The 138,293-nt window shown below is 36.7% G+C and overlaps 11 protein-coding genes across 17 annotated transcripts; 5 read left to right on the top strand and 6 right to left on the bottom strand.

The window, feature by feature from the left end:
* Positions 1-7,206: 7,206 nt before the first annotated feature.
* LOC129242750 (putative serine protease K12H4.7) lies at positions 7,207-12,583 on the bottom strand. The gene is made up of 9 exons (XM_054879564.1): positions 12,515-12,583; positions 12,148-12,454; positions 11,870-12,057; positions 9,988-10,223; positions 9,799-9,934; positions 9,599-9,737; positions 9,216-9,517; positions 7,476-7,645; positions 7,207-7,406 (listed from the first exon to the last, which is right to left on the bottom strand). Exons 2-9 carry the CDS (start codon positions 12,394-12,396, stop codon positions 7,279-7,281), a joined length of 1,548 nt encoding a protein of 515 aa, XP_054735539.1. The 5' UTR covers positions 12,397-12,454; positions 12,515-12,583; the 3' UTR covers positions 7,207-7,278.
* Positions 12,584-18,436: 5,853 nt separating this feature from the next.
* On the bottom strand, positions 18,437-22,619 carry LOC129241524 (putative serine protease K12H4.7). 3 transcript variants are annotated; one of them, XM_054877912.1, is made up of 9 exons: positions 22,507-22,619; positions 21,735-22,086; positions 21,461-21,648; positions 19,814-20,049; positions 19,595-19,730; positions 19,389-19,527; positions 19,026-19,327; positions 18,784-18,953; positions 18,437-18,716 (listed from the first exon to the last, which is right to left on the bottom strand). In XM_054877912.1, the coding sequence occupies exons 2-9, from the start codon at positions 21,993-21,995 to the stop codon at positions 18,589-18,591; spliced, it is 1,560 nt and encodes a 519-aa protein (XP_054733887.1). In that variant the 5' UTR covers positions 21,996-22,086; positions 22,507-22,619; the 3' UTR covers positions 18,437-18,588. The 3 variants fall into 3 exon arrangements, with proteins under 3 accessions (XP_054733887.1, XP_054733885.1, XP_054733886.1); XM_054877910.1 differs by having other exon boundaries at positions 21,735-22,091; positions 22,507-22,618; XM_054877911.1 differs by lacking the exon at positions 22,507-22,619 and adding an exon at positions 22,358-22,466 and having other exon boundaries at positions 21,735-22,091.
* Positions 22,620-24,509: 1,890 nt separating this feature from the next.
* On the top strand, positions 24,510-26,880 carry LOC129242292 (uncharacterized). Its single transcript, XM_054878861.1, has 2 exons — positions 24,510-24,960; positions 26,533-26,880. The coding sequence occupies exons 1-2, from the start codon at positions 24,597-24,599 to the stop codon at positions 26,766-26,768; spliced, it is 600 nt and encodes a 199-aa protein (XP_054734836.1). The 5' UTR covers positions 24,510-24,596; the 3' UTR covers positions 26,769-26,880.
* On the bottom strand, positions 26,748-47,786 carry LOC129242291 (cilia- and flagella-associated protein 52). Its single transcript, XM_054878860.1, has 10 exons — positions 47,447-47,786; positions 47,180-47,389; positions 34,827-34,930; positions 34,331-34,758; positions 34,090-34,262; positions 33,793-34,022; positions 27,690-27,906; positions 27,381-27,618; positions 27,175-27,318; positions 26,748-27,074 (listed from the first exon to the last, which is right to left on the bottom strand). Exons 1-10 carry the CDS (start codon positions 47,659-47,661, stop codon positions 26,841-26,843), a joined length of 2,193 nt encoding a protein of 730 aa, XP_054734835.1. The 5' UTR covers positions 47,662-47,786; the 3' UTR covers positions 26,748-26,840.
* A 6,451-nt stretch (positions 47,787-54,237) lies between these two features.
* LOC129240792 (UDP-glucose 6-dehydrogenase) lies at positions 54,238-90,024 on the top strand. The gene is made up of 5 exons (XM_054876783.1): positions 54,238-54,803; positions 87,870-88,008; positions 88,090-88,739; positions 88,807-89,121; positions 89,226-90,024. The coding sequence occupies exons 1-5, from the start codon at positions 54,636-54,638 to the stop codon at positions 89,400-89,402; spliced, it is 1,449 nt and encodes a 482-aa protein (XP_054732758.1). The 5' UTR covers positions 54,238-54,635; the 3' UTR covers positions 89,403-90,024.
* On the bottom strand, positions 89,543-93,357 carry LOC129240793 (SURF1-like protein). The gene is made up of 5 exons (XM_054876785.1): positions 93,065-93,357; positions 92,867-92,988; positions 92,612-92,806; positions 90,328-90,495; positions 89,543-90,268 (listed from the first exon to the last, which is right to left on the bottom strand). The coding sequence occupies exons 1-5, from the start codon at positions 93,260-93,262 to the stop codon at positions 90,058-90,060; spliced, it is 894 nt and encodes a 297-aa protein (XP_054732760.1). The 5' UTR covers positions 93,263-93,357; the 3' UTR covers positions 89,543-90,057.
* A 1,757-nt stretch (positions 93,358-95,114) lies between these two features.
* LOC129242878 (NADPH-dependent diflavin oxidoreductase 1) lies at positions 95,115-117,815 on the top strand. 5 transcript variants are annotated; one of them, XM_054879775.1, is made up of 5 exons: positions 103,741-103,932; positions 109,065-109,801; positions 112,596-114,016; positions 114,123-115,398; positions 117,556-117,815. In XM_054879775.1, exons 2-4 carry the CDS (start codon positions 109,192-109,194, stop codon positions 115,338-115,340), a joined length of 3,249 nt encoding a protein of 1,082 aa, XP_054735750.1. In that variant the 5' UTR covers positions 103,741-103,932; positions 109,065-109,191; the 3' UTR covers positions 115,341-115,398; positions 117,556-117,815. The 5 variants fall into 5 exon arrangements, with proteins under 5 accessions (XP_054735753.1, XP_054735754.1, XP_054735750.1 ...); XM_054879776.1 differs by lacking the exon at positions 103,741-103,932 and adding an exon at positions 104,251-104,389; XM_054879777.1 differs by lacking the exon at positions 103,741-103,932 and adding an exon at positions 104,543-104,659.
* On the bottom strand, positions 97,099-105,100 carry LOC129242877 (intraflagellar transport protein 122 homolog). Its single transcript, XM_054879774.1, has 17 exons — positions 104,985-105,100; positions 102,399-102,631; positions 102,110-102,337; positions 101,814-102,024; positions 100,938-101,705; positions 100,796-100,852; positions 100,575-100,739; positions 100,275-100,519; positions 99,738-100,220; positions 99,402-99,676; positions 99,185-99,332; positions 98,381-98,581; positions 98,154-98,274; positions 97,931-98,087; positions 97,752-97,864; positions 97,523-97,687; positions 97,099-97,458 (listed from the first exon to the last, which is right to left on the bottom strand). The coding sequence occupies exons 2-17, from the start codon at positions 102,461-102,463 to the stop codon at positions 97,360-97,362; spliced, it is 3,501 nt and encodes a 1,166-aa protein (XP_054735749.1). The 5' UTR covers positions 102,464-102,631; positions 104,985-105,100; the 3' UTR covers positions 97,099-97,359.
* Positions 117,816-119,061: 1,246 nt separating the features above from the next.
* Positions 119,062-125,760, top strand: LOC129240600 (protein qua-1-like). Its single transcript, XM_054876505.1, has 3 exons — positions 119,062-121,231; positions 121,321-121,439; positions 125,368-125,760. The coding sequence occupies exon 1, from the start codon at positions 119,358-119,360 to the stop codon at positions 121,224-121,226; it is 1,869 nt and encodes a 622-aa protein (XP_054732480.1). The 5' UTR covers positions 119,062-119,357; the 3' UTR covers positions 121,227-121,231; positions 121,321-121,439; positions 125,368-125,760.
* A 980-nt stretch (positions 125,761-126,740) lies between these two features.
* On the top strand, positions 126,741-132,424 carry LOC129240304 (uncharacterized). The gene is made up of 3 exons (XM_054876022.1): positions 126,741-128,383; positions 128,504-128,579; positions 131,191-132,424. Exon 1 carries the CDS (start codon positions 127,037-127,039, stop codon positions 128,372-128,374), a length of 1,338 nt encoding a protein of 445 aa, XP_054731997.1. The 5' UTR covers positions 126,741-127,036; the 3' UTR covers positions 128,375-128,383; positions 128,504-128,579; positions 131,191-132,424.
* On the bottom strand, positions 131,129-131,695 carry LOC129240727 (pupal cuticle protein Edg-78E-like). Its single transcript, XM_054876697.1, has 2 exons — positions 131,642-131,695; positions 131,129-131,548 (listed from the first exon to the last, which is right to left on the bottom strand). The coding sequence occupies exons 1-2, from the start codon at positions 131,693-131,695 to the stop codon at positions 131,129-131,131; spliced, it is 474 nt and encodes a 157-aa protein (XP_054732672.1).
* Positions 132,425-138,293: the final 5,869 nt, after the last annotated feature.

The raw sequence follows: 138,293 nt of genomic DNA, 5'->3' as shown, positions 1-138,293 counted from the left end.
AATAATCAAGAGGCGTTTTCTACAGATAGAAGAGAAAATTAAGGTATTTTTAAAGAAATTTAGTGGAAATAAGAACGTGATTTTAAGTAAGTAAACTTGACGCCATTTTTCTGAACTAATGATATTTCTAACTCACACAAACTTGAATAGAGGTTCCCACGAGAGTCAGTTCTACGTTAACGGATTTATATGGTTCAAAATCACCAACGTTGCGAATTTCCAAATCGGTTTTATGACAAAAAAAATTGCAAGCTATAATGATGACTATTAGTTTATACTGTTGCTTAATTTGTATATTTTTAAACCTTCACAGGGCAGCGCACAGAATTCTTTATTTTTTTAGTAATATTACTTAGTAGTAAATATCTTGCAGAAAACCATCAATTCGGGAACGTTTTCCGAAGTTTCATAAAATCCGCAAAAACCAAACAAAGCGCATAATTTGAGCTTTGTTTAAAAACATGGGTATATTATGTATCTATATTGAATAAGTAATAATGAAATCAATACATTCAAAATTTTCTACAAGCAAAATACGTTACAAAATTAAAGAAGTTGCTATTATTGTGTATACAATTTAAGAAATTTCAAAATATTTAAAGGTCTTATAATCGAATTAACGTAATATGTACAGTACAAAAGTTCTGTAATGTAATAAATATATATATAATATTGAATACCTCCATTTATGCGTATTTTATTGAAATATTGTAATGTTCCCGAAAATGATCAACCGTACCCGGAATGACAAAAATGTTCAATCATTATCAAAATAATCAATATCATTATCAAAATAATAATATTCTTGACTTTTTTCTTTTTTTAGCGTCGGTGTTGGAATAATTCTGATTATTTGCTCAAAATCAATATATGATATATCCTTAGGTTCCAGTTTCAATTTTCTAATATTGTTACGCACAGATCTCAAAAAGGGTACTAAGATTTCTTCATCACCGTCATCGACACATGTCTGGCAGGTAGCAACATATCTGAAGCAAATATTTGGCTTCTCAGTAGGAACTTTAACAATCAAGAATGTCCCAGGGGATACGAGATTTGGATGTATATTTTCTTTGCAATAAGACGTATTTGCTTCAACATCAATCTGTTTAACTTTAATCTGCTGACGACGAGATATTGTCTCTAAATCTTCATTGTCCGAGGAAGATGACCAGTATTCAGATTTATAAATGCTTACTCTATTTTTAAATCTCAAATCGTTATCTGTGTTTATGGGCTCTTCGTCAACAGGAGGTTCAATTGCAGGCATAGAAACTTCCTCAGGTTCAACTGCACTCATATTACAAAGGCTAGAAAGCCCCGATAGTTTTAGCTCTTTATGAAAATGTTCGTATCGATATAATTGTATTAAAACGTCTAGTCCTTTTTGCCAGTACACTTTTGTGATATCCATTATACCTGGAATAGCATCCAGAGACTTTGGAACGCGGTTTTTCTCCTCAATCACGTTATCTTCTGGGATTACTTTTACTTCAATAGCAGCATTTTTGAACAAATCGGCGAATTCTGAGGCTGTTCTAACATCATTACCCATCAAGACATGTCTGTCAGCTGTTCTTTTTAGGTATCCTCCTACACCATCCATTGGGCCTTTACCATGACCAGCCTCGCCTTTTTTTCTATAATATTCTCTGTCCTTAGCCCGTTTAATTCCTTTCTGCTCTTCAGTTATCTTATCCAAAAACTTTCTTCTTCTAGCACTCGCCTTTTATTTTTGGCGCAAATGAGCTGCACTATCCTTTTTAAGCTTTTTTTGAAATTTTTTTCTTTCAGGAGTTTCCATTATGCTGTAATTATAAAGAAACAAAATTTTAAAATAAATTCATTAAAAAATTGTAAACGATTTGCCCTTAGATATAATGATCATCATTCCGAGAACGCAACAGTCATTTCGGGAACGTGTCATCATATCCGGGAACGTTCCCGAAATGACCGATCACGAAATGACTATTTCAAATAAGCACGCGCTTTGATTAGACGGCGGCCATCTTAAATACGATCTGGGTTTATCAATAGGAAAATATGTGAGTTTACTTTGTTATTTCGTGTCGTAAAAAAGAATTTCATCAATAATTAAATGTAATAATTACGTTCACGAATTGACGGACTATTGATGTACGCTCTACAAATAATGAATTGAAAGGTACTTACCATTTACCTCGACTGGCGTTAGACACCGAATGGCTGCATTCACTTAAAATTATTTTTGATCTATTACACAGGCCTGCGAAATTTAACTTTTTTCAGTTTCTAGAATGGCTGTACTTGTCATTTTTGATAATTTTTTTTTGGGATAGAAAATTTTTTTTTTTCAATTTTCGACGAAAAGGTCGCATAGTACAACTCTTTAGCTTTAAAACCCATTTTTTTAAATTATTGTACGATTTTTTGAAAAAAAGTTATGACATTTTGAAATTAACAGTTTCAGTTACGTATACGTTGGGTATAACGTCTATTGGCGTAACTGAAACTGTTAATTTCAAAATGTCATAACTTTTTTTTAAAAAATCGTACAATAATTTAAAAAAATGGGTTTTAAAGCTAATGAGTTGTACTATGCGACCTTTACGTTGAAAATTGAAAAAAAAATTTCTATCCCAAAAAAATTATCAAAAATGGCTAAAATGGGCATTTTTTGACCTTTTAGGCTTCATTTACCAAAAATCCTGACGTCATGGAGCATTTTGAAGGTCAGATTCGTTTTCAGCGCATAAAAAACTACAAGAAACAAGTACAGCCATTCTAGAAACTCACCCTCGCAGGACTGTGTTATCGATACGTTCACTGAAATGACTTGTGCGGTATCGGACAAACTATATTGGATATTTTTATAGTTAAAAATAAATAAATTTTTTGGTATCCTTTCTAAAACTAAATTTTGTATAAAAAATACGGTGTATGAAGTAATGAAATGGGTACCTTACCTCAAATTTTTATATTAAATTTTGGACTTGTTGCTAAAGATTGTTCATTAGGACGCGTTCCCGGAATGATTATCCATGCATGTATATTGATTTTATTTAAAATTTTCTTTATTAATTAGTTATATTGTTTGATGTACACACAAAACAGGTTAGTTGAAGTAATTTATTAATTTTTTTTTTCTCAAATAAGTCAAGATTTAAGACATTAAATTGCTAGCAAAGCCAATTCGGCACCTTGGTGATTTTGAGCCATATGCGGCCAAGGAATGTCACTCCAGCAGCAATATGTAGGGGTAATGTTTATGCTCTTACAAAAAAAAAAAAAAACAATCATATTCGTTGGTAGAGATTTGTAAAAAGTATAATGACAACAATAACCATGTTTTAGGTAACAAATTAGAAATTATCTAATGTCGATAAAATTTTATTAAATAGGTAAAATGTCATTGATTTCATATAAATATACCTTCGCTTTAACTAAAAAGTTTGTGGTGGTAGCGTATGATATTCCGAAATCAGGTACTCTATGCATGTGATGATGAATCAGCGAGTTCGATATTTTGGAAACTGTTTGTTTTTAAACGATATACGAGACTGGTTCAATAAGTACCCGTGCTAGAAATGAAGACACCATTTTTTTCAAAATAATTTTTTTATTTTTCAATATAGTCTTCTCTTCTTCTTAATTGACGCGATAACGCTTACGCGATTTTGACCAAGCTTGACAAAACATTTCTTTGTGGTACTAGGTAGGTAGGTACTAACCGGCGCCAGTTGGACATACCAAGTGAAGCCAAGTCCTTCTACACCTGATCTTTCCAACGCAGAGGGGGTTTGTAAACTCCTATGTTAAAATGATTTTGGGCAATAAATGAAATGAAATGAAATGAAATTCTTACAAACAAAGTATTATCCAATGGATTGATCGGTAAGTCAAGCGCTTTTAAATACAATTAATTCGCAGCAACACTAAATTATGTGTGTATGTATGTATGCATTCCATCATTTTTTCTGATTGCTCCAGGTGCACCGACAGCCGTTCGTTTCTATGCGGATGATGCCAAGCGGGAACAACAGAGCTCCAGATCGACACCAAATGCCCCAGCCTCAGTTTGCCAGATCGTAAACAAGTAGAAAGATTCTTTTTTCGTGTGCTTGCACTTATTTGGGATATAAGCGTATGGACTTATTTTAATACCAAAAAAGCTATTGATACCCACATTGTAGCCAATGATTCCGTACAATGGTATTGGAAGCGATTGCATGAACGAATGGAGCAGGCTAAGAAGGAGTGGTGAATTGTGTGTCGATTTCGAAGAGCCAGAAACATTTACACATTAACATTTATAAATGTCGACAAGAAGACATTGTCACTCATTATTTTTATGTGAAGTTCACTTTCATTTTTAGTTAGCTATTACATATTATGTATTTGAATGGACGATCTTAATATTTGGTACTCATGTTACAATTTTTAATATTTAAAAAAAAAAAACAAAAAAAATATTTAATATTTAAAAAAAAAAACAAAAAAAAAAATTTAATATTTAATATTTAAAAAAAAATATTTAATATTTAATAAAACTTTTGTATTTAAAATAAAAAACAAATAATGTTAAAGAAAAGAGCATATCGATCAAAGCTAAACGTTATTGCAATACTTCTATACTGCAATGGGTCGTTGAATATCCATTATTGCCAAACGAAGGATTTAGTTCGTAGGAAAAAATTTGTAATTGTTGTTTGCCAACAGGCGCGCAGATTATACCTGAGATTCGGAGATGACCCCACTCAATAGCAACACGTCCTGCTCCACACCCAAGGTGAGGTGAAAACAATAATATCGCAAATCTAAGTACTCTGCAAGCGACGTTCTCCCGGCTGAGCTGTTCAAAGCCGAAAGTGGAATAATTAATGAGGCGCATGCATCAGCTGTGTTAACGAGTCTGTTGACGAGGCTAATGTCGTCACCATCATCTGTATACCTCAGAGTCATCGGCTTTTTGGTATACTGTCTGTCTTACAAAAGCGTAACCGGCAAATTATAAAAAAAATTAAAGCTGCTAAATAAGTGTATCCTTTACGAAATAAGCGTTGTGGAGTTCGAGAAATGTAGAAAGCGTACATTGTTTTTATGGAGTATAGGAATTAGAGGTCCACCCTCGTAAAAGAGGGTAATCACATCTCCATCAAATACAACTTGTAAAGACTCCAAAGAGGCAATTTGGACGTGAGGCATAAAGATCGCGAAGAGGCACTGAAAAAATTCGAAGATACCCAATTACAACAATTATTGGATGAAGACGCATGTGAAACCTTTCATGATATGTCTGAAGAGTTGGATGTTGACAGATCAACCGTCGGTAAACGTTTGCACGCTATGGAAATGGTCCAGAAAGCAGGTAACAGGGTTCCACATCAATGGGAGGGGAGGGATATCGAGAAGTGTTTGGTGACGTGTGAGATCCTTCTTTAAAAAGTTGGAGCCTGCCAGGTGAACCAGGTCTATCGACAGCGAAAAAAATGCATGTTTCAAAGGTTCTGTTGTGCGTCTGGTGGGATCAGAAGTGTGTCATCTATTATGAACTCCTTAAACCATCTGAAACCAACACTGATGATCGTTACCAACTGCAGCTAATGCGTTTGAATCGAGCTCTCAAAGTAAAGCGGCCGGAGTGGGACGGTAGACATGACAAACTGATTTTGCTGCATGACAACTCCAGGCCGTACGATGCTATTTAAATATTTAAGAACTAAGAAATATTTAGAGGGACTGAATTGGGAAATCTGTCCCCACCCGCCGTATTTGCCAGAAATCGCACCTTCATATTACCATCTATTCCGATCAATGCAGTCAGCCGTTATTAGAGAACGGTTCACTTCCTATCGCAAACTGGCTCAATGGCTTCTTATCGCAAAATGGATCAACTAAAAAGAAATCGAATTTTTCGTCAGAAGAATCCGTATGCTGCCTGAAAGATGGAGTAAAGTTGTAGCTTCCAATGGCACATACTTCACATAATATCATTTATTATTTATTGTTTACATAATTCGTAACTTTGGCTAAGAAAGGACATACCTAATAGGAAATGAGTTCCGTGCATGAAAAACGATACACACGCTATAGGTCCAAAAATGTCACCTGTATAAAGTTTTTAACTTCAATGCCAACAGAGAAAAATCTGTTCTAACCCTAGATAAAAAGGGCCTCAGATTACTCTGTGGAGCACTTATAGGTCACTTTCTTTGTAATAAACACAATAGGGTCATCTAGTAGAAGATCATGCAGGTTCTGCTGTGATGAAGAGGAGTCTATGGGACACTTAATCACCAGCTGTGAGGCATTAGGCCACAGGAGACACAGAATCGTGGGCTAGAGGAGGAAGACCTACTAGAGGAGGAAGACCTACAATTGCTCCCTCCTAAGGAGCTGAATCGATTCCTTGGTATACTAAATAATTATAATTAAGTAATTAGGGGGGCACAATAGATCAATCTGGTCGAAGTGCATAAAGGCCTTAGCCTAACCCGTACAACCATTACCTATTACCATTAGGTTAGGTTAGGTTAGTCAGATTGCTGGTTTAACACAAGACATTCGGTGGCGCTAAGACCCATTGTGATACCTGCATTTGATTTCCATCACCTAACTAAGTTGCTTAAACTACTTAGATCTTTTTAAGAACGTAACTAGTCCCTTCAGTAAGACATTTTGTTAATTTCCTAGGTCCTCAAAGAAAGAATCGCCAAGATATTTGGCACGGCTTCTTTGAAGTGCAGGACATTGTACCGACTCAATTTCTTTTTCATCTCCACAGCTCCAGCAGAAGTCATTGTGAGCTACACCCATTTTACTGGCAAGGGTGCTAAAAGTGCAGTGACCCGTTATAGCACCTGTGAGAACGCTGGTAGTTGATCTGTTGAATCCAAGCAGATATTTGGTACTTTTAAGATGCAGTTTCGGCCAGAGAGCTTTGAAGACCCCGCAGTTAGACCATCTTCTACTGGTTGCCGCGATTACGCTCAGGTCAATCGTAGTGTATAAAACGTTTAGAGAAATGCTCATATCCTTTACCGCTCGCTGAAGGTCCAGCTCATAACCTATCCTTGGACACTCATCAGCTCTTTCATTTCCCTCCACTCCAGAGTGGCCGGGAACCCAACAACGTGTGGTGTGGTGTTGTTGGATGAGCGAGAGCGGCCTCCTGCTTACAACTGAAAATCAATAACTTTTTTTAGTGCCTCGTTTAAAGGTTTCAGATTCAATTATCTTTAGGTTTTATTGTAATTTAAAAATATATATGTAAATGTTTGTATGTATATTCATATCTATTTAAATTCTTTCCTTTTCAAAATTGTCCAACAATTCCGCAAGATATTTAATTATTTTATTACGTGCCTCCACCAATTGTGGTGGATCGGTTTTAGCCGGTTCGTACATATCGGCGCAGTGTGCAGTACCTGCAAAACAGAATCATTTAACTATTAATATTATATTATATAAAAAAATTTTGAAAAAGAGATATGTACCTTCAATGTAAATAGTGGGCAATTCTGGATTCTTAGATGTGGTCAAACCGAGCGCATGCCATGGATCAATGGAACCATGCACGTAGAGCACATTGGTTGTGTTCGGATGCAGAGCTCCATAGTACGCATTCGTCTGTGAAACAACCTGCTCCAAGAATTTTGCGTCCATGCTGTGGCGAATAGATATAGATTTTTCAGTGATAAAGAAAAAAGTGATTTGAAAATTGAAATTTAAGGGGTTATATACAATTAGAATTTTCAAAAAATCGATTTTTTTTTTTAATTTTTTTTCTTAATGTGCATATATTTAAGGATACGCACAGAAAATTTAATATCGTTACGGTGAATATTTTCGAAGTTACACGCAAATTTGAAAAGACGTTATTTTCAAATTTTAAACGCGTTTTTCTCAAAATGGAGTTTCCGAAGTCGGTGACCAACATTACTCGAAAACGGCTAAACCGATTACTCTCAAATTTTAACACGAGCTTCTTAAAATATTTTTTAGTAATTAATGGAAGAGTTTTTCTTACCGATAAATAGTTTTTTTATAAACAATTTAAGGCTGAAATTTTGGTCAAAAATCGATTTTTTTTTTTTTGAGAAAACGCCTTTTTGGCAAAAGAATTTATTTTGCTTATTCCTTCGATTAATTACTAAATTTAACATTACTTTAACGAAATCTGTTCGGTTTTTTAATTTCAGAGGATCCAGTTCAGAGACATAGTGGTCACCGCAAAACGTCTTTTTTGAGAGGAGCTCCCGGAGAACATAACATATAATAATATGTGTACAAATTTTTAGATCAATAAATTTAAAAGTTTTCTCAAAACAAAATTCCGGAAAATTCGATTTTTTCGGCCCCCTTTAATTATAAAGGGTTTTTCAACAACAGATGTTATTTCGGTAGATGTCACTTTTGAAGCTGTCATTTCTTGATATTTGACAAGTAGAAACTACGCCATTAATAAAACTGGAATGATACACGCTTAAGCAATTCACTATAAAAAAGGTGAAAATTTGACAGAGACGTTTCGTTAAACATTTTTGGGTTATCGTGAAGCACCTTGTCGGACCGCAATACAGAAATTGTTGAAAAAATTCGAGCTGTTGGGACAAGTTAGTGATATGAAGAAAAAAAACCCGTGCACGTCGCTCAAGAACAGTCGAAATTATTGCTGTTGTAGCTTAAAGTGTTGAAGAAACCCCAAGTTTGCCCATTCCTCGTCATTCTTTGGAACTAGGCATTCCACAAACGTCATTACACCGTATTTTGCATAAAGATTTGGGTCTTAAGGCTTATAAAGTCCAGTTAACACAAGAAATCAAGCCGGCCGATCATCAACAACGTCGTGTCTTAGCTGATTGGGTCGTTGAAATGCATGAAAATGATCCGGAATTCCATCGAAAAATCTTCTTGAGTAATGCGGCCCATTTCCATCCCGGTGGCTTCGTCAACAAACAAAATTGTCGGATCTGGGACTCAGAAAATCCACGAGTTATTGTTAAAAAGCCTCTCTATCCTCAACGTGTGACTGCTGCGGTTTTTGGTGCGGCGGAGTCATTGGACGTTACTTTTTCAATTTTTTGTTTGGGGCCGGGATTGAATGGTATTGATCTGGACAACGTTTATTTTCAACAAGACGGCGCTACGTGCCACACAAATAACGAAACCATTAATCTTTTACGGGAATAACACCTCTTATTTGGAAAACCCTTTATATAACCCCTTAATAGTACCTCTCTGAGTAAATATCCATGCATTGCTTTATGAAAAAGTCAACTTTAAATCTGTCACCGAAAGTGTCATTCTTATTATTTGATGTTTGGTAGAAACCAAATTCATTGCATGTCTGATAGGTCCATTGTCGCCTACCGTTGCCTGCTTTAGCAAACCAGGAGGTTTTCCTCATTTCAGCAACCATTTTGTCGTATTTATAATCGAAGCACTTTTCTTTTGACTCCTTCAAAAGCATGCCATTGACCATGCCCAAGCGTGAAACCGGGGATCCAATTGTTGTATTTACCATCACATTGCAAATCTTTTAAAAACATAGTTGATAAATTATATGTATGTAATATACATGCGATATGTACTTATATTTATTTTTAACCGTACTCACATCATCGATGGAGGAACCGACATCGAGTCGGTTGTTCTTATTGAACTGCACCACGCTAGCTATGTTATCGGCCAATATTTGAAAGAAATTCGACATATCCAAAGGATTTTCAACCGAATCCTTAAGTGGCGTACATGTGCTATATAAAATATTTAAAAGTTGAACAATATTTCCTCAAGCACTACAATAAATTTCAGTACTTAAACTTTTCATCCAAATTACGCTGGCCACTCTCGTGACGGGTGAGAGTTTCCATCTCAAAAATGGCCTGCCCGATAACCTCCAAACAGTTCGTGGAATGTGTTTTCAAAGACGCTTTAACTACCTCAAAAAACTCTAAAATAAAGTAGCTAATTAAAGTAATCTGAGAGATTTTTATGCTATTCTACCAGAAAAATCCACTTTCGCCAAAAGCGGGGCACTTGAACTGATGGCGCCGTGTATTAAGTGCGGGTATTTTTCGCGCGCCCAGGCAGCCAAAGCACCCGGGTAAGAGCCACCAAAAGCAATCCATTTCTGTTTCGTATTAAACTGGTATTTGCTGTTCATGCTTTGAATGAAATTGGCCACATCAGCAAGTGCTTGTTTCGAGGAAAGAAATTTCAAATTTTCAAATGAAAGATCACTGTAAAGAAATATAAAATATTAGCTAAAACAGGAATAAGTGGTAGTATTCAAAGTAATTAAAATAAAAAAAAATATTATTAATTTTTCGTACATATCAGTTGTTTGTGGCAAGAACATCATAACTCAACAAATCAAAAAAATTTTGAAAAACAGCTGCAATGTTTTAAATTTACTACGCTCTCTCTAAGTGAAAGTAAAAACATATTTTTATCGAATGAAATACTGTAGATATTTCCATTAATTTTTTGTGCACCATAGAAGAAAAGCTGGTGGAAGAGCCGCATACTTATCTAAGAAAACTTCCGTTCACAACTTTCTTCTATCAATGGGAGACATCGAAAAGCTAAAGCTGGATTAAGCTCATGGCATCATCTACAATATTTTAGAGGGGCTATCTTTCACTAATCTCTAGAGATGAAAATGGGACCGCCTTGTCGGATATGATTGGCATATGCCCATCAGTATACGCCATTTGCCTTGCCCGCATCGAGAAAGATCAGATCTTGTGACCGCTACTCTTCTCAATACTAGGCTCTGGGCTAGACCTGCGAAAACAGAGCAGTTAATGAGAAAGTGCTGAGATGATTCCGCCTCATCCTCCATGCACCTGACGCAAAAAGGACTCGAAGTAATGCCGAGTCTTACAGCATGTACACCTCTCGGCCAATGTCCTTTAAGGGTACCCAACGAAATTCGGGTGCTGAGATTTTGTTTATTTACTTGTCCAGCTCTCGCTGAGTTGATGCGAAGCTCACCTCCCTCAACAACGTTTACAACGTTGGATTATGAAAATCGACGCTCTGTGAAAAGCGTTCGCCGCGTGCTCAGACCAACGTATGGTCCACTTATGGAGGCCCATTTTTGGCTTAATGGCTACGTTAATAAACAAAATTACTATATTTGGGTTGAAGAGCAACCCTACGCCATTCAAGAAAAGCACATCAGGAGACACCTTTTCAATTATGCCGACGGTACCCAGGACAAAAGGAACAGACAACTACTGGACCAGACAGTGTTTAAACAGACAAAAAACGGCATTCATCGAGATATCCTTACCACCTTCTTAAGCTTCCGACCACCGAATGCCGTAATCGGAGTCCAACCACCGTCTACAGCAGATAAAGAGCTCCAGCTTCCCCATGAGACCCGCGTAACATTGGTACAATTACGTTCTGGATACTGTAGCAGTTTAAACTCCTACTTATCCAGAATCGACCCCGACATACCAAACATATGTCCTGCATGTGAAGGCACCCCACCAAACCCGCTCATCTAATACCCCTCTAACTATGGACCCAACCTGTCGAAACAGCAAATTTCCTGGGCCTGCCGTTAGATGAGCTAGACGAAGACGACCGGTGATTACACTACACTGGCAGGGCAAAGTTACTGCTACAACAACAACAACTACAGTTATTCACGAGGTACAGACCAAAGTCCTCCAACGAGTCATTCAAAATTGGTGCTTACGGATAGCCATAAATATGGTAATAAAGATTGCACAATCAATTGGAATTTTCATTCTTTTCTTTCAATTTAAAATCCGATACCTCTAAATTGATCACCCCTTATAAGCTTGGAAGTATGCAGTGACAATACATACATACATACATATGTGCATACTGTAAATGTGTATGTTCTCACCTTTTTGGACGGCTTTTTCCATAAAATCGATGCTCCAAGTGAAAACACAACGCTCCAAAGTGCTCCGCAAATCGAATCCAAGCGCCGGTTGCTACCCAACGTGACGATATTGGAAGTTCACCACCAATCGTAAGAAAAATAGGTGCATCGCTACCATTCCGATAAAACTTATCATTCATAAAATATCGCTAAAGACAACGTTGATATTATCCGCAGTAAAAATTTAATTGTTTAACAAATATGGGCAGCACATCAAAGATGAACGCAAAAACTCTTACCTGTTTCCAAGTCACATTCCGATGTTCCTTATCAAAATGATCAAGTTTTTGCGCGAACCAATTCTCTCTCCGTTCTAGCGCATTGTATGGCGAATGATATGCGTTCGGTTCACTAATAGTGCGATGACCATTACGGAATGCCGTTGTGTTATCAAAATTATCAAAAACAAACATCAATAAGAAAACTGCAGTCAAACGTATTTTATAAATCGAAAGTGTAGATAAATCACCAGGCATGGCCGGTGCCATTTCTATAGGCTACAGGCAAACAAATTCCTCACGTCACATGTGTATATGTTTGCATATGCTAAAAAAGATTAAATTATTTTTTTTAATTTAATTGTAATTATTTAATTTTTTTAACTACTGTAACTTCGTCTATAGAATTTTGTGAAATTTCAAAATAATCTCCACAAAAGAAATGTTCGCACATGAAATGAAATTAAATTAAATATTTGGCTTTACTTCCAAAATTCGTAACGGTTTATATATTACACAAATAAAATAACTGATATATGTAATAAAAATAACAACAATATCCATACACCTACATACATATATGTATGTACATATGCACATGTATGTACAGTCTGTGTCAGAAGAAAAGAACCGGTTGTGACTATGCCAAGCACGATCAGTTCTTTCTAAAAAGGGAATAGATATGAGTATCAACACCATCAAACGTCGACTTAAGGCGAACACATCCTACCGTCCCACATCATCAAAACCACTGCTCTCAGAAAATCACGTTGAGAAACAACAAAACAAGAAAATGGCGTCAAAGTATTGGACTGTCCTTCCCAGTCCCCAGACGCCAACCCCATTGAAAATTTGTGGGGAACTATGAAAACGCATCTTGGCGGAAAGCCAGTCCATGATTTAAAGCATCTCGTGCGTCAAGTTCGTAAAATCTAGTCCTGTTTGTCGACGAGCTACGCAGAAAAGCTGGTTCAAAGCATGAAGAAAATGCTTATTGAGTAATTCCGACTCGTAGTTTTGTATATACTTTCATTTAAAAAAATGTTTAAATACATATACAGTTAGTAACAGAAGCAAGTATACACCAGATACGTTTTCAATTTTCCCCCAATCAAACAACCTATGTTATAACAAAATTGTGTTTTATTTACATGAATGAAATACAAAAATCATATTTAATCCAAATAACGACAAAATTTTAAGAAGGAACAAAACTATAGCTTTTTATATTAAACTTTATAAAAATGCATGTCTCAAAAGTAAGTAAACAGTTCATCATATTATTAATTTGTGAAATCAAAAACATAGTTAAAATCGAATCCTAGTATTTGGTAGGATAATCATTAGACTTTACAATCGCTTTAAGTCGTGATGGCATTGATTTCACCAAGTTTTCAGTTATAGCTGGTGGTATTTAATTCCGTTCCTCTTGAAGGACGTTTTTTAGTTGTTCCTTATTTCTAATTGGATGTTTACGTATTTTCCGATTTAAATGTTCCTATAAATCGATTCGATTGGGTTGGTTTCCGGGGACTGTGGCGGTGTTTTCACCTGTTGTTCAATGTTGGATGTGTGCTTGGGGTTTCGTAGCGCTTTTTAAAATATATTTCAAAATATTTAAGTAACCATATCGGTCCATAATATTTTCGATAAATAGCAAGAGTCCAACCCCGTTCGCAGCCATACATCCCCAAACTATCACAGAGCCCCCTCCATGCTTCATAGTGCCGGTCATATTGTCTGGATCAAATTCCGCGTTAACTTTTCTCCAAACTGTTTCACGGTCGTCAGATCCACACATACTGAACTTACACTCATCAGAAAATATGACTTGGTTCCAAAACGTTTGGTCATATTTTTCATGATATTTTGCGAATGAAATCCGTTTACCCCGATTGGCACCACTCACGAAGGGCTTTTTCCTAACAATGCGCCCATGATAACCAGCACTATGCAAAACTCGGCGAATAGTTTGGGTGCTAAATTGTTTTCCAGTCTCATTTTTAACTTCAGATTTCAATTTGAGGGCAGTTATTTTTGGGTTTGTCCTGATTTTTCGTGCGACTAAGCTTTTTTCTCTGGAACTTAAGAGCGGCGGACGCTCACAACGCTCTTTATTAGTGGTGCTTCCCGCACTTTTATATTTATTCACAATATTTTGTACTGTAGCAAAACTCCTATCTATCAAACGAGCGATTTCTGGCAATGATTTACCTATGTTCCTTGTGATATTTTATATTCAGTTTTTTTAAATCATCAGAAAGCTCTTTTTCTCTTGATGCCATTGCTAAAAATGTCGCAAAAATTAATGCAAAACGTACTTCCCTAATTTTTTATACTCACTTTAATTATTTCCTTTTAATAGCTTTAACTTTTTAATCAATACGTAAAAATAAGTGTTATGCTAACTGAACAATCGTTTGCTGTATACTAACTTTTGTGACACACATTTCGCTGGCATCAAAGGCAAAGCAAAGCGTGGATAACGGTACCTTAAATGTACAGCACAATTAATTCGCATATGAAAGCTTATTCCAGTACACAATTACCAAGCGTAAAATATTTTGATCAAATATTAAGGAAAGCGTTAGCGTCAAGCAATTCCATAAACCAGGCTCCTGTATACTTATTTTTGTAACTAACTGTATATCTTTTATACTTCATGAATAATCGCGGTTCTTTTTTTCTGGCACAAACTGCCAACATTTGGAAGGGACAAAATGGCATCAAAATAAGACTAGTAGGGCACATATAGGATTTCAAACTGTAACAGCACTTATATTTCACTTATTTTATCTAATATTTAACTTCCAGAAGAGTTTCGTTTAACACTTATCCTTGTTGTTGTTGTTGTTGACAGCATAAACATTCCCCATACATACATATACGGGGAATGCTGCTGGAGTGAAGACCTTAGCCGGTTACAAGTCCAGGCCTTTTCGGTAACGTAGAACCGACTGCCGTGGGAACGGTTGTTGTTAGTGTTATGTGTAATTTGAACATAAGACTTTTTGTCTTATCGCTGGGATCACTAAATAATGTTTTCATGCATTTTGTATCGCAACTTCTGTCCAACAGAGAATAGGACTTAGAGAAGGCTATTGATGTTGGCGATGATTTTATAGAAGCTGGTGGGGTATTTTTAAATGGTTTTATTCACTTACTTCAAAAAATGTCTTCCAAGTAAATCAGTGCCAAAAGAATTTTATTTTAATGGATATTCTAAATTTGTGTGTGCCTCACTTAACTTCAACGTTTCAATTGCATATGAGAGTTGAATACTTCCTGTTTTATAAAAACGTCGATTATGCTTCCGTAAATGCCTCAAACTAGTCCGCCGGCACTGTTATATGCATTATCTTTATGTAAGTACCAACTGCTAAATTCTCTTCTGTTTTAAGAGTGTCGCTCTTAATAATCAATCACTTTAATATATCGCTCGTTTGTTGGAAGAACGTCATAAGTCAAAAATTCGAGAAAAACTAGTTCAAAGTTTTTAATTTACTGTCCCTCTTTAAGTAAAATTAAATAAAAACATAAAAGAATATAAGGAGGTTCCAACGACCACGGCTCTACGTCACCGGAACGACCCGAATTTATATCAGGCCAAGGACTGTCACTCCAGCAGCATTCCCCAAATATTCATAGGGAATGTTTATGCTGTTACAACAACAACAAGGAGGCGACTTCTGCACACCTGTCTAAACAAATTTTTGAGGTATGACACATTCAACAGCTAGTAACAGTAGAGCAAACACAACAAGAGTAATATATAATATTTTGTTTTCGCCTTTACTCTCTAGAATGTCAAAATCTACATAAATACAAAAATAGTTTGGCGTAATTTCAACAGAACTTGACAATTTACATACCAAATAACATAAATGGATAGCGGAAAATTAAAATTGCAGCACTGCTGCTGCTATCTGTTTACTGTGCCTTGGTTTCGGCGTTCTTCCAGCTATCGAAGAATTCTAAAGCAGTCGGTTCTACTTAACCGGAGCGGCCCGGATTTATATCCAGCCAAGGACTGTCACTTCAGCAGCATTCCCAGTATATGTATATGGATTCTTTATGATGCTACAACAACAACAACAAATTGTTAGAATACAAAATTATGCAAATTGATATGGAAATTCACTAGGTTGTTGAATAAGTTTTGCGGTTCGAGAATAGTGGGTGTCGTCTGGTTATGTCGGAATGTTTGCATGTGTAGTTTCATTTCAATCTGTCATTTATTATTCGTTTACAAGCCATAGAGTATCGAAGTGTCACAGTATTTTCTACTCTCGAAAAACGTTGAGTGATTGCAAGAGATTTAGTAGCAGTGCATGCAATATTTTTACTAACGTATTGGGTTTCTAAAAGCTGTGCGCACAATGGAGCCGCATTCGCTAACAATGAAACAAAAACACGTTCGAATGCGACTTTCTCAGCAACATTTCGAAAGGATAAATTTGTTAGTCGATTATTCGATTTGGTTACTCCGATATTTATATTATTCATAGTGTGTATGTTTTTAATTTTTCTGAATATCTTCGTTTATTCACATATACTTAATTCGAAAGCTTATATATGAGGGCGGTTCAATAAGTACCCGTGTTTGATGACAGAAGGCGTTCCTGAGGGAAGTTGGTGTTAGCATCGTGTGCTGCCATCTATCAAGCGACGGCAAAACAAATTTCAAACTGATTTATAGGTTAATTTGGATTTTGCAGCTATTCGAGTAAGTCGTGTTTCGTGATTTTCGCTAAAATGGAAAAAGAGAAGTTTCGTTCGGTAATTCGCTTGTTGTTTTTGGATGGTAAAAAATACGAGGAGATAAAAGCAAAGTTGGATGCTGTCTATAAAGACGCTTCGCCATCTATTAACACAGTGGCGGTTGAACGAATTTAAACGTGGGCGAACATCCGTTTTTGGTGAGAAGCGACCAGGACGCACGGCAGATGTGATTACCGAAGAAATCATTCAAAAAGTCCACAACGTGATTCTCGCTGATCGACGACCGAAAGTGCGCGAAGTAATAGTAACTAAACAACTACCAATCTAATGGATTTCTCCCGGTGAATCTGCTCCAAAGAAGGCGGAGACAGTATCATCGGACGAAAACGTAATGGCGACGATTTTTCGGGATGCGAACGACGGATTTTACAGAAAAAGGAAGAAGATCCAGTGATCACTAGCCAATACTACAATGACTTATTGGCCCGCTTTCACAAAAAATTGAAGAAGACACGGCCGCATTTGTCGAAAAAGAAGGCACTGTTTCACCACGATAAGACACCAGCACATTCATCCGGAGTTGTCGCCGCCAAAAAGCATGAATTGCGTTATGAATTGCAGCCACATCCCTCGTATTCACCCGTTCTGGCTCCCTACGACTTTTTGTTGTTCTCCAAAATTAAATGGCTCTCGGGGGAAAAAAATTTAGTTCAAACGGGGAAGTCACCGACGAGACAGAGGCGTATTTTGAAGAGTTCGACAAATCCTATTTTTTGGTGTTAAAAAATAGCCGGAGCGTTGAGAGAAGGAGACTATGTTGAAAAATAAAAAATATTAAAAAAAAATTCTATATTCGTATCTAACACGGGTACATATTGAACCCCCCACGTATATATAATTGGCGTTTACACCCTTTTTGGGTGTTTGGCCGAGCTCCTCCTCCTATTTGTAGAGTAGGTATTGATGTTATCCCACAAACAGCTATAGCTTCACACAGCCTCCGAACGGCAAATTGTTTTTTAAGAAGAGTTTTTTCATGGCAGAAATAGACTCGAAGTTTAGCCATTGCCTGCCGAGCAGCGACCGCCACTAGAAAAAAAAGTTCTATAAATTTGTGTTTTGTGCCTGTATTTTCGAACCTGTGCACTTTTGAATGATAGTCGCAGACCAGCCAATTCAGCTACGGCGTCCGCTCGATAGCTTATTTATGACTCATTTTTAATATTTATTAATATTGCTTTAAATCCATGGCTTGATTATATACCTTTCAAATTATTTAACTACAACTTTTTTTTTGTATATACGATATCTGACAGCGTCCTTGAGTTTAAGGTCTTTTAATCTCTTTAAAAAAAAAAACAATATTTCGTGAGCTGTTGTTCAAAACTTATCTCTCATATTTTTTAACGGCCAATGAAAAAAAAAAATCAGTTCAGATCGCAGCGAATATACTCCCTGCATAATAATAACATTAATAATAAATTGACATCCTTTTTTTTCATTATCAATATTTCGTCGAGTTCAGCCCATCACTTTCGCTTACCATATTCCAAGGTCCTTTTGCCAAGTTCCTCAATAATCCACAAAATTATCAAGTATTTTCTTTATTTATATAAAAATATACATGCTTGCTCATACATATTCGCTAACAGAATATATTCGATTTTCTTTCGAGTGTAAAATTATATTACAATATTACAGACGACTCGTACTTTTCAAGAAAAAATTCTTCATATCTACTTATGCTCTAGCCACCTTAAAATTCTCCAACAATTGCGAAATATATTTAATTATTTTATTGCGTGCTTCCACCAATTGTGGTGGATCGGTTTTAGCGGGCTCGTACATATTGGCGCAGTGTGCAGTACCTAAAAATATGAACGAAAATACATCTTTAATACATTGAATAAAAAATAGCGAAAAACCAGAATATACCTTCAATATAAATAGTTGGTAATTTTGGATTTTTAGATTTGGTCAAACCCAGCGCATGCCATGGATCAATGGAACCATGCACGTAGAGCACATTGGTTGTGTTGGGATGCAGAGCTCCATAGTAAGTATTAGTCTGTGAAACCACCTGCTCGAGGTACTTTGCATCCATGCTGTTTTAAATATATTTTAAATAAAGTTACATATGTACATGTGTGTATGTACAAAACATATTTAAATGGCACCTCTCTGAGTAAATATCCATGCATTGCTTTATGAAAAAGTCAACTGCAAAACGATCACCGAAAATGTCACTCTTATTATTTGATGTTTGATAGAACCCAAATTCATTGCATGTCTGGTAAGTCCACTGACGACTGCCATTACAAGCCTTAGCATCCCATGAAGTCTCTTTCAGCTCAGCTATCATTTTATCATACTTGTAATCCAAACATTTTTCCTTTGATTCCTTCAAGAGCATGTCATTGACGACACCGAGGCGAGTAACTGGTGGTCCGATGGTAGTATTGACCATGACATTGCAAAGCTGTTAACAAAGGTTTGAATATAATTAAACTTGATATGTTTTGTCTATATGTAAACTCTACATCATCGATTGTATATGTGGCGGTCGGCTTATTGTCCTTGTTATATTGCACAACTCCAGCAAAGTTGCCAGCCAAACTTTCAAAAAAGTTGGACATGTCCAACGGATTGTCGACCGAGTCCTTGATTGGTGTGCAGGTTCTATGTGGAGACCATAGAATAAATAAAATCAATAATTTTCTGAAAAATGTATCAATAAAATAGGTACTTGAATTTATCATCCAAATTGTGCTGGCCAATCATGTGGCGTGTTAGAATTTCAACTTGTGCAAAAGCACGACCAACTGCTTCCAAGCATTCAGACGAGTAGGTAGCCAAGGAAGCTTTTACCACCTCAAAATACTCTGAAAATTCGCAAAACAATATTTAGAAATTTCAAAATAAGTTAATAAAAAATGTATATGCGTGTTACTCACGATTTCCATACCTTTGAAATCAACCTTGGCCAGTAATGGGCCACTAGAGCTAATAGCGCCATGTATAAGATCTGGGAATTTCTCACGCGCCCAGGCTGCCAACGAGCCTGGATAAGAACCACCGAACACTATCCATTTTTGTTTAGCACCCAAATTATATTGCTGTTTCATGCTTCGAATAAAATTGGCCAAATCCGAAAGTGCTTGCTCCGAGGACAAATAGACAAGATTCTTCGTAGAGAGATCTCTACAAACAAAAGGAAGTACAAATTTTTCAGATACTAAAAGAGAAAAGCTGCGTATAAAGGTGATACAACATTTAAATGGTTGTTTTAAACTTACATTTTTTTAAGAAAATAAAAGTTATTTTTTTAAGCTTACTTACATACCTAAGAACCCCTAATTCGAATTTTCAAAAAATTGGATATTTTTTGCATTTTCTTAAAGTATATCTTAAAAATATTGTGTGAAAATTTAAAGATAATCCGACAAATAATTTTCGAGTTGATAGCAAAACTTTAAATGCGTTTTTTCTCAAAGCGATGTTTTTTGAACTGGTGATCACTGTAAATAAAAAACCGCTTGGTAGATTTCAATTAAATTTATACTGCCGTTTAAAAATATGTAAAACTCGTGCCTGATCGAAGGATTTTTTTTTTTCAAATTGTTTAATATTTTTTTTTTATATTTAATTGTCGGTTTTTTTTCTCACAAATCTGAAAAATATTTCCTGAGGCCGCTATATTGTTAATTTTGAAAAAAAAGTTTCGATCAGGCACAAGATTATAAAACTAATTTCTCTTGGCTGATTGATTTAGATGAATCTCCAAGGACTTGTGATGATCACCGCAGGAGAGTTCTCGAGAAACGTGCTCCACACAAACAGCTATAACTTTCACAATTATATTTTTTTTTTTTTTGAAATTTTGCTAAAGTCAAGTCCAAGAGATATATTAATGCTATGTTTTTATTTTTGTAAAATAAAGCAATTGACTAGCAAACAAAAATTATTGAAAATCATCATTTTCATTCATCGGGCCTCTGACTACCCCTAACCCCTTAAAATATAAAAATATTTTTCGAGTTTTTTAAGCAAAAAATATGTAAATACAACTCAAAAATAGGCTTTATTTTCTACACAAAGCGTAAAACTTAAAAAGTAATTATTGTAAAAAAATTAAGTTTGTTGTTATTGTAGCAGCATAAACATTCCCCATGCATAAACGAGGAATGCTGCTGAAGTGATAGTCCTTGGCCAGTTATAAATCCGGGTCGTTCCGGTTACGAAGAACCGACTGTCGTGGGAACGCAAAAAATAATAGTTGCAGTCATTGCCGGTTTGATCAAAATTTAATTAAAATAACTGGCACTTAACAATCCGAATTCATATAACATTTTACTGGATGCTAGAGTAGCTGGCTGTTTTTTTTTTTTTTTTTTTTTTTTTTTTTTTTGTTGCAATTAGATGGTGTGAATGTTAAAGTAATAAGTTTTCTTATTAATGTTTTCTTTTGTTCTTTATCTACATTCCCATTGAAATTTTGGCATTCAATCCACCAGATTACAAATACAAAATACAATTAAATTTTGCTGTTGCTCTAGTGACTTCACCTTGCATGAATGTCGCCTTGGCTTCAAACAGTTCAAAACCCAATTACCTTGTGGGATGACTCTTTCCATAAAATCTATGTTCCAATTGGAAACATAGGGCGCCGAAAATCTCAGCATATTTAATCCAAGCACCCTGGGACATCCAACGTTTTGATGCCTCACCTTCGCCACCAATCATGAGAAAAATTGGCGCTGTGCTATCGTTGCGGTAGAATTCATCGTTCACAAAATAACGCTGTGAAAAGCATAAATTTAGTTTCATACACATATGTATATATGTATGTACGTACATAATAACGGTAAACAGAAAATATTGCATACCTGTTTCCAAGTGACATCCTTAATTGTCTGCCCTAAATGATCCAGCTTTTGTTCAAACCATTGATCTTCTGGTTCTGGCTCACGCCGCAGCGACTCGAATTTGCTGGGCTCACCTAGGAACCCGTCATCATAACGCCCGTTACGGAACCGACCCAAAGCGCTAGCCTTATCAATATTCGCAACAATAACCAGCAACACAACAACACTTAAGAGCAATAGATAAGTCGTGTTGCCAGAAATGGGTCCATTAACGGTGCCCATCTTGTCTCCAAATCGTTCAAATTTTACTTCTTTCCAAATACTTCAATACTCTAATATGCGTTTGGATTTGTCTAGTTCGGTCGATTTGATTCTATGCTGCGTAAAAATAGACATACACATGTAAAAGAAATTTTTTTTTAATTTGCTGGTGTCAAATGTTATACTAAACTCGAAGTCTCCACAAAAAGTGGCTCGGAAAAAAAAAACAAAAATAATTACATGCATACATGCACATATAACTAAGTGAGGTTATCGCTAATGATTACTATGCACAAATAATAGACGCACAACCATAACAAAACACTACCAACGACACGAGTAATACACAAACAGTTTGTCTCATTGTAATATTGATTTCTCACTGCTTAATCAATACCGATTTTCTGCACTGCTTTGACAAATTCTTTGTTTAAGAAAATTGAAAATTGAACACAAAAATGATGTCCTTTCACTGCGTACATTAATGAAAACACTTTGCCAGTAAATATTTGTATATTTCTTTGACTCTTACCAATCCGCCAAATACCGGCAAATTTAGGAATATTACAATACGTTTGTTCAATTTGATGTTATGAACCAATGTCTACAAATTGAATGAAGAGCTTAATAGTTTTGCTATGTTCAGCACCGACGATGTAGAGAATATAATCATTCTTTTTCACCACCAACTCTTCCAGCTGTTTTCTGATATGAATACCCTGCAGGGAAAACCTAAAGAGTGAAAAAAATTTCTGGTTTAGAACTGCACCTTTCCATCAGTACTTTCGAAAATATCAATTTAATTTTAGAAAACGCCAAATATATATTAGATTGATCAAATGTGCTTTCGACAAAATCACTTAATAATATGTCAGGTGGACAGTGAAAATACTTCGTTTCTCAATTCTTTCTATTATTATACACACAAGTCGACAAAAAAATGATTTATTACAAACTTTGTACCTACATGCATTTCCGTGTATTCTCTCCACCTTGAACAAGGCCAAGAAAATTTTAACATTCAAAACACCAAATTCCAAAAACGAAATACACATAGATGCTGTTTTTGTTCTAGTATCACCAACTTTTATGAATTCACCTTAACCGTGAAGTAAACTTAGTTCCGGCTTTGTAGGCAAAATTTGTTTATGGGGAAAAGGAAAACTAACTTGAAAATTTCTCGACTGTTCCAAGAAAAGGTTAACTCGAATCTGAAGTGGTTGCAACTTCAATCTTCATTTGGCGCATAAGTATGTCGTTATGCTCTTTTTAAATTTTTATTTTTATATTGTCAAACCACCACTAATGTGTAAGCGAATAATGAAATGTTCGTAAATAAAATAAACTTCTAAAGTAAAAGGTTACGCTACATTCTTATCAAATGCAATCATGAATACACGGTCATTGCACAGTGTTCTAAAATACATAACTTAGAAATCTAATGGTGCGCACACTGACCGACGTATCGTAGTCCCTTACAGCAGCCCATAGAGAGCACAAAATTGAGCAAAACTCATCTCGTAGAGAACAACTGCGTTCTTTTAGTTACACATTTACCGATGTATTGTCGGTTTGTGTGATATTTTTGCATACACACTTTTTCACACGTCCACGTTATTGGTTAGAATTTTACATTGTTTAATAAACCAAAGCCAAAAACCAACAAATGCAAATAGTTCATTTACCTATAATTAACATTATTCAACGTTGTTTTTAAGTTCTTTTAACAATAACTAAAATTTTTTCAAGTTTATTTTGTAAATTATTCCGAAATGTACTGTTTGGCAACACTGTGTGGTGAGAGAGCAATCAGCTGACACGATTCTACGGAAACAATCCAAAATTCCACGTCAACAATCTACGATACTATGAAACCGAAGGGTGGTGAAAATTCATTTACATGGGCTCTCATTAGTTTCATCGTAATAGCTGACACGATTCTGCGTTTACGTCGGTGAGTGTGCGCACCATAAGTCTCGCTTAAAAGATAGCTCTAACTCTTAACACCAAGGCAAATTCATACAAGGTAACTTTGGTATAGCAACAACAACATTTCCATGTATTCTGTGTATGCAATTTGGTATTGTGAATATCGAAATTTTAATAACGGAGTAAACAAACAAACAAAAACTACTTAGAAACCAAAATAGTTAATCGCAAGAAAAAATAAATCAACTACTCTACCAAAGTCATCTTGTACGGATTCGTCTTGCTTTACATTAATCGAGTGTCGGAAGTGCAAACGAAACTGAACTTTGTATACCCAACGTATGTTTTATATGAAATATGTAATATTGTCTTATCTATAATTTTATTGAAAAGTATGTTACATCAAACCAAGATTATCACGTCCACTAAATTTTTTATAGCTTTTAATTAAATGCATATGCTTAAACTTGGAGAAAACGATTTCCCGTTTACAATTTCTATTAACCGGATCCTTAACCTTTGTTATCTTTGCTTATGTTATCAAGCACCAATCAATATTGGTTTCTTAAAAGTTGTTGCTGAAATCTCAGTGAGCATTGAATTTCCTTTCGATTTTATATAGTTTTCTTTTCTTCACTTTTTACTTAATAAACAAACCCGTTTACAAGATTTCAGTAAAATAAAAATTTGAGAATGTTTACAATTTCAAAATTTTCTGTACCACGCATTTTACAAGTCTTCGCAGTAGCACGTCAAGCTGCTAGCAAATCTGGTTGCAAGGGAGGCGGCGACAAAGGCAAAGACTCACCCTCTAAAAAAGATGGAAAAGGTGATACCAAATGTGGGTCTGCTAAGAAAATGTCTAAATGTGAAAATAAAAAAGATGGAAAGGATGCGAAAAAAGATGAGAAAAAGGATGCAAAAAAGGATGCAAAAAAGGATGCAAAAAAAGAATGTGTCTCATCTAGTGGTGGTGATGGCAAGACACCCTCAGAAAGCTTAGGTGGTGTTGGAAGAGAAATCAGTTGCAAAGAGAAAGTAAAAAAATCTGCTAAAGGTAAACTTAAATCTTAATAGGTCTTCGTATTTCAATATCATATGGTAATACCGTTAGTCTCTCTGTTCCTGAACTAAGCTACTGCTTTTCGCATTTCATCTTAATCACATATTGGAAAGTTAATTCCATTTCGTATCAGCAGAGTGAAGAAGTATTCTCTATTTAGGAATCTTTAAGTAAATTTCAAATACGCTCGCCAGCTGTTCACGTTCGTCGGAATGAGATATTTCATCCACTTTCTGTTCCCTTCGGAAAAATCCTTTTGATGGCCCTGTAGTATAGTGCATTAATCCTTCTGTTGCTGTTGTAGCAGTTTACCAAATTCTGCTAAGCGCGGTGAAGTCATCGGCCGTCATCGTAAATCTTCACTAGTGGTAGGTCCAAGAAATGTTTCTACGCGTGTGAGTCCAAAGGACTGAATTTTAAGAGACAGCTGAAGCTCTTCAATAGGCTTGCGTCAAAGCGTCCGCAATCAGCGGGGTGTAGACTTCGATGACGACATTAGAAGAGCAGGAGTTCATAAAGTTCGGGAGAAACTCCCGATGAATCTTATTTGTGGCCTGTCTGTATACAGGGAGGGTCCAGTGATTGTCGAGTGCAGTGCAGTTAGTTAGGTCATATAGATGACGTACTTAGAAGGTGACTTAGCCTTCAGCAAGCACCTACTGGAGTGCTTCTCAGAAAGAACTGCTTGTTGTACATAATATTATGCTTCCTAACTGGGAGCATAGATGTCTCACTAAGCTGTTGTTAAAATTGGGGCATCAGGAGACATCCCAATGCATATCATTAGAACAGGCGACCAGATAGGCGATACATACTTTAGAACCTGCCAGCTAATTGCCTTAAATGTCACCAGAAACGTTTCTTTGTTTTTGCTCCAAGTGCTAAAGGTATGCGACGTGAAGACCTGGTTGCGGTTTTGGAAAGCAAACTTTCGAAAGTTACCCGATGTAACTTGAGATTATTGAATGCCGATATTGTTGTTTATAGCTTTAAGTGCTGTATACTTTACGGAAACCATATTGACGTGTAGCAGGTGTCAGATGATTCGTTAAGAACGGAAGTAAACGGACTTCAATGTCTTCAGTATTGGGGGAAAGGGAGGTATCAGGCGATAGGGCTCCCTTTGGTTGGCGGGCTTCCCAGATTTCAGTGGGCAACCACTCCTCCTGCTTTCCACTTTTCAGTTATAATAAGAATGACCATGGATCTATGTTTGTCAACATCTGATTAGCCCGTCGCGAGCAATGGCTTTTCAATGCTCTGATTTTTGCCTACAGAAATTTGGATGCAAGTGCTGTTCTGTACTGATGTTATCCACAAAAGAGTATGGATTCGATATTAAAAAATATCTTCCTTCTTGCATCGCGCCCGTAGGAAGTGAATGTTCCTGCATAATAGCTCTTATAATTTGCATTGTCAAAACCATGGAAGGCAGCATTATATTTAAAATAAAAATATAAAAAAAATTAATCCTAATTATAAAAGTGGGCTTGAGGCAAGCCCCCCTAAATTTATCCTTTCCTCCTTTGGTATGTTTCTTTTTTTCTCAAATTTTTATGTCTACAGGTGCCAGCACAGCGGGAGCCTTTAAAAAGATCTGTTTGTTCGGTGTCATACCGACGATTGTACTACTGAATGTTTTAATATTCTCTACAAGAACTCATGACGAGCGTGAGGAGTTCAAAAAGTGGCCACATCTTTATAAGCGCGACAAGACCTTCCCTTGGCGCGATGGAGTAAAATCGCTCTTCCACAATTCATATGCCAACCCTTTGCCAGACTCAGGCTACGAAGACGATTAAGAGTTTTATTTTATGTCCAATATATGTATATAAAATATTTTTTCGAAATGTTTATCAAAAGTATGAAATAAATTAACATTTTTTTATATCCGGTATATAATCACAATTGATATCCGGCTGCTGCTTCATATTAACTGGTGGGCATTCAACGCAGGCAACATTGTCCTTTGGCGAACTTTTCAAGAGATCGTCAATTTTTTCTTCCTTAGAGCTCCTGGAACTGGCTGAAGCACGTTGTGTTCCCGATTTCGTAACAACTTCTGACGTGGCTAGTTGGGGAGGAGGATTGGGCTTACCCCAAAATTCCTATATGTTGAATAGAGAAAGTGGGTGAAGTGGATGCAATTAAGCAATTGGATGAGGTATACAAATAAATATTTCATTCCAAATATATATTCATACTCGCCTCCGGTACATCCCAAATGATAATTGAACCATCAATGCTGCCAGTGATACACAATCGACCATTCGGGCTAAATGCACAGCTCATCACAGGCGATGAGTGCTCGTAGCCGGCACAAACAATTGTTCCACGATTATAATCCCACACCTGCCAATTAATACATTTACAGTTACAGCTAAAATAATAAATCAATTGTAGAGGGTACTAACCTTAACAGTTTGATCGCTTGACACTGTGAGAAAGTAATCACCGGTTGCATTGATATCCAAATAATTGATGGAGTTCTTTTTCGTGCCATGTAATTCACGTATAAGACTACCGTTATAAACCATCCAATAACTAATGCGTCCATCAGATCCACATGTGAGCAATTGAACACCAGTTGGAAAGTAGCGAGCACACATAAATTGTGTGTTGGAGGTAATGACAAATTTGCGGGTCATGCGACTGAGAACAAATTAAAAAAGTTTTGCAAAACACATAGTCCAAATAGTTTCATTTATAGTAAAATCACATACTTTACATCCCAAATAACGCAGGAACCATCAACACAAGCTGATATAACCTCTGTATCCAAATTATTAAAGTCAAGCGAAGATATCTGGCCAGAATGATCCTTTAAGACACCAAGCAAACTTTGACGAAACGGTTCAATTTTCCAAACACGCACTTGTCCCTCAACGCCGCCGGTAACGAGCAAACGGCCAGTCGATGAAATTCTTAATGCGCTGCATCCTGAAGTTAAATTGAGTAATCAGATAATTCGAGGGAAATTATTTTTCTCGCAAGGCGCATTCATTAAAAGTGGTGGCACTAGAACAACAACAATGTTCTGTACGTTTGATTGTCAAAGAAAAGTATTGAGAAACTAGAAAACAAATAATGAATTCGCCTTGTTTCATTCTAAGCTGACAGCCACATGGACTTGGCGAAAGAAAAAAAACAACTCAGCAGATTTACTAACACCACCTTTAATAGATTCGCCTTGTTTTCTCCCCAAGTATACTTTTCAACAAGCTTATGACCTATTTTATTGGAATAGTTTTTACAAGTATGCCGAGAATCGGGTAAGGAAGGCAGAAATCTACACTATAACTATAAAGAGGAAAACTTTGTTTGTTTGGTTGTAATGAATAGGCTCAAAAACTACTGGACCGATTTTAAAAATTCTTTCACCATTCGAAAGCTACATCATCCACGAGTAACATGGATTATATTTTATTTTGGAAATAGGGCCCGAGATATAGGTCAAAACGTGGACCCAGGTAACCTTCGTATGTGTATGTACAATATGGGTATCAAATGAAAGCTGTTGGTGAATGCTTTAGTTCAGAGTATTTTTCATGCCGCTCCGTGACTAGGGTCTCGAGATAGAGACCAAAACGTGGAGCCTAGAATGTGTTTGTACAATATGGATATCAAATTGAAGCCGTTGGTGAATGCCTTAGTACAGAGTATTTTTCATGCCGCTCCGTGACTGGGGTCTCGAGATATAGGTCAAAACGTGGACCCGGGTAACCTTTGGTTGTGTATGTACAATATGGGTATCAAATGAAAGCTGTTGATAAGTGCTTTAATACGGGGTAATTTTCATACCTATTGATGACTAGGCTCTCGAAATATATGCCAAAACGTGGACCCGCCGTGTCTTTGCACCGAATTAAACCAAACTTACGCACATTGTTAAGTAAGTGTTGAAAATGGGTTTCGTAAAGTTTGGTTGTAATTCGGTGCAAAGACACGGCGGGTCCACGTTTTGGCATATATTTCGAGACCCTGCGGGTACAGCGTTCTTTTGAACCAGCCATAATGTCGCTTACTTTTTTAACGCTTGGGGCGGAACTGAACTGTCAAATTGACAGTGTGAGTTACAATGTGTCAATATTTCTTTCTGATTTGGATGCCATAAGGAAAAAACGTAAGTGCAACATGTAAAAATTGTTTGTGAATTTTTTTGGAGTGGATTTAGGAACAGTGAATAATTTCTTACGAAATTTGAGAATTTAATGTGAAATCCGAATGAAATTATGTGTTCGTGGAAAAAAAATTTTTTTTCGTTTTTTTTTTTTGAAAAATATAAATGGATAATGGTTAAAAAAGCTCCAATGCTTAATAAAACATATAAATTGAAACGAAAAATTCATGGATGATCAGGAAAAAAGACGATTGTTTTTTCATATGCGTTGATTTGAAATTTAAAAACAATCTTCTTTTTTCCTGATTTTCAATTTAGAAAAACAAAAAATATTGTTTATGAAAAAGCGCTTGAATAAAGAATAAAGAAATAAATAATATGAAAATCTTATATTTTCTGTTCTAAACCATATCTATTATATTTTAGTGTGCCCAGCGAAGGGGGCCGGGTTTGCTAGTTGCTTTATATGCCTGTAAACGAATGCTTGGAATAAGATGGGATCTTCAACCTTAGCATATATTATGGCTGTATAAGGCGGTTATACGATCTATTTTATCGTATGGTTCGGTAGTTTGGTGGAAAGCTCTAGAGAGAGAGTACAATAGCAAATTACTCGACAGAATACAAAGATCAGCCTGTGCAATAACGATCGGTACAATCAGATCATATCCTAGAGACGCTCTCTAATCACTGACACACGTCATTCCAATAGACCTATTTAGTTATAAAGAAGACGGCAACCATGAGTGCGTTTAAGTTCAATGAAGCGAGTCGCTGGAAAGAAAAAACGTATGGTCAAGCCAGTGTATTATTGCGACAAACTCAGTTAACCTAGGTGAGATCGACTACACCGTCCCGACGGTAACATTCAAAAGAATTTTGCCACTCTCTTTCCATCTAAGGAAAAATGAAATAAGGGATTCTCTTTAAACAACTTCGACACTAGTCTATACAGATGGCAGTAAAATGGACTGTGGTGTTGGAACTGGTATATATGTACATATTCTCACAGACTTAAAATTAAGAAATCCTGGCGTCTCCCTAATACCAGCAGCGTCTTCCAGGCGGAAGTACTGCCAATTGGGTAAGCCTGTAGGCTACTACTAATCGCAGATTTCTCTTTTAAGGGCAATATCGCTATTCTTTCGGATAGCCAAGCTGCAATCCAGGCACTGGGTTCGGCACCAACAAACTCTAAAATGGTGGAACACAGTAGGAATAGCCTTACCACCTTGAGTGAAAACCAAAATTTACCTTAATCTGCGTCCCGGAACATCTGAACATTGAAGGTAACGAACTGAACTGGCAAGTGGGGGATCTGCCATGAGTAACGCTCTTGCAGAATCGGCATTCACACCATTAGGTGCAGTCAAGAGTACAATTTCTCTAAAATACCTCCGAATCCCGGATTTTAAATGGAGAGACCAGACGAACTGCAAAATTGGCAGGACGTTACGGCCCACTTACAACCTCAAACAAGCGTCAACATTGTTAAACATGAAACGACAGGACGCCTGGAGACTAACGGCAGTCATAACTGGTTTTTGGTCTGTCGGAGAGCAAGCAGCCAAAATCCCTCACAACAACCAGTGTCACAGTTGTAAGCAACCGGAGAAAAAGGAAACAATCTATAATTTCCTCTGTGAATGCCCTGCTATATGGAAGGACAGAATGTTAACCCTGGGCCAACCGCTGTTCGAGAGTCTCGGAACAACTCTTTGGTTTAGACGTCAACAACCTAATAAGGTTCTTACATTGCACAGGCTGGATATAGTCGTGGTGTAAATAACCGTTAAATCAGTTGGTAACGAGGATGTAGCCACAAAATGGGGCGGAAGCGCTAATTGGATTCTGGAAGAATTACCACATTAACAAGCGGCGATGCAGAATCTGTTTCAAAGCACATAAAATAAATGGAATTTTCTGGCACTGTCCGATCTGGGCAATTTATTTAATAAATACGAGCGATCATTGAAGAGGACCGTTCAAAATCAATAAGGGGCCTTGTGAGAGAGCTTAGTGCTTCTAAGTCGAGCTGTCCAAGAAGATCTCCGGTATAAATCCTACGTTAGGCGGGGAAGACAGTTTATGTCGGAGTAAGCACGAGAACAGCGAGTTATCCAAAATTAAATACTCTGAAGTGCCTGAGAACACCGAACTTTTGGCAGCTTCACTTATGGCGCAGTTGAGCGTGAAATCTATAAGTATTCTCATAACACTATTTTTTCGCTAAAGGCTGCAGTTAATACCGTTATGATCAATATGAATAGGGAACTTTTGATTCGGGCACGCAGTCGTTTCCGGACCGAAATCGAGGAGCGCATTGCAGCTAATGGAAATTTCAATGGACGTTTTTCATAGATATATTGGGTTGGGGAATAAGTTAATAGCGTTTTTATATTTTCTTTTATTTTACAACGATTTGTTTGCTGTTTGGCAAAGGGTAAGTATTCATTCGATAGAACTCTGTCTGCTCTATGTTAACTACGTTAATTGAATTTTTTAGTTATTTAATTATGACAACATCCGATGAAGCGCCGCTTGGAGTGTTCGAGAGAAAGGTTCTGCGTAAGATTTTTGGTCCTTTGCACGGTGGCAACGGCGAATATCGCAGACGATGGAACTATGAGCTGTATGAGCTTTACGACGACATAGACATAGCGCAGCGAATAAAGATCCAGCGGCTTCGTTGGCTGGGTCATATCGTCCGAATGGATACAAACGCTCCGGCTTTGAAACTATTCGATGCGGTACCGGCTGGTGGTAATAGAGGAAGAGGAAGGCCTCCTCTGTGTTGGAAAGATCAGGTGGAGAAGGACTTGACTTCACTTGGTGTGTCCAATTGGCGTCGGTTAGCACGAGAAAGAAACGACTGGCGTGCTTTGTTAAGCTCGGCCAAAATCGCGTACGCGGTTATCGCGCCAATTAAGAAGAAGAAGAATTTTTTATTAGCTCTGAGGCTTAGAAATGGAATATCCAGGAGAAAAAAATCAACATATTCAACACCTGCTCTTCTTTGCTTTTTATCGAGGTAAAAAAGCTGCCGAAGCGGCCCGGACATTTGCGACGTGTATGGGGAAGTTGTCATAGGCGAGTCTGGTTGCAAAGTTCAAAAATGGTGACTTTGACGTCGATGAGAAGTCCCGCAGCGGAAAACCTTCTGAATTCGACGAAGAACGTGTCAAATCACTTCTGGAGGAGAACGGTGGAAGGAGAATTGGCGGAAAAAATGAACTGCAGTCGTAAAACGAATCTCAATCACCTTCATTTAATGGGATTTACCAAAAAATTAGGAGCCTAGGTTCAACAAAAACCGGAAAAAAATCACCTTCAAATTGCTTCTCAGCATCTCGTCCGGCTTCGAGCAACACGCAATCATAAATAGCACTTTTTGTATCGAATCGTCACGGGAGATGAGAAATGGTGCCCGTACAACGATATGAAGCAAAGAAGCCGATAGTCAAGCCGGATCTTCATCCAAAGAAGATCATGATATGTGTTTGGTAGGACTGGGAGGACATGGTACACTGGAAAATGCTCTAGAAAAATGCCACGGTCAACAAGAGGTTTTACATTGCCCAGCTACACCACTTGAATGAGGCTATTCGACTGAAAAGACCTAATCGACATGGTCAAACCATACTCCTTCACGATGACGTCAGGCCCCACATTGCACAAGTCGTCAAAGCTGCACTCCGGCATTGACCGATTACCATCTTTCCCGCTTTTCCGACAAAAAAATGCAAATTTTTTATCAAGCACGGGGCTCGGCACCCGAAGTGTAACTTATTAAAAAGGCCATACATTTAGTTTGGAAAATTACTTTTCAATTCAAAGTAAAAAATGTGTGAAAATAATATAAAATAAGAATCAATTTACTTTTGGTCGATATGACCACTTTTCCTCGACTATGGCCTTGAGACGGTCCAAAAACGAATCGCAACCTGCTCGAATGTGACTTGCAAGTACATATTTGGCACACTCGCGGACAATAGCTTTTTTCAGCGCCTCGAGACTGGTGAGTCTTTTAGTTTGGACCCTGCTCTCCAAAATGGTCCAAAGAGAATAATCCATCGGAATCGGGTCTGCTGAATTTGAGAGCCATTCTGTGGAAGTTATGAAGTTCGGAACATTGTGTTTTAGCCATTCTTGTTTCTCTCGAGCTTTGTGAGACGGTGCCGAGACATGTTGGAACGTCTATGGTCTACTACCGAAACGTTTGTCTGTCCACGGATTCAAAGCAACCTCTCGAATACTTTCCCGATAATATTTTGTATTTACCTTGACGCCAGGCTCGATGAAAACGATTGGAGAGCGCCCATCTGCGGCTACAAAGCGACCATCTGGTGCGAAAAACAAAAGCTTTATTTACTTTGAGGTGCTCGAGCTCACGAACAGCCGCTGGTTGTGATTTTTCAGCCAAATATAATACAATCACACTATTACGTTTGAAATCCATTACTGATTTTCTTTTTTCTCGTCTACTCTCGGCAAAAATGTTTTCGCGCGCTTGTAAACAATACTCTGGACTGTCATTTAGCCAACTAAGAGACAGTTGAGCGAGCGGTCTGAAGTTGGTTACACTTCCAGTGCCGAACCCTGTACATATGGGTGTGCCTAAAACTTTATGAACTCGTAAGAATTACATATTATTCCGTTTCATTTTTTTTATTGCCCCGCATGATAAGAAAAGTTGTAGTACAAACCTTTATTATGGGCATTTGGTATGGCGTAAATCAAACGACCTGTGATGGGTGTAAATGCGCGTATAACACCATCATTCCACGCTGATACAATACTGCTGCCATCATTGGTGAATTGCAAAGAGACACACTTGAAGTTGTAGACCATAATACGCAAGAGTTCCTGCAAACGTCCAATCGACCAAATTCGTATGCTCTGATAGCCAGCAGAGGCAAAAATAGTGGATAAGTTCCTGTATACAAAGAATGTCAATTCTCTTAAACTCTCTCTGCGTGTAATTGTAAATTTATGCTACTCACTTTGGAAATACAATTTGATTTACTGGCTTTCGATGGCATGTCTTTAACAATTTACATGAAAATTTTGCAATATTCAAAAACCATATTTCATTTTGGTCAGTTGAAACGAAGAACTCGTTACCATTAATATTCACCAAAGATGTTACGGCTGCATTTACAATGGCGCGCTTGAGCTGAAAATAAGGTAAATAAATTACACGATAAAAGTAAATATAAATGTGTATCTGCGTTTTGAACATACCGTGCGAAATATTGGCCAAGTTGGACTTGGATAATCCTTCATCATTTCAAGAGTGACGTCCTTTCGCTCCTCCACCAATTCCAAGGTGCCATCGCCGGCACCTACCAAAAGCAGACCCTTCTTTACAATATACAAATGGCGTACCCCATTCACAAAACGTTCACAGTCTTTGCCGTACGGTTTGCGGGGATTATGCTTTCCAAAAGCACCTATCATCGCCGCCATCATACCAGTTTGAGTAACATTGACAGGATCACAGCAGTTGAGTACGACCTTCACAATATCACCCGTCATTGTGCCTAGATACAGGTATTGATCGTTTGTGTCGACCTGCATACCCGTATAGATTCGCTGAACTTTGCCAACATGCACATCTTGGACATGGAGTTTCTTCTGTTCGCGCTGAATGCTCCACATACGCAAGTGCCCTAAGTTGAAGTAGTTAAAAAAGAATTAATGATTTCTAAACTCAACATAGAAAGAATTTGCTACTTACGATCACCAGCGACAATGAAATGAGATGGACTGTTATGTAGCGAGCAGACAGTGAGCCCGAAGCCGGATATTGAGCGAGACGCCGGAGCTTGACAGATCGGTGTACTAAGAAAAATTTGATAAGCATTGGCCTTAGTATTATCATAGTTTTTATTATTGTACTATATTTTTGACGTGATAACGTCTTATAATTCGATTTAACATTGCTCATTAGTGTTACCTTGCTCATATGTATTGTAGTTACCTTGCTCATATGTAGTTACCTTGCTCATTGCCGTTACCTTGCTCATTTGTTCATTGCATTGCATGAACTGCAAGCGAAAGCGCGGAACGAACGACAAAGCAAACAAAGCAAACGAACGGCAACGTTCGACATCTTGCTCGCTCCTACTTAAGTGAGCGTATATATGTATGTATATGCGCATATGTACATATATAAATTCACGTATTTGTATTTGCATATGTCTTCTTATTGATTATTATTAATTTGATTCACTTGAAGAATTTAAAATAAAACCAAGTTTGTTAATAATACCTGTTGTTTTAAGGGGGAAGTCTACTGTGACAAGGGAAAAAACAGACTTATTTTCCGGATTTTATTTCTAACAAAATATTGCTCGTACATAAAATCTATTTAAACTCTTATCTTTATTATATATTTAAGTTTTTGAAAAAAAAAAAAATTAAGTAAAAATATTCAAAATGGCCGCTGTGGCACTTCTGCAAGCGCAGGTCCGCTTTTCTATACGGTGTACACGATATCTCGAGTTCTGATAAATGAATCAGCTTAAAAATTTAATTATATATTCTCTGTAATAGTGTCTCTCGTCTGACATAGGATTTTTTTGATATCGTTATTTGTTAAATTGTTATAAACAATAGTAACATCAATTTTAGGCAAAAAAAAAGAAAAAAATTTCAAGAATTTTTTTTTCAACGCCAAAATTTTTTATCGACATAATCCTATGTCAGACGAGAGTCAATACTATGTATATGATAACAATATTTTGTTTTTTTGTTTTAGATCACCGAAACGTAAGATTTCATGTACACCGTTTAGGCACCTAAGAAAAGCGGACCTGCGCTTGCAGAAGTGCCACAGCGGCCATTTTGAATATTTTGACTTAAAATTTTTTTTTCAAAAACTTAAATCTATATATATAAATGTGAAAATCTGTCCCTATGTTCGCTTATAACTCGAGAATGGCTGAACGGATTTATCTTATCTTGGTCTTGAATTATTCGTGGAGGTCTAGGGAAAGTTTTAAAGGTGAGAAAAATTCGAATAATTGCCGGGAAAATGGTCAAAACGTGGACCCGGGTAACCTTCGGATGTGTATATACAATATGGGTATCAAATGAAAGCTGTTAGTGAATGCTTTAGTTCAGAGTATTTTTCATGCCGCTCCGTGACTAGGGTCTGGAGATAGAGACCAAAACGTGGACCCTAGAATGTGTTTGTACAATATGAATATCAAATTATAGCTGTTGGTGAATGCTTTAGTACAGAGTATTTTTCATGCCGCTCCGAGACTGGGGTCTCGAGATATAGGTCAAAACGTGGGCCCGGGTAACCTTCGGATGTGTATATACAATATGGGTATCAAATGGAAGCTGTTGGTGAATGCTTTAGTTCAGAATATTTTTCATGCCGCTCCGTGACTAGGGTCCCGAGATAGAGACCAACACGTGGACCCTAGAATGTGTTTGTACAATATGGATATCAATTGGAAGCTGTTGGTGAATGCTTTAGTACAGAGTATTTCTCATGCCGCTCCGTGACTGGGGTCTCGAGATATAGGTCAAAATGTGGGCCCGGGTAACCTTCGGATGTGTATATACAATATGGGTATCAAATGGAAGCTGTTGGTGAATGCTTTAGTTCAGAGTATTTTTCATGCGGCTCCGTGACTAGGGTCCCGAGATAGAGACCAACACGTGGACCCCAGAATGTGTTTGTACAATATGGATATCAAATGGAAGCTGTTGGTGAATGCTTTAGTTCAGAGTATTTTTCATGCCGCTCCGTGACTAGGGTCCCGAGATAGAGACCAACACGTGGACCCTAGAATGTGTTTGTACAATATGGATATCAATTGAAAGCTGTTGGTGAATGCTTTAGTACAGAGTATTTCTCATGCCGCTCCGTGACTGGGGTCTCGAGATATAGGTCAAAATGTGGGCCCGGGTAACCTTCGGATGTGTATATACAATATGGGTATCAAATGGAAGCTGTTGGGGAATGCTTTAGTTCAGAGTATTTTTCATGCGGCTCCGTGACTAGGGTCCCGAGATAGAGACCAACACGTGGACCCTAGAATGTGTTTGTACAATATGGATATCAATTGGAAGCTGTTGGTGAATGCTTTAGTACAGAGTATTTCTCATGCCGCTCCGTGACTGGGGTCTCGAGATATAGGTCAAAACGTGGACCCGGGTAACCTTCGGATGTGTACATACAATATGGGTATCAAATGAAAGCTGTTGGTGAATGCTTTAGTTCAGAGTATTTTTCATGCCGCTCCGTGACTAGGGTCTCGAGATAGAGACCAAAACGTGGACCCTAGAATGTGTTTGTACAATATCAATGTCAAATTGAAGCTGTTGGTGAATGCTTTAGTATAGAGTATTTTTCATGCCGCTCCGAGACTGGGGTCTCGAGATATAGGTCAAAACGTGGGCCCGGGTAACCTTCGGATGTGTATATACAATATGGGTATCAAATGGAAGCTGTTGGTGAATGCTTTAGTTCAGAGTATTTTTCATGCCGCTCCGTGACTAGGGTCCCGAGATAGAGACCAACACGTGGACCCTAGAATGTGTTTGTACAATATGGATATCAATTGGAAGCTGTTGGTGAATGCTTTAGTACAGAGTATTTCTCATGCCGCTCCGTGACTGGGGTCTCGAGATATAGGTCAAAATGTGGGCCCGGGTAACCTTCGGATGTGTATATACAATATGGGTATCAAATGGAAGCTGTTGGTGAATGCTTTAGTTCAGAGTATTTTTCATGCCGCTCCGTGACTAGGGTCCCGAGATAGAGACCAACACGTGGTCCCTAGAATGTGTTTGTACAATATGGGTATCAAATGGAAGCTGTTGGTGAATGCTTTAGTTCAGAGTATTTTTCATGCCGCTCCGTGACTAGGGTCCCGAGATAGAGACCAACACGTGGACCCTAGAATGTGTTTGTACAATATGGATATCAATTGAAAGCTGTTGGTGAATGCTTTAGTACAGAGTATTTCTCATGCCGCTCCGAGACTGGGGTCTCGAGATATAGGTCAAAACGTGGGCCCGGGTAACCTTTGGTTGTGGATGTGCAATATGGGCATCAAATGAAAGCTGTCGATAAGTGCTTTAATGTGGGGTAATTTTCATACCTATTGATGACTAGGGTCTCGAAATATATGCCAAAACGTGGACCCACCATGTCTTTGCCCAGCGAAGCGGGCCGGGTTTGCTAGTATATAATAAAGATAAGAGTTTAAATAGATTTTATGTACGAGCAATATTTTGTTAGAAATAAAATCCGGAAAATAAGCCTGTTTTTCCCCTTGTCACAGTAGACTTCCCCCTTAATGTTATAATTATTAATTTTTTTATTAATGGTCTATGGATAAGTTCGTGCGGTTTTACAACAGATGGCGAAACTTGATTATTATTCCATCGATCCACATTTCCAAACATTCATTGGAGAGCTACTGTCGTAAGGCACAAACGTCAGTATAAGTTTTTTATTTGAAGCGTAAACAACAATATTTTTACCACACTTGAAAATGTCGAATTTCGTGCCAAATAATGTGTTTTTGCGGAGAATTCTTTAATATGAAGAAAAAAGCAGCCGAAAGTCATCGTATCTTGGTGGAAGTTTATGGTGAGCATGCTCTAGCTGAGCGAACGTGCCAGAAGTGGTTTGCACGCTTTAAAAGTGGTGATTTTGGCCGCGCCGCCAAAGTTCATGGATACCGAATTGGAGGAATTGCTCGATCAAGATCCGGCTCAAACGCAAGAAGAGGTTGCAAAAACTTTGGGAGTTGATCAATCAACCATTTCCAAACGTTTAAAAGCCATGGGAATGATCCGAAATTCATGAAATGTGAAGGAAGAAATGTATTTTAATATTTACCATATACCTTATAAGATATGTTGTCTATACTAATATTATAAAGAGGAAAACTTTGTTTGTTTGTAATGAATAGGCTCAAAACTACTGGACCGATTTTAAAAATTCTTTCACCATTCGAAAGCTACATCATCCACGAGTAACATGGATTATATTTTATTTTGGAAATAGGGCTCGAGATATACAATATGGGTATCAAATGAAAGCTGTTGGTGAATGCTTTATGATATGTTATGTTATGTTATGTTATGTTATGTTATGTTATGTTATATTATGTTATGTTATGTTATGTTATGTTATGTTATATTATGTTATGTTATGTTATGTTATGTTATGTTATGTTATGTTATGTTATGTTATGTTATGTTATGTTATGTTATGTTATGTTATGTTATGTTATGTTATGTTATGTTATGTTATGTTATGTTATGTTATGTTATGTTATGTTATGTTATGTTATGTTATGTTATGTTATGTTATGTTATGTTATGTTATGTTATGTTATGTTATGTTATGTTATGTTATGTTATGTTATGTTATGTTATGTTATGTTATGTTATGTTATGTTATGTTATGTTATGTTATGTTATGTTATGTTATGTTATGTTATGTTATGTTATGTTATGTTATGTTATGTTATGTTATGTTATGTTATGTTATGTTATGTTATGTTATGTTATGTTATGTTATGTTATGTTATGTTATGTTATGTTATGTTATGTTATGTTATGTTATGTTATGTTATGTTATGTTATGTTATGTTATGTTATGTTATGTTATGTTATGTTATGTTATGTTATGTTATGTTATGTTATGTTATGTTATGTTATGTTATGTTATGTTATGTTATGTTATGTTATGTTATGTTATGTTATGTTATGTTATGTTATGTTATGTTATGTTATGTTATGTTATGTTATGTTATGTTATGTTATGTTGTGTTGTGTTGTGTTGTGTTATGTTATGTTATGTTATGTTATGTTATGTTATGTTGTGTTGTGTTGTGTTGTGTTGTGTTGTGTTGTGTTGTGTTATGTTATGTTATGTTATATTATGTTATGTTAATGTTAACTCATTCTCTATATCCATACAAAATATCTATCAAACAAATAAAATTAAAATTTTCTTTTGAAAAATGCAACCATTCAATCAGTATTTTCTTATGACGTTATCACGTTAAACTATCGTCAGTAAACCGACTTTACAGACAACCTCTTTTTTTGTACATTTATTATTGACGACTCTTTTTACGATCGCTTTATGCGTTTTCAATGGAAAGCGATCCAATACATACAACTTCCAATTGTGCAACTTATTTAAAACACGTCTAGAAGGAGAGTGGGTCCATTAATAACAAGTAAATTGATATAATGTCTAACATGTTTGCCGTATGCTGCGACTTAAATAGCAATAGGGCAATAGGGAGCATAGGCCCTCGACAAGACTTATGTTGGTTTCGTTAATCTGTTTTGATCTCTGACAGGGTAGGTGATTAGCCTGCCGCTATCAGTCCTAAGTAGTGAGAATGCGCATCTGTCGTTGCTTAGGAACAACGCCTTCTTACTGCTTGGAGCGCCATCTGTGTTTTTTTAAATTTTTCTGCCAGAAGAATCGCACAGATGGTTGAGGACTTCGCTAAATTTGGTGTGTCTGCGCTATTATCGCTGCTGCCCGCTTCTTCTTGCTGGCGCCACTGATGCAATGTGCAACTGTGTGTTTTTTCTTTGTTTTTCTTGTTTTAGCGGCCACAATGCAAATAATGCGGCTATGACTATTGTGCGGGAGTAAGGATGGAAAGGAAAAGTTTTTGGGGTTGAAGAATTAGATGTGTTTTTTGTCTAGAAAATCTAAGGATGAATAAATAATAAAGAAACAAATCTTATAATTTAGTAACACTTGTGAAATGGTCGTGGCTGAGCCCCATCTAACTCCGATCGAAAATTATTGAGAGAGGCTAAAAGGAAAATGTTTACGCATTATTTCACCGCACTGAGAAAACAAGAAAGGGCATTTCTAAGGCCGTGTGTTAGGATTTAAAGGCTTTAAGGCACTCAGATACTCGGTAGTCAACCAAAATTATTCTACTAGCCTGGTTGAGCGCATTTATTTATTTAAGTCAATGGTAACAACCTGGCTAGATTTACAGGGTAAAATACAGGGTCCGGCACTCCAAGTGTAACCAATTAAAAAGGCCATAAATTTAGTTTAGAAAATTACTTTTATTCAATTCAGGGAAAAAATGTGTGAAAATAATACAAAATCAAGAAACAATTTACTTTTGCTCGATATGACCACCTTTTGCCTTGGCTATGGCCTTGAGACGATGCAGCAACGAATCGCAAGCTGCTTGAATATGACTTGCAGGTATTTTGGCCCACTCGCGGACAATGTCTTTTTTCAGAACCTCGAGACTGGTGAATCTTTTAGTTCGGACCTTCCTCTCCAAAATGGCCCAAAGAGAATAAGCCATCCGATTCGGGTCTGGTGCATTCGAGAGCCATTGTGTGGACGTTATGAAGTTCAGAAAGTTGTTTTTTAGACTTTCTTGGTTCACTCGAGCTTTGTGAGTTGGTGCCGAGTCCTGTTGAAACGTCCATGGTTTACCACCGAAATGTTTGTCTGTCCACGGCTTCAAAGCAACCTCCAGAATACTTTTCCGATAATATTTTGCATTTACCTTGACGCCAGGCTCTATAACAACAATTGGAGAGCGCCCATCTGCGGTTACAGCGGCCCAAACCATTATCTGTGGCGGGTGCTGCCTCCTGGTGGTCAATTGATGACTCAAATTCTCATATGAACGGTCGGTCAAATAAACCCTATCGTTTTGGGAGTTTACGAATGGCTCAGTTTGAAAAATTTTCTCGTCAGAAAACACAATGTTCGGAAATTGACCAAGCGACCAAGCGAAGCAACTCCTTCGCTCTCTCAAGTGTGACTTGTTGATGCTTTGGTATGAGATCATGCGCCTTTTGGACCTTGTAAGGCTTGTCTTTGAGACATTTTTTAATATGCGGCGGATGCTACGGTCAGATATTTTCAGTTCTTTCGCTATTTGATTGCCACTTCGTCGCGGATTTCGCTCAAGTCAATAAGTGACTTAAACAGAGGCCTTGGCATCGCAAAATTAAGATGAAGACTTTTAGTAAGAATAAGATGAGCAAAGAGTCTAAAATTTTGAACTTTTTCAGAGTGTGATTTTAGAAGATTTCGAGACCATAAAAGAATAAATGTGAGTACTCGGAGCAAAGTCCCGCTAATATTTATTATGAGAACGTTTCGAAGCGAGAAGTTTTGAGCATTTTTTGTGATTATATCTAACCAGGACTTAAGTTTTAAACATACCTCTATTAAATCTATAAAATACGCTTTTACTATGTTTGGATTTTTCTTTAATTTAACAAATTCCATTTGAAATATTTTTACGAAAATGTTTAAAACTACATACATATAATCAGTTTTTGCTGATTTATTTCACCCTAACAACTTCTCTATTAGTTGCTGTTTTCTTAAGTTCGTTTTTTGCAATTAGTACTGCTTAAGCATGAACATCAAATAATAGAAATACAGTGAAATTCTCCATTACGGACAGTCCTTATAACCGGACAGCTCCAATAACCGGACAAATTTTGGGCACACAGGTTTTTCATTCATTTTTTCATATAAATATCATCCTAATAAACGGACACTCTAATAACCGGACGCGGACAAAGTATTTCAAACCATTTTCATAAAAAAATTTCTCATAAACGGACAAAATTCAAAAATATCACAAGCAAGCTTTGTTGTTCATTATAAAAATGAAATAGGTGATTCCTCTTTTAACATGTATGCACACAATCAAGCCCTGTGTTTTAAATTAAGAGTAGTTTTCCATTCAGTTTGTTAAGTCAGTTGCATGCGAATGGTTGCGTTCAAATTTCGTAATAATATGGTGCCGAAAAAGAAGGTACTTCCTATCAAAGGAAAAATGGAAATTATTAATGTTTTCGAAAAAAATAAATTATCAGTACGTGGAATTGCAAAAAGGTAAAGTGTAGTGAGCCCAAAAATTTAATGGTAGGTACACGTTTCTTTTGTTTTGAAAGGTTCAATATTGGCAAAACACAAGCTGCTGAAATCAATAAAAATAAAGAAAAAATTCGTTCTAAATGGGAGTCTGGAGTTAATGTAATTCAAAAGCGAAGCTTTCTTAAAGAAGGCGGCTCTGAAATATTCAAGATGTGTTTTAATTGATTCGCTAAGGCTAGAAGTCAAAACATTCTGATTTCTGGTCCCATTTTGAAACCAAAGGCAATGGAAATTGCAGGCAAACTGGTTGTACCTAATTTTAATGCTTCAGATGGATGGTTAAACAAATGGCGAATAAGGAATAATGTTGCTTTCAAATGCGTATCTGGCGAAGCTGCAGATGTAAACCAGGATGGTGTCGAACAGTTTAGGACAAAACTGCCATCTCTGTTGACCGGTTACAAGCCTTAAGACATTTACAACGCAGACGAAAGTGGGCTTTTTTTCGTGCCTTACCTGACAAAACCCTCGCTCTTAAATCCGAAAAATGTGTGGGCGGTACACTATCAAAGAAAAGACTCACAATTTTGTTCTGTGCTAACATGGCTGGAGATAAGAAGCTGCTTTTGGTTATAGGTAAAGCAGCCCGTCCTCGATCTTTTAAACATGTTCCAATCGCAAAACTGCCAGTGGATTGGAAGTCTAATAAAAAAGCATGGATGACTCGAGAAGTAATGAGTGAATTGCTGCAGCAATTCAATCGAAGAATGAAAGCCCAGAATCGAAAAATTATCTTGTTTTTAGATAACGCGGCTCCTCACCCAAAGGAATAAAACTTAACCAACATAAAAATTATTTTCTTGCCGCCAAATACAACGGCAGTTAGCCAACCCCTTGATCAAGGTATAATCCAAAATTTTAAAACTTTGTATAGAAGCTTAGTTTTAAAACACTTGCTATCTAAAATTGACAATACAAGTTCAGCCTCAGAGCTTTCAAAATCGATTAATGTACTAGAAGCTGTGTATTTCATCAAAGCATCTTGGGATAAAGTGGAAGGCACAACCGTCCGAAATTGCTTCCGTAAAGCAGTATTTTTGGAAACTAATGAGGATCTTCCAGATTTTGATTCTGAAGATGATATTCCACTGGCAATCTATACTAGGCTTCAGGAAGGACTAGACTTGGCAAATAATTTGGAAGTGTTCTCCAAATGGATCAAAATGTTTTCACTGAGGACAGCAATATAGAAATTCAATTTGACCAACAAGATGATACTATGGACATAAGTGATTCAGAAGATAAATTTTCAGAAGAAATAAGTGAGCCTATAACATCATATGATGAGGCTTTAAAACTTGTTGCGGGCTTGAAACAATTTGCAAAAAATGACTATGTAGCTTTTCAGCACATTAAAAATATCGAGAGTCACTTTGAAAATGAACATTTTAAATTAAAGCAATCAATTTTTTCAATCAAACTAGTATTGAAATGTAAAGACTTGTACAATGTAATTAATCGATATATGTATGTACATATATGTATTTGTATGTAATACTAAAGTATGCAAATATTCTTTACTTCCAAAAATTTCTTAAATAAACTATGTACAACACAATTTATATGTGTGGTATATATTTTGTGATTTCATCCCTTATAAGCGGACATCTCCCATAGCCGGACAAAAACACTGCGACGGTGAGTGTCCGGTTATAAGGAATTTCACTGTAGTTGTTTCTAATAGCGGTCACCCCTCGGCAGACAATGGAAAACCTCCGAGTGTATTTATGTCATGTAAAGCTCTTCATTAAAAATCATTTGCCGTTAGGAGTCGGCTAAAAACTGTAAGGAACAGCATTTGTGGAACAACATCAAGACGCACATCACAAATAGGAGGAGAAGCTCAACCAAACACCTAACAATATTTTGCTAATATTTGTTTTTTATTAAGACTTTATATAAAATTCAGAATGCATCAGAAATTGGAAGAAATTCGATTTCACGAGGGCGTGCTGTTTGGAAGGCGCTTTAAGTCCTGGACAGTGACAATTGACAGTGTATGTTACGTCTTGATGTTTTCCTACATGGAAAAAGCCCCCCTCCGAACCACAGACTGTTTATACTGCAAAATTTTTCATGGCAGAAATGCACTCACTAAAATGCACAACTATTGGAAATAACTTTTTTCTTCCATTTAAGGCAGTGACTACCACAGAAATGTTCCTCTCAAACTATATTCGGTTCTCGCTACATCGTGATAAATTCGGCTCTGCTAAAGGGTGTTTTTTGACGTGATAACGTTTTATAATTCGATTTAACAGGCTGCACGCACGAAAAAATGTGTCGTTACCTTGCTCATTGCCGTTACCTTGCTCATTAGTGTTACCTTGCTCATTGCCGTTACCTTGCTCATGTGTCGTTACCTTGAATGAACTGCAAGCGAAAGCGCGGAACGAACGACAAAGCAAACAAAGCAAACGACCGGCAACGTTCGACATCTTGCTCTCTCCTACTTAAGTGAGCGTATATGTGTATGTATATGCGCATATGTACATATATAATATAAATTCACGTATTTGTATTTGCATATGCCTTCTTATTGATTATTATTAATTTGATTTACTTGAAGAATTTAAAATAAAACCAAATTTGTTAATAATACCTGTTGTTTTAATGTTATTATTATTTTTTGACGTGATAACGTCTTATAATTCTATGTAGCCGGCTGCACGCACCAAAAAATGCGTCGTTACCTTGCTTGAACAGCATGTTATGTTATGTTATGTTATGTTATGTTAAGTTATGTTATGTTATGTTATGTTATGTTATGTTATGTTATGTTATGTTATGTTATGTTATGTTATGTTATGTTATGTTATGTTATGTTATGTTATGTTATGTTATGTTATGTTATGTTATGTTATGTTATGTTATGTTATGTTATGTTATGTTATGTTATGTTATGTTATGTTATGTTATGTTATGTTATGTTTTGTTATTTTATGTTATGTTATGTTATGTTATGTTATGTTATGTTATGTTATGTTATGTTATGTTATGTTATGTTATGTTATGTTATGTTATGTTATGTTAATGTTAACTCATTCTCTATATCCATACAAAATATCTATCAAACAAATAAAATTAAAATTTTCTTTTGAAAAATGCAACCATTCAATCAGTATTTTCTTATGACGTTATCACGTTAAACTATCGTCAGTAAACCGACTTTACAAACAACCTCTTTTTTTTAGAGGTTAGGTTTTCAAGATGAAAAAAAACGTATATAACTTAATGTTTTGGCCAAGAATTTAGCTTTATTATAAAGATAAGGGTTTGCCATTATGTTTTAAAAATGATTTCGGGCAAGTGGCCGCCGCGGCTGGCTCGAATAAATTCCAGCCGAGAGGCCCAATTTTCGACCACTTTTTGCAGCAATTGGGGCCGTATGTCAGCAATAACGCGCCAAATATTCTCTTCCAAGACGTCAATCGTCTCGAACTTATCTGCGTAGACAAGCGACTTCACATAGCCCCACAAGAAATAGTCCAGCGGTGTTATATCGCACGATCTTGGAGGCCACGCCACAGGTCCACGGCGCGAGATAATGCGCTCACCAAAAGTTTCCTTCAATAAATCGATTGTTGCGTTGGCTGTATGGCATGTAGCGCCGTCTTGTTGGAACCAAAGGTCGTCCACATCAACATCGTCCAATTCAGGCACGAAAAAGTCATTAATCATGGCTCTATAGCGCTCTCCATTGACTGTAACATTATGGCCGGCTTCATTTTTAAAGAAATATGGACCAATGATTCCCTCTGCCCATAGAGCACACCAAACAGTGACTTTTTGAGGATGTAACGGCGTCTCAGCAATGGCTTGTGGATTATGTTCACTCCAAATGCGATAATTTTGCTTATTGACATACCCATTCAACCAAAAGTGAGCTTCATCGCTGAACAAAATTTTCTTCGATGCGTCGCGCGAACCGAACCATTATTTTCGTAATAAATTTGCACGATTTGCAAACGTTGTTCAGGTGTAAATCTATTCATTATGAAATGGCAAACTAAACTGAGCATAAATCAAGTGACAGCTGTCAAAAAGACCATCTACGAAAAAAGTAGTGCCAACTTGAAAACCTAACCTCTAAAAAAAACCCTTTACTACTGTTTGTTGTTGTAAGTTTTGTCGTTTGAATTTTAAGAACTTACCGCGCATCGGTGTCCAAGACAATTGCGGTGCCATCATCCCTTCCACCGACAGATACTAAACACTTCTCATCTGCCGTAAATGCAATCGATTGCACCAACACCTTGTGCAGATCATGTCGAGTCAATTGCTCACGTTTTGCGAAATCCCACAAAATCACATAAGCTGGAAATCCCATGTGATTTCGTTGACCAGATGCCAAATATTGGCCACTGCAAGGAAATGTGAAAATTGAAGTGGACGACAGAAATAAATAGAGTTTGTTATACCTTTTGCTGATTGTCAGACAAGAAACGGAATGTGTATGCCCGCTTAGGAACTCCTGTTTGTTGTTTAACGTATTGGCAATGCCAATTTTATTGCCCAGTGGGTAAATCATACTCACCTTATCCGGATGCAATTGAAAACCGTTTTCGACCTTGCCGTTAGCACCGAAAATCGCGCGCGGCTCCAATTTTTTTACTTCAACCAGCATGTCAGACATTATTTTCTCTTAATAAGTTGCACTAATTTTTGATAAATCGTTTATTTTTCATAAGCAAATTCGTAATATGAAAAGGTTTGTTTAGCAAAATAAATGTGTACGCAATGAAATCGAATATATTTTTTATACAAGTGTCAATATAATTGACAATATTTAAATGGAAAACTTTTCAAAGTTAGAGATATTTTCAAATTCAATTCAGCAGAATGATTTACAATTTTTATGTTCTATTTACATATATGAACTATTCAAATTTTATAATCACTGTACAATAAATGGTGAAGTTGATACAATACATACCTATCCATGTATGTGTGCCTGAGAGTCCAGCATAGTTACCTTGTTGAGTTGTTAGGCTGTATAAACAAAAATAAACTTACCGGAACTTTGAGGAAAACCATGGTTAAAGTGAAAATTCAGAAAAACGCAGAGAATAAATTTTTCGAGTGAGGCCCTGCAGAGGTCGATTGTTTTTCTTTAACAAAAAAGGGCAGCAAATATTAAAAATGTTGGGCATATCATCTAAGGGGCATACAATCTAAGGGGCTGTTTTGCTACATATGTACATACAGTGAGTCAAAAAAGTTTAAGTACACTTAAGTTTTGTTCAAAAATTTACTAAAATAATTTTTATTTTTAAATATTGTATAAACATAAACTTTTGGGATGTAGTGTAAAAAGAGAATATTATTAACTTAGTTTCACTCCTTTCACCTCTCTCACTGTTGTGAGTTGAAGAATAATTGTCGTAAAGGGGAGAGAGAGAGCTAAAACAGCCAAAAAAAGTTTACGTACGTTGTTATTTTTTCGTTGTTTCTTTTTCCAAAACTTACGGTTTTTCTCCGTTATTTCTTATTATCGCTTAAATGATCAAAGTTGATAGTATATTGATGCAAATGGTATGTATAACTATTAATAGTTTTGTGTTTATGGTGGCAGTTAACGTATATGATGGGTCGCGGGTGTGAAATATCAGTCGATTTGCGTAAAGTGATTATAAAATTATATTTAGAAAAAAAATCTTTGCGTGAAATCGGCAAAATTATCGGTAAATCACATTCCAGCGTGCAAGGAGTAATTAATTCTTATATAAACTCTGGAAATATTCGGCCAAAGCCGCGATCCGGCCGGCCAAAAAAACTCTCACAGAGAGACGAGCGCCGAATCTTAGATTCAATAAGGTCTAATCCCAGAAAATCTGCTGTGGAAATACAGGAAGAGGTGCAGCAAAGCGTTGGAATAAGCGTCCACCCACAAACTGTTCGAAATGTACTCCATAAGGCTGGGTACAATGGTCGAACACCGCGTAAAAAGCCTTTTATATATAAAGTAAATAAAAAAAAGAGGATTGCCTTCGCTAAAGACTATTTGAACAAGCCCGAATCATTTTGGAGCAACGTAATTTTTAGTGATGAGTCTAAATATAATTTGTTTGGTCCAGATGGAGCCGTAAAAGTTTGGAGAAAACCAAATGAGCAGATGAAAGTGAAAAATTTGGTACCCACAGTGAAACACGGTGGCGGTAACATTATGGTTTGGGGCTGTATGACAGAGGCTGGTGTTGGAAAGCTTGTGTTTGTTGACAATGTAATGGATAAGCACCTCTACCTAAAAATCATGAGAGAAAATCTTGAGACAAGTGCGACACAATTGGGGTTTGAAAAAAATGGGTTCTTGTTTCAACGAGACAATGACCCGAAATATACGTCATATTTGGTCAGAGAGTGGCTTCTATATAACTGCAAGCAACTACATACACCTCCGCAGTCCCCGGATCTAAATCCTATGGAGCACATCTGGGATCTGCTCGAAAAACGAATACGTAAACACACAATTACTTCGAAGGAATCCCTAAAGAAGGCTTTATCGACTGAGTGGATGAAAATAACCCAAAATGATACCGGAAACTTAGTGAAGAGCATGCGGCGGCGCTTACAAGCAGTTATCGATGCCGGGGGAGGGCCAACGAAATACTAATAACACTTAACCTATAAGAATTTTGAAATGTTTTTAATATTTTCGGTTAAGTGTACGAAAACTTATTCGACGTGCGCTCAGGACTTTTTTCATTTTTGTATAGCTATTTCTATGTTTTAAGTTCGTAACCCATGAAAAAGCTTATTTTGTGTTCGTTAACCTTTAAATATATCTATTTCGAAAAATAAATTTTATTTTTAGATTGTATGATAGAGTTTTTATTGATAATTTTCTAAAATTTCAGGTGTACTTAAACTTTTTTGGCTCACTGTATGTATATGTAGATATGTTTGTAACATACAGCTGTTGACAGCTAATTAGAAACGACACTCATTCAAAATAAATTTTCCATTTTCCTTTTAAACACGTATTTTCATAACTTTTTGCCAATTTTATTTAAACATATGATAAACTTAAAAACTAGTGGAAAACAATTTAATCCCAATTCTTTATTAAATATATATATATTTTTTTAAAGCATGTGAAATGCACGATTTGGATAGGGCAACTAATTAGAAACAGTAATGTAATAGGACTATGGTTAAGTTCGTGCGGTTTTTTTTCGAAATTTGAAACTTTATTGACGTAAAATGGTTACAAATTTAATATTCAAAGTATTGTCCATCGCTTGCTACTACTTTTTCCCATCTTTCTGGCAATTCACGGATTCCCTTTGTGAAAAATTCGGTCGGTTTTGCCGCAATCCACGAATCGATCCATTTTTTGACTTCATCGTAATTACGGAAGTGCTGGTCAGCCAGGCCATGTTGCATCGATCGGAAGAGATAGTAATCGGATGGCGCAAGGTCTGGACTATACAGCGGGTGGGGTAGGACATCCCATTTGAGCGTTTCTAAGTATGTTTTGACCACTTGTGCAACATGTGGCCGAGCATTGTCATGTTGCAAAATAACTTTGTCGTGTCTATCGGCGTATTGCGGCCGTTTTTCTCGCAGTGCTCGGCTCAAACGCATCAATTGTCGTCGGTAGACATCCCCCGTAATCGTTTCATTCGGTTTCAGTAGCTCATAATACACAACACCCAGCTGGTCCCACCAGATACACAGCATAACCTTCAGGCCATGAATATTCTGCGCCGACGTCGATGTTGAAGCATGGCCAGGGTATCCATACGTTGCCCGACGTTTTGGATTGTCGTAATGGACCCACTTTTCATCGCCAGTCACAATTCGATGCAAAAAACCCTTTCTTTTGTGCCGTTGAAGCAGTTGTTCGCATGCCATAAAACGGCGTTCAACGTCTCTTGGCTTCAATTCATACGGCACCCAATGGCCTACCTTTCGGATCATTCCCATGGCTTTTAAACGTTTGGAAATGGTTGATTGATCAACTCCCAAAGTTTTTGCAACCTCTTCTTGCGTTTGAGCCGGATCTTGATCGAGCAATTCCTCCAATTCGGTATCCATGAACTTTGGCGGCGCACCCTCGCGTTCTTCGTCTTCCAAGCCAAAATCACCACTTTTAAAGCGTGCAAACCACTTCTGGCACGTTCGCTCAGCTAGAGCATGCTCACCATAAACTTCCACCAAGATACGATGACTTTCGGCTGCTTTTTTCTTCATATTAAAATAATGAAGAAGAATTCCCCGCAAAAACACATTATTTGGCACGAAATTCGACATTTTCAAGTGTGGTAAAAATATTGTTGTTTACGCTTCAAATAAAAAACTTATACTGACGTTTGTGCCTTACGACAGTAGCTCTCCAATGAATGTTTGGAAATGTGGATCGATGGAATAATAATCAAGTTACGCCATCTGTTGTAAAACCGTAAGGAACTTATTCATAGTCCTATTATTATCAGATCAACATAAAGATTATGTTAGTATTTGGTTCCATAACCCTTTTGCTTCAACACTGCCTCACATCGATTGCGCATTGATGTAATGAGATTCTGACAGCGCGCCACAGGTATTGGTTGCCATGCCGTTTTTACTTCGGCAAAAAGGACATCCATATTTGGGATATTTTTGGCACTCACGGCTTTTTTAACGTCACCCCAGAGATGCTCTATTGGGCTTAAGTCCGGACTGGATGATGGCCATTCCAAAACATTGATGGAATTTTCGTCGAAAAACTATTTCGTCAACTTTGCCGTGTGCTTTGGATCATTATCCTGTTGAAATTTCCATATAACAGGCAAATTTTCCTCAACCCACGGCAACATTACATTTTTTAGTATATCGACGTATTTCTCCTTATTTAAAATTCCATCAATCCTACGGATTGGGCCAACACCATTCCACCAGAAACATCCCCACACCATGATTGATCCTCCACAATGCTTCACTACCCGTGAAACGTAGCGAGGATTGAATTCTTGGTTGATTGGCCGTCGAACATACCTTCTATCATCAGGGCCTATGCGATTTATCTTGGTTTCATCGCTCCAAACGATATATTTCCATTGATTTGGAGTCCATGACCAATGGGATCTCGCAAAGACTACTCGCCGTCTCCTTTGTATCTTGGTTAGAAGGGGCTTCTTGCGTGCTGCTCTGCCATGCAGTGCAGATTCGACCAGACGCCGAGCAGTTGTCCTCTTGGATATTTCGAAATTATATTGATCCTGAATTTCCCGTTGGATGTCAGTGAAAGTCTTTTTTGGGTCTCTTTTGGAGATGATTGCTATCTTGCGGTCAATTTCTGCTGAAGTTTTCCGGGGCCTTTTCTTACGTGGAACATTGTCAACAGTCTTAGAAAGTTGGATATGCTTTAAGGCGTTAAAAGCCATTTTTTTGGGCATTTGACTTGTTTAGAAATTTCACTGTACGACTTTCCAGCTTTACGAAGGTCGAAAATGGAACTGCGCAGGGCAGGTGTACAGCTGCTGCTTAAAATATATACACACCAAAAAGTCGATTATATTTCTATTAAAATAACACAACTTGCCGAATATGCTTCCATTGAACAACTGTTTCTAATTAGTCGTCTCAGTTTATTTACTAAGTAACCCATGCACTGCGTTGGATAATATTAACGGTACTTCAATTACACAACTACAAAACTAGGCGCATTGGGTAGTAAATAGAGTAACAAAAGCAATGCAAATGATTTTAAGAGAAAAAATAACGGTAAATTTAAACAGTTTAATATTATGCTCATCAAGCGTTTATCAAAAGAGAGCGTTTCTAATTAACTGACAACAGCTGTATGTACAATAGTTGCTAAGCAAAGGGAGGGGTCGCTTTACCACAGAGCTCTAGTTTTGGCCCTAATGTGTATGGTTTAGAGGCCACCTCAATCTAGCCTAAGATGAGAAATTATTTAAATAAGAAACAAATTATCTTCCGTTAATATATTTATTTAAAAGCTTAGATCAAGGCTAAACCTAGCCGCAAGTGAAGTGGATTTGCGCGGGATAAACCACCAGCAAGTATTGTATTTGATTATCTCTATGGTAGAATATGGCAAGCCTACGGCCTAGAGTCTACCACAAAAAAGCATCTTAATATAACTATCTACCGTTCGTTGGGCGAGGCAAACTCGGTCAAAACTCCAATCATATATGTATGCATGTATGTTCATGATTTTTCTAAATAAGGTATGTATTCTTAAACCCGACGGACCCAGGCGGCCGCCGTAGCCGAATGGGTTGGTGCGTGATTGCCATTCGGAATTCACAGAGAGGTCGTTGGTTCGAATCTCGGTGAAGGCAAAATCAATAAAAACATTTTTCTAATAGCGATCGCCCCTCGGCAGGCAATGGCAAACCTCCGAGTGTATTTCTGCCATGAAAAAGCTCCTCATAAAAATATCTGCCGTTCGGAGTCGGCTTGAAACTGTAGGTCCCTCCATTTGTGGAACAACATCAAGACGCACACCACAAATAGGAGGAGGAGCTCGGCCAAACACCTAACAGAAGTGTACGCGCCAATTATTTATTTTTTTTTTATTCTTAAACCCGAACAATAAATAATTAAATTTTTTTTTTAAATAATTAAATTCTCCTCAAAATTAGTTTATTATTATTATTACTATTTGTTAAACAAATTTTCATAGCAGCAGTGCAACAACAAAGCTTTAGCTATGAAGACCGTTATTTCAATGAGTTTAAATATCGTTCAATATAAGAAAATATAATTTTTACATAAACTGTGATATATGGTAAATGTGTATGAAAAATAGATCCATGCAATATACAGAAACTTGTAGTTTGCAAAAATTTGTTGAAGCCCCAGAGACGCGTAAAAAGTTTTTTTATAGTTTGGTTTTTAATAAAATAATAAGACAACTGACTTTTAAACTTTCTGGCTTCTTTTTTTAATTAATTCGTAAAATTTTTTTTAAACACGTGGCAACTGTAGATTTACCAAACTTTTATTGCGGCAAAAGCGAATTCATAGAAGGTGACTTCGGTGAAGCAACAATATTTACATATACTCCGTTCTAGCAATTTGATGAATTGAATGTCTAAATTTCAATGAACATGTAGACAAACAAGCAAGGGAAAAATAAAGAAGCAGGGTACTTTGTCGTGCAAACCAACAAATCGCAAGAAAAAACGAAACAAATCAGCTGATTTACAACAACCATCTTGTGTTGATTCACCTTGATTGCGACCCTGGGCATGTATGAAGAGATAAGTCACTGCCCTTAAAGAGAGAGCCGGTCGTTGATGGCTGTCAAATTTAGCGTAAAGTAAAATTTTAAGATAAGAACTTAGAAACGCCTGCACAAAGCAAATTGTTAAGTCCATAAATAAAAAATGTTCGTTATTAATTATTTTATTCTGTGACGAGCAACAAGGTGTGAGTGGTTGAACTACCGTGATACGCGCGCATTTATGGTCGGCCAATGAATTGAGCACTCCAGTCAGGGTCAAAAAACGAAAAAGATAAATTATATCCAGCATATTTCGCATTTGCTTGCGCACAAATTTGTTAGCAAACGAAAAGTTCAAGTGAATTTGAATTCATATTTATATTTTTGTACTTGTATTAAATCCAGTAGATAAATAACTTTAGTAAACTGCAATGGATTCATTAACCGTAATGAAAGTGTGTTGTATTGGTGCTGGTTACGTTGGTGGCCCAACTTGTGCGGTGATGGCGCTCAAGTGCCCAGACATACAAGTCACAGTGGTGGATCGGAGTTCCGAACGGATAGCGCAATGGAATTCAGATAAATTACCAATTTATGAGGTAAGTCACTTGCGATACAAACACATACATGTAAATTTTATTTTTAGTAAGCAAATTATTGTATTGTATTGTATCAGTCACGTTTTATTTCAATGGATATAAGTGACATGTGAGAAACACAATTTGTTGAAAAAAAAAACTAAATTAACTTAATATGCATGGAAGTTCTTCTCCCAAATTTTGCAATTTACATACATATATAAGTTTTCGTTAAATTTTAATATCCATTTGTTGCTTTTGCAACTCTTTTCCATAGAGAAAAGTTATTAGCTGCTTATCTTAATTACCAGTCAGTTGTCAACTTCCTTTAAGTTGCATACATATACACGGTATATGTACATACATAGTCTAGTAAGTAATTGTGAATAAAATTTATAGCCTCGCCAAAATATCCAACTAGAGTATATTGAACCGATATATATTAAAGATAAACTTAAAAGAAACTCAAATAACAAATAACTCCCAACGATTTCGTTCGCCGTTTCGAGTTTATTAAATCTTTAAATTAAACAAAGATAATTATAGGTTATTAGCAGACATTCGTTAACCCTTTCGCTCCGACTTTTCGGGGGGATTTGCTCAAACTTTATTTTTGAGTTTTTGGATACCCATTGGTACTTTATGTGCGTAGAAACATGATGAAGCTTGTAACTTATGTAGATAACGGTATTTTGAGGTGGGACATATGTGTCCCAACAGTATTTAAAAATGGGATATATTTGTCCCAACAGGGTACAAACTACACCTAGAAGTAGAAACATTTTTTTGGTAATAACATATGATTTTTACTTTTATTTATTTTATGAATATGATGAAGTGAAACATTGTATACAGAATGGCAAATTACAAGTGCGGCAAATAATTTTTGTTCTTTTCTCGACTTTTTGATTGGCGCATGCTACGCACCGACGTCTTTTAGACTGCTCTATGGGTAAATGATCCCCCACATTTGTCATTGATTTGTACCTATTCGATGATCTTCCAGACCGACGGGATCGTTTATATGCGGTACATCCCTTTCCTTTTTCAATTAGCGACTCAGCAATCTCGACCAGCACTGGTAAGAAGGCAGGTTTCTTCCTATTCAGCTCCGAATATATAACCCAAGTGTTTACAGCAGCCATCATCATGCCACGATAAAATACTTTTTTCCACCATTTATTTGATTTTCTGTTTATATCATACAATCCCGACATTTGATCTGCCAAGTCCACACCGCCTATTATTGCGCGGTACGTCTTTACGATGTCAGGACATGGAAACTCTGCCTCAGTTCCATCTTTCATTTTGCGTCTAATAGTGCTCATTTCAGATGTGTAGCAGTTACTGAGCAGCATTACCTCTTTGACGTCCTGCCACTTTACCGCTATGGTACCTGCAATCAAGAAAGTTACTTAAAAAATTAATTAAAGGGTTTTAGTTTGACTTCGTACCCGCCGAATTAACTTTGAAAATAGCTTCGCCTCGCTGCAATTTTTCTGGTATTTTCGGAACATTCTTCAAAGCAAAGTGTCACGTCAGGGTTAGAAATCGTTGCTGCAAGATCACTCACAACTCGTTCGCCGAGTGTCCCTTCAAGGACAGATCCTTCTTTTCTACAAAAGATACTCATGTCATAGGTGTTTCCAGTCAAAGAATCGCAGCGAAGCCACATTTTGATGCCCCGTTTCACTGGCTTGAGTGGCATATATTGCTTGGGCAATGTACAAAGATATGCTTCTTGGAAACAATTTGCGAAAAATTTCGTAGAGGGTTGAGTGGCGCCCAATATTTACTGCAATTTTGCATTCGCGGTGGTTACTAACCGATTTTCTTGAAACAAACGACTCATTCGGTGTGCTCCAAATAACCGTGCCTGAGACTTCCTCACCTCGTGCAGGTTGATCGTCTATGCCACCATTCTCGTCACTCAATCCGGTCTCCTCTGAATCGCTGGAAGAGTCGTCATTGCCAGTGGTTTTATCTAACTCAGGACTATAAATATCATCACTTTCGTCACTAAAATCAGTTCCTGATTCCATGGATTCATCATCATCTTCTTAAAGTAATGCACTAATTTGATCGCGATTTAATTTCGACATTTTTGCTGTCTACGAAGTTGCAAAAATAAAAAAATTAGCTGTGTGATACATTATGTACAACGTACTGCTGGGACATATATGTCCCCATATAAAGCCCTGCTGGGACACATGCGTCCCAAAATTAATTTTCGTTGAATATTTTTCACAAAACTCTTATTAAAACATATATTTGTACTTACCAGTAAAAGGGCAATATTTTTCTTTAGAAAAATTAACACTTCTTATAAAAATACGTATTATTTCACCAAAATTACGCGTAAATTTAATGCAATATTAGCGACTGCTCACAAACAACTGATCAAAACTAAAAACGATTGAAACAGTGTGGAATGCGGATAACGGTAAATTGTAAGTACTGTTCGCAGCTACTGATTGTGACATTTTGGTTGAGTTTCTTATGAAAATTGCAAGTGTAAGGGGGAAGTGAACATGCTGTGGGATATCAGTGTCCCAGCAGTAGCGAAAGGGTTAAGTCAAAATAATTTTGATAAAGTTATAAAACGAAGGTAGTTTATATTTAATACACCTCTTAATTGGTAAAGTGTAAGCTTTCTGAATGGCACTTTGCCTGAATGTTAAACATTTTAAGCAAATGTTACCAAACTTTGTACACCCATTAGCATAAATAAATAGGATATAACTACAGTATATACATATAGGTATGTATACCAATTTACAGTGACCATTTATTTAGTTATGCCGATTAATTATAAAAAAATTAAAGAATGCTTAGGAAGAAAAAGTTCTTTATCATTTCTAAGAATCTTACTACTATGGCGCATGTTGAATTCTATATGTGAAGTTGATATTTAAAATAGTAATTCGCGCAACCTTATCTTTGTTGATAACTCGGTTCTTTCCGTTTTGATAACAATACAATTCCCTCAAATGATTTCCATCGGAAGTTGCACTTGTTAGACCTCTCTACGTAATGCACAATGCACAATACATATGGAGAAACATTCTTATGTATGTAAATTTCTAGATTTATTAGGTAGTCTTCTTTCATGGAACTACAGGGTGGCTGATGAGTTTTGCTACATTAAGAAACTCAAATAACTTTTTTTTTAGTGTATGGAATTCATTTTTTTTTTTTTTTTCAAGTTGAAGGTCATTAAATTTTATTAAATGTAGCTTAACTAGTTTTAAAAATAATTGAATTTAAATGCCCCCCATGCTCGTTGACACAAGAGCGGCATCTTAGTAAAAAGTTGTTCATTGCTGCTTTGAGAGTTGCGACAGGAATAGCCGCAATTGTTGCCCGAATGGATTGTTTTAGTTCATCCAAATTTGTTGGCTTTGTTTTATAAACTTCTTGTTTACATAAACCCCACAAGAAAAAGTCAGGTGCAGTAAGGTCAGGCGACCTGGGGGGCCAACGAAATTCGGAGTTTCTTGAAATCAGTTTATTGGGAAATTTTCGTCGCAACTCTGTCATAACAGTCTGGGCTATGTGAGACGTTGCCCCATCTTGTTGAAACCACACAGAGTTGAAAGGAATTCTCTTTCGGCGTAGTTCTGGATAGAAAAATTCTTTCAGCATTTTCAAATAACGGTCTCCAGTAACCGTAACGGTGTGACCATTTTCTTCAAAAAAATAAGGCCCGACAATACAGCGTGAAGAAACCGCACACCACACTGTCACGCGAAGAGGATGCAATTCCGTCTCGTGGAGTATCTGTGGGTTAGAAGTACTCCATATTCGACAATTTTGTTTGTTCACATTGCCGTTTAAATCGAAATGGGCCTCATCAGACATGAAAAGGCAGTTTAACATGTTTTGGTCTTCTTCCACCATTTGCAGGATCTTCTGGCAAAATTCCAAGCGAATCGGCAAGTCTGCTGCATTCAGTTTGTTAACCATTTGAATTTTGTAGGAAAATAAGTCTAAATCTTTGTGCATTATTGTTTGCAAAGACTGTCGGCTGACACCAAGTTGAGCAGATAAGCTTCTTGTTGAAACCCTTGGATTGCTTTGTATAGCTGCAGCTACAGCAGCGATCGTTTCCTCCGTCCGAACTGGTGGGTTTCGATGATAAGGCCTTCTTGCGACTGTTCCTTGCTCAGCAAAATTATTCACCAGTCTCATTATGGTCCATCTGCTCGGGGGATCGCCGCCAAACATCCGCCTGTACTCTCTCTGTACCAAAACTACGGACTCCAGTGCGTGATAGCGGCGGACTATACAAATTCTTGTTTGCGTGTCCCAGTTATCCATTTTAATAAATTTTAAAGATCAATCTGCAAATTAAAACAAAAATGGAACAGATAACTTAAAAAGAAAAAAAGTTATTCAATTTTTTTTTGGTAGCGGCTTTCATCAGCCACCCGGTATTTTAAATGCTCTTACCTCTTTAACTTTTATGTCTTCAAATTGCTGTTCATGGTATTTGCATTTAAACTGCATAAATCGTGAAATGGATTTTTTAAGTAAAATACATTAGGAAAATTGGAAGGGAAATACAATGAAATAGCTCAGTAGTAAGTGTAAAGAAGAAAATGAATTTATAATCCAACGGTTGTGATGATGTTTTGAGAAAAATCAACAAAGCCATAAACAAAATCAGTCGAACATTCATTCACCTACATATACCATACTCGTACATAATATGAAAGGCGCGTTGCAAATCAGGTCATTTGAAGCACATATGGATAAACAATTGAAACTGTTTGAACACATGTATGTATACATACGTATGTATGTATGCAATGAATCAATAAACCAGAAAGAAAGTGTTGGCGGAATTCATACTGGGGGCCTCGTAACTCGTTATTAGAGCCTTCATGACATCTGCCAAATTATGTGGGATCCAACGCGCAAAAGTTTTTTTGGAGCCAAATATTCATGCAATATTGCTTGTATAGTGTGATCTAATTTTATCATAACTTTGTAAACTCCTATGTTAAAATGATTTTGGGCAATAAATGAAAATGAAATGATTGTAATAAAACACAAAAGATGTTTAAATCCATGAATCTTTGTGACCTAGTTATTACCAAATATTGAATATTTCGATGTCTAACTTTTCGTTGTTACAACTATATTTTAACTTGTTTCCACAGTCCACAATAATTTCTCAAATCCCCCCACAAGTGAATTCTAAAAATGTTCCCGTCCTCTTAGTCACGTTTTCATATAACTTCATGATGCTGCATGCGTACAATCCCAGATGCATATATATGTATGTGTGTATGATGTAATCACTTATTATTAGGGCAACCAAAAATATGCACAAATTAGAAATGTTAATCGTAAACAGATAAAGCGTGTTGTCTATGTTTTTTAAAGCGTATTTCGCAAACAAATATTTTTTTTTTGCTTACCATATATTAGAAATAAGTGCTAATGCACTAACTCAATATTTTTTTTCTTAAAGTTTTAATAAGTATTTTTTTAAACTCGGCCAAAATTGGTTAAGGGGTTATCGCTACAATCAAGTAGAACATATGTATGCCGCATCATAGGTATATTAAAAAATCCGTTTAAGCGATAGAAAAAGAATATTTCGCTTAAAATAATTTGGACTGTGTCGAATTTTTGAGGAAATACGACATCAACATCCTTTGGTTGACCGTTTTATTTGAAAAAAAAAAAAATGTTTCTGAAATCGCCAGCATTCATAAAATATTAAGAGTCCGCTTCATATCTATCACTCTCCCACGCCCAATAGAGTAGCACGTGGGCGACATAACTTAATCTTCGAGATCCTCAGTCAGATCATTCATTCTTTTAATAGTGAAGATTTCTTCATCTTTAACAAAGCGTACCAGTTGGACACCCCAAGTAAAGCCAAGTTCTTCTCCACCTGATCTTTCCAACGCAGAGGAGGCCTTGCTCTTCCTCTTTGAGTAGGGAGCGTATCATTATTCTGTATTACAAAATTCTGGTTGACAAAATTCTGTAAATTGCAAAAAAATTCTGCTTTTTTAAAATTCTGCTTTTTAAAATTCTGCTTTCTAAAATTCTGCTTTTTCAAAATTCTGCATGTTTATTGCGAAAAATTCTGCTTTATTCAAGTTTTGTGATTTTCGTCATACAAGAAGAGAGTCAAAGTTCTCATATCCAGGTAATATTTGATTGCAAACATATGTACATACCAATGTATAACTGTTATCAACTATAATTAATGTAGGTATGTACATATGTACGAGGGGATTCTGCTGTTTCCGTGGCGCCGCAATCTTATGGCGGATTCTTATAGAACTCGACAAAAGAAAACGAAATGAAGGAGTAAAATTTTTTGATATCTCGCTTAGTTTTCGAGATATTGAATAAAAAAAAGGCTGGAAGGCCTCAATGGTTTTAACACGGAAAGGAGTTCTACGCAAAAATACTGTGGATTGCGTAGCCGGAGTTGGACTGATGAGGATTATTTTTTTGAAGTGCGGCCGAAGGCCGCCCACGCGAAAAGGAATTCTACGCAAAAATACGGTGGATTACGTAGCCGGAGTTGGACTGATGAGGGTTATTTTTTTGAAGCGCGGCCGAAGGCCGCCCACGCGAAAAAGAGTTCTGCGCAAAAATACTGTGGATTCTATCGAAACTGAAGAAAAAATTATTATTATTATTTTTTTTTATTTAATATCTCGAATAATAATAAAAAATAATAATAATAAATTAAATAATTACATTACCTCTTTAACATTGTTAACATTATATTTTAATACAGAATTTTGTAATACAAAATTTTGAAAGCAGAATTTTAGAAAGCAGAATTTTAAAAAAGCAGAATTTTAAAAAAGCAGAATTTTGTGCATACAGAATTTCGACACCAACCCTTTGAGTATCTGTAGATTTTTAAAGTAGCTTCGGATTTGTTGCGCAACACTGAACTTTTTAGTCAACTTTTATTTATTTACAGTGACTATAACTTTTTGCCAAAATCAATTTTGAAACTATCATACAATATCATTACGCTGTAAATCTTACACCTATGACAAACTTAAATCTTTTTTTTTTTTAATACAGTATTTGCTGTATTCAAAATCTGCATTGTAAGCCAAAATAAATCCATTAATTCTATTCATCAAATATACAGTGACTGAAATTTTGTCTTTAAATTCGCGCCTATTACCAGCGTAGATGTAAAAAAACCCTTTTCCAAGTTAAAGAATGCGCATTTTCCGCGATAACAGACAATCATTTCTTTTTGTAAATTTATGCAAATATTTTCTTATTTATTGTAACAAAAATATTTAAGCTAAATTTGCATCTTTGATTCTGTGCTTACGTATTTACGTAAGTAAATCCGCTCTAAATTTGTAATACTTTACTTTTGCCAGTGTTTTTGTACTTTTTGGTGAACCTTTGCTTCCTTCACAGCTTCTTGCCATCGATCTCGATTTACAGCCACTTCCCTCCTACATTGCACGCGCATTTTCCTAAGATCAGCTTCCACATCTTCTAGCCACCTTTTCCTCGGGCGTCCCCTTTTTCTATCTCCAATTGGGCGAAGATCTAGTGCCTTTCTCGTTGATCGCTCCCTTGGCATTCTAGCCACATATCCCAGCCTTCTAAGTCGTTAAGACTTAATAAGTCTTAGTCTAGACTTAATAAGTCTAGTTTCTTTCTTAACTATATCTTCCAGTTCGGCATTGTGCCAAATGCGATAAGTGCCATCTGCCAGTCTAAGCGGACCATAGATCTTTCGGAGCACTCGGAGCAAAGTACATTAGCTGTTTTTTCTCGTTAGCTTTCAGCGTGCATAGTTCACAACCATACTTAAGCACATGCTTCTTCTTCAGCTAAGAAGAAGAAAAATAATATTTTTTTCACTAAAAATAGCATTATTATTTTTTCTATTATTTACATCTATTTATTTTTTAGATACATATTTGCAGAATGTTTTTGAAGCGCTCGAAATTACGTTTTTACGGCGTATTTACGTATTTTTAAGCTCGTGTATATAATCAAATACCATTCTGGTAAAGCTAATAATAATTCGAATATATTTCTTCTATATGCATACATACATATGCACATACATATTATAATGTTGTTCATAATAGTTGATTATTTTTTACTTCACTGGAGTCATCGCCATAATGACGTTTCATGTGTACATCATCAAGGTCATGATAACTTATTTTTACTGAGACCTCCACACAGTTTGTTAAAGAAAAACAAGTTTATAGATTTGTACAGTAGAATTTCCACCACAGCGATCTAAGCAAAACCTGTCAATATAAAATTTACTAACATGTAATCAGAAGTAAGTATATTAATATTTTAAGACTTTAAAACAAGTTTTTAAAACAATTTCCTTTAATTTCCAAGTTTCTGCTTCGTCTTTATTTAATGCTTGCATTCTTGCCACTGCTCGGAATAGCTGACAAAAACAGTTTTTTTTTTTAATGCACTCATCTTAATAAGTTTTGCCAACTAAACGCCTAAAGAATTTACCGAATCCATTTCATTCGAATTTCATAAAAATCAATTTTTTTTAATAGTGGCACTTGCTACCATACTGACGCTTACATCATTTGTTGCTTGTTTGGTCGAGCTCCTCCTCCAATGTGTGGTGCGCGTCTTAACGTTGTTCTACAAATGGAGTACAACTCCGACTTCGAACGGCAGATGGTTCTTTTAGGGCCCGGAGGTTCAGCATTAACTGCCGGGGGCGACCAATATTCGAAAAATCATTTTGGTATTTCATGCACACAGCTGGTTCGGAACTCGGACACTACCAAGTGGTAGTAACGCATCAAGCTATTTGACCACGGCATCAGATGTGAGTTTCAGCGCACTAGACAGCTCTAGTTTGCTGCGGCGGCAGCTCTTGGTCGGGAAAAACTCACGTCATTACGGCATCTAGAACCGATTGTCATGCGACCCACTCACCTAACACCCCGCTCCCTGTGGATTCAACCCGTCGAAACAGCACGTTTCCTGGGCCTAGCGTTAGATGAGTTAAACGATGACGACCGGTTACTATAGCTGCCAGTGCGCCTAGTGGGCCTAGTGAACTACCACGACAACAACAACTACGACGGCAGCATAAATCGCCTCTGTAGTGCTACCGGCGTAACAATTCGGATCATTCGATGAAATGAACCCGATAGTCGTAAAAATTCGAATGAATTTTCAAATCATGTTTCACAATAACTCGAGGCTTATACAATGGATTCGACGAAAACAAAAATTTTATTTTTTATTCATTAACAGAATTTAATAAACAAGTTAATATAATTTATGAACAATAACAGCCCTGGTAGCTCTACAAAATTGTAAATGTATGTGTAGTATAAAGAAAGTAAATATTTGAGAGATCATGATCATTCAGGTTTCAAATAGGTACCCGGGCTGTTTTGATGGAACTGTTAACTAAAAATTTATGTTGTCCTATGTGGGATTTCTAAATATGCTGCGTACTGAGTTTGTGGCGTAGTCTGCAGCCTCGTTACCATGGCCCTTATTTTCTGCTAATTTTCGATAAGCATGACTTATTATGTTCACTATTTGCGAGTTAACGCCCTACCGTTTGAATCGCTTTTAAAATATAAATTTAAAAAATAGTATATGTATTGTACATGTGTAGAGTAGCAATAGCACAATACTAATAATAGCTTGTTTTTTTCACTATATTTGCACAGCAGTTATCTGCGTTTTTCTTTATTTGCTGTTTATTCTAAATTTTTTTTTAAGTTTTGCCAAACAATAATATTTATTGGTAACCTGAAATGTGCCCGTGTACCCACGTATGACGGTATTAAGGCAGTAAATATTTTCTTTAATTTAACTTCTTGTCGTGTTGACCTTTAAACACAAGACCAATGACAACAACTAATACAACAGCATACACAACCCAGGTACTACATAGTTGAATCTTCACCAAATTCAATTGACGCATACGAATAAAAATAATGAACTCAGCATGCAGCTGTATTGAATTATAAATTCTAATTTCTGAGAGAGAATATTTTTAATCTAAAGAACCCTTAAAATACTTCATTTTTCATTATTTAAACCAACAGCAAAATCTTAACACAGAAAAATATTAAAAGTTCTCACAACAAAAACGTCCTGCGCGAAGGCACATCATCAACCATTTCAGACGTGGAACTCAAGCTCGATTGTGGATTTAAGATTTTTACTCAGAATCAATGAAGATGCCTGACAATGATCTACAAAAAAAAAACACTTATTTATATAAGTGTTTGCCTCTATTTCATCTCAGTATAGCAGCTTGATAGAGAACGTTGGTTCGAATCTCGGTGAAAGACCAAAATGCAGGAAAAGTTTTTTCTAATAGCGGTCGCCCCTAGGCAGGCAATGGCAAACCTCCGAGTGTATTTCTGCCATGAAAAAGCTCCTCATAAAAATATCTGCCGTTCGGAATCGGCTTGAAACTGTAGGCCCTCCATTTGTGGAACAACATCAAGACGCACATCACAAATAGGAGGAGGAGCTTCGGCCAAACACACCAAAAGGGTGTACGCGTCAATTATATAATATATATATATAGCAGCTTGGGTATATAATTCAATTATTATCGGTTTACTCCCTTGCAAGTATACGAATGCTCTCCCCTATTGCCCCTATGCTACACTCACGACGGGAAAGTGCACGCATGGCACGACTTCCAAAGTTTTCCAATCCGTGCAATGACACAGCAACAAAATGCAAGCGAAAATATACTTACAATATCTGTAAAATATGCAGATTTAGGTATAGGATTTTTGTATTTCTTTTTTTATTTTTTGCAATTGTGCTACATACATATAGAGAAACACCCCTCTTCAGAATTAAGTAGACGCCAAAGTCTTTCATTTCAATAAAGTAGCTAAGTAGAGATTCAGAAAGTTTGTAATGCGTGGGAATAAATTTTGCTTTCTTGCTGAGATAGAGCGATAATTTATTGGTATTAAATGACAGCGACTTAAACACTGCAAGAACCAGGGCCAAATTGTCTAATAAGGCTATCACAAATGGGTCCTTTACGGCAACGCATTTGACTGATGTGACGTGCAAAACGTACCGTGGTGCCACAATGAACGTCTTACCGCATATTAGGAAAAAAAAACGGATGTGATTGTTGTGAAAGCAAATATTATATATTGTTGTGTATAAACAGGTTTATGTTGATTGTGTCATATATTATAAAATTAATGCCTTTTGAAGCGAAAGAGAGTTTCAATAGAATTTATGGTAGTCGGAGAAAATGAGTGCGACCATTGCTTTCAGGACGACTTGGTTAGGCCTAGCCTTTTCTCTACTCATTCAAGCTCTTACCGAAAAGATAAAGAGCGCATTTGAATTCACCCAATTAATTTAAATTTCATTTATTTTCTGCATTTCATTTGATATAATAAAAAACACAGTCGATAAAATTTGCGCCATAGCAGGTATGTGGCGCCTTCAACTCAAATACACATTTCCTATTTTATCTATATTCAGATAGTCTATCTATTGCTGCCAGTCAAATTCGTTGCTGCAATGACAACAACGTACCCATTGTGACGGGCCTATAATTCCGATTGAAGATTTACTGAACTTTTAGCAGTTTTTTACCACAACATGTCTTGAGCTCATCCACATACATATAACAGAAATTTAAACAAGGTGAAACAGGACCAAATGCCGTTATTAAACGAAGCAAATAGCAAGGGACGTAATATATTCTATCTATCCCTTTTAAGACCATATTCCGCCATGAATTCTTAGACGTCGGGGTCGTATTGGATTCAGGTTTTCCCTACGTTAACCCTATTAGCTCTATTGTGCCGAGAGCCTATTCCAACTCAGCGTTTCTGCGAAGCCATGCTAAGGACTATACTTGGAATTTAAATTTCCCTCGTTAGGTCAAAGTTGGAATTTGTTCAATATGGAACTATAGAAAATGTGAAATATGGAACTATTGATAGTTCGGAATACGATTCATTGCAAACATTCCCGCATTCCCGCAGTTAATCTAGCCCTGCCAGTATGGTGTAGTCACCAGTCATCATCGTCTATCTCACCCGAAGGTAAGAAACGGTTAGACCCGAAAGCAGGTGGGTGGGTGAATGGGTTTAAAAGAGCATCTGAATAGGTGGTTATTATCGTGCCGGGTACCTCTATATGCCAGACCTATAGGAGTTTAAAAAGGTGGCATTCCCATGGCAGTCGGTTCTACGTACTCTATCTAGTGCGCTCAACCTCACATCGAAAGAGTTAAGCGTATATTCATTCGCTTCTCTCTTCAACCGCTTAATTTTGAGAAATCTCTACCACCAAACTCTTCCCGGCGTATGCTCATAGATTTGTGGTCACTTACTTCTAGAGGTGCTGTACAGTCCGTATTGCTTATCTACGACATTGTCTGTTCATTGTCATGTCGTAAATTGTCCTGTTCTTCTGTAGCAGATAACATTTAACATTCCTCACAGAGCACAGCGTTTTCATCCTCTGTTTTATGTAAAAGTTTCGAAATCAACATACTTTATTTTTTCTCCCCTTACAAGAGCTCTTAATGAGCTTAATAGCATCTTTAGAAGCATTGATCTAGACTTTGATTGAGTCAGGCTTCGCCATTTCCAGATTGATTTTTTTCTTAAGACTTGTGCCTTATTACCAATAGCTTGTATGTATGATATATTTATTGAATTTTTAATTTTTAGAACTATAGTTTATGATTATTCCTTTAATCTGTTAAGTTTTGTAACCATAGATTGAAATATATAAATGAAAAGTTCCTCGAAATGATTCTGCCATAGAAAATTAGCAACAATATTTGTATGAGAAATTAACCTATAACACTTTTTTACGTAATACAATATAAAAATTTCTGTGACCAAAACTTTGAAACCTTAAATCAAGGCGTATTGATTAAAGGCGTATTGATTAAAGTGGTGGCATTAGACCGACAACAATGTTTTGTACGTTTGATTGTCACGGCAAAGTAGAAAACAAAGAATCAATTTGCATTGTTTCATTCTGTGCTAACTGCCACATGGACACGGCGAAAGAAAAAAAAAACACATCAGCTGATTTACCGATACCACGCTTAATAGATTCGTTGAAAATATAAAAAAATGCAATTAATTTTACGAAACCGTCTACTTATGGGGTACTTTTAGAACCTTATACAGGGTAGGCCATATAGCGTTTGCTTTTTGAACCACCTATTTTTTTGAGAATGGTAACACAAATGACATGTCAAATGTGTCCATAATTTACTTAAAGGTTTGACATTTACGACTAATGATCATCCAATGCGTTTTCGTTTCGCTCAATGGGCAGAAAATCGTTTGACCGAAGATGAGCATTTTTACCGAAAAATCATCTTTTCTGATGAAGCTCATTTTCACATCGGTGGCTACATCAATAAGCAAAATTTTCGCATTTGGGGCTCAGAAAATCCACACGTTACTGTAGAGAAGCAAATGCATCCACAACGAGTCACTGTTTGGTGCTGTTTTTGGTCTGCCGGCATCATCGGGCCATTTTTTTTTTCGAAAATGAGGGAGGAGCCGCGGTTACAGTAAATGGCGAGCGTTACCGTGACATGCTCAACGAGTTTTTGTTTCCAAAAATTGAAGAGGTTGACATGGACGACATTTGGTTTCAACAGGACGGTGCAACTTGTCACACTGCCAAAGTTACACTCGAACTTTTGGCTATCGTTTTTGAAAACCGAATAATCAGCCGAAATTCCGACATCAATTGGCCGCCTCGGAGCTGTGATTTAAGCCCGTTGGACTATTTTTTGTGGGGAGCCGTTAAGGACAAATGCTATGCGAACCATCCAAAAACGATTGAAGCTTTAAAACACGAAATCGAAGTTGCCATTCATGAAATTGGAGCCCAAACAATCGAAAATGTGCTTAAAAATTGGGTTAATCGAATGGCCTACTGTAAAGCCAGTCGTGGCAGTCATTTGAACGATATTATTTTTCATTCATAAATGACAATGTTCAATCTTCAAAATAAAAAAAAAGTTTGAAAAAATATTGATTAGTTTCTTTTTATAGCCGATTCAAAAAGCAAATTTTACATGGCCCACCCTATAGCTGCTTTTCTGTTCCAAAATGCTGTTGTACCGTGTTGTTAGAGAAGTTAAAATAAATACGCAATATTGTTTTAAATAATGATTAAAATTTTATCTTGCTTGCTAGCAAAAATATATGACGCAAATTAGCGGCCGGCGTATCCGAATGGGTTGGTGCGTCACTACCATTCGGGAGTGCGTAGGTTCGAACTTCTGTGCATGAACATCAAATAATAGAGAACGTTTATTTCTTATAGCAGTCGCCCCTCGGTAGCCAATGGCAAACCTCCGAGTGTATTTCTGCCATGAAAAAGCTCCTCATAAAAACCATTTGCCATCCGGAGTCGACTTAACGCTGTAGGCCCCTCCATTTGCGGAACAACATCAAGGCGCACACCACAAATAGAAGGAAGAGCTCGGCCGGACACCTAACAGAAGTGTACGCGCCAATTATTTTTATTTTTTAGATTAGCTATTATTATCTATCAAAAAATAAGAATGTTTATCGTTTTTTCCCAGAATGAGTAATACTGAACTAAAAAACAAACAAATGTCGCTTATTGCTACGAAGTCATTATCCAAAAGAGCATACTTTTCTTTCTCATTTTTCGCTTTTGCGTGTGTATAGATATATGCAGTGCAAGAAAAAAGTAAATTATGTATTTAATTGTGTAGAAGGAAAAATACCTCTTGAATTGGGCGTAAGTTTGATTACTTTTAGCTTAGCTTTGAGTTTCTGAAATGGTAAATGCCTTAATCGAATACATCCTTTCCATAGAGCACTGTAAAACCCCACCTTCAACGGATTCCACATATTTCGCTTTGCTAAAATGGGATTAACAACAAAATGGTTTGCTATTGTTCGCCGTAGACAAAATGCTTATACGTGGCGTACTGCTAGTAATCAGTAAGTCGTGAATTCGATTTTCATATCGAATATGAAACTACAAAATGAAACATTTTGAAAAGGTTTTTCGTATGTATATACATAGGCATTTCCACGAGAAGGTCTATCGCAGAAATAATTTTAAAAGTTAATAATATTACATTGTTTTAGCGTACTTCCAATAGGGAAACAATTTCATTGAATTGTGTGTGTATGGATTCATAACCTATTTTAAGGCAATCGAATTCAAAGTCGTGCAAGCACAACTTTTCTTATTTGAATATTTCTATTGCACGTGTTGTTCTGACAAGAGTTCTTAAAGAGAGACATTATGCATTGACTTTTGTTCTCTATAACCTTTCTGACCCGCTTTCTCACCGTGCGGACGCAGATCTCATGCAAATTATCGCATGCGATATAATCCAAATAAAGACCGCACATCTGCGATAAATCGCAGAGCTTATGGTACGAAGTTTATCGCATGCAATGAGCTGCTACTTTAGTGTTTTGACGGCTATATTATGACATATGGTAGTATATTAATCTTTGTAGTGACAATATTATAAAATCAAAAGAGAAATTTAAAAAAGAATTGTTTCTTCCAATTTCATACGTCTATTTAACATTTTTAGAACATAAAGGCGCGAATTGATTAATTAACCGATTTATATTTTTTAACTTTTTTTTTTAATATTTGTTCAGTAAACTAATTTCTTTCGCTCGAAAATGCAAGATGTGCTTTACGCAGAATTTTTTTTCGTATTAAAAGTTATACTATGAAATGTAATGTGGAAGATTTTAACACGTTCCCGTTGGCATGTACCACTAGTGGTACAATGAGGCCTGTCCCATTGGACAGCTTGTACCATTGGTGGTACATACACAATTGTCTCATTGGGCGGTTTTCTGAGAATGCTGGTAACGGTTTTCTGAGCAAAAAGGAGAGAAATAGTTTACACCTAACGCAGGCATAGTCGCCAGCTCTCACTGAGCGACATGCAATTACGGTTACAACAGCGCCGTCCGATGAAACAATCTTGGAGTTACAGAGCCGTCAGATGCCGAGAACAACAAATTCGGTCGCCGGTGGGAACGTGTTAAAGGTGAGCTCTTTAGCAGTCTGTTATTCGGTTCCGAACAAATTTTACAGAATCAGCTGATGGGTTGACGTCACTTGGGATGTGTCTAAAAAAACAACACTGAGATTGGGTTGGTGATACACGAAAAGAAATCAACAAGACCTCCACTCATGTTGCTTCGTTGCTATCTGTGCCATGACTGATTGGAAGAATGTGGCAATACATGTGAAATGATCGTGCAGAATTCGTCTGCCGAATACCCAAGTGACGTCGTAGCCCAATTGCTTTCAAGTAAAAAATATATTTATGGTAATTGTTCCGCATTCCATAAAGTGACAGTTCTCATGGTCGTGGGTTAAAGTAAAAAGTTATGTAAATAAATACTTTTAAATGATTTAAATCTAGATGAGCTAAAGAGAGTTGCAAACGGTGAAGCGGAAAGTTGAAGAAAGATCGAACAAAATTGCAAAACAATAAATTAAAAATACAATTAAAGGATTTGAAATGCTAGGCAGAAGTGGAAAACATTGACCAAAAGAAATAATAGAATAATTGTTAAAATAATTGTAAATTTAAAAATTAAAGAAAAACGGTAAGATCGCATACGTAAGCGACAAAGTCGAGAGAAGTTCGCAGAAATGCGAAATGCAAAACAAACAAACCTTACAGTGCAAGCAAGCGATGGTGAAAGTTGTAAAAAAGTGGAGTGGTTGAGCGAAACATGCGGAAAAAAATCCAAATACTTGAAGTTTTTCCTAAAAAAAATATATATCGAATACGTATTTTATTTAATTTCATTTTTATCTATTATATTTAATGCTGCACAACGCTTTGGTCAAACATGTAAAGGGTTTTCCAATAACAGGTGTTATCTATTGCTATCGAGAGATGATTAACGATTTTTAATGGCCGGAATTGGATGGTATTGATCTGGACAACGTTTATTTTCGACAAGACGGCGCTACGTGCCACACAAGCAACGAAACCATTGATCTTTTACGGGAAAAGTTTTCGGACCCTATTATCTCTCGAAGAGGTGATCGCAATTTGCCACCGAGATCTTGTGATTTAACACCTTGTGACTTTTTTCTTTGGGGCCACGTGAAAGAGAAGGTCTACACCAACTGCCCAGGATCGATTCAAGACCTCAAAGATGGGATTCGTGGGGCTATCAAAGACATAGGGCAGCCACTTTGCAATTCGGCAAATTTCATGAAAAGGATATTGTCCTGTAAGAGTGGTCGTGGTGGTCATTTGCCTGATGTTATTTTCCACTATTAACGGCATACCGTCCTCTTTATAATGAAATAAACATCCGATCATTTATTATATATTAAAAAATAACATTTTTCTTTGAATATCAAAATAACACCTCTTATTAGATAACCCGTCTGTTGTTTCAAAAATATTTTTACTAAGCTTGATTATACCTATGCATTTCGTAAAAAGTACAACAGAAAAAACACAAATATTGTCATGGAAGAAAATGTCAATTGTGACATGTCATGAGACCCGTGAGAATGCCTTGGTTTATTGCAATTATCTTGAAAACTAAAAAATCCTCAAAATCAACATAAGAAAAATGCCCAGATACTATTCAGATTTGGGCAATAAGGAAAACACCATTATAATTACAATAATCATTCATGGAACGAACTTAGATTACGGTAACAGACATTACAGTTTTGGAAAAGCTAAAATTACAATTACTAAAATCGTTAACTACGCAGCCGCCGTACCCGAATAAGTGCATGAAACACGAAACGATAAAAAAAGTGTTTTCTAAGAACGGTCGCCCTTCGACAGGCAATGGCTAACCTTGATGCTAAATATAGTTTATACTAAATTTTTCAAAGGAAAAACTTAAAAACTCATATCGTCCACCGGGGCAAAAGAAGTTAGGGATGTGTTAAGCCTCAATAAAGCTTTTTCAAGCAAGGGATACTCTATGAAATACTCCTAGTTAATGTCAGTATCGTTCAACTATCTAAAAAATTGGACACTGGATAATATTTGAACGGTTACTTCGCCCTTTACTGTTTCGGTAAAATAACTCGCTATTTTTTTCTTAAATAAAAAAACACAAAACTTTTATTAGTACTGGAATTATTTATTATCAAGGCACAGAAACGAAACAAACGAAAATAAGAGGGAAAACAGACTAAGGATGAATCGAAAATGTCGCCATGAAAACGTAGACCACTTTTCATTTCACCGTTTCACAGTACGAGAATTTACCCGCTATCAACTTATTAGCTGTAGTCGTATAGCGGTACAGTGACTTTACCTTAAACCCGGTGGCAGAAATTCGATTCCTGCATGAGACAGTACATTTTTTGGAATTTTTTTTTATTAATTAATTTAATTTGTCTACTTTTTTATTTAGATAAATATTGCCTTCATATTAGCTTAAAACTCCACTTAGTATTTGCAGATTTCCATTCGTTCAAGATTACTCAAAAAAATTGTAATTAAAAAAATGTATTTTTTAAAACTATCGTATTCAATCATCGAAGGCCTTAAGACTACGATTACTATAAATGTATATTAATTGGAATTTTTCTATTCGCGTTCAATTAATTAAGATTACCCTACTCCTAATCTATGGTCCTTCGAAGAACGATTAAAGTAATCGTAATGCTGAATGTAATCAATCGCGCATTTAATCTTTATCGTTCAGCTCTGTTATTATTATTAACCTAATGTGTTGTTGTTTTTGTTGTAGCAGCATGAACATTACCCACATATGCTGCTGTAATGACACTCCCTGGCCGGATATAAATCCGGGTCGTTCCGCTAATTTACCCTAACCTCAATTAATTAAAAAACTATTTCCTTCCTACATATATCACGCACTTACAAGCATATATACATACTTACATCAAATGTAAGTATTTAAATTAGAAGAAGCCTATCTCCAATTTAGTACCGATCAGTGTTGCCATTTTGGTTATTTTTTTTTTATCAAAATTGGTTATTTATTTTTCCTCATAATCATTTTGATTATTTAGTTCATATATTTCTAAAATTGTTACTTTTTGATGAAGTTCCATATTGTTGTTGTTGTAGCAGCATAAACATTACCCATACATATACGGGCAATGCTGTTAAAGTGGCAGACCTTGGCCGGATATAAATCCGGGTCGTTCCGGTTACATAGAACCGACTGTCGTGAGAACTTGGTGAAGTTTCATAAAAATGCTCAGTTGAAATTTTTTAAATATATTATGAAATTGAGCATTTTCATTTCACAATTTCGGAATATTTTTATACACTGAGTTGCACTGGATGTATTGGCAGCAGTGCAAATTTTGTATCCAATGATGGGCAGAAGTGAATGACCATTACTTTTATATCTGCGAAACCGAGAACTTGTCTTTAATAATACCGTTTCGATTATTGACAGAAAACGAACTTTATATATCTCCTTCCCTTCAAAATTTTTCTACTCTTTTCAAGTGCGATCCAAAAGTTAATTCTACGTCAGTCTTTCAGCCTATTTTTAAAAAGTGATATAGATATCATTAAAAACTTTATGAATGAGCCATCATATAAAAAATTGAAATTCTTTGGATTTAATTTGATGAGTTTGCCTCATAGTTCAGTTGCTGCAAAGTTGTCGGATCTTACTTTGAATTAAATTAAAGATAAAAACTATTCAAGCCATAAAGCTTTCAAAAGAACTACTAAGAAGTAACTTAGCGGGTGAAATGTAGACCCCTGGAGGAGGGTGTGAATTTTTGAATTTGAAATTTCCACCAATATTTCGTTTAATAGTTCATTACATTTTTGCCTCAATAAGAAACCCAGAGGATGTGCTTAGGCTCCCGGTTGAGCTTAATGAGTCCATTTCTTGATGTACATTTTCATGCGTCTCTTTAAATTTCAAAACATGTTTTCAAGCCACCTACACTTCTTTCATCTTTCTTAGTATGACAGTCCTTTATGCACCACTGTTTCCGCTACAATCTCTCTCCGGATTTCTCGATCTGCTGTCAATTGCCACTAGTTTTGTATGTACATCTCTTTGAGGTCATCTATAACCGAGTCTATGCATATTTTTTTTTTTGTCTTCCCTTAGTTCGCTTCCATACGGTTGCGTCTTGAATGCTCGTTTTGGTGCTCTTTGCTCTGACATTCTTTCTACGCGTCCAAGTCAGCGTATTCGTTGGGCTTTTATGAATTTTATGATGTTTCGCTCCTTTACAAGGTGTTCAACTTCTAAATTGTGACGAATACGCTGCGTGCCATCTGCCAACTTGATTGGGACATATATTTTTCTCAAAATTTTCCTTTCGCTTGCTCTAAAACTCGTGATATTCCGCAATCGTCGTATTATAGCTCTAATAATGTCCTCCAATCTGTAGATGACATCTAAGAGCTTAGAGTAATTTTTGACTCAAATTTTTCATTCTCCAGTCGTATCAATTATATTATCTCAAAATTATATTCGATCTTCATTACGATCTAACAACGTATTAGCTCAAATTTCTCAGACCCTTATACGATGAAATTACTGTTTACCATGTTTGCTCGATCTGGAGTGGCATGTGCTTCATTTATTAGACCGGGTACAAAAGCTTAACTATGCCCTAAAAACTCGAAAATTTACTGTTCCATGTCCTTTTTATAGCAGCCGCTTGTTATTAATTGGATTAAAGTCGCTTGAGTGCAGAAGGTTGAGTGCAATTTAGTTCATTGGGACATTGCTTGTGCGTTTCTTTTGCGCCGCATTAACTTTCTTATTCCAGCGAGGATTTTACGTAGTTCTTATCTTTTTTATCTCAAGATATTCAAAACTAATTTCAAGTCCAATGCGCCTATAGCTCGGCCTCTGCGCTAATTTAATGAGATCTCGCACACCATATCGTTAGATTTTATATATATTTAATTGGCTCGTACACCCTTTTTGGGTATTTGGCCGAGCTTCTCCTCTTATTTGTGGCGTGCGTCTTGATGTTGTTCCACAAATGGAGGGACCTACAGTTTTAAGCCGACATAACAAAAAAAATTCTCTTCTAAGTTGCATCATTTAATTCGCTTATATAATCGTATTCTTTTTAATCAAGTTGTATTTTAGTTTTATATCGTTTTATTTGTTATTCTATTAATATCTGTCATTGTTTATATTAGCACTAAATCAATAGTCAGTAAGAACTTTAGTGTTTTTGACTAAATTTAAATAAATAAATAAAAACGAATTGTTTCTTTTTTTTTTGTTAATTTTTCCAACGTTTGATAATATTTCTTTTGCGCCCGCGGGAACACTGGTACCAATTTGAATAAAACTCTTTGTCCACGAGCACTTCAAATGTGTGTGAGTGTACGCATGCCAGTCGGCTAGATGTATATACATAAACATACATACATGTATATGTAAGTACATCTACATATGTATAACCCGATAGTAAAAGGCAGAAAATAATGAAACGTGCGTTCAAACTCTCGAAAACGGATGCAGTGCATCTAAGTAAGGTTTATATACATTATTTTGCCGGCATAGTTCAACAAAACCTGCTTCCTAGTTAGTATTTGTATAAGTACAAAATCGATGTGGTTTATAGCAATTTGTTACATCTAAAAGTAGCTACACAGAACCAAAACAAGCCAGAACCATTGCATAATTAAAATTTTTGTTCACAGTTCTCCGCTCAAATGAAATGTTAATTTTACCATTTGAACACTATCAGTTTTACGTGAAATTTGTGTTCGTGAAACACGCAAAAGCTCTTGACCAGCACAGCACGTATTATTGATATGTTACTCACGGGCAGTTAGCATGACATTTGTGTATTACTTAAGTGCGAGCAACGTTAAAATTGCATTTAAAACACGTTGATTCCAAAGGAAATTCGAATCAGAATAAAATAGTTTTTTAATGAATTTAATTTTGTTTTTTAATAAATAAGCATGTACAGTTTAATTAGAACAAACAGATAACAAAAAGCCATATTTCTTATAACAGGATTTCCTCCTTCATAAACGGCTGGGTGTGCTTGTAAAAAACTTAAAATTTTTTTAATACAGTTGCAATGTTTTTATAACCAACTTGGTAATTGTTGTTGTAGCAGCTTACTAAAATTTGCTCTAAATAATCAATCGTTTCATATTTATTATCAAGAAGATAGGCCTATTGTATTTATATTTATAACCATATCTTCCATTTCATAAAGGTCAGTGACTTCGTCAATAGTTTTTGTTAAAAAATAACCACTTTTATACGTCGGTAGTCTAGCGTAAGTGCACTAGCCTGCCATCCCAGAGGTTGTGGGTCAGAAAAATGTGAAACACAGATGGCGCTCCAAACAGTTAGAAGGCGTTGTTCCTAAGCAACGACATGTGGGCATTCCAACTATTCAGAACTGGTAGCGACAGGCTAATCACCTATCCTCTCAGAAAGCAAAATAGATTAACGAAACCAACACAAGACTGAGTCTTGTCTGAGTCGATTCCCTATGCTCCCGAGTAGAGTGAACAAGGAAAAAAAATATATCGTTATCTTAGAATTAACAAACTCACCTTTTAAATGATTCAAAACTGCGACAATTTACAATAAATGCTGTATTCTTTTGCATCCGACCTTCAAAAAAAACACCCGTAATCGGTTATATTTTACATTTATTTGCAATTACTCCATTTTGTTTCATTTTATTCAAAGCGAATCCATAAGGTGATGACAGTAGTCAAAAATCCAAATTTCCATGCTTATCTACATATTTTGCTTAAGGGATCCCGATGGTCTAGAGCTCGAAAATTTGGGGTATTTTCAGGATTTTTGCTTTTTTACAATTAAAAAAATGATAAATGATTTTTAAATTTTTTAGGCTTTTTATTTAACTTTTTTTACATACAAAAATGAAAAAAAAAAATTTTTTTCTAATATTAATAATTTTAAAAATGGCGCTGAAGTTGACCCTCCCGAAAAATTGGATATGGACGGTGTTGTCCATCTTGGCTCTTCTATTTATCTGAAACACAAAAACCAAAAAAATGATTAATCAATATGACTATACATAGCTATGTCCCGTACTAGAATAAAAAAAATTGAAAAATGGCGAGGTTTTGAATTTGACACTCTAAAAATCGGGTTTATATATGTATATATAGGGTTTTCCAATAACAGGTGTTAGGTGTTAAACAGGAGAGATGATTAACGAGTTTTTATGGCCGGAGTTGGATGGTGTTGATCTGGACAACGTTTATTTTCAACAAAGACGGCGATACGTGCCACACAAACAACGAAACCATTGATCTTTTACGAGAAAAGTCTCCGGACCGTATTATCTTTCGAAGAGATGATCACAGTTGGTCACCGAGATCTTTTAATTTAACACCTTGTGAATTGTTTCTGTGAGACCACGATTCAAAACCTCAAAGATGGAATTCGTTAGGCTATCGAGGACAAAGGGCAGCCACTTTGCAATTCGGTTATGGAAAATTTCATGAAAAGGATATTGTCCTGTAAGCGTGGTCGTGGTGGTCATTTGCCTGATGTTATTTTCCACTATTAACGGCATACCTTCCTCTTTATAATGAAATAAACATCCGATCATTAATTATATATTAAAAAATAACATTTTTCTTTGAATATTAAAATAACACCTCTGATTGGAAAACCCTTATATGGTATATATATATATAATTGGCGCGTACACTCTTTTTGGGTGTTTGGCCGAGCTCCTCCTCCTTTTTGTGGCGTGCGTCTTCATGTTGCTCCACAAATAGAGGGACCTACAGCTTCAAGCCATTTCTGAAAGGCAGATTATTTTTATGAGGAGCTTTTTTCATGGCAAAAATACACTCGGCGGTTTGCCTTTGCCTGCCAAGGGGCGAGCGCTATTAGAAAAAACTTTTTCTTCATTTTGGTGTTTCACCGAGATTCGATCCTACGTTCTCTCTAAATTCCGAATGGTAGTCACGCAACAACCCATTCGGCTACGGCGGATTGAGTTTAAAGTTTTGAGTGTGGATAATGCGACCATTGATTCCGCCACGTGGCGAATCTAACTCTACCTGATAAAATGGCTGTAGAATAGACAATACTGGGTATATCCTTCCAAAAATTTGACAATATATTCTTAAAAGCCTGTACTTTCGAAATATAAAAAAAATCAATTTTTGGAAAATTCTAGACCACGGGACCCTTAAATGTCAAAATTTTAATTCAAATGTAAACAAACAAGCGATATAAAAACAAATAAGTTAATCACTCTGACATTGAAAGCACCAAAGCTCGAGAAAAACAATCAGCTATTATACTGATATCACCTTGTATAGATGCACCTCAGTTTTAGCTGGAATTTTCCAACTACTTTCCAGCATTCCATACAGAAAAGGCTCTTTTTTTACTTTATATATAGTATATATATATGTATATAGGAAGACCAAATTCTGTCGGATCGAATTGTTCTTATACATACCCGCGCACATTTTAGTAAAATTTAATTTGGGCTCGCTGTTAGTAATTGGAATCAAACAAACTCATAGACGATATGAGTACAGGCACAAACATTCCATTGCAAAGGTAAAAGTCACAGGGAGCCATATCAGGCGAATACGGTGAGTGATTGATGGTTAAAATGCGATTTCTAGTCAAAAAAATCAATCACAAGAGTGGATCGATGAGATGGTGCATTATCATGTAATAAGCGCCAGCTTCCTCCTTCGCGGAATTCAGGGCGAATTAAACGAATGCAACAAACGCTTCAAAACGGCAAGATAGAAAATTGCATTGACGGTTTGGCCCATTGACACGAACTCCTTGTGGACAATTCCCTTGGAATCGTAAAAAAAAATGTGCATCGACTTGATTTTTGACTTCTCCAAACGCGATTTTTGAGTGGTAGCTCGTCTGGAGCCTTCCATTCGGCACTTTGACACTTAGTCTCAGATTCATGTTGGAAACACCATTTTTCATCACCAGTTACAATGTTGTAAAGGAAGTTTTCGTCTTTTCTCGTATCTTTAATGAGACTTTGGGAATGTTGAATTCTGCAATTTTTGGTCCTCAGTTAACTTGTGCGGAATGAAACGTGCACAGACCTTTCGTAAGCCCAAATGATCAGTTAAAATGCGATATATTGAAGTTTTGGAGATATTCAACTCCGATTCCATGGATTTCAATGATGATTTTGGTTCATTTTTGATAAATTTATAAACAATTTAGATGGAATTTTCGGAACTCTGGCACGAGATAGACAATCATCGCCATAAACTTTTTTCATCAATTCAAATGATTTGGTAAACATCTTATCGATTTTAAAACAAAATTTGATATTAGCCCTTTGTTCGAAACTCATTTTTGTACCGATGACACAAACATACTGACACTTTAAATGCAATAACTTCCCTCTCACTGAACCGAATGCATCCAAGCTTTCACTGGAAGTAAGCTAGAGACGTAACTTCCAACGCACTAACTCATTAAAAAGATGGCGCCATCAAAAGCAATTTTATGACCCTACTCTTGTTTATTTTGGACTTCACCTTGTATTATATCCTGATTACCGCAGTTAATTCTGATTAAAATTATAGTGTGACAGGCGGTTATTACGCGGATTAGTGGACATCTGTTTCGTTATTGGATACTTGCGTCAATGAAAGCTGCACCACAGGCAACAAATACGACCCGGATACTAAAAAACCATTATTTATTTTAAAAAATCATAAATTGCAATTTCTCAAACTGCTCCGATATATCAAAGCAATTAAGTAATTTCGGGCGTGTTAGTGCAAACTAGCATTTCTTCCAGTCTTTCTTGTTCTGCTCTTTAAAAGTTTCATTATTTTTAATGCACAATACATATTAATTGTCATTTTTCGGCAATGTTGCCATAGAAAATTCCCCTCATCCCTTTAAATTATGAGAATTAAACCTAGTTGTCAATCCGCATTAATTGCACTCAATTCCTGAAATAATTCCGAATTAAGTCGTTAATCCCGATTAACGCGTCGGCCTGTCTAGGCTGACAGAATTTTCATTCTAGAGAATTTTAGAAAATGTTTGAGTATGCCGCTTTATAACCTATTTAATTCTATGAAGTATAATAAAGTGCAAGTTAGTTTGAAGAGGCTCAAAATTCTCGTTGATTTCTTATCACTTTTTTTCCTTAATTAGTTGAGCACAACTACGTAAGGAATGAATAAGTAGTTACTCTACCCTTTCTTATAGCCATTTGCATGACACATTGGTGTTTCAGTAATCATAGTGAGCAGAAGCCGAAGAAGTAGTTCGTTCATGCACAGCTTTTTACCTGAACTTATTTAATTACGAAAAATTAACATTTCGTGAGAGTATTCGCACACCTAATCACACGTTCTAACAAGACCAAAATTACTGTTTTATTGGGCACATCCGAAGTGAACTATGTGTGGCGAACAAAAACAAAACAAAGCAATACTAGAATTGAATGCGTAGCATTGACCTTCCCTCGCCGGACAACGGCATACCTAACACCTTGTACACGTATGTGTGTACGTGCATACGTGTGCAAAGGCATACAAAGTGCGGCATTATCTTGTATGCGTTTGTCGAAATTTGCTTGTGGTCAAAAATTAATTGAGATTATTTACACGTTCACGAAATTATTAATTGGACCCACTAGTATGTTTGCCTGTAGTTCAGGCTTGCTCTTATTAATAATTTAAACGCGTATATACCTTGATTTTGTGCCGCTATATATGTACATATGTATATAAAATTATTAATACTATTTAAAGAAAATAAATTTGGAACTTGTGTTCGCATGCTTATTTTTACAATCCTAATTTTATGCCTGATAAATTATTTTTTAATGTAATTTTAATAGATAATTAAAATATTTATTTAGTCTACATACAGTACAGTTACAAAAAGTTTTTAAAGGTGGCATATTATAAAAGTTAGAAAATGTTATATAATTTGAAAAAAGGTTTACAGCCGGGTGCCAAAATTGTTTTAAAATTATCGATATGGGTACCAATCGAAGTGTTTTGGTTCTATTATTAATACTAGACCTCTTATATTCGCCATTTTCCCGGTCGCTATCTTTATGCTCCATTATCTTAACCCCTTGCCGTGCTTTAACGAGTCCGACTCGTGATGAAAATTTTGGCCCAAACATGAATATGACGAGCCAGGCTCATGAATTGATCGATCGTGGGACCAAACGTAAACATCACGAGCCTGAGTCGTGATTGAATGTTAGTTAGAGAATGATAGTTAGTCACGAGTTTCATAATTGCTGTTATAGGCCATGTAAAATTTGCTTTTTGAATCGGCTATAAAAACTAAAAAAAAAAAACTAATCAATATTCTTTGAAATTTTTTTTTATATTTTAAAGATTGAACATTGTCATTTATGAATGAAGAATAATATCGTTCAAATGACTGCCACGACTGGCTTTACAGTAGGCCATTCGATCAACCCAATTTTTAAGCACATTTTCGATTGTTTGGGCTCCAATTTCATGAATGGCAACTTCGATTTCGTGTTTTAAAGCATCAATCGTCTCTGGATGGTTCGCATAGTATTAGTCCTTAACGGCTCCCCACAAAAAATAGTCCAACGGGCTTAAATCACAGCTCCGAGGCGGCCAATTGATATCGGAATTCAAAAACGGTAGCCAAAAGTTCGAGTGTAACTTTGGCAGTGTGACAAGTTGCACCGTCCTGTTGAAACCAAATGGCGTCCATGTCATCCTCTTCAATTTTTTGAAACAAAAACTCGTTGAGTCGGATAGTATTCCATTCTTCAATTCTTTGGAAATCAAGATATTCATTGATCAAACAACAGATGTCTTTAGGAACCATATAATCAAAAGTGTAGAGTGGTTAAGTTGCGGCTTCTTTAGCTTTTCGGTCAGCAAACTCATTTCCTTTTATTCCGTGACCGGCGTGACCAGAAATCCACATAATTTTGATTAAATTTTGGTTTTCTATTATTAAACTGCGAATACTTTAAACTCCACATGTTTTGATCGAAACGTTCATAATTCCGGCTGGTGATTATAGATTTACTATCCGAACATACATTCTGCTCAAATATGAACGAGACGGTATCAATAAAACGGTCCGCGGATGACATATGGCAAAAATAATTTTTTTGTTTTTTGGTAGGACTGTTATAAGCTTACATGGCAAATTTCAGCGTGATATGTCACATAGTTTGTTTTCTGTGCTACTGTAAACAAGTCAAGCTCGAGTGTGTTCTTCGAATTTAACGATGGAAATTCAAAGAATTTGTTTGAAATTTTGTTATTCCAACAAAATTTCGGCTTCAGACGCCTTAAAAATGTTGCAGACAACCTATGGGGACTCTGCTCTATCGCGTGCACGTGTTTTCCAGTGGTACAAATTGTTCAAAGAGGGCCGTACATCGGTTGAATACTTGCCTCATGAACGTCGTCCAGCAACATCAGTAAACGACGAAAACATCGGAAAAGTAAAGGAAATTGTGCTTGAAAATCGCACAAATCGCAAAATCGGTTAACGCTGAATATTATTTAGACGTTTTAAAGCGTTTGCGCGAGAAGATTCGTCTTAAAAGGAAGGAATTGTGGGACAACAAGTCATGGTTCTTGCATCACGATAATGCACCAGCTCACACATCACGTCTTGTTCGCGATTATTTGAACAAAAATAATGTTAATATCGTTCCGTAAGCACCGTATTCGCCTGATATGGCTCCATGTGACTTTTTCCTGTTTCCCAAGCTCAAGTTGCCGCTCTGTGGAAAACATTTTGAGACAATTGAAGTCATAAAAGAGAATTCGAAGAACACACTCGAGCTTGACTTGTTTACAGTAGCACAGAAAACAAACTATGTGACATATCACGCTGAAATTTGCCATGTAAGCTTATAACAGTCCTACCAAAAAACAAAAAAATTATTTTTGCCATATGTCATCCGTGGATCGTTTTATTGATACCGTCTCGTTCATATTTGAGTAGAAGTTATTATAGTTTCTTTCGTTTGTTTTCAACGCTGATATTATTGCGTTGTATATCGCTGCTGCTTTCGCTGTATACACAGGGCAAAAATGCCGCTCAACCAGCAGAAAGTACGACTGCAAAGGAAGTATGATCCTTTGACTTTGACATCTGTGAAAATCATTTTCCAAAGGGCAGCATACTCGTTCTCTTCAAAATAACTTTGATATTCCGTAGAGCAAGTGTTTGCTTTTCCGTATTTTGTCAGACGAAAAAGAAAATTTTTGTAAATATCATGGTGGCGAGCAGTTTGAGGACCGTCATCGAGGTGATGATGTTAATCCTCTTTTTTTTGCGTACTCTAAGCATCTCAGAATCGTAGGTTTACAACTTGGCACTTTACTAGCACTCAGCGTTGCCAAGGTGGAATGAAGCAAGATGCTGTTGTAGCACATAAACAATTTTGGAATAAAACGCATAGTTGTGTATTGAATTCTTTCTTTGATGCTAGGTAGGAAATGTGGAGGTCAAATATAAAAAAATGCCAGAAGTGCTATATATTACAATATTCTTCTTACCCCAAATATATACATAACTTACCGATTAATAAAAACCTCTATGATAAGAAAGTACCGGGAATGTTTAAATAAAACAAAAAAGAGTTAAATTTCAGGAAAATTTATTTTATCTCCTTCAAAATATGACCCGTCTGAAGCAACACACATGCGCCAACGTTTAACCCAGTCCTCCAAGCACCCCTGGTAGGCCGACGAAGGAATGGCCTTCAGCTCCTTCGTCGCATTCTCTTTGATCTTCTCTATCGACTGAAATCTCCTTCCATGAAGAGGTAACTTCAACTTGGGGAAACAAAAGGAAGTCGCACGGGACCATATCCGGTGAATACGGTGCTTGCACGATGGTATTTACTTGGTGTTTGGTCAAATAATCCAGCACAATTGAGGCTCGGTGCGATGGCGCGTTATCATCATGCAAAATCCAAAAATTGTTTGTCGACATTTCCGGCCGTTTGCGACGTACAGCATCTCTCAAACGCTTCCAAACGGATAAATAATATTCTTTATTGACTGTCTGGTTCGATGGAAGGTACTCATGGTGCACTACGCCTTGGCAATCGAAGAAAACAGTCAACATCACCTTCCCGGTAAACATCACCTTCCCAAAATTTTCATATTTGATTTGTCTGCATTTTAAATATATGGATTTTGATTGTCTCTATTATATTGTACACCTATATAAATATATATATATATGTTAAATTTATTTATATATAAAAGGGAAATTAAGAAATTTACCCAAATTTCAAAAAAAAAAAATTAATAATTTTAAAAGTTATCGCTGTTTGGGTGGAGCCTGAGAACTCTCGAGAACTCTCCGCGGAGATCATCACAAGTCCTTGGAGATTCATCTAAAATCAATCGGTCAAGAGAAATTAGTTTTATGAATAGCTAATCTTGTGTCTGATCGAAGCTTTTTTTTCAAAACTACCAATATGGCGGTCTCAGGAAATATTTTTCAGATTTTCGAGAAAGAACCGACAATTAATTGTTAAAAATAATCGACATTTAAAAAAAAATCCTTCGATCAGGCACGTGTTTTTCATGTTTTTCAAAAGCAGTATACATTTTATTGAAATCTACCAAGCTATTTTTAAGTTACGTGGTCACCAGTTCAAAAAATAATTTTGAGAAAAACACATTTACAGTTTTGCTATTGATTTATGTAGTGCCCAAGCGCCCTTTGTTAGTTGTTGAATAACTCGAAAAGTATTTGTCGGATTCACTTCAAATTTTCACGCGATATTTTTAAGACGCTATACTTTAAGAAAATGAAAAAAAATTAAATTTTCTGAAAATTCTGATCACCCCTAACCCCTAACCTAATATGTGTGTTCATAAGGCAAATAGTTGGTAATAATTTTTACAAATTTTCATGTTTTGGTGTTCATGTGCAAAGTAGGGCAAAATGAGAGAGCAAAACGACATTTCATTTTGAGCGGAAATTGCAAGGTTTTACTGGATAAATTTTAACTTGTAAGAGTAAAAATAAACACGAATTGAAATTTGCGAGTTGCAACTGACAGCGATAATGAAATGGAACAAGTTATTGTGGACAAAATGAAATCATGTGATTCTGACGCTCGTTATTTTGCATTTTATTTGCTTAATTTATTTTTAAATTTATTAAGAGGTAGGTAAATTGAAAAGAATTTTAATTTTTGTGATTTTTCCTGCCAACAATTTAATCAGCAGTTCGTGCAAACTGTTATTGGTTTTGCGTCCATGTACTTTTTTTGATATTTTTCTCTTTGAGAGAGAATTCCCGGAAATTAAGGGGAGATTCCCATTTCCCGGCTTAAAAAAATCGATTTTTTTTTTTGACCGATTCTTGTTTATTATACTTTCAAAGAACTCTGTGCCAAATTTCATGACAAAATTCGTTAAAAATAAGATACATGCATGACTTTTTTTTTATAAATAAAAATGCGAGGAAAAAATGTGCGAAAAAACAAACTTTGTCTTTCAACCATCGCAGTTATAATAATTTTCGAAAAAAAAATTTTTCAATAGCTCATACTGAAACTATATTCATAAGGAGTGTAAAATGCCATTCGAATTTTTCCTTTCAGACAACTTGGAGCTGAGTTATCGTGGCGGCCAGCGACCAGAAATTTTCATAGAAATTTTCCAAAAGATTCAACTGATAGTTTTCCCAATAAAAATTCGTAAAAAACCGTACTTTTTGGCCTTTGAAATGGGAATCCCCCCTTAAGTTATTGGATAATTTTTACATGAACAGACCTATTAACAGTAATTGGTGTGAAGGGTTGGAATTAAAATGTCCCTTCTCTTTGCGAGAGCATTATTGGCTTTATGGGGGTTGGGGTTGCATGGCGACAAGCGGTGTGGGTCAGTTGGCATTTATTTATTGAATCGACGACGGATAATACCTCTATTATTAAACGTTTTAAAAATAAATATGAATTGGAAATGGTGGTGCCAACAGTTATTTTATTTATTTTTTCATTTTGTTCCAAATCGCCACTGATTTTTATCAAGAAATGCACTCGCAAGTTTGCCATTAACCGGCAATGGGTGACTGTTATTAAAAAATGTTTCCTAACATTTGCTGCTTCGTATCACAGTCGACATGGACATAGGGTACAACCGAACACAATCCCACGCACCTACGATGTCGTTCCAACTATAGGATTTTCCAATAAGAGGTGTTATTTTGATACTCAAACAAAAATGTTATTTTTAATATAAATGATCGGATGTTTATTTCCTATAAAGAGGAAGCTATACCGTTAATAGTGGAAAATAACATGAGGCACGACCACGCTCACAGGACAATATCCTTTTCATGAAATTTTCCATAACCGAATTGCAAAGTGGCTGCCCTATGTCCTCGATAGCCTCACGAATCCCATCTTTGTGGTCTTGAATCGACCCTGGGCTGCTGGCGTAGACCTTCTCTACCTTCTCTTTCACGTGGACCCAAAGAAAAAAGTCACAAGGTGTTAAATCACAAGATCTCGGTGGCTAATTGTGATCACCTCTTCGAGAGATAACACGGTCCGAAAAGTTTTCCCGTAAAGGATCAATGGTTTAGTTGCTTGGGTTGCACGTAGCGCCGTCTTGTTGAAAATAAACGTTGTCCAGATCAATACCATCCAATTCCGACCATAAAAAATCGTTAATCATATCTCGATAGCGCAATGCATTCACCTGTAACACCTGTTATTGGAAAACCCTTACAGTCGGGTGAACGTTACTTGAGCGACCCGAACTCATATTCGACCAAGGACTGGCCCTACAATAGCATTTCTTATAGGGAATATTTTCGGCTATTACAATAATAACAACAACTATGTCGATTTTTTTTAACTTGCCCAATTTATTACAACTGCGTTATTTATAACTTCTTACATATAATACAAAATGGATAGAATTGAAACTTAAGAAATCTTAAGTCAGTTAAATATAAAGGAATAAATGATTTCTTTAATTTTAATTTAATTAATATAAGTAATAATTTAATTTTTTTAATAAAATAAAAACTTCAACATATTAAAAATACAAACCTCTACAAGCCCGTTTAATGTTTGATTGTTTTTCAGCCGGGATTAGATGAAGTCGTAAAAAAATGCCGTAATGTCAACCTTTTCTTCTCAACTGATATTGAAACTGCCATCAAAGAAGCAGACCTGATATTCATATCTGTAAATACGCCAACAAAAAACTTCGGCAACGGCAAAGGTATGCAAACTAATTCATATGAACTTTTAAACTTAAATTTTTCTAATCACCACCAACCAATCCAATAACGCCTGCTCATAGGTCGCGCTGCCGATTTAAAGTACGTGGAAAGTGCTGCCCGTATGATCGCCGAGATCGCACAGTCTAACAAGATCGTAGTGGAGAAGAGCACAGTACCCGTGCGTGCTGCCGAAAGTATCATGCATATCTTGCATGCGAATCAAAGGCCTGGCATTCGGTATGATATTCTCTCGAATCCTGAATTTCTTGCCGAAGGAACGGCCATTGAAGATCTGTTACATGCCGATCGTGTGCTAATTGGAGGTGAGGAATCATCCGAGGGTCACAAAGCAGTTGAAAAATTGTCATGGATCTATGAACATTGGATACCGAAAAAGAATATACTTACAACGAACACTTGGAGCTCAGAATTGTCTAAATTGGCAGCAAATGCATTCCTAGCGCAACGTATATCGAGCATAAACTCTTTGTCGGCCGTGTGTGAGGCGACGGGCGCCGATGTATCGGAAGTGGCGCGTGCCGTTGGTCTGGATTCACGTATTGGCTCGAAGTTCTTGCAAGCGTCAGTGGGATTCGGTGGTAGTTGCTTCCAGAAGGACATTTTAAATTTGGTATACATATGTGAAGGACTAAATTTGCCCGAGGTTGCGGCGTATTGGCAGCAAGTGATTGACATGAATGAGTACCAAAAGTCGCGGTTTTCACAAAAGGTAGCCTTCTTTTATAGAAACGTGCAATTGTTTAAAACTCAACAAAATTCTATTTATTCACTTTCAGATCATCGAGAGCCTGTTCAATACCGTCTCGGATAAACGAATTTCGATATTTGGTTTCGCTTTTAAGAAAAATACTGGCGATACACGTGAAACACCAGCCATAACGGTTTGCAAAACATTACTAGAAGAGGGTGCCAAACTGGACATTTACGATCCGAAAGTAGAGCCAGAGCAAATAATAGACGATTTGACACATCCATCTGTGACAGAGTCACCGGAAAGTGTCAAGAAGGCAGTGCAAATACATAGCGATCCGTACAGTGCAGTGCGTGGCACGCACGCGATTGTGCTTTGTACAGAATGGGACGAGTTTGTGGTGAGTTAGCTATTTTAGCAAATGCTCAGCAGAAATTGAATTGAGAATTATATTCCATTACCAATATTGAATGTTTTCTCTTCTTCTTCTTCTTCACTGATCAGACATTAGACTACAAACGTATTTACCAGTCAATGATGAAACCAGCTTATATATTCGATGGCCGTAAAATTTTGGATCACGAGTGCTTGCAGCAAATTGGATTCCATGTACAAACTATAGGAAAACGCTACCAGCGTACAGGTTTAATGCGTTCCTGGGGAAGCGTGCCGCAATTGTAGAAACCGGCCATATAAACAAATTATGGCGTTCCATATCGATTACGAAGTTGTTGATAATAATTTGCAAGGAATTGGGTGTGAAACTCATCTCATACAGAGCTGTTTAGATAAACGAAAATGTTTCCAAAAAAACTTTAAAGTAAAGCCTATATACAGTATTTATTATTTTGCTGTAACATTTGTTATTGTAAATATTTACAAACGTGTTCATACGTATACGTCTAAACGATTTTACTTTGTTTTACATTAAATAACCAAGTCACATTAAGCATATTAAAAGTGGAAATGTGTCACCGTTCCAGTCATACACACTTTTCGACCTGTCTATGCATTCATGCCGCCATTCGGAACGACGGCCACTATCTCATTCCCTACCAATAGTACTTACATATGTACATCAATGTAATTTACTATGAATTTAATTTAGAAAGTATACATACCTTTAAATTTAAGTATATCTATTCATTGTATGAGTACACGAACTTTACACGTTTCACTTGATTTTGCCAAAATTCGTTCATGTATGGAATTAATAATATTTACACATGTGTATACAATAACTAAATGAAAAAGGCGATATATATGTTTTGAAATAAAATCGAAATTAAAACAAGTAAACTAATTTTGGTATTGAAAAGTTTGCTTTTCGTGACGTTTAATAAGGAATTCTCTTTACTATTTGACGGTACCACAGGTACGAAGTAATTGCTGATAAACTGAACCACGTTAGAAGGTAAGACAGATGTTCATTACGTAATGTTACACGTGTTTGTCCGCCAATGGGGCCACCGGGAATAGATGACTCGTATGTAGCGTCTAAGATAATCGGAGATGCTCCAGTTAATGCGCACATTTTTGGTAAATCCCTACAGATAAATAAACAAGTCAGGTTGTTGCCAAAATATTTAGGTGAGTCAGCACTTACCTGTACAGGAAAACCCCACCTTTATGATCCGGAGAAAATTGTGGTCGGTTTTCGCCCATGCGCACCACCCCAGTCAACTCTACTTCGGTTTCTATTTGTCCTTCGGCTCGTGTTTCCGGTTTGACCTGATTCCTAGATACCCATCCACGATTGATCAAAATCACTTCACTGGAACCAAACACATGAATTACTAAAGTCGTAAACTACAAATCTATAAATCTAGCCTGATAAGATTAAATAAATGAAATAAGAGTGAAGAAACGTTCATGCAGCGGAAAGAACGGATAATGTTGCTACAACAAGAATGTTACCGTGGTATTAGTTACTGAACGGATATAAATCCGAGTGGTTCTCTTTTTGTTTTGTACACGAGTAATTTACCGATGTAATTAAATGTAATTCAAGATAAATATAAACTTAAAGTTTCCCTTAGCCAATTCTGTATGAAAAAGTCCAAACAAAACAACCTTGCTTTATAAAGAATGAAGTGAGAGAATTACCGCTACATTTACACAAATATACTCCAAAAAGTTTACAATATTATATTCATCATAACATTAAGGGGGAAACCAGTTTAGACTGATCAAACAATCGAAATTTTTTTATTGTTAGTATAACTACTCAAGAATATGTGGTAAAAATTTTAAAAGGAAATTCGCATTATTCCCGATTCTATGAGCACTTAAGTGACCGCCCGTCGGTTCGGCACCGTAGTGAGCGGTAGTTAGAATGGCGTTTTTCTCGAAACGACTTTTTTCAACTGGTGGGCACTCTAGCTCAAAAAGTTTTCGACCAATCGTGACGAAAATTTTGGGGAGTGTTCTTTATTCAATTCTAATTTATATGAACCTAATTCTTGGATCATATTATCATTAAAAATATTAATATTAATAAAGCAAAATAGATGAAATGGTATGAAAATATGATATTGTGTTCAAGCGCCTCAAAAGCATGCAATTTTCAATATTATTTTATCAAAATTAGGTTCATATTCTACGTGTGCAATGGTTGTATGCATAAGGATTGTATGTAACACAATAAATGAATAGCTGAATGGGTTAGTGCGTGACTACCATTCGGAAAACTTAGGTGCGAATCTCTGTGAAACACCAAAAGGAAGGAAAACAAATTTCTAATAGTGATCGCTCCTCGCCAGGCAATGGGAAGCCACCGAGTATTCATATATTTCAATGAAACCTGGTACACATATTAATTACTCTTTGTCCAAGATAGTTTGTTGTTGGGTTACTAAACCCTGTCAGTGGGCGTAATTGTGCCAAAGTTACGCGAGTCTCTGGTGGATTTGGGTAGCAGAAGCTTGCAATAGGTGGTGGTTGGACTCCGATGACGGCACTCAGGGGTCGGGAGTGTTTAGGAAGGTGGTAAGTGTCTGCCGTTCAATGTCAGCTAGCGTATGTCTAAACACTGTCCGGTCCAGTAGTTGTCGGTTCGCTTGCCTCCTGATGTGCCTGGAAGCCAGCTCAGGTTCTAGCAGGTGTCTACAGTCGTGAAACCCTCGGTAGCACCCAAGTAGAAATTATTTGCCGAGCTTTTTGACTGGGAGCATTAGTGCGTCGTTATGTAGGCTTTGTAGAGGGGACTTCAGTAGGCATCCCGTGTCCGTCCTAATTGCAGCGTTTCGGCATGTCTGAAGTTTAGTCCATTGCGAAACACTAGTTTCAGGCGTCCAAACAGACGCAACATAATTCAGAACCAGCCAATTGCTTTAAATATCTCCAGCAACATTTCCTATATTTGCCCCCCCAAATACTACCGGCTAGCGATTTGAGGATCTTGTTGCGATTTTGAACTTTAGTAACAATTGCGGTTGTGTGCGCAGAAAAGGGGAGCAAATTATCGGAGGTAACTTTACAAATTTTGTAGTTGTTTACTGTCGGTATTGGTGTGTCATCGACTTTGTCATTGTTTGCCCGTTGCAATGGTAAATGCTAACTAAAAAAAAATAGCGTAATATCTCTGTTATAAACAAAGCAAAATTACTCAACTTTGGTACAAATATTGAACCAAATAAAATAAATACGATGCAAGTGAAATTAGGAGAAAGAGGTGGTTCCGCACTTAGTACATATATGGTTTCCCGCCTCAGTTAGATCTGACATAAATAATAATGAGGTCGGATAAAACCACGCACACTTTTTATATGCTTAGACTGTATTCCTCTCTATCCCTCTGAAGTTTCTCAGAGGTACTCCCTTCGACTGACTTTCTCCAACGAATTAAAAATTAAATTTAAATAGACAAACACATACGCAAGGATACCTACTCTCTATCTGCTAGCTTAAATGGAGTTATGACAAGGTAGCCATTGCCTCTATCACGCTGGGAAAATAAACCTCCGGCTGTTTCATTTCCATCGGGACGTATGAACGACCGAGGACCCATAAGCAGTTCCTTGTTATGAATAAACCTTCCCCTGATTGTAACCAACTGGTACTCCATAGCAGACAGCTCTGTTAAACTAAATGGAGAAATTTTATATACTCGGCATTAATAAACATAATAAATTGCTTCAAATTACTCTGAAGGTAGTGGTACTGGTGATAGCTTGGTTTGATGCTCTAAGTCTTCGATTAGTTGTTCTTTCCATGCTTTACGTTTCACTTGCCAGCACCCCAGACCAAATGTAGACACTGGGATAAGCTGATATTGAGAAAGGTTAGAATATTCAATTCTATAGCTTTAAAATCATTAATGAATTCATTAGATTCCGACTTACTAAGAGGAACCAACCAAGGGGCGCTATTTTTTTGTTGCTGTCAAAGCCCATAGTAGCAGTGCCAGTGCCTCTTGTAGATTGACATCTGCGGTTTACCAAAGAAAACGTTTTCAATACTTGTGGCTTTCCCGCAGGATTTGCAATCAGTTTAACTGAAACGGGACCTCTAACTATTGCATTTGTAACGAGCCGCAACATTTTTGGCTATCTTTGTTGCACAACAGAAAATAAACCCTAAATATTTTCTTTATAGCAACTGGATCGTATGGCAACTAGGGATGCAAACGATACATCGATGTTTTTGCCATCAATGCTTCTCGGGCCGGTATGTGTTTTTTTCTAGTTGGCCTGTAGTCATGCCAAGGCGAATTTATTACAGGTGACAGCAAACACATATAAGTAAAATCCTACATGTATGTATTTGTTGTTGCGTTTGGTCCAACCATCACGTCAAAACCAGCAAGCAAATGTAAACATACGAATGTAAACATACCAATACATACAAACAAAGCATATCATTTTGACGTAAGCCATACCTACGGTGAAAAATTCAGCTGGGTGAATGCTGTCACCTTAATAAATCCACCTTGGTAAAAGCCGACTTTGGTTAGAAAAATACTGAAAAGTAGAAATCGACCTTATTTTTAATCTTGTTATCGTCAGTTTGTTGTTTGTTATCACCAGTTTCATGGTGAATGTCCAAGGCGCATTGAATAAAGAAGGTGGTGTCTTCCGAAAAAATGACTTTATATTTCGCTATTTTGACAAGTCGAACGTCAGGTCCCTTTCGAATACAAAATAAACAAGAGGCGGCGAAATCACATGTTTGTGAAAATTTAGTGAATGGAGACAAAATATTAATTTATGCTTTCACCATTTTACATAAGTTACATTAGTTTGAATCTCACAAATCACAACATTTCCAACCTATTCACTGAATGTTTATAATCCTGTAATTTCACTTCCATTCTCTTGTTTTGTTTTGTATTATAATGTTGCATGACATCAACGGTAGCGAAAAATAAAGTAACGGTTTTCAGAAGGCACCACCTTCTGTATTAGACGTGCCTTGGACATTTACCATGTTATAACGCCTCTTCTTTCGCCAAGAGTTAGCAAGTGGCGAATAACTGAAGAAAGTGGTATGATTGAATATATATTGGCACCGCTGGAATAAAGCAGCCTTAATAACATGTGCTGGTACGACTCTGAGTTATACCACTTTAATGAGGTATAACCATACTCGCTAGCGGCGAATCTTACTCGATAACCTTAGGCCTCTTCTTCTTTGCGCCAAGCGTTAGCAAGTGACGAATACATGAAGCAACTTGTATAATTCAAAATATGCTGGCAACTCGGGAATAGAGCTGTCTTAAATTTCACGTGTTTGTACGGCAGTCAATTGTACCAGTTTCATGAGCTACAGCCATACTCGCTAGCGCGGCGAATCTTGCTCGATAACTTTGTTGTTGCTTTCGCACGCAAATTTTTCGTAAAGGTAATTGAGAATAAAGATAGCGAGCGGGGAAATGGTGAATAGAAGAGACATATTTTTAGATCAAGAACGATAGAGAAATTGATTGCACCACCCGAATTCGCTGTGTTGTAAGAGTCCATGAATAAACAACCAAAGGAAGGGGAATTACTTGATTGTGAAGAAGAAGAGTAGGCGAAAGCAATGAAAGCAACGAAACCCAAGAAATAATACGCACACACTCATACTTTCTAGCCACGGCGTCCTCCGCAGGCAAACTGCATTATAAAGCCTTCAAATGCTTTCACAATTTAACACACGGCTCTTCGTTTTCATTAGTTTGATTAGTTTGTAACTCACTATGTAATTTCTCCTCCTCATTTTGTTTGTCTTGGTCGTTTGGTTTGTATTCGGGAAAGGGACCTGTCGTCAGACTTCTCAAAATCGCAACAAATAAAGTAACTGTTTTGGAAAGACGCCACCTCTAATACTCAATTCGCCTTGATGTTGTTCGACGTAATGAAAAATTGGTTATCAAAATACTAAATTGCTAGTATTTATTGCTGTTCATGAGAAATGAATTGCCTATTCGCAATATATGTTTTGTTATAAGTAGTAAGTTATACATTTTTGTCAGAGGAGATGTAGGGTTAAGGAAATCTGTGCTGACAGCTGGTTCATTGCGAAACTGACCGAAAACTACCTTGTGCCGGGTTAGATTCACATTCACGTTCACGTTTTAATATATTGGTAAAAAGAAGTCAAAATTCTCAGTTAGGAAAATGCGTATGGTTATATTGTATGGAAGTCAAACTGGCACGGCTCAAAATGTGGCCGAACAAATTTGGCGGGAATCAAAAACGTGGGGCTTTAATGGGCCAGTTCTACCGATGGATGAATATCCGGTGCAGCAGTTGATAGAGGAGAAATTGGCTATTTTCGTCGTAGCCACCACAGGTAATGGCGACGAACCGGATAACATGCGAAAAACGTGGAGATTTCTATTGCGGCGAAGCTTGCCAGCAGATTCACTACAACGATTGAATTTTGCTTGTTTGGGGTTAGGAGATTCGAGTTACGCTAAATTTAATTTTACTGCCAAAAAATTGAACAAGCGCCTTATGCAGTTGGGCGCTATTCCTATATTAGATTTAGGATTGTGTGATGATCAGCACGATCATGGACTTAGTGCGACAGCTTTGCCGTGGATTGCACAATTGTGGCAGAAATTAGGGAAGTCATTATCATATGAAAAATTGAAGCAGAATGGCGAGGCGAAGAAGATTTTCAAATGGAATACAACAATTGTCGAGCCTGCAACATCTTTGGTGGAAGAGACTCATCTGGAATGGCCACTGAAGAGTGAAGCTATTTGTTTTACTTTAAAAGAAAATCTGCGTACCACTGCTGCTGATCATTTTCAAGATGTGCGATTTTTAAGTTTTAGTTTTCCATCCTCTATTAAATGGAATGCTGGTGATGTGTTAGATTTGCGCCCTGCCAATTCAGATGAGCAAGTGTCGCAGTTTTTTGCACTGGTGAAGGAACACAATTTAGGTTTTAATGAAGAAACTATAGTAAAATTGGAAACAGTTTATGATGATATGCCTGTACCATTGGCTTACGCAAAGCCGGTAAATATTCGTATGCTAGCAAAGTATATATGGGACTTAAATGCATGCCCACGACAACGTGCTTTTGAACTCTTGTCGTTGAATTGCGAAGATGAGTTGGAAAAAGAAAAATTGGAAGAATTTACTTCAATAGAGGGACTAGATGATCTTATAAATTATGTAAATCGCCCACGACGTACAATTCTTGAAGTTTTACAGGACTTCCGGCATAGCACATCGAAGCTTGAACTTCCGATTCTGTTCGAATTATTTACTATGATACAACCGCGCAGTTATTCAATAGCTTCAATGCCTAGTAGCTGTTCGCTTGATATTCTTGTTGCAGTGGTTGAATATAAAACAAAAATGTCACTTCCGCGCCTTGGTCTTTGCTCGAATTGGTTAAAGACGCTGTCTGTCGGGAGTATAGTAAAGGGTGTGATAAAAAGTGGAACAATGTCATTGCCTGTCGAGGCGGCAACGCCAATCATAATGGTAGGCCCAGGTACCGGTATTGCACCTTTTCGTAGCGTCATACAGTACAGGAAGGAACAACAAAAAAATGGCGCCAAAATCGGCGATTTGGTTGTTTTCTTTGGTTGCCGAAACAAAGCGAAGGACTATCACTTTGTTGAAGATTTTACACGCTGGCAATTAGATGAATTCTGTACAATATTTGTAGCGTTTTCACGTGATCAGGAACGTAAAGTATATGTTCAACATTTGATAAAACAAGAAAAAGCGTTAATGAGTGAATTAATTCTGGAAAAAATGGCGTCTATAATGGTGGCTGGCTCTTCGAACAGTATGCCTAAAGCTGTTCGCGAAGCATTTATTGAAGTGTTGGACGGTGATGAGGAATATTTGGAACATATGCTGAAAAGTCGGAGATATCAAGAGGAGACATGGTCGTAAAAACCAATTGCTATAAAATGGTTAGTATAATATTTGATTATATTTTGAAATTTATTAAATAAATTGTTAATTTGGGTGCAATGTACATAAAGTGGGTTATATATACACATACATGGTTTATTTATGTATATGATGGAATTTTTTACTTAAATAAGATAAATGTTTTTAGATTTCGATTCTGCAAAAGTGTGCGCGGCATGCCATCTTAGCCTAACAAAACATTTACAAAGACACTTTAAACTGCCAGTGCAGAAATATAATCAAACTACGTGCTCCTATACTAAAGGCAATTACTACAAATATTCATCAAGTAATTTTTCCGATGACGCACGACAAAAGGGACAATGACCTTTCTGTAACACCTGTAGTTCGAAGTCTTCTGAATAAAAGACCTATAAATAAATTTTCTATAAGCAAAAAAGATATGTATAGGTCAGGGACATTTGTATAGTTTACCAATAAACATTCTGGACAAAATGTAACTTGCAAATCCGGTAAAATGTTGCGATAGTATATATTTTTCAAATTATTTTCACTGCGTTTAACTATTAAAATGTGGCTTGGATGTATAGCGCGTAAAGCGTTGCGATCGAGGCTTAGTGGTAATGCGCTTGCAACATCCTGTTTAGAATTATATTGACATTAAAATCAATTTTAAAGATACCCCTCGATATTAAAGACATACCTCGTTAAAAGGATCGCCTTCCTCAGCCGCCTTTGGTGGGGCGAGTAACAATCGTTCTGCCTCTGAATCGCTTATGTCTACTTCAGGATGAAATTGCACTAATGGTAAAATTTCTAAAACATCAATTAAACGGTTACATTTAGGGTTACAATTTTAAATTCAATACTCCACGGACTTACCAAATGAGATAAACGAAAAAATGTAATCTTGTTTGCAGGTCGGACAGTTGTTGCCATTCAAGTGTTGACTATAATTTGAACATTTGTAACAGAGCGGCAACAGTTCCTCGGGATCGTTGAAACCGCTCTTGCATGCTTTACTATTCAGGTAGTTTATCTGTAAGAGCAGTGAACCGTAAAAGAATTAGATTAGGTGCATTGCAGTTTTAAAAAGGAAACTTACATCGATTTGCTCCTGAACGCCGGCGGGTGGCTTCAGGGATTGCAAACGCTTATTAACAACCAAACATAGTTTGTTTGCCTGTAGTAGCTTGGCTTGTTTTGCTAATGTAAATAGAACCGCGCTAGAGACAGAAAATAATCGGACGGAAAGCCAAAATGAGCCCACGTGTTTACAACTTGTTGACAGTTTTAAAATTAGAAAAAGAATATAAAAATTGTGTTACTTACAATAAGCTAACTCCCTTCGGTGTACCTTTATACTCGACCTCATTCAATATGAAGCGACTTACGTTGAACAGACTAACTGGCGAATAGGTCGTAAATGGTTCTTTCATATAATTAAATATTACGCTATAAGCATAATACACTTTGGCGATGCGCAAATGGCTTTGGTACTCTTTGAAATGGTGGTCACTGGGATTTTGCTCCCTATGAAACATACAATTTTCATATATGTACATACATACACTTGTGCTTACATAATGAAGTCACTTCATCTTTTTGTTATCTCTTAAATTTTTTTCTACATTTTAAAAATTGTACAACAAAAATCTAATAAATTAAAGTTCCAAACTTTGTACGAAATTCATACAAATGCAACAAATGAATATAATTTAACAAATTACAAAAGGCTTATTATATAAATACTTATGTTTCGTAAAGCTGATGGCCTAGTCGCTAATGCTTTTTAATTCATTGTGATTGTAATTCATTACTTTTCCAATTTTCAAATAAAAAACAAAAAAAAAGGCTTGTTTAAAAAGTTTAAAATTTTGCCGACAATTTTTGTGAAGTTTGGAACTTTGATTAATTAATTATATTAATTTTTGTTATACAATAAACTATATTTGAAAAAAATTTACGAAACAAAAATATTACGAATATTAATATTAAAAATTAAAATATAATTTTAAAAAGCTCAAGTATCTTAATTATGTAAGCACAAGTGTATATAATATGAACGACTATAAGTTCATGTGGCCCTCTGTTCTTCCCTGAAACCATAGGATATAATAATAAAATCATAATTACTCCTTTTTATGGTAAATGTCTAAATACTGTTTTGACAGCAACCAGTAAAAGTAGCTGGCATCTAGAAAACGCTCCTCTTCGATAGCTGATGTGCTAAGCTGTTTCAGCAACCGATTAGCATCTTTCATGCGGCCCGCTTTTAAGTAAGCTAAGTTTTTTGATTAAAAATTAATTTTAAAATAATTAAAACAAATAGTTCAATAGTCGCTAAGCTAACCTTTATGCGCCTCAATGAATTGATCTGATTCAGCAAGCCATTGAGCATGTTGGTAGTTCACTGTGGGCAACATCTCTGGCATATTTTCTGCAAGCCTGAAAGCTTCAGCCCAATCGCGCGCTTCAACATGCAATTGGATTACTTGTGCTTCATCCCCTAGCTTTTTAAATATTTCAGCTGCGAGCGGTAAAGCTTTCAAACGCTTTAAATTGAATGCCACAGATTCCAGTGGCGTTCTCTCACTCAAACTGAGTCGACGCCCAATATCATATAATCTGTTAATAAAAAATAAAAAAGCATAAACTTGGGTTTCCTAATTTTTAATGCAACACTTACATATCTGCCCAACCCTGCTCCGCTACAATGTCGATAGCTCTCTGGTGCTCGCCTGCTGATAATAGCAGTTCAGCAGCAGCTCGTGGTTCTTTGACGGAGTACGCCCACTCCGCTCGTTTTTTGACCAAATCACGTTTTGCTTCATCGGAACCGTCTTTAATAAATTCTTGGGCCAGATCGAACATGCGTAAGTCGGTATACATTTCCATTGCACGCATGGGCCGACTGCACTTTTGAAAAAGTCGTGCAGCTTCCTTGTATTTGCCAGCATATGCGTAGCTTTCTCCTTGTAATACCTCTTTTGGCATTTCACCACGTTTCTGTTTCTCACTTAATTCATTGACTAACTGTAGCCACGGGAGACTGCGCACTTTTACGTATGCATCACGCGCTATATGTAGGTGCAGAGCTTCTAAAGCTGACTGAGCGAGGCCTTCCCAATCGGCTGTGGTTACACCTAAGCATGCAACTTGATAAGCTTCCCTGTAAATACATATTTAAATACATAAAAGCTGGTTGATTTTCAATCTATTTTACTCAAATAGGCCAGATTCAATGAACTGCCACATAGTAGCTCCCAAAGCTAATGGTATATTGTGCATAACGTTGCCCCGTAGACAAAAGGCCGTGGCACCACATAGTCCCACTACCACACCCAACATGTTCTGTGGACCGCGGGGCGGTAGACTACCAACACGAATGCTAAGGCCACCAACGGTGTGAGTATAGCAAAGCATCGAGTCCAAATGAGTATTCCAGGTTACAGAGTTTACGCCAGTATCCTATAAATATCAATATTTCAGTGTGGCTCATTCATGTGTAAATATTAATACGAACCTGATAAAGTAAGGTATCACTAACAATGTCGCGCACCACAAGACGCCCAGTATCATCTACTACAGCTATTTTAGTGCGATTCGCATTGATATCTAAACATCGCACTGCTGAGGCGACATTTGTAATCAAAAGTGGCAGTGAGTTGTCCAAAAATATACGAAATACCTAAGGAATTTTTATATAAGTAATAATATATATGTATTGAAACAAACAATACATACCTGCCCGCTCTTTAAACCCACAAGCAGTCCTTCCCGACCTGCTGGGCCACCAGTGACCTTCAATAATAAAGGCATAATTTTTTAATATTTTTCTCAAATCGAACAAAATTGTATGCTGTTTAAAAATGTATAGATCGTTTACCTTAATGTAGCGTATGAAAGAGTCCATTATCCAATCGCGTTGCAATATGCCATTGAAGTCCAAGCTCTGTAGACGTTTCTCTTGGCATAGTACTATGTGGCATGCGCATACCACCAACAGACTACAATCGAATTTCTTCTGTATCTTCTCTTTCACTTTGTAATGCATCGGTTGTTCTTCGCCAGAACTTAATTCGTACAGCACCACCCGCTCCGGTAATTGTACTGCTAAGCTATTTCTATAGATGGCTATTTTTTGCACAAGATCGCGGCACTTGATGCGCACTTTCTGGCCTGATATTAAATGCTGTATTATAACGTCACACATATTTTCGCGAAATGCATAGCGTTCGCGGTACAATGCATGAACAGTACTTGAAACGATGTTAAAGCAGGCGAGCGTACCATTCTGACAGCCAATCGTGTACGATTGGCCATTGGGATGAATGGCAACGGACCATATCCAGGATTTAAACCCTTCGCCGAGTGTGCCCAGGCGTACGCCTTCCTTGGTGAAAAAGTGCAATGAATCAGAACAACCACTCACCACACAATATTCTCCATTGGGAAAGTAAGTTAAGCAAAGCGGGTCGAAACCCAATACCCGTTCTTTGCCAATCATTTGACCGCTCAAAGTATGAAATGAAAGTGTTTGGCTCCAGTCAGCTACTCCGATTACATCTGTACTGGTCATTGGACAGCATTGTAAGCTGAATACATTACTACTTGAGCCACCTGGACGATCGAAACGACCCTTTTCCTCACCTAGCTACAGAATTGGTAAGGCTTATGTCAAAAAATGTCTATACATATCTACATACATATATGTATATATACTTCTTCACTATTTTATGCAGTTTGTATAAAATTTACTTACTTTGCTCCTAATGGAAATGCTGCCATTAGCTAATCCAAGTATCAAATACTGGCCATCATTGGTCCAAGTGCATGAATTGACACGAGTCGAAATTTTGTATTTTTGCACGGCTTTCTGATCTGCTGACCAGAATGCAAAGTCACTGTGTGAACAGGAAGCTAATTGGTGTGAAACAGGATTGAAGGACATACACTGTACAGAGTCGCTATGTCTGTAAATTAGCGAGCAGCAAAGAAATCAACTTTCCACTAGGCAACATAAGACGATAAGGTAGAGTAGGTGTTGGGAAAACTTACGAATATTTTAGCAACCCCTCCAACTGAATTGTCCACACAATAACTGTTTTATCCACAGCACCACTGGCAAACTTTTTGCCATCGCGGGCGTAAGCCACACAATTTACCACATCCTTGTGAGCTTTTAGAGTGTTCAATAAAGTTCCATCTTGGTCGTAAATAAGCACGCGATCGCCAGCTGCCACAACCAGTTGCTTTCCTTCCGGATGATAACATAAAGAGTGTACACTGTTTAGAAAATAAGGATATTTTCATTCATCGTTTCAATTACTACTTCCATTGTTTTCACCTGACTTGGTCTTCTTTGGTATTCGGGAATTCAATTTTCTGCACCCATTTAAGCACTCCACGCATTTTTGTCTACTTTTTGAACCTTTTTAAACAAGTTATGCGCTTTTTAGAACATTTGTAAGTAATTTGCATGATTTTTCAGTTTTAATTTCAGTTGCATTTTTGTTTACAGTCTTCAGTTGCTCCTAGTTGCTTGGCAACGACAACAGCAACAATGCATGCGTACCAGGGCTAGTGATGGCAAGAAGTAGTAGTTCGTTACTTCGTTATTTAAATTTACATATGCTCATATCTCGACAGTACATGTGCACATTTTAATGTATTTAATAAAGCGAAAGGTTAATTCAGCTTCGATTCTTTCTATCAACCTATTTCATTTTATCATATGTATATCAAGGCACATAAACAGGTAGCAGCAGTAGGGTTGCACATTTAATATTTTCTATTTATTTGGTCTCTAAATTGTCAAATTTTGGATAAAGTTACTCTCAACTGTCAATTTTTGTTTATAGATTTTTACATTGTACGGACCAAAAGCAAAAACAAAATACATTGCCCTTATTATTTTTACTTTATTCCTGCTTCAATGTTTAATGTGCCTTGTCATATACCCATCAAATGACTATTTACTTGCTGTAGAGTAAGGAATAATAAAAGGGGTGATACAACTAAATATTGTACATACATATGTACATGGAGGTATGTATGTATGTGCAAAACGCGGGAAGATATGTATTCCCAGCCGGCATTTTCTTATCAAGTAGTTCGTATACAATAACCGGTATACATTGTGATCTCAACTGGTCATTACGTAAATGAAGAATATACATAGTTGAAAATATTATATTAATATTACTCTTTCTTTGTCATTACTTACATTACAAAAAACTTAAATTTGTAGTGTTAAATTTCAAAACGAATGTGTCCGCCACCGCATTTCTTCTACAAAAAGCAAAAAGTACAGCATGCACAAGCATATACGTGTCGCTCATTTGCCGCAAAAATGTCATAATCCAAAAAAATAAATTTTGGTTAAGTATGTATACAGAAATGGCCACAAACTGTTTTTTTATGCTGTGTAAAAAAATCCTGGAATTATCAATGAAGAGTATCTCATTAGAACAAATTATGTATTTCCTTTTATTTATTGGGACATAGTAATTGAAAACTTTGAACCAGTTTTTCTCGATATTTTGGTTTTCTGAATTATGATACTCTTACTGCAAATGAGCGATATGTATGTATATGAAAACGTGAAACAGAAGTTTGAGTTTTCTTGGCATCCCTCAGTGTTCTGCCAACGTCTATGCAGCACTCTGCTACTTCATTTTCACGGCTCTGCCAGTCAGTATTGGGAAAGCAACGATACAGTAAAGAACTTTTTCTGTACGTGTAATAAACCGTACGTTGAATTTTGCGTCGCTTTTATTCTGTTGCAGCGCAACGCGGCGTTGCTTCGCTGTGGTATTCGAGGGTGACTGCTAATTTTATATCGTTCAGTGAACAGTGGATATTTATTAAGAATATTGATGGTAAATGTAGTTTGATTATTTAAATAATTTAATTTGTGTGTGTATTAAATTAACTAGATGGTTTGGAATATAGGATTGGCGGCATAAAAATCAGTATAGTCACACTTGGCATCTTTTCTTTTTTTTTTGTAGAAATTTAACGAATATAGCGGGTCCGCCATTTTGGTTTTGTGCTTGACGAATTTTTGATTTTCGGTCAGTTATGTTTTGTGTTTTATATTCGTCTCTCTCGTACATTCGTTTCGCAAGCAGTAATTCTTATCGATGGCGTAGAAAAATTGAACGAACGCGAAGGTTGTACGTTAACTTGGGCATTTTCGTACGGAAGTTCTAGGCGTTTGGAATATTTTCTTGATCGCAACGGCAATTTTTGTACAGTGTTGCTTTTTTGTGGTCGCAGTGGTGTGTTCATAAGCAATAGCAGTTAAATATAGAAGAGCCAAAGTTCTAGGCATAGGTAAATGAATTATAAAGAAAATATGTCGGAAATTGTGGTTAAAGTATTGGAATAGACAATCCAAGCCATTTTGTAGCGTGTTAAAGATGGAAACTTTGATGTATGCAGGTAGGCAGACAGAGGCAGCAATTTTAGCTGCATCTGCTCATGCTTCGATTTGTTCGTTAAGTTGATTTTCATTTTGTGGCTTGATGATTGTCGTACAGTAGCGGACAGTATGAAATTGATGGTGTTTGCGGTAAAGTGTTGCTGGAGAGAGAACTAATTTGTGTAAGAAAATTGTGGAAAATAATTTTCAGAAGTAGTTAAATATAATAGATAAAAATGGTATACCTTAAAACAAGTTGAATATTGTTCGAGACACAAGGTGATTCTCCCGCCTGATTGAATAATTGCATATTTAGAAATTTACATAAAAGTTCATACTTGGATAAATTTTAGATTTGTTTCAGTGGTTTAATTTTTTTCTTGTGATTGAAACGTGCGTTTGGGTCTTGTCAATGGCACTTAAATGTGCAAGAACAAGAATATTTGAACCGGGCTTAGAATCGGCCCTTCAAAGAATGCAATAGTGTGAGACTAATTATAGACTTACGTGGTTTTATTGTTTTTTCGAAATAGTTGCATTTTTCTGAAATATATCCTATCATGTTTTGTTGTGTAAAGAATCGATTTTTATTTATATTCACATGCACATATATGGGTATAATTAAAATGGCACCGCTCGTTTTTTTTTTACAATATAATTATATGTAATTGATAAAATGGTAAAAAAAAAGTAGTCGCCGGATGCCAAACTATGGCACTTTTCTATCCCTTATTTAATAATATATTTGTCCCGTTCACTAAACTTCATGGTGACCTGAGGTAAAATTCGGGTTTTGTCATAAAGCATGTGTCACTTATTCGTTAAAATTTGACGAAACAAATACTAGGGGTAAATTGATCGAAAGTCGTCTAGTGCAGAGCTTCTTAAACTGTGGTCTGCAAAGATGGTACTTTAGAAGATAAAGATGATAAAAGAAAGAAAAAAATAACTGAAATTTTTTCTTTATTAGGTAGCCGCACTATATTTTGTGGCTTTTTTCCAAATATGATTTAAAATAAGGAAAGTTCTGTTCCGTGAAGTACAGGACTAAAATATATAACCTGAATAAGATGACAAGCAAAGGCAATGTGTGCCATTCTGGACATAAAATCAGGTCTGTAGTGACAACCAAGGTGCTCTAAGGTCGTAGAAATCGGTGGCACCTCATCGAAGAAGGTCCGGAATGTAACTAGAGGTAGCGTCCAGTGCAGTACTGACACTTTCTAAACAACGGAAAAGATTTGACAGGGTAATAACAAAATTTCTTCACAGACAGAGGAGTAATCACAATCTGCAGGGGCGATATATGATTACCATATTCATTATCGAGGACCTACTACATATTTTTTTGGAGGATGGAGTATTGTAGCAGTTAGAAACGTTTGCAAATCTGTTGAAAATACTAAGCTTATATTTTTCTGATGTTCGGCACTTAAACTCCTTTCTTCATTTTGGTGTTTCACGGAGATTCGAGCCTATGTACTTAGAATTCAGAATCATAATCACGCACCAACATATTCGGCTACGGCGGCTGCATATATATTTTGAAAAATTCCTGACGGGACAGACGCAAAGAAAACATGACGAGTAAAAGCGATATAGGAAGTAAAAGTCAACTTTACACAAAATACTATGGACATCGTAAGCCGGTATTGGACTGATGCGAGTTATTTTTTTAAGCACGTTCGAAGGTCTACGCTGAAAGGAGTTTTAAGATTTATAATTATAATTAAATCAAAATCCTTGAATTTGAAATACGTACAATAAAACATATTTCAGTACGTTGTGGCAAAGCGTCATTTCACAATTTCAAAATATTCAAATATTTTTCAAAATAAATACATGACCGCGAAGCTAATTAAGTTTTACGAACAGCTGATGAAATTGTTAGTGGGAAAAAGCATAAAAGGTTAAATTTTTTTCTAACAATAACGTGCTTAGCATCAGAGGATTTAATTTTGCCATCAATAATTTGTACGATTTCATCATCGCTGTTAGATGAAGAACATTCCATTAGCAATTGTATTGTGGCAATCCAGGAATGTTCATATTATATTTTCCTTGCTCCCGTCTATGCATATATGCTATGTATAGGTATATATTGCCAAATTCGGTAATAACCAAGAAGTACAAGCATAAAATACAAAAATACTTTGAATAATTTCGATTTGTATTTCGTAAACTGCAGCAAAGGCGGCTAGGGTTGTCGTTTAATAAAAATAAAGTATATTTACTTACATTCTCCATTTCAATCAAAATTTTTATTTAAATTTAGAACTTTCACTCAATTCGCAAATTTTAATTGGTATTTTTTTTTTGTTATCATCTACACTTTACCCTACTTTGCAAACTTGATAATTTGTAACAATTGCTACAAATTATTTGCTTCATGAACAGACCAATAGGCCAAACATATTTTTTACAAATAATTTCGTGCTCCAGAGCAGCATTTCCCGCGAAGATATTGCAATTACAATTTATTGTCTAGCTGTTCTCGTGATGTTACAGCAGTACTCTGACGGGTGAAGACAAAAATACATATATGAACATGAAATAAATATTGAAGAATTAATAATTAGTAATAATTAGAAAATTTACACATTTCATATCCATTCTTTAATTTTATTATAAATGTTGAATTAAAAAAATATGCATATTAAAATAAAAAGTTTTATACTCTTTTCAATTATTTAAAAATCAATTTTCATTTAATTCAAAATTGGAAGACCAACACATTTTAATTTAACTTTTTAGTTTAATCCTAATTAAAATATAACCTAAACACCAACGAAGAAATTGAAGTGAATTAAACTGTATTGAAATGCTAATTCTTCAATAAAATTTCCACCTTTCACATTATTTACATACTAAGAAAATTCCATTTTTTCTAGATTGTCAAGTGCTTGGAAATTTTCGACGTTCTACAATTCCATTCCTTGTCATCTCTTATCAGTGGCACCCCTTTCAGTAACTAGGATTATATAATAATAGGACTATGAATAAGTTCGTGCGGTTTTTTTTCGAAATTTGAAACTTTATTGACGTAAAATGGTTACAAATTTAATATTCAAAGTATTGTCCATCGCTTACTACTACTTTTTCCCATCTTTCTGGCAATTCACGGATTCCCTTTGTGAAAAATTCGGTCGGTTTTGCCGCAATCCACGAATCGATCCATTTTTTGACTTCATCGTAATTACGGAAGTGCTGGTCAGCCAGGCCATGTTGCATCGATCGGAAGAGATAGTAATCGGATGGCGCAAGGTCTGGACTATACGGCGGGTGGGGTAGGACATCCCATTTGAGCGTTTCTAAGTATGTTTTGACCACTTGTGCAACATGTGGCCGAGCATTGTCATGTTGCAAAATAACTTTGTCGTGTCTATCGGCGTATTGCGGCCGTTTTTCTCGCAGTGCTCGGCTCAAACGCATCAATTGTCGTCGGTAGACATCCCCCGTAATCGTTTCATTCGGTTTCAGTAGCTCATAATACACAACACCCAGCTGGTCCCACCAGATACACAGCATAACCTTCAGGCCATGAATATTCTGCGCCGACGTCGATGTTGAAGCATGGCCAGGGTATCCATACGTTGTCCGACGTTTTTTATTGTCGTAATGGACCCACTTTTCATCGCCAGTCACAATTCGATGCAAAAAACCCTTTCTTTTGTGCCGTTGAAGCAGTTGTTCGCATGCCATAAAACGGCGTTCAACGTCTCTTGGCTTCAATTCATACGGCACCCAATGGCCTACCTTTCGGATCATTCCCATGGCTTTTAAACGTTTGGAAATGGTTGATTGATCAACTCCCACAGTTTTTGCAACCTCTTCTTGCGTTTGAGCCGGATCTTGATCGAGCAATTCCTCCAATTCGGTATCCATGAACTTTGGCGGCGCACCCTCGCGTTCTTCGTCTTCCAAGCCAAAATCACCACTTTTAAAGCGTGCAAACCACTTCTGGCACGTTCGCTCAGCTAGAGCATGCTCACCATAAACTTCCACCAAGATACGATGACTTTCGGCTGCTTTTTTCTTCATATTAAAATAATGAAGAAGAATTCCCCGCAAAAACACATTATTTGGCACGAAATTCGACATTTTCAAGTGTGGTAAAAATATTGTTGTTTACGCTTCAAATAAAAAACTTATACTGACGTTTGTGCCTTACGACAGTAGCTCTCCAATGAATGTTTGGAAATGTGGATCGATGGAATAATAATCAAGTTACGCCATCTGTTGTAAAACCGCACGAACTTATTCATAGTCCTATTATAAAATTGCTCACCTAAAAACTTTAAAATACTAAGTGCAATAATTAAGTACATAGTAAATCTGTAGTGATAACAACGCACATTTTTGAACCAGAGCGTCCAAAAGTTATTTCTAACCATGCGTAACACATGGTATGCGAGAAAAAAGTCCAATAACCGCTGGCCTTTTTTATAACTAACCAAAGGAAGCAACTGCTTTGTTTTGGGAATATTTTCTTATGTTATCGCTATAATTAAAATAAAAAAATATGTTGCTTCCTTTTTTCGAAGATGTAAAACATTCACATTATATTATATGTTTTATCTGTTTCAGGCAAATAAGTGGTGAAGAAGTAAATACATTGCTATAGTTGTGGACTTGTTAAAGAGAAAATATCCTACATTGACGTCTTTTAAACGCGTCGTGGTGGCGCATATTCCTTGTTGTTACCGAGCAAACAATGAATAATCAAATGAATAACGCCGTGCGCAAAATTCATAACTTACATTCGAGCGGGGCCGTGACCGTTACGGGCCTCAGTCAACCCCGCATTTTAAAACAGAAAGTTGGTTCAGGTATTGTGACATCCAGTAACACACATAATCTGCAACAGCAAACAAATACTAATAGCACAAATCGTTGCTATGTGTGCGATGATGCATTGGGTTCAAGTCAACAACAAAATTTGCTAACTGAAACACAGACTTCGCATACTGCCACTAAGTTCCCAAATAAAATTGGTCAACTTGTGGGTGATGCTTTCATGGTTATTGTAAGCGTAGATGATGTTGTTTGCGCTCGTTGTACCAACCTGCTTAATTATTTGGATCGGTTAGAGAATGACGTGGAGCGTGTTCGGACCAACTTAATGAATTTACTCCATAAGAAGTATGGGTTAAATGACGATAGTGGTGGAGGTGGGGCCACATCTCCCCCTATTAAAATGCAGAAATTAAATAGTGGAGCAGTTGGACGTACTGCTGAAGATACCGGTAGCGATCTGGGACGCGTACGCAAAGTTCTACATACTGTGTCTAGTGATTCGAGTATAGGAAAACAATCTCCCCCAGGTATGTTCTTATGATTATTAAAATAAATGGGCACATAAATACATACATACATATTTTATATGTACATACAGTGAACTAAAAAATCTTGTACACCAAAGGGTTTTGTTTTTGGTATGCATTATTTTCAAAACCGTGTAAACTTTAAAGTTGCAACCAAAAGTAACTAAAAACTTTAAAATACAAAGTGCAATGATTAAGCTAATCTATTATCTTTCAATAGGTATAAACATTTTATTCGGAAAAGCTCATTTTATTACCATAAACTTAAAAAGATCTAACAGCACTTTTTACTCGATTACTACAAAAAAAAAAAAAATAAAAAATGTGTACAAATAGTTGCGCTGGCAACTTTTTAAATGCATTTATTTAGTAAGCACCTATATTTGAATCTGTTGTGATTGTGCGTTTTTGTGTTTAAATGGTGTATGATTTTTTAAATAATGTTTTGAAAAAAAAAAAAAAAAAACAAATAAACAAACTATTAAGGGGGTCTTCTACCGTCGCGCCTTAATCTCGGGCCTATTTTTGGGAATTAATTACAAAGCAACCACTTGAGATAATGAAATCAGATTTTTTTTATTTAATTTGCACAAGTTTGCACTATTTAAAAATATATTTTTCAAATCGAATTCTTTGGCCCTGTGTCCTTGAACCGTCCTCGAGGTTGCCCTTGTAAAAATGTCCTAGGCGACTTTGTGGCACGCGATCGACCATTTTACTTATCTGAAATCAAAAAATTTTTTTTTTTTATCATAAAGTGTAGCGTTGGCTATGTTTTCCCAGTGGCGATTTTAAATATTTTGAAATTTGTAAAAAATGCGTGATTTTAAAAAAAAAGTTTGAAAATTTCCTCTTTTTTTTACACTTTAGAGGCCCGTAAAATTAAACTAATCAAAAATTGAAAAAAGTGGTCTGGGAAAACATAGCGAGATGTTCACTGAATAACTGGAAAAAAGATGGAATGAATTCGACAAATATTTATAGTAGATGTGTGACCAGAAAGTTGAAAAAAAGTCAACTTTCGGGAAAAGGCGTTTAAAGATAAAGAAACGCTCGAAAATGCCACGCGCATGCATGTATTCTCCCCGAAATGCTCATGAAGGAACATGTTTTTCATAAAACCCTCTTTATAGCATACTCTTAACATTAGTAGCTTTTAAAAAATCTAAAAAAAAAAAAATCGATTTTTTCAAACCGTGACGGTAGAAGACCCCCTTAAATATTGGTAAGGAGGCAAGAAAGAACAACTGCTTGTTTATATTTAGGAGGACCACAAAGCTTTCACTACAGTTATCGTTAAAGAAGGGTGAAAGAAGCTGCCATTAGGAAAGCACATTTTCAAACGCAGCATAACAAGCCATATTTTGCAACGAAACATATTTCTAAACGTTTTCAATATTCTAGAGAATATATATACTTTTTGAGTACTGTAATTTTTACAGATGTGTCCAAGTTTAATTTATTTCTGTCTGATGTGCGCCGGTGTGTGCGCTGAACAATAAACATCTCAATAAGACGGTAAAGGAGGAGACAGCGTCAGGGTGTGTGTCTGTATCGTCGAAATAATAAACCAATAGGACTACCTAGTAATTTAAAATTTGGCTACATATATTGCACAAATGAATATTAGTTTTTATTATTGCCTTGTGACCCAGAACATTTCGCCGTAAAAATTAAAGAAAGAATGGTTGTTGTATCATATTAAAAAAGTGCTGTTACTCCAAAGCACTGTTCCACACAGTCCGGATCCTAACCCCGTAGAAGAGCTTCTTTTGCCGTACATGGAGACCAAGTTATGTGAGTGCCGCGTAAATAGTAAAAGTGAGGTTAAGGTCGCTTTTCAGGATATGTGGGATCTTATATCGCTCGATGCTGCAAAAAATTTCCCACTTCAATCGGTTCTATGTAACCGGAGCGACGCGGATATATGTATATCCATTCAAGGACTGTCACTCCAGCAACATTCCTCATGCATGTGGGGTTAATGGTTATGAAACAGCAACAACAACGGAACTTGATACATTCTATGACAAGACAACTGCAAGCTGTGTTAGACACCAAGGGTGGCCACACGAAGTGCTAAATATTGTATTATTTGTAAATAATAAATACTGTATAACTGTTTGTTGGTCTTCGGAAAGCATTATTTTTTTGATTTTTTTCTAAGTTTTGGGTAATAAAATGAATATTTCAAAATACACTTTTATATAGATTGTAAATTTGACTGCATTTCGATACAGCATTTAACAGATAAACTATTTTTTCATATTACGTTATTTCGGTGAAAAATGTACTAAGGTATTGTACATTGAAAAGGTAGTAGCAGTAGAATAACTTTGCATTTAATTGTTGTCTTAATTGTCAAGTTTGGTTTAAATTTTTTTAATTAACTGCAAATTTGGGATAATAGATTTAGGCATTCTAGGGAACAAAATCAAAAACAAAATGCACTGCTCTACTGATATTACTTGTTCAATATGCCTTGTTCAATATACCAGATACGATATTTGCTTGATGAAGATAATCATGTTGCAAATTTTGGCTTTAACGAACCAATAACAAAATGAGTCCGGTTGTGTAACATTCATTGTTCTTTCATAGAATTGAATACTGCTTGTGCTATATTGAAACTGCATCTTTTTATTTTTATTTTTTATTTTATTTTATTTTTTATTTTTAAAGTAATCACTTACCCCTAATCTGTAAGAATTTAACTATTCCATAGACTACAAAATTAAATGAGGATTATACAATTTTGATGATTGCAATTTCCTCTTTTTCATATTGTTATTAGTTGTAAGCGCAGTTCAGCAAATGAAAATATCTACACAGGGTGTAAGTTCAAATACATCAGTGGGAGGCACGCAAACGTTTCAACGCAAAACAACTAGAATCTACAAGTGTATTTCATGCGATTATAAGACGTCAGATATGCGATTATTTAACACACACTACGAAACGTGCAAATCACAAAATTTCCAGTGCAAGAATTGTAAGAAAATCTTCCCGAACTTCGGTAGCATGAAACAGCATATGGTGCGGGAACACAACACAACTATGGATAACACTTGTGCTGTATGTCACATAAACTTTGTAAATGAGCCAGCTTTGCGAAAGCATATGGAAGCCAATCATAGCACAAATGTTGTAGTTACAAGTACGACAACACTTCCAGTTACGCAGCAGTCGGCAGGTGAATCAATATCAACTGGGGCGACCACACCGCTCTACACATGTAACCACTGTCAATTTAAGTCCACAGACAAGGCGCTATTTGATGAGCATTTCAGAAAGCATTTGTCTGGGGTGAAACCTAAACCGTTCAAATGTCGGTTGTGCGCTCAACGCTTTGAGACGCGGGAAGCTGCAACTATCCACGCTAAACAACATCAGCCTAACTACTTCAAATGTGGCACCTGCTCAATGTCCTTCCCTAAGCGTGAATTGCTCGTTAAACATTTCGAAGTGCATCAGCAGCCCCAGCAACAGCAGACCACATCCGCAGTTGTGCAACACCAACAAATCGTTACACAGTCTGCTCCGGTGGTGAAACAGATAGTACCAGCAAAGCAACAGCAAGCCACGTCTCAAAATATTTTGACAACACAGAAATTGTTGCAAGAAACCATTGACGAGGCGTTGAGCGACAATACAGTAAACACAGTTGTAAGTAGTGCGGGCAACACGGACGTACTGCCATCTGCAGCCAACAATATACGCTTCTTTTCATGCCACATATGCTCGCTGACATTTATACAAGAGAATTATTATAATCAACATATGGAAGCGCATCGTCAGGATAAAGAAGGTGTTGGTAGCGGAGGAACCAGTGGTACTACTATTACCACGTCAACATCATCAGCTTCAAGTAGTAGTATGCTTCATCCGAGTGCTGCTGCATTACTAAATGACGACAACAAATGTGATGGTGGTGAAAGTGGTGATCTGTCATCTCACCAAGGTGGCGTGAGTGGTGTAGAAGCCGATATTGAAAGCATTTTTGAAAAAATGCATTCCGACAAAAATGATAATGGTGGTGATACAATAACAGTAACATCGGCGTCCAATACTGCCACAGCTACGAACACAACATCTGCCCCTGGACAAAGCAGTAGTGACAATTTGGTTATAACATCACAACAAGGTTCTGGTGGTATCACTTTCAATATTACTATCCCACAACCAGAAGCTGGAAGTGCACAAGAGACTAGCAAGGTGAGCAATTTGTACCACCTTGGAATTACTACTATTTTGTGTATATACATGTCTATGTTATTTCTGCCCTTTTTTTACTCATACACTATTTTTTGTATTTTTGTAGAGTTCTAAATCTGCACCGACAAGCACTGCGCCCGTATCCGTTAGCATAGATATGCCAGTTTTAGACCAACCTGACGAAGGTTTAACCTCCACAACGGCTGATAAGTCTGGCGGCAGTAGTGGCAAGGAAGAACAGGAGAGCGGTAGTAATACTGCAGTTGACAGGAAACTATCTGCCCCTGTCAGCATGCCGAGTTTAGATGATGATAATGATAACCAAGAGCAGTTGCAAACACAAGCAGCGCAGCAAGAAACTTCTTCGGCGGAAACCAAAAAAGGTGGTGAAACAATAGACGAAGATGCGAGGGTCGACGGAGACAAACCGAAGAAAGTGGAACAACCATCTAAAGAATCGGAAAGTGGAGCACGTTCTGCTGAGGAGCCAAGTGCGACAACTGCCAGTACTTCCGATGTCAATGGCGATACCCATTCTGAACATACTGCGGGAGGCGAAGGAGATCATCATCAACAGCAAGTTGCAATGGAATTGGATGAGGCGATGCAAGCGCAGGTTGAAGGCGGTCAAATAAAATTCATACTTAATGAAAATGGCCAGCTACTGCAGCTGGACAATCACATCATTACCGATGCTGAAGGTAACCAAATACTTGTGCAGGATCCCGAACAAATCCAGCAACTTCTGCAAAGTGCGGGTCTATTGCAATCTGGCGACGGCCTTGATGGTGAAACATTGCAAATGATGACAGACGCAAATGGCCAAATGGTTTTAGTGCAAGGGGAAAACAATGAGACACAGCTTATTGATGCTTCCCTTTTGAACGCCGATGGACAACTGGTAATTCAGCAAGGGCATGATGGTGAATTAGGTGAAGGCGCTCATGTTATTGGTGAAGATGGTACGCGGATACCTGTTTCGGTGTCGTATACTGCAGATGGTCAACCGATCGTTAGAGTGCAACAGCAAATGATGGAGGGTGCCGGCGGTGAAGAAGATCAACAGCATGTTTCTCTGGAAAAAGAAACAGAAGCAGAATCAACTGCGACGACAGAAGAAGCCCCACAGGTATCGGCGGATAGTGCTGCAGCAACAACCGGAGCATCTTCAGCGGCAACTAGTGAAGCGGCCGCTAGTGGTAGTGGTGGCGAGAACAGTGTATCTGCAACCGGTAGCGCTGGTGTTGGAAGCAGTAGTGGTGGCGACTTCTTTCCGCTAGAAGATATAATGCAGCAATCGGCGGAGAATAAACCCGCGGAATAGGAGTGGCTTTAGGAAAGCATTAATTGTACAATTATTGCGGATGATTGGAATTTTTAGAGTGAGTAAAACATATTTATTATACATATATATTTGTGGCATATTAAGTCCCAAACCGGCTGTAATGTTGGGGTTATTGGGGGCAAAGAAATTCATTAATTTCTCGATAGATGGCTGTGGTAATCGATGTTTTGTAAAGTATCGATCAAACAATTTAAAGTTTATGGTGGTTGTCAAGGTGACATTTCACACTAAACAAATTCATTTGCTGTTTTTTGTTTGTTCCATTCAGTTGTGAGTTACAGGGTGTTAACAATGGAAGTCAGCAAAGAGAAAATTCGGTACATTTTAGCAGTTTTTCTTTGATAAAAGCGAAATGGCACGCCAAACTGCTGAAATTGTGAATGGTGTTTATGGTGCCGATATTGTAACAGCTAATTACCTGCAATTTTGGTTCCTTTGATTCCGTTCAATGTTAATGTTTATAAAATCACAGAAATAATTCGATTATTTACCGCCATGTTAGTAGTCATAGCATTGCCCAGGAGCTAAAGAACGCCCATAAAACAGTTTTAAATCATTTGTGAAACATTTGTACGGAAAAATAATGGATTTAATTTTCCTCAAACTAATATATTGTATTAAATACGTTGTTGTAGTAGTTCACAAAACTCTGACAAGCTCAGTGAAACATGCCTAGGAAACATGCTGTTTCGACGAAAATGGTGATAAATGAGTGGGCTCGAAATTATCGTTAATTTGTGATAATTTTTTGCCGAGCGATGTTTCGAATTTTATGAAATTACTGAAATTTTTTAATTGGAGAGAGGCTCAAGCGATCAGGGGTGGTTCGCACGGCGACAACCTTTTTAGGGTAGGCTCTAACGTGTTGAGCGAAATAGAAGCGGTGACGGGGGTGAAATTCATTGCACTAAGTAGGGTTAGTTAACTGGAATGGTAGCCCTTGGTAGGGAAAAGTCGAATTATTCCGTTACGTAGAACCGGTTACCGTGGTGGTTTTTGTTGCTGATGTTGTTGGTGGTGTGTTTACTGCTGTTGTTGATGTTATTGTTGTACCAGCATAAACATTCCCTATACATATATGGGGAATGCTGCTGAAGTGACAGTCCTTGGCCGGATATAAAACCGGGTCGTTCCGGTAACGCAGAACCGACTGTCATGGGATCGTTATTGCTGTTGTCGTTGTTGGTGATGTGTTTGCTGCTGCTGTTCATCAAGCCTTGCCGATATGGTGCGGTCAGCGATCATCATCATCTATCTTATCTATCTATCTCACCATCAAAAAAGGCCTTAGAAGAGAAGGCAGACATCTGCAAAGGCTTGAGATATGCTCCACTGACTGACACAACTGATATTGGACGGCGGTGAGAGAACAGCCACCACGAGAAAATTCATTGTACCTGTTCTTTTTACGGTGCTAAAGAGTTTTTGTAATCAGTTGTTCCACGACCGACAGCATTAGAAGTGTCCAAAGCCAGAAATAGCAACCCTCAAATCTCTTTAGAAATCCAAAATCTTGAATAAATATTTTCAAGGAAATCATGGTTCTTATTCACTGAAACTCAACTCTTTTTCTACTCTTAGCTTTTACAACTGGTTACCTTTAGCTTTTATGAAATAAATGGAATGGTGAATTGGTGACACCAATTGAAGGAAAATATGTATATATATTTTGCCTTTCGTTGTGTATTGGAAAAGCAAGGAGTTGATAATTTTAGTTATTTGAATGCACGTATAATTCTATAAATTGGCTCGGAACATACCAATATTTTTCGTCGTTCTGTCGTTCTGTCATTCTAGGAACTTGACGCCAGCATTTAATATTGCAAAAATGCCGATTTAGACAAGGTAGAGCAAGACTGCCACTTCAAAAACAGTTGTTTGTTGTTGTAGCGGCATAAACATTCTGCATACATAAGCGAGGAATGCTGTTGAAGTGACAGTCTTTGACCGGTTATAAATCCGGGTCGTTTCGTTTACGTAGAACCGACTGTTGTTGAAAACTTCATAAACATAGACTTTTGAAGTGGGGCGTGCTCTCAAAGAGTTACATTTTTCTTGGGTAATTTTAGTACTTTATTTACTGAACAAGTTATCTACAAGTTATTTCAAAATTTACCATTATTTTTATTATAGCAACAAATATAATGATAATAGTGGATAAATAGAAACAAAAATGTTTCTTTTTGTTTTTCAGATTTTAACTTGTACACACCTGCATGCTATAAGGTGACTTGGTCGGAACTAAAAGTGCCGCATTTCATTTAATGGTGGACGACTCAAAGAAAAATTCACGAATTGGCAAGTTAAAAACTGAATAAATAGATTTTTATATTTTAAAATAAAACAGTTTCGAAGTTAGCACATAGATAACTATTAATTAACTGTAGTTATTATTAAGTTGTAAAATAATGTGAAAATAACATAAAATAATATTAAAACAGACATATATATAAATCCTAAACTTTTATTATTATAAGGAACTTACGGGATTAGTTTTGAGAAAAAGAGAAACTTAATTAAAGTGTGCAAAAGTATTTTAAGTAAAGGAAGAGTTCTGGTATAGCATTCATTCTTGGTAAAAAGTCTGAGTTTTAATGCTAAATATACATACATACACTCTTATTCATACTTCAAATATGAAATTACCTGTTGAAGGTAATTTATCTAGAAGTAAAACCCTCTAAATTCGAACGCATTGCCGTGTCTAAAGTCCACGTAGTTATTTAAAACATTGCCTATGAGTGTCGTAATTAGTTCGGTTCACGCTCATAAATATGTACATACATACATAGTTACCTACATAAGAGGGAATCTTTGAACTTTTTTCCCATTAATAGTCGAAGTAATAATGAAAACTATGGGGTTGATTATTTCAATGATTAACATTTTTAGATGATTAAGGTTTATTTTAAAATTTCAAGTTGATTTAAAATTTTTCATATTATCCATTAATGCCCTTGATACCATTTTCGAATCTATAAATTCGTACCTTTTAGCTTTCTATCTGATGAGGGAAAATCAGTTAATATTGCAAACCACTATATTGAGGACACAACTTTCCACTAAACTGTTTCTGTTTCTGCCACAAATTAATATACATTCAGGGCACTCAATTTAAAAAAAAAATGTCTTTCCTTGCTTGAGGGAACTTTAAGCAAATGCAGCCGCGAAGTATGCATGCATATGAATCATCGCACTTAGCTCGCTGTATAAGTTTTATATGATTTAACGTAAAGGATTAAAAATAAATGTTATAAGTAGTATAACAAAATTGAAAAAAGCTTATAAGAAGTTGTTTAGCTAAGGCATAATGTAAGGATTTAAAAGCAAAATTAATTAACCAAAATTGCATATAAAATGCTTAATAATTAAATAAATATAATTGTTAAAAGTGTAAAATGATTTCTTGGTTTTTCTGGTAAATAGCAGCAGCATTTCCAATCAAATCTGACAGTTCTAAAAATCCTTTACCGGGAGTCAAGCAGTTTATGAATGCAAGTTTCAACACAGAAGCGCTCGCTTCACTGCTTCGTCCTCAAGAGTTGTACTACGAATTGTAGAAATTTCCGCATCGCCATCTTTTTTTAATAACAATTTGGATATTTCATCAACGGTTCGTTGCTGTTGTTATTAGAGTCAGTTTTAATGCAGGTTGGCATCCTTGAAATTAAAAATGAAGTTTAGTTTTTCCTCCGCGAAGGCAGGCACCTTGTCGTGGTGCGGGGGCTTAGTCGAATCATTAATCAGACCTTATCAGTGGATGGTAGTGTAGTCGTTTAAGTACATTCCAGTACGGAACGATTACATTCCATTCCTTTGGTTCGGGCTGTCTTTTGAACGATGACCAAGTTCTGCCAACCCCCTAATCCAGGGTGTAATGCGACACCGTGCCCATTGGATGGTTTGCAGCCAGGGGGTTTACCAGACCGGTTGTATTTTAACGGCGCCTTCCTAACACCGGGCCGCCTTAGGGAGTAACTGTGGCCTTGCTGCGGCATGGGGCGCTGTCGTGGTGGACCGTTTGAATTCCCCATTATATTACTTAGACCACTGCGCTTGCCTCGTCGAGCAGGTGGTCGTACGAACAAGATGAATTCAAATACTTACTTAAATAATACTTATAATAAACCAAACGAGAGGGCTTTGGCCGACCTGTTGGGTCAGCTGGTGAGGGGTAGAAACCCGTCACCCACTGGCTTTAACAGGGGGGGAGGAGGTAGTAGTGGAGTTAGTGGTGGTGGACCCATGAACAACTATAGTAGTTCATCTATGGGGCCGGGTAGTGGAAGTGGCGGTTGGGGCGGAAATGCTCCGAATGATTGGAACCATGGAGGCGGTGGAGGTGGTTTCGGTAGTGGGGGTGGTGGTGGTGGTGGCAACATGATGCCATTGATGCAGCGTAACGTGGGTATGAACATGAATATTGGTAGTGGGGGCGGCGGAGGCTTTGGTGGCATGTCGCAGGGTGGTGGCATGAACGATAACTATGGTGGGATGCCACAGAATAGAGGTGGGAACGATGACTTTGGTGGGATGCAACAGGGCAATAACTACATGGGTATGTCGCGAGGCAACCAAGGTGGTTTTGGCGGCATGCCATCAAACAGTGGCGGTTTTAGTGGGGGTGGTTTTCCACAAAGTAATTATGGGGATGATGGTTTTGGAGGTGCCCCACCACCACCTCGTTCTCGAGGCCAGTGGGTTAGTGGAGCCGCGAATCGTAGTAATCGCAATGCGGCGCCGCCTCAAGTGCGCGGCAATAATCGCCCGTCGAATTCAGCGCCAGGCAGACGAAGCTTAAATGGTACAAAAGCACCACTATCATCGAGAAGTAGTCGCAGCGGTGGTGCTTCTGCTTCAAGTAACGCTTCAAGGCCTGTGCAGGCACAAAAACGTAGTGCGCCGCCAATTTCTTCCCCACCAACAAAAGCCAAGATAAGTGCAAATAATGTTAAACCAACATCCGTTCAAGGAACTAAGACGGCCACATCTGCTGCAGAACCTAGAAGGGTGCTGACATCAACTGGTGGGCGTTGGTATCAACATTTCTTGGCGAAGGGTATTAAACCAGAAGAAGCCCGTAAGAAAGCTTTTGAGAATAATAACAAGCCATTCCCCTCAGGAGTTGAAGGGGCAGCAAAAAAGAGTGTCAAAAAAGCGAAACCTCCACCCGCTGATACGTACATACGCCTTGCAATCTTCGCAAAAGGTTTTCCTGAAAATATGTTGGATCCCGAAGATCTATCGTCTATCGAAGAACTGATCGTCGATGAAGTTGCCAACAGTAGCACTGAATCGAAATTACAATTTGAAAGAGTACTCAGAAAACCGGGCATGCTTATGATAGATTGCTTAAGTCAGCATACTGCTGATTGGCTGAAAGATATCATCCCCAAATTGACCAACTGGGAAAACCCTGAATTGGCAGTTTGTATTGAAGAAGACATTCCAGATGCTTATGTGATGACTATCTCGTTGCCAAGAAGCGTTGGCCAAGAATATGATCAGACCTTGGCACTAATTCAGTCACAAAATGACGATTTGGTCACCGATTCGTGGGAATGGGTGCATGAGCGAGAGGATGGTGATAGACTAATTGTTACCATCCGTATTGATAAGGACTCACATGCAGCAATTAAAGAGAAAAAGTGGAAGATATTTTACAAATTTGGTTTGGTAGATGTAAATTTCGCCCGCTATATGCGGTATGCCCTTAGTAAACGCTTACACGGAGAGGCGGAAGGCGATAACACTAAAGGCAAAGAAGATAAACCAGAAGCTGAGGATGGCGAGCAAGAAAAAACGGCTGAAACAACGGAGGAGAATCCACCTTCACCACCGCCCGCACCTGTAATCAGCAAATAAAAATTGTAAGTGTAAAAAAAAAATATTTTATTTATTGCGTTTGCATTGTTGTGTTTACTTGTATTGATTAAACGCGTTTTTCAACCCTTTACAGGCATGCGGTATTTGCATTATTCTTACTTGAATACATATTTAGCGATGATTATTATCCTCAACAATTGACCATCTCAACTATATTATGAATAACACCGTGCTTGGCAATGCTGCGATTCTGTAAGTAAATATTTTGCTCATATTAGTTTTGATATTTATATATATTCGTTCCTTGCAAATGAAACGGAATATCGTAGAATTTTACCCCTAGACGGTCTTATTGCCTCTAGTACAGTTGGTAATAAGCTTTATTGCTAACCATACAACGTACAGTGGGTCAAAGCCAAAATGATGCAGCAATCAATCTTTTATGGCAATATTAACACATTTTGTGCGAGTATATTCCACGGCGGAATCGTATCGGGCACAGGAATTTGGTGCGCATATTTAGTTATTCAGTTAACACTTTGGGGACGAGTGTCGGCATATAGCCGCCCAACCAAGCCGTTTTACCGTTCTGGACGCGTGTCGGCATATGGCCGTCCAAATTAGTCCGAGCTTCAAGACTCGGGACGTCTGCCGTTAGCGATGAAGTCTTATCTTCCTTTAAATGTAAACTTGCGATGTGAAGCGATGGTAGAGCCAGAACGGATTTCAGTTCTTCGATTCAGTCTCTCAGTGTCACTGCCAGAGGAACCAAGCTTTTTATATATTTTAACCTACGCACGAAGGCTAAGCGATCTAGATAGTAACAGTTCTGACGAATATTACTCTGAATCTGATAAGACGGAAGATGACGGCATTACTTCGTCAAGTGGATGTGAAATCCGTGCAATAAGGAATCCACTTAGGCATTTCAACATTAGCAGTGATAGCAGTTTGTTTACATTTATTTTGTGATTTTATGAAAAATTTTCTTGTGTTACATAAAGCTTTAGTTTTTATAATGTTCAACGTATTCATTTTCTCTACTGCGCACTCGAATACCGTTCATCCTCAGCGAGGCTCGCCCCGTTATTTATTCAGTTAAATCCCAATAAATCGAAAACTATTTCATTTTTTAATCTAAACTTTATGTATTTTATATTGAAATATAATATTATGTCGGGAATATTCAAAATGATTTGTTTTTCTGCATATTTTAAATAAAAACATGTATATTACCAACTACCACATAAATTCGGTCAAAAATGTGTTTATTTTCCATTCATCTTATTGTTATTTGACTGCATCATTTTGGCTGTGAGTCACTGCAGTTTGAATTTAGATCGTAAACTTACCAATGTGATCTGGAAAATTGGCATCCATGCGAGGGTTCATCGCAAAAACTGTATTTTTCCACAGGCATATTAGAAGCATTTTTCGAATATGTCTGGTAGGGACTGCTGATTTTTTGATTCCCAATCCAAACCCCGCGAGTGCAATATAAACCTTTTCGTCTTTTTTTATGTTTTTTAAGTTTAAGAATGTGAACATCTTTTTTTCAAAAACGCAAAAGTTGTTGTTGTAGCAGCATAAACATTCCCCATAAATACAAGTATATATGGTATATATGGGGAATGCTGCTGTAGTGACAGTCCATGGTCGAATATAAATCCGGGTCGTTCCGATAACGTAGAACCGACTGTCGTGGGAACGAAAACGCAAATGTTCGTACTAGTTAATTAAAAATGTCGTTTTTATACAAATTTGCTAAATTTAAATTCAATTTAATTTTGCATTCGCTCTGTGGAATCGGTCTTGATCCATTTTGAAAACTTGTTTTGTGCTCTCGCTCATAATTGCCCTAGTGTGGCAGGTATTGCTGGTACAAAAAAAAAATTTTAAAATCGATTTATTTATTTTAATTTTATTCATTATAATACATGGGCTTGAAAAGTCCCGGGCCTAATAACAAAGAAACAGGTTTTTTGTTTTGTTCAAAATTAGCCTTATTCATCAACGTAATTTCCATCAAGAACAATGCAATCATTCCATTTCCGCCGTTCTAACATTTCAATATAACTTTGGTAGAACGATCTACCTTTTGCCTCAAAAAAGGCCACAGTTTCAGCGATAACCTCTTCAATTGAGCGAAATTTCTTAGTGAGCAATTGTTTTGATCTGCGAGCAGCAGCCAGTAGTCGCAGTGGATCTGTTGGATGTGGAAGCAATTCGAACTTCAATTCATGTATAATAGTATTGTCATTGTTTAATTGACTTGTGGCACGGTGTATTGTCATGATGAAACTAAATTGTTTCTAAATGTTTCTTTGCAATTGCGGCCTTCAAACGCTCCAATAACGCTAATACAATAATATTCACGGTTGATGGCATATCGCTTCTTAAGATACTCGATGAATATTACACCACCACGTACATCTTAAAATACTGAGGCCATAACGTTTCCAGCCCATTGATGCGCTTTCGTGCGTTTTGGATGAGATTCACCAGTTGCTGTCCACTCAGATGACGATCGTTTTGTTTCCGGAGCGAAGTGATGGATCTATGTTTCATCCATTGTCACATATTCATGCAAAATTTCCGGTTTATTATGTTGAAACATGGACAAACACTGCTCAGAATCATCAACACGTACTTGTTTTTGGTCAACAGTGAGCAAACGCGGCGGCACCCACTTCGAACAGAGCTTTCTCATAGTTAAATGCTCATACAATATAAACTCATCACGTTCTTTTGATATCTCTACGTTGTCAGCTAACTCACACAACTTCACTTTTCGATCATTCAAACCGATTTTGTGGTTTTATTTTTTATTTTTTTCTGGTGTTAAGACAAGACCACATTTGAAGTCAGCAAACCATGGTTTTATTGCTGGTTTTGATGGAGCGGAGTCCCTATAACACTTTCCAAGCCTTTGCTTCGCTTGAACGGTATTTTTCCCCTATTAAACAGTGTAAAATTAAAACACGAAATTCTTTTCGATCCATTTATTTGAAAACAACAAAAGTAGGATCACTCTTAGCTCAATAACTCACGAACTAATGAATGGACTATCATACAATTTTAACAGCTGTCTTTTTAAGCTTAGTACTAACTGAAAAAGAGGTGAATGTAATAAAAATAAAGCCCGGGAGTTTTCAGTTCGTGTGTTATTAAATACAGTAAGTTTGCTTAAACAGGCATATACTGTACTCATGTACCTACACGCGACTATGTTCTTCTTACTTGCTAAATAAAAAAATAAAAACGCCAGTAACTCTGCCCTTCGAAGCAAGATAAACTCCTACAAATTTAATCTCTAAAGTAACAAGAACAAAAAATATTCCGATTAAAAATTTTTTTATTTCACTTATTGTACGGCAATCAATTACCAACTCGCTTAATTTTTGTGGTAGTGGGGTAGTGATGGGCTTGTTCCTAAATGACGCAGTATTATAGTTGTAGTGCTGGTCTGAAAAAAAGCAAAATTATATTGCGTTGCAAGAAATCGAAGCCAATAGGTCTGTTCATGTAAAAATTATCCAGTAACTAACTAGCCAGGAGCTTAGTTTCCAAGAATTCTCTCTCAAAGAGAAAAATATCAAAAAAGTATTGTACATGAACGCAAAACCAGTAACAACTTGCAAGTTTTACGAAGAGGTGATTAAATTGTTGCCAGCAAAAATCACAAAAATTCAACATTTTTTCACTTGAGCTACCTCGTATTAAATTAAAAAAATAAAGCAATAATTTGTTCCATTTCATCACCGCTGTCAGATGAATAACAGTCCATTAGCAATTGAAATTCGCAAATTTTAATTCGTGTTTATTTTTTACTTTGGGATCAGTTGTTTTCCTCACCTGCAAATTCTTACAAGTAAAAATTTATCCAGTAAAAACTTGCAACTAACTTTCCCTCAAAATCCAATGCCATTTTGCTCTCTCACTTTCCCCTACTTTGCAAGTTTTTTGGGTCCATGAACAACAAAACGTGATAATTTGTAACAATTATTTCAAACTATTTGCTTCATAAACAGGCCTAATAATACGTAAGAGTCAATAATCCAGACCAACTAAGATATTCCGTTTATATGTAAATAAGACTGGCATTTTCACAATTCTATAGAAGTAAAATGCCTTATCATTAAACGATTTACTAACTTATACTTTAATATTCATTCTACAGTTGGTGATCTATAGTCGTTGACAGCAGACATACACATTAACTATGCCAATCCTATAAAAACCAATATATTTCTCCGAAGTCATTGGCAAAAAACATCAGTCATCTATGGAATTCTTAACGTGCACGAAAAACAGGGAAATCACACAATGCATGAGCGGAGTAACGCGATGAATTGAGCGGTGTGCAGTTTTCAAATTGTTGACAATTGTTTTGGAAATGATCATACAAGTAATTATTTTCTAATTTATTCAAATCTTTAAATAATTCATGTACAAGTGTAAGTTTTGTTGTGCAAAGCTAATCGTCATACATCAACACATGATGAATTTCACAACGTTGTATACCGTTAGCAACAATAAAGTGTATGTCTTACTAGAAGGCGATATGATTGAATTCTTTTGTAATAGTTTTTCTTTTTCACGGAATTCAATTGGAGTTAACTCAGTTTATAAATGTTAGCAGTTGAGATTTCTTAGGAACTGTCGTGAACATAAATGTGTCTGTAGAACATAATTGGGATAATAACTTGTAATAGCAAAAAGAAATTTGTTGTAACTAAATAGAATAATTTAAAGTGAGTTTCTAGCGACTACTAATTCAAAATTATGCCAAAGTAGCAGGAGTAGTATACAAATTAAGCTGCAAAATTATTAATGCCTTGTATTGTGAGAAAAACTGAACCGAAGATAAAAGTATTGAATGTTTGGCAGTATTGTATTGTTTTATAAAAATATAAATGCACAATTGCATCCGGCTGATATGGGTCTCAGGACACAGGGGTATAACTGGGAACGAAGTGGCGCATGCATTGGCCGAGCGGTTTCGGCCTCGTTATTAATAGGGCCCACGCTCTTCTTCGCTATTGGACAACACACTATCAAGGAAGAGCTTAGAAGCGAAGAGCTAAGGTTAAGAGACGCAAGGTGGCATCAAATTATGGTGTTACTGTAGGCGAAGTCCTTACTGGGTGTATAATAAAACAAAAGTACCGGGACAATCCATCTACACAGACTTGAGATACCATTCACACATTTTTCACGAATGTGATGCCTTAGCGAGTAGTAGTAGACACATCGGGCGGATACGCTCAGCCCAACCCAGCTCGGTTTATTACGAGAGTTGGGTTTGGTTGAGCTACTGTGGTGAGTAGGGAGCAGTGACCTTAAGTTAGAAGTGTAAGTCTTTAAAAAACTATAAAAAAGTTTACTTTGCCCCTTTCAAACCGCTTTTCAAGCGATCCGGCAAGCGGAAAAGGTTAGCTTAGGTTAAACTGGTTGACTTGCAGTCACGCATAGACCGATTCGGTCCATAGCGATACCAGATTCATTAGTTATGTGAGAAATAGAATAGTAACAATTTTTCCTCCGCGAAGGCAGGCACCTTGTCGTGGTGCGGGGGCTTAGTCGAATCATTAATCAGACCTTATCAGTGGATGGTAGTGTAGTCGTTTAAGTACATTCCAGTACGGAACGATTACATTCCATTCCTTTGGTTCGGGCTGTCTTTTTGAACGATGACCAAGTTCTGCCAACCCCCTAATCCAGGGTGTAATGCGACACCGTGCCCATTGGATGGTTTGCAGCCAGGGGGTTTACCAGACCGGTTGTATTTTAACGGCGCCTTCCTAACACCGGGCCGCCTTAGGGAGTAACTGTGGCCTTGCTGCGGCATGGGGCGCTGTCGTGGTGGACCGTTTGAATTCCCCATTATATTACTTAGACCACTGCGCTTGCCTCGTCGAGCAGGTGGTCGTACGAACAAGATGAAAACAACTAAATATTCAAATTACAATTCAAATCAACAAGTTTTAACGGAGTTATTGGGCCAATTGATGAGAGCTGGCAACTCGTCAAATGGCTATAGTGGAGGTATGAGTAGACATAGGAGTAGCATTAGTAGGCGTGCAGCTGCCAGAACTAGACGCCGACAAGGAGCTCGTTCACAGGGCAGTGAAGCAGTGCGGAGGACAGGGGCTAGTGGTAGCACGGCATCACAACAAGCTAAAAAAAGTGGTGCTGCTAATGCTGCGAGTTCAACTGCAGCAAAAGCCACAGCCCAAAAGCGAAGTGCCGCAGAAAGCAGTGCTGAACCTGAAAAGAAAAAAACTGCTTCAGATGAAACCGCGGCAGGTGGGGATTCCAATCAGAGCAAAACTTCTGAAGCAGATCCTTACTTAAAGGGGCTATGTGAGTCTGGAGTACGATGGTATCTGCGTTATTTGAAAGAAGGGCTTGACCCTAAAGCTGCTTGCAAAAAAGCTTGGGAACATAGAACCGAACCTTCTGAGTATGAACCACAGTGGGGAAAAGAATTTCTTGTCAAAGAAGTTGAAGAAGAGCCCACAAGTAGACAGCGAACCAGAAGGAAAGGAGCTAAAAAGCCTGAAATCAATGAAGATTATCGCATTGCAGTACATCCAAAAGACTTCCCAGATCAAATGCTCGATCTGGGCTCTGTAATATTCCTCGAAGAGGCAATCACAGCAGAAATAGCAAAATGTACAGACGTAAAACCGCAATTTGTTTATGCTCATCTGCGTCCAGGTGCTTTGCTTCTCGATTGCGTGAATGAAGAAACCGTCAATTGGCTGAAAGATATAGTCACCAAATTGTCGAATTGGGAAGGCCCCGAATTGACAACAAGCCAAGAACGCGTGATTCCAGACGCATACGTCATGACAGTTGCATTGCCGAGGAGCATTGGTCAAGAATTCGAACGTACATTGGCCTTGATTTCGGCACAAAATGAAGATTTAAATACAGAGGTATGGAAATTGGTGAATGAACGTGAAGAAAACGAAAAACAAGTGATTACGATTCTTGTGGATAAAGATTCTTTCAATACAATGAAAAGAAACGATTGGAAGCTATACTACAGATTCGAGAAAGTCAGCGTGCATTTCCATCGCTATTTACGATATAATAACAAGCCTGTGTTATGGATAACTAATCCCAGTTGTCATAAACAAAATCAGGTTAAACCACCTGGTCCCGCTAATGCAGTATAAATTAAAAAGGTGAGTCCAACCAATTGTTTATGTTTATTCCACTAGTAAATTGCCAATTTAAATAAATACGCACATTAAGACATTAAACAATTCTGGATATTAACAAAAAATTTTTTTTTTTTTTTTCAGTACAATAAATCTCCTTGTCATTCGGCGAATTGGTCTGTAGAAATACAGGCGACGGAGTAGGCGACTTCCAAGTGAGGTGAGTAGTTCGAACTAGTAAATTTAAGCGCTAATTTAGAAGCAGTAGTTAGACTACCTTGTATGAAGCATATATTCCAACTATTAGGTAGTAAAAATTGAACTTTAAAAACTTAACCAATCGGCGGGACATTTATCGTAAAACTTGTTTTTTTTATTCTAAATCGAATTCATTAGCCCGAAGAAGAGTAAAATGGAGGTTTATAAGCACAATTTTGTTTCTTTTCATTATTCACACTCGCTTGTTAAATGGACCGTAAAATGGCCGTAATGCTCTTAAAGTAGCAGCAACAGAACGATTATTTTCATAAAAAATTTGCACGATTTGGAATCGTTGCTCAAGTGCGTAGCGTTCCATGATGAAATGTATACTAATGAAGTTTACAAATGACAAGCGAAAAATAAAAAATATTGCGTCGTTCGCCCTCCCTATCGGAAAAAAGTTGAAGCGCACCTATTAAAAAACCCTATACTTCGGTAGTCAACTGTATTACTTTTCACTTTTGTTCTTCAGCCGTGTAATTTTCGCTTACCTAAATCAAATTCAATTAAAATGAAATAACTAAATTAATACAAATAATTTGCTCGATTTTAGAGAAGTTTCCTCTAATTGCTGGCACACTCAGATAAGTTTGTGACAAGAAATAATTTTGTTGACATATTTCAGTTTATTTTTGTATAAGATATAATATTTGTTATTTTAGCAAAATTTACTTAGACACCATTACAAACATGGATATGTATACATGTCTGTATGTATCATATGTGCTGCATATTGTTCAACGTGTTTGTTTTAGTTAGTGTTGTTGCTCGCAAATATCCCAAGTGCTAATTAATTAAAGTTTATACATGGCGTACATGAATGCAAGCAATAAATCTGTATGATTCTGCATCATTTTATTCTCATATTCATATACGAGTTCATAAATAAAAATGTTGCCTAACTCGATTTCTTCAATTCTTCATTTTTTATTTAGTGTCTTATTAATTTTGTTAACAATAAAAGTAGATTGGCTGGCGGCTTATACATCCTTGAAAGCTGCTTACCAATGCCAAATCTTTTCTCCGGCTTTACAGTTTTATGCTGCTTCCGAATGAAAACTATTTCTTATTATGAATATTTTTCATGTCGGAAATACAATGGTAGGTTTGCTGTTGGCTGTTAAAAGGTGGTCGTTGTTAGAAACGTAGCTGTTTATTCTTATGACACAGTGCGCATAAGACCGGTACGTCAGGTATATTCAGCTAAAGTGGCCGCAAGCTTCCTGGCCCAGCCCTGGGTTTATGCATGTACATATGTATATTCTTTAGCATAAGTTAATGTTCAAGCTTTGTCCGGTTTAGTAGCACATACTATGTATGTATGTAGATATATACAGAGAAATGAAAGATACATATCAACCCACTCAAATAGAACCAGATTTTCAAATTCAATTTTAGCTTTTTCACATAACAGCAAAGTAAAATAAAATAAAAAGGTGAATTATTATGAGAGAACTGAAAATTCCATTTTAATCTTGCCAGCATATCCAAACATACATACTTACATTCTAATATTGATATATGAAACATATTTTCACTTATTAAGCTAAAGTTAATAATATAAATTTAGTCTCTTAGTTAGTTTGCCATCTAAAATGAGGTATTCTACATAACCTCAAGTCTAGCTATGATATTTAAAATTTGTTTCTTATATAATATTCTTCGACCCAAGCAAATCGAACTTCGACCCAAGGCAAATCTATTAAAGGTGGTATCAGCTGATTTTTTTTTTCTTTCGCCGTGTCTATGTGGCTGTTAGTACAGAATGAAACAAAACGAAAATCAAACATAAAAAACATGGTTGTTGGTCTAGTGCCACCACCTTTAATGAATGCACTTTGCTTCGATCCATATATTTTTGTATTTTGATTTCCTTGAAATGGATGACAATTTTTGCCATTTCCAACTGGAAGACAGTTTTTATGAAAATTGCTTCTATCAATTTACTATGTTTTATGTTGGAAAATTAAATATAACTAACAAATAGCTACAGGTTATTATGCAATATTATAAGCGCGATTTAAATAGAAATAAGATAAGGAATTATTTGTAACAATTATACATTACATTATTTTAAATCCAGTACTTTCTTTAGTCCTTTAATATAACGTACAACCATCAACTCTTATCCCTAAAACTTATAGCCAAAAGATGAACACAATTCACTTGTTTAGTTTTGTTCGTTCCTCAATTCCAGAAAAAACAAAACAGTTTGTTTGCCTTTGGTTTAGACTTCAATGTGAGAATAAATGTTGCGGTTCTCATTCGAAAATGTTGTGTGCTAAGTAATTACGAACTAATTCTTAGAGGGCATTCTATATATGAGGTTTATAAAAACGTTTTACTTTACGTTGATAAATGTTACTATTAATTGGTAAAAATCTCATTACGAACTACGTGGGTAAAAATAATAATTAATATGATTTTGGTTGGCACTTGTAGCACTAGGGTGTTGGAAGCGTTAAGCTTCTACACATTTTTTCTCACATTTTACTTTTTACCCAAAAACTATTTATCGCTTTCCGATTTTTTAATAACAACTTTATGTTTTGTTTTCTTCTCTTCCGCAGTTCGAAGCTGTCGTTTATAGTTCAACAACGTCGACGTCACTTGTTCCGGCAGCTTAGGTATATGATCGCCCCTCGGATGATAGCCATCAGCATCAGCCACATATGTCATCGTAATGGGAATACCCTCTAGCGAAATGTACTGCACCACGCCGCTTTGTCCGTATTCATTACCCGCTGCTTTTATAGTGATGCCGTTGGATGTTTGGAACTCGTAATGAAAGTCGCCATGTGCATTGGACGCCCGGTTAGTGTAGTAAATGGTGTGTGCATCACGATCAATTGGCCGAATGACCGCTTGTGCGGACTGCAGTTGTGCAAGGAAACAGCAAAAGAATGTGCACACGAGGAGATATATTAGCTATACATTAGTTGGGAGAGGAGGAAAACAACAATTTATATTCGTAAAATATAAGAAATAGCCAGTAATGTTTGTGGTAAAATAAGAACAAACCGTTGATTGGAATTCTAATCCAACGTTGAATCGAATTTTACGTGTCATCTGCATTGTAAGCCACATTCCCATTTGATTAAATTTAGCGTCTAATGACACAGTAGAATGGAATCGCCGCAAGTCCAGTTAGCAGATCGCTTATTTATTCGGCGCTGCTCACACACGCACACAAGCGTTTTTCGATAGCTCTTATAGCACGCCACTAATAATCTGCATGAATCGCACCCGTAACGAAATGAAGCACGATTCTGGTGCCGGGGAAGCTTTTATAGATGCGTCGCAGGTATGCAAATTAATTCGGCAATTTTTTTTTGCACACCAAGACGACGTTAATTATTTTATTAGCAAGAAGCGGTATGGTATATTTTTCTGCAAGTTGTTTATGTCCACTCAAGCATTTGATGTGACGTGACATCTGTGTTTGTGAAACATACAACAAATGAAAGAGAAGTGAACCAGTAAAGAGCGACACTTCAAAGAGATCGCTATCAATCTGGCTTAGCGCGTTTGCGGAATGTGTGTCATAGTGCGGAATTGTGAGTGTGACAAACTGAACGGCAATGCTTAATTGAATGCTTCTGGACTGAATGATGGAGTTGCCAATCGACCGCTACATGAGATCATATAATTTCATAGATTCAAATTCGCCAATTTCTATATATTTAAAAAAAAAGTATTTGTAAGTTTGTCATGCAATTGTCCTGAGGAGCGATAATATGAACGTCAGTATCAAATAAATAAAATCTTCATTTGTATACCGATCTATGGATGGTAACCACTTAATTATTATTGTTTTGATTTTGGTTTAACGGAGTGGTGTGGTGGGCATGCGTAAGTGAAGAGCTGGGCCGCTTAAGTTGATATTAATTCTATTACTATATTGTTTTTTAATTATAGATCTCCAAAAATAAAATTTAGTTAATATTTGAATAAAACCTGTTCTCTCGCCCTTATTCGATTTTCAAGTTCGCGGGTATAGGTAGCTGAACAGCTGTTCGGCAATCAATGGCTAACCTCCTAGGTTATTTCTGCCAAGAACACCCTTTCTGCGTATTTGGCCGAGTTCCTCCTCCTATTTGTGGCATCCGTCTTGATGTTTCACAAATGGATGAACCTACAGTTTTAACCCTACTCCGAATGACAGATAAACGCTCTTAGAAAAAACGTTTTCTTCATTTTTAGTGTTTCACCGAGATTCGAACCTACGTTCTCTCTGAACTTCGAATGGTAGTCACGCAACTAACCCATTAAGCTACGCGGCCGCCCCAGGCACATGATTATCTATTAATAAAACTAATTTCTCTTGTCCGATTGATTTTAGATGAATTTCCAAGGACTTGTGATGATCACCGCAAGGGATTTCTGGAGAAACGGGCTCCGCACAAACAGCGATAACTTTTACAATTACCACTTTTTTCTTTAATTTTGCTATGTTTTTATTTTTGTAGATTTAGGCAATTGACTAGCATAAAAAAAAATGATTGAAAATCATTTTTTCGGACCTCCTTAATAAGTTTTCGGAACATAACACCCGTGTTTGTTTGTACTGGCTCAGGGTGTCATACAACACGGTTTCACACAACACGGCATTTTCTAGGAACCTATCTGCCGTGTTATAGGAGGGTTACCTGGACCTATTTTAAGGTTTGAGCATATCGGGTAAATTGGTATTAAGGGGCTAGGGGTAGTCAGAATTTTCAGAAAATTTAATTTTTTTTTCGTTTTCTTAAAGTATAGCGTCTTAAAAATATTGTGTGAAAAATTGAAGTGAATCCGACAAATACTTTTCGAGTTATTCAACAATTAACAAAAAGCGCTCGGGCGTTCCGGAGCGTTCGTTTGTGTTGAAGTGTCAGATAATTAAAAACTAATTGCCAATTTGGTTTTTTTGTTATCTACATTCTTCAATAAGAAGTGCCGTTCTAAAATTTCAAATTTTTCGTGCTTAAAATGGCAAGTGTTAATTTTTTTTATTTTTTAAATTAATTCTACAACTTCTACTGTCAACTACATTGTTCTGTCGCCTGATTTAAGCTTTCAAAGCACTTTTGTTGTTTCAAGTCAATCTGATTTTGTAGGATAACATCAAGGCGGACGCTACAAATTGGAGGATAAGCCCAAACACCAAGTAAAAATGCACCCTTCAATTAGAATGTGTGCGAATTGTAATAATTGCGGCCGTGTTAGTTTTTTTGTCATGTCATTTCGTTCTGTCTCAAAATTTCTGCCAAAATGCCAACGTCAGGCGTTCTGTCAATAAAAATTACAATCTGATGGTCATCACTAACTAAAAAACGCAACATAAAAGTTTGCACTCCAGTATAAAAATTGAAGAGGAATAGTAATTTATTTTTAGAAATACTACTGTTTTAAGTTTAATATTAGTTATTTATTGGCCTTAGCGCAAAACTAAGTTCAAACGAAATAAAATTCATATTTCCTTATCTTACAACAACATCTTCACCGCGAAATAACTTCTGCAAAATTTAGGGGCAGCTAATCAACTGCGTATCAGCAACAGTCCGTCAAAAAAGTAACAGGATCGCAATATTACTGAGTGTGGCGAACACACCCTTACACACATGTGGATGTGTATGTATAAATCAAGTATCTATGTACGTGCGTACATACCTTAAGTTGCATTGAAATCTTTCGGCAAGCATTTATGGTTCCTGCTTGTGTAAATACTTTATTAGAGGAAAAAATGTCAAGAGATGGATGTCACGGACGAAGATTGGAGTCAAACGATAATACATACATAAGTACGAGTACATGCATATGTACGTGCATTTGTAAATAATTAGCGAAAATTTGCACTAGTACACGCGGATTGAGTATCGCCGAAATAGTAAAAAATCTAAAGTAGAAGAGTTAAGAAATTAATATTTTTTTTGAACGTGGCTTTATTAGGAACCTGATTTGAACTAATGCGTTAACCCTTGAACTCCCTTTGCTTTCATGCAGTACAGGCGATATGCAAAAGCAGCTCAAAGGAAAAAGCTTGCAATTTTTTACATGCTTTGGGAATATAGAGAAAATATAAAAATTAAAAATCAAAATAAATAGCAAACAAAATTTTTTTGCTATTGCTTGATTAATTTAAGGCTACCCCCAATTTGTTTAGCCGAATATTTAGGGCGGCTGGCAATTTGTGAATCTGCTTATAGGGGGCAGCTCCTCCAGCACTTACAAATTTTCCATTTTTTGTTTGATTTAAAAATTCATTTACAATCTAAAGAATATCCTTTCAATGCTTTAAGCTAATAGAAAGTCTAAAATGCCTCTCTAAAGTGAAGTGATGAGAGTCGCATGAATGATGAGTAATAACGAAAACTTTAATCACGTTACTTTTTTTCCGCGTTGTCGAATATAACTCAAAAAGTAATGAAGATATCAACTTAAAATTTTACGGGAAATTCTTTAACATATTGGCCTTTGCATGTACCTCAAATTTTATATAATTAATATTTTTTTTCACTTCAAATTTTTATTTTTTGTCGTTAAAAATAGGTAAGTGCAAGGCGGAATGACTTATTTTAAGGGATTAGGGTCGTTAGAATTTTCGAAATATTGGATTTCTTTGCATTCAATTAAAGTATAATAACTTTAAAGTATTGTGTGGAAATTTGAAGTGAGTCCGACAAATGCTTTTCGAGTTATTCAACAATTAACAAAGGGCGCTCAGGCGCCCCGGAATCGATAGCGAAACTTTAAAAGCGTTTTTCTTAAAACTATGTTTTTTGAACTGGTGATCACTGTAACTTAAAAACCGCTTGGTAGATTTCAATAAAATTTATACTGCTTTTGAAAAACATAAAAAACTCGTGCTTGATCGATGAATTTCTTTTTTTTCGGTCGGTTTTTTTTCTCGAAATCTGTAAAATATTTTTTAAGCCACCATGTTGTTAATTTTAAAAACAAGAAAACAAGTTTCGATTAGGCACGAGATTATCTATTCATAAAACTAATTTCTTTTCGCCGATTGATTTTAGATGAATCTCCAAGGACTTGCGATGATCACCGCAAGCGAGTTCTGGAGAAACGGGCTCCACACAAATAGTGATAACTTTTAAAGTCAAGTCGAAACATGATCTAGTAATGCTATGCTTTTATTTTTGTAAAATAAAGCAATTGACTAGCAAAACAAATTATGGAGAATCATCATTTTTTCAGCCCTCTGACTACCCCTAACCCTTTAATGACAAATTTTTGTCTGGTTGATTTCAGTTGATTGGCTGTAGATATATTTCATGGCGCAAATCAACGGAAGCACGTTTGAGCAGTTGTAGGGTCGCCATTTTGTTTTTTTCTATTTAAAAAAAAAAATGTGTATTCACTTAAGCATGAATATTATATTAATATTTCATTTATTTTAAGATATTAAATACTCTCAGTTTTTCGCAAAAAATGATTGAAAAACTCGTTGACTGGAAGAGCTGCCCCTTTAAGAGAAAGCTCAAGTTTCGTCCTCCCTTAGTGCTTATTAGAGCGAAAGATGTCCTGTATGCATGTCAAGTCCAGCTGTGCGAGAAAAGTGATATTAGTAACGTTCAACGTGCTTCACCTTTTGTTGCTGTTGTTGTAGCAGCAATACGTTTTCTTCGGCTCTGTAGCTACGGCAACAGTGGTTGTTATTGTAGCAGTTTACTAGCAGTGGTCGGATACCCGATTAAGCAGATTAGTGGCATAACTTTCATCTTAGACATGTGGTGAAATTTGTATTTCGAATAACTGATTTCCATAGCTCATCTGCCTGCACTTTCAATGAAAATTTGAAACGTCTACTGAAAGAGGGTTTAATAGAAGCTAGAAAGCCTTAGAAATATACATAGAAGTCAGCCCATGCGAGAAGCATGAAAGCTTCATGTTGCTGTATTTTATATTTTGCTCTATGTTGGCTTTAACCACCGCGTACGTCTGGTGCATTATTTGCAATTTATGCTAACATAAAGGAGGAGCTCGGCCAAACACCCAATAAAGACTGTAAGTACCAGATATTCGAACCAGGGCACTTGAGAATGGTAGTTACGTACCATCCCACTCGGCTTCGTCGGCCACAATTGCGATAACAGTTGTATAATTAGTTTTAATACAGTATACTCTCTGCTAACGGTCACTTCTCTAAGGGGACACTTTATTCACTACATACCACAAATCCTTAAGAATTTTTTAAAATTTTTACGACAACCCTCCCATAGCATGTTATTAATTTTTTTTACACTTGTCTCATAAGCGGACAAAATTTTCAGTCCCTTAGGTGTCCGCTTGGGAGAGAGTACACTTTATAAGCAAATTTCACCAGGTTTGAAAGTTCGAGCGTTCGAGGTTTGGCTCTCCGCAAGCAGTTTAGAACGCATCACAGATTTCACGGCGCACAAAATTGCGAATTTTTAACTCCAACGTAAAGTCGATTTTACTTTATGTTTGTGAAACGTGGAATGCGACGACGGCTGACAAAAGTTTATTACAAGTTTTTGTAAACAGACGCCTTCGAAAAATTCTCAAAAAAATCTGGCCAAATATTATCTCGAATGCTGACTCCTCGGCCAGCATTCAACAGAATCCAATACTATGAGAGATCCGAAAGAGAAAATGGTGCTGGATTGGCCATGTTCTACGCAGAAGAAATACTGACTTAACAAAGACCGCCATTGACTGTAACCCACAAGAAAGTCGCAGACGTGGAAAACTACCGAATACCTAGAGACGATTGGTGGCGTCAGAAACCCGCGCCATGCAGCTTAGCTGGAATGAAGTTAAGCGATTGGAGCAAAACAGACACGAGTTGTAGAAATTCATTGTGGCCCTATGTTCCACATTGGAAATCTAGGAATTTATGATGACGATGAATTTTCGCCACCTAGATGGCCACGTTTTCAATTTATTTATTTTTTGTTTTTATTTTTAATGGTGAAACCATCTAACCGAAGACAGCTCTTTTCTGAACTTATCGAGGAGTAGCGAAAGGGTTAATAAGTTTATTAAAATAATCATAAAATTCATAAAACCAGCATAGTAAGAAAACTTGATTTTATATGCAACACGCAGGCGCTTTTAATAATGAAAAGCTGGAGCAAACTAAAGTTGTTTTAACTGTTTGGCTTGAAAAATAATTATCAAACAATAACACGTTATTTGAGTTTCAGGAATTGTGGCCAATAAATTATTTGAATGCAATCATAAAATATGAGATTTTTGAGCATTTAGTTTAGCAATAAAAAATAAAAAACAAAATCCATATATATGCACATATAAAATAGGCTAAATTGCCATTTTTAGCATGTCATAACTTTCTGAAAATAATTTGCAAAATTAACACTGCACTAAAACAAATCACTCCACAATCAAATGCATTCTTTTCAACGAATTTCATTTCGAATTTTTACTTTTGTTTTTGCTTCTTTCGGCTTCAATGGGCCTTTATTAATATTTTAATTAATTATGTTGAAATATTTTTGAGTTTTAATGAATGCAATTCATCAGTGTACACCAAGAATATTTAGTTAAAAAAAAAATGTAGTAATAACTCAAAAACAAACGATGAAAAATTAATTAAGATTCACTTGAAGCGTTAAAAATCTAATACAAGTAACACCATTAATATCAATTTATCAACGCACATCAAAAAGGTCACAGTAGCGGGTGTTCTACC

This window comes from Anastrepha obliqua, chromosome 3, assembly GCF_027943255.1.
Source record: "Anastrepha obliqua isolate idAnaObli1 chromosome 3, idAnaObli1_1.0, whole genome shotgun sequence".
Classification (NCBI taxonomy): Eukaryota; Metazoa; Arthropoda; class Insecta; order Diptera; family Tephritidae; genus Anastrepha; species Anastrepha obliqua.
This window is presented reverse-complemented; position numbering and strand designations above follow the sequence as displayed.

What these genes read in the sequence shown, in the direction of transcription:
- LOC129241524 (XM_054877912.1), bottom strand. Translation starts at nt 21,995, where the DNA reads ATGGGCACCGTTAATGGACCCATTTCTGGCAACACGACTTATCTATTG. An exon ending in AGGATGTCACTTGGAAACAG is followed by an intron (nt 21,649 to 21,734) that starts GTATGCAATATT and finishes TGCTTTTCACAG; the next exon opens with CGTTATTTTGTGAACGATGA. An exon ending in GGCCAAGGTTGATTTCAAAG is followed by an intron (nt 19,731 to 19,813) that starts GTATGGAAATCG and finishes GCGAATTTTCAG; the next exon opens with AGTATTTTGAGGTGGTAAAA.
- LOC129242291 (XM_054878860.1), bottom strand. Translation starts at nt 47,661, where the DNA reads ATGTCTGACATGCTGGTTGAAGTAAAAAAATTGGAGCCGCGCGCGATT. An exon ending in CAAGCGATCAAACTGTTAAG is followed by an intron (nt 27,319 to 27,380) that starts GTTAGTACCCTC and finishes ATTAATTGGCAG; the next exon opens with GTGTGGGATTATAATCGTGG. An exon ending in TCATTTGGGATGTACCGGAG is followed by an intron (nt 27,075 to 27,174) that starts GCGAGTATGAAT and finishes TTCAACATATAG; the next exon opens with GAATTTTGGGGTAAGCCCAA.
- LOC129240304 (XM_054876022.1), top strand. Translation starts at nt 127,037, where the DNA reads ATGGGGCGCTGTCGTGGTGGACCGTTTGAATTCCCCATTATATTACTT.
- LOC129240793 (XM_054876785.1), bottom strand. Translation starts at nt 93,262, where the DNA reads ATGTTGCGGCTCGTTACAAATGCAATAGTTAGAGGTCCCGTTTCAGTT. An exon ending in CCAGTACCACTACCTTCAGA is followed by an intron (nt 92,807 to 92,866) that starts GTAATTTGAAGC and finishes TTCTCCATTTAG; the next exon opens with TTTAACAGAGCTGTCTGCTA. An exon ending in GGTGGGGTTTTCCTGTACAG is followed by an intron (nt 90,269 to 90,327) that starts GTAAGTGCTGAC and finishes ATTTATCTGTAG; the next exon opens with GGATTTACCAAAAATGTGCG.
- LOC129242877 (XM_054879774.1), bottom strand. Translation starts at nt 102,463, where the DNA reads ATGCGTGGAGTGCTTAAATGGGTGCAGAAAATTGAATTCCCGAATACC. An exon ending in GTGATACCTTACTTTATCAG is followed by an intron (nt 100,520 to 100,574) that starts GTTCGTATTAAT and finishes TGATATTTATAG; the next exon opens with GATACTGGCGTAAACTCTGT. An exon ending in GCGTTCAGGAGCAAATCGAT is followed by an intron (nt 98,088 to 98,153) that starts GTAAGTTTCCTT and finishes CTGCTCTTACAG; the next exon opens with ATAAACTACCTGAATAGTAA.
- LOC129242878 (XM_054879775.1), top strand. Translation starts at nt 109,192, where the DNA reads ATGAATAATCAAATGAATAACGCCGTGCGCAAAATTCATAACTTACAT. An exon ending in AGGAAAACAATCTCCCCCAG is followed by an intron (nt 109,802 to 112,595) that starts GTATGTTCTTAT and finishes TATTGTTATTAG; the next exon opens with TTGTAAGCGCAGTTCAGCAA. An exon ending in GTGCACAAGAGACTAGCAAG is followed by an intron (nt 114,017 to 114,122) that starts GTGAGCAATTTG and finishes GTATTTTTGTAG; the next exon opens with AGTTCTAAATCTGCACCGAC.
- LOC129242750 (XM_054879564.1), bottom strand. Translation starts at nt 12,396, where the DNA reads ATGGCACCGGCCATGCCTGGTGATTTATCTACACTTTCGATTTATAAA. An exon ending in GGAATGTGACTTGGAAACAG is followed by an intron (nt 12,058 to 12,147) that starts GTAAGAGTTTTT and finishes CGTTGTCTTTAG; the next exon opens with CGATATTTTATGAATGATAA. An exon ending in AATTTGGATGAAAAGTTTAA is followed by an intron (nt 9,738 to 9,798) that starts GTACTGAAATTT and finishes TATTTTATATAG; the next exon opens with CACATGTACGCCACTTAAGG.
- LOC129240600 (XM_054876505.1), top strand. Translation starts at nt 119,358, where the DNA reads ATGGGGCGCTGTCGTGGTGGACCGTTTGAATTCCCCATTATATTACTT.
- LOC129240792 (XM_054876783.1), top strand. Translation starts at nt 54,636, where the DNA reads ATGGATTCATTAACCGTAATGAAAGTGTGTTGTATTGGTGCTGGTTAC. An exon ending in AGTCGCGGTTTTCACAAAAG is followed by an intron (nt 88,740 to 88,806) that starts GTAGCCTTCTTT and finishes ATTCACTTTCAG; the next exon opens with ATCATCGAGAGCCTGTTCAA. An exon ending in CAGAATGGGACGAGTTTGTG is followed by an intron (nt 89,122 to 89,225) that starts GTGAGTTAGCTA and finishes TTCACTGATCAG; the next exon opens with ACATTAGACTACAAACGTAT.
- LOC129242292 (XM_054878861.1), top strand. Translation starts at nt 24,597, where the DNA reads ATGTTTACAATTTCAAAATTTTCTGTACCACGCATTTTACAAGTCTTC. An exon ending in AGTAAAAAAATCTGCTAAAG is followed by an intron (nt 24,961 to 26,532) that starts GTAAACTTAAAT and finishes TTATGTCTACAG; the next exon opens with GTGCCAGCACAGCGGGAGCC.
- LOC129240727 (XM_054876697.1), bottom strand. Translation starts at nt 131,695, where the DNA reads ATGCAGATGACACGTAAAATTCGATTCAACGTTGGATTAGAATTCCAA. An exon ending in GATTAGAATTCCAATCAACG is followed by an intron (nt 131,549 to 131,641) that starts GTTTGTTCTTAT and finishes ACTAATGTATAG; the next exon opens with CTAATATATCTCCTCGTGTG.